The sequence below is a fragment of the Pipra filicauda genome, unplaced genomic scaffold (assembly GCF_003945595.2).
Source record: "Pipra filicauda isolate LSUMZ 115617 unplaced genomic scaffold, ASM394559v2 scaffold586_size332294_pilon, whole genome shotgun sequence".
NCBI classification, from domain to species: domain Eukaryota; kingdom Metazoa; phylum Chordata; class Aves; order Passeriformes; family Pipridae; genus Pipra; species Pipra filicauda.
Window position 1 is genome coordinate 118065 of NW_024104738.1, and position 134424 is coordinate 252488.

The following is a 134424-nucleotide window of genomic DNA, read 5'->3' on the forward strand; positions in this document are numbered from 1 at the left end:
GGTGCCTGTTCCCATAAAGGCCAACATTTGCCTCCACAAATCAATGATTTTCTTCCTTCTGAAATAAGAGTTGCAAACCACATATTCCTTCCACACCCGTGTGATTGGTGGCCCCTTCCCTTCCTTCCCAGAATGCCAGTTCAGACTGACAGCCGGGACTTGGAATAAGAAGGATTTGAACAAAAACCACCCCTGAAGCAGCGAAGGGAGCAATAAAATCAGTTACTCTGCTGAGTCTCGCCCAGATATCAAACCCTCTGTGGTTTGCAGGGCTCCACTTGTTACACAGGAACAGGAGGAAGAGGATTCCACGGACTGTGGGTAGCCTGAGGATGCTCCTTGGAGCTTTCCCATCAATCCCAGGTACTGAATTCTTCCAGGCAAGAAACCCTTTAACTGTTTGGTCTCATTGCCTGTTCCCCCCTGGCCTGGCTGGAGATGTCCCCGCTCGTTCCAGCGGGGTTGGGTGCCTTTCAAAGTCTCTTCCAAACCATTCCATGCCCCTATTTCTGCCTCGTTTATTCCCCCCCTCCCCGAGTCTCAGTTTCTCGGCCGTCCCCAGCGGAGGAGCTGCATGACACGGGTGTCAGGTGGCCCACGAGGTTCCTTCTGCCAGGTTCCTGCCCGATGACAGGTGACTCAACGCCTGCAGGCTCGCGGGGAAGGCAGGAGCCAAGCTCTGATGAAAGAGCCCAGCGGAGAGAGGCGCGAGGGGGAGAGGGAAGAGGAGAAACCTCTCGGGATGCGCTGGAAGTGACTCATCTGACAGGTAGTGCCACCGGCCGGGCTGTAATTAGAGCTCCCCTCGCCGGGTGTCTCCAGAGGAGCGTATGCCAATCACCCCCCGTGGCGTTTTCACGCTCCTTATCTGTCAAGCCTCGGAACTGCTTTTTTAGCTGAACTTTGAAGGCTCGGCCCGGCAGGGAGGCGCGGGGGGCCAGACAGGCGGCTCCGCCGGCGAGAGCCTCGCGAGGGGAGCAGCCACGGCTGCTTTGTGGGGACCAGATTTTCAGGAGATGGGAGCTGGTTTTTCAAGGTGGGACCGGGTTTTTCCGAAGCGTTTGGGTCCTGGCAACTCCCAGCGCGTGTTTTTTTTCCAAGGGCACCCGAGGAATTGCAGCTGCTTCTTTAAAACCTCAGCGGGAGCCCCCCTGAAATAATTTTTTTTTTGGGGGGGGGAGGAACTCCCAAAAATGACCCAAAAATGAATGAAATAGTGGGAAGTGCAAGGATGGGAAATTCGTGGAATGGCTTCTTGGGGTGGAGGGGAATCCTCAACCCACCACAGCCAGTTATTTTGGGTTGCTCAGGTTCTCAACACCTGCCTTCTGCAGGAGCTTTGTGATCCCTCTGCAGGTGCACCAAGGGCACTGTTATTAACAACTGATTAATGAGATTAAGTTGTACTTAATTAACAAAACCACTGATTGGATTTGGTTCTTTGGCAGTGGTGCCATGTGGGGTTAGAGCTTTGGTAACTTCTGTGGGAGTTATTCCTGAGTTGGGTGAATTAGGGATCCAGCTCAGGTTCTTACACGTGGTGATGCTCTGGAATCAGACCCAAGGGAATCTCCCCTGCTCTTCCAAAGTCCTTTGGGATTCTTAAGGAAACACAATTTCCTGTTTTCCTCTACTTGACTCAGGAAGGACTCGGACGAAGCCAAGTCCGTACCCCTGTCCCTCTCCCAGATGTGTTCTCCCAAGGATTCTGGGGCAGGGCTGGAATAGATGCCTTTTCCCCAGGCCAGCTGAGCCTTCCTCCCCATCCCTTTCCCCAGGGAGGGTGCTGTGGGTGCAGGGATGGCAGTGGGTGCTCCCCACTGCACACACACACTCACCCACGCCCGGTGCCCTCTCCCATGAGCACCCCGTGACTCCGTGCCCAGGAATGCTGCCACCAGGGACTGCTCTCCCACTGGGAATTGCATCAGGCCCCTGAACTCGTTCTGCACAGGATGGAGCGGGCGGTGACACCCGCTCGTGAGCAATGTGGCACCTCTGTGGGGACAGCCGGTCACCGCGGGCTGGGCACGGGGCAGGTGAGGGGTCACCCACTGTCCTGGCACCAGGCGGCGTGGGGGGACGTCCTGCCAGCCTCCACCGAGTTTTAGGACCTGTTCCCACCCCTCGTGGAAGGGTTGGAAGAAGTTTTCCCTGGTCTCTGAGCTGTCTGGGATTTTCCCAGTTCTCCGGGCTGGAAGGTGAGACCCTGAGCTCATCTCAGCCCACAGGCCTTGGGCGTTCTTGTCCTCACAGCTCCAACTTTGCCCTTTTTTTCCCTTCAAAAAGCTGCTTCTGCTCAGCATCCCCGGGCTGTGTTCTGACCTGGGCTCTGGATCTCTCAGTGACACTTGTCCCAGGCCCGGGGGGTCTCCCAGGGACGTGCACTCGGAGTTTGTGCTGCTTCCCACTCGTCCCTCGTGTGAACAGGGCATTGCCTGGAGGTCTGGGTGACCCCAGGGCTGGATTCCCCTCCCTTTCTCGCACATCCCTCCCTGTCTGTCCCAGCTCCCTGCCTGCCTTCCCGGGGTTTCTGGGCCGTCCCTGCGGAGGCGCCGCTGGAATCCCGGGGCCCATTTCCCCCTCTGGAGCACAGACAGAGCCCCGGGTGCTCTCCCAGTGCAGACGTCCCTGCTCTGAACATCTGAGGCTGGGCAGGCAACCACCACCCTTTGCCTTTCTCACATACATTAAAGCCCAAGGGGCTGATAAGGAACCTGCCACGTCCTCGCCTAAATTTATTAATGTCCAATTTATACAAATCTGGCCTCGTAGCCACCTTGTCCCTCACCTTCATGTTGCTTTCCCACCCCCGGGTGCTCGGGCTGGGCCTCTCTTGAGGCAGAACAGGACAATTCCCTTTCATCTCCCTGTGAAAGCCTTTTCCTTGTCAGAAGGGATCCCTTCAGCATCTTTGGAGTCCTCCTCCACCCCTGGTTTCTCGATCAAGGGGTGATTAAAAAACCCCACATTATATTCCAGGTGAGATCCCTCAAAGCCATATTGAGGGAATACCCCTCTATTCCTACTGGAAACGTTGATCCTGGTATTATTTGACCTGCACCACATGGCAATTCCTGGTTGTCCCAGGGCTGGATAATGCACAGGGATGTTCCTCCCTTTCTGCTGGAGGCAGTTTCTATCTGCTCCAATCTGGAATGCTCAGGTTTTATTCTGACCTAAGCTTTATACCTGGACAACTTATCTCCAGGTGGAAGAAACCTTATCTCAAGAGTCACCCAACAGCCTGTGGAAAACCTGCAGGATTCAGCCAACTCTAGATCTGCCTTTAAAAACCTCCCAGTGCAAAAGAAAGGGAAAAAAAAAAAAGAAAGAGCTAAAAAGAAAATATTTTTGAAAACTGTTTGACCTTTCGGAAGAAACCATTCCAGAAAAGAAAATATTATGGTATAGAAGGAAACAAGCCTGTTTGGCCAGACTTTGCTGAAATAAAATCCTCTGCCAGCCCTCGGGTAGCTGGGTTTGTGCTCAGGGCTGGGAGGGAATTTGTTCTTTGCTGTTTATTCAGCTTTGGATTTTTGGGAAACGTCAACATCGGCTGTTGGGCTGGTTTTTTGGGGTTTTTTGTTGTTGTTTTCTTTCCTTTCCGAAAGAGTTAGAAATTTCAAAATGCTGAAACTCTTCCCAAAAGGAACCAGCTGGTTCTTGCTCAACTCTTTCTGTTCCTACCTCCGCCCTCCCGATGAGTTACACGGAGGGTGTGACGTTCTGGGATCGCGCTGATCCCCAGGTGCTGGAAAGGGCCACTTCCAGCAGCTTCTCCCTAAGTAGGGCTCAATCCCTCTGTCAGCTGGTAAACCTGTCCCTGCTGGAGAGAACATCCCATTCCCTTGGCTCGGGTGCCATTCCCTGCAGAACCAGCTGCTGAAGCTGCTCCTGACCCCGTGGGGTTTATCCACGTGTTCCTCACGGGGCTCGGAGCGACCTGGGCTGGCTGAAGGTGGCCTTTAAGGTCCCTTCCAACCCAAACCCTGGGATTTATCCCCGTGTGAACAAGAGCCAAATCGAGCTGTAGGTGTCTCACACCTGAGGCATTTGGGCTTTCTCTGCATTCGTAGAAAAGGCTGAGGTTATTACCGAGAGGTGAAAATGAGATAATAACCGATGTCTCAAGGGTGCCAACCATCCCAGTCTGAAGTGATTCTTTATTCCAGGCACATCATAATTCCCTGGTGACTGCGCTACCTGGAGCCTGGTGTCTTCCTTGCATTTATGGCAGATGATTATAGAAAATACAGTAATTAAATAAGTACTTCAGCCGAGGAGGTTTGGCCTGGGAAAGAGTAAAATTAGACGAGGCAGCATGAGCTGTTCCAAATTGTGAATCTTATTTAATTTCACTTTCTTTTATGGAAACATGTCCAGTAATATTCAGGAGGAGGAGGAGGAGGGTTCTCCCAGGTGAATTAGAGCCAACAGGCTGAACCCCCGGTGTGCTGTGCTGGTACCGAGCGGTGCCACTCCACAGGGTGTGGTACAACAGGGAGGGAGATGATTTAACCAGAGCTGTGCAGCAGGTCCATGGAAAACCGTGGAGAGACCCGGGATCTGGCCCCAGCAGCTGGGCAGGGCTGCCTTTTCCTTTTCCCTGTTCCCTTGGCAAGGCAACAGCTGGGATTCCAGGGTAAAAGTGGTTCTTGGGGCCACCTGGTTATGATATTTTGATGATAGTATCTCTGCAGGGGAAGCGCCCAGGGCCAGGCTGGATGAGGCTTGGAGCAACCTGGGCTAGTGGAAGGTGTCCCTGCCCGTGGCAGGGGTTGGAACAGGATGGTCTAAGATCCCTTCCATCCCACACCATTCCATGAATCCATGGAGCTCCCTGCTCTTCCCCCTGTGTTTTGCATGCCTTGCTCCTCTCCAGCACAACAATTTCCAGCAGAGCCAAGGCCGGGGGTTGGACTGGCTCCAAGCAGCAGGAACCTGCAATTATCCAGGCATCTCTGGGATGCCATCAAGGCAGGATTCCCTTTGATGGAGCGTCGTATCCAGGTAACCTGTTCCTAATCAAACACGACACTCGACACTCGGTGTGCAGGAAAGGGCACTGCCGGCCATTCCAGGAGTGTGCTGTGGGCAGAGCAAACAGGAAGCCGAGGGACGGACCACTGGGAGCCGCTCCACCTTTGCCCAGGGGTGTTGGGCAGGTGACGAGTCAGCCGGAGCTGGTCCTGCTCCCGCTCCGGCAGTGACGCGTTGTTTTGGACGAGAAATTCCAGGAGCGTTGATGGTCCTTTTGCTTTAGGGATGGCGTCATTGCCTGAGGTTTTTGGGGTTAAATCCACACGGGTGCTGACCTCTCTGGAGCCCAGCAGGATTTGGGGCCAGGGCTCACCCTCCACGGAGTGCTGGAGGTGCCAAAGGAAGGAGGAGGGTCAGCTGGAGTGGCCGGGGAGAGCAGCCGTCCCCAGACAGAGTCACTGTGCCCGGGCTCTGGAACACCCTCCGTGGTGGAGGCCACCTCTCCCACAGCCCATAGAGGGAGCTGATGGAGCTTTGAATCACCTGGCGTGATAAATCTGGCCCTGGTGCTTACATAAGAGTGGGATGCCGAAATTCCTGTATGGCCTGGGCTTCTCGGAGCCACCCAGGAGCCCTTTGGTCTCCCTTTGACGCGCGGCTCTTGCAGCATCACAGAATCCAGAATATGCTGAGCTGGGAGGGACCCACAAGGATCATCCAGTCCAACCCCTGGCCCTGCACAGAACCATCCCCAAGAGTCACCCCCTGTGCCCCAGAGGATCATCCAAACCCTCCTGCAGCTCTGGCAGCCTTGGGGCTGTGCCCACTGCCCTGGGGAGCCTGGGCAGTGCCAACCACCCTCTGGGGGAAGAACCTTCTCCTGAGATCCAACCTGAGCCTGCCCTGGCACAGCTCCAGCCATGCCCTGGGTCCTGTCCCTGGTCCCCCCAGAGCAGAGCTCAGTCCCTGCCCCTCCTCTGCCCCTCCTGAGGAAGTTGTGGGCTGCAGGGAGGCCTCAGGGTGCAGAGGGTCAGACAAGGGAACTGAAGGTGTTAAAGAGATGCCTCTCAACATCAGTGCAGTCTGTGTGGGGTTCCCTTCTCTCTTTGGGTTTCTCTCTTTGTATCTGATCAAGAGCTGAACCCTGGGCTGACTCTGCTGGACTGGGACTGAGGAGGGGAGGTGTTTGGGACCCCAGGAGTGGCGGGGTGGGTGGTGTCGTGCCTCTCATCCCCGCCAGAGCGTGATGTGATTCCCTCAGACAGGGCAGAGCTGTGAAAACACTCAGGTTGAGACTTGATGCAGCAGCCCCAGGAGCTCTTCCAGCAGATTCCCTCTTGGGCCAGCGGGCAGGGAACGGAGTGGGGGCCGTTGGAGCAGGCAGAGGCTGCTGAGCCAGCACAGCCCTGGGTGCTCCTGTCATCACACGGGGGGACGAGGGTCCTCCCCCGTCCTTGGGGGTCAGTGCTCCAGCCTTTGCCTTCCCCTGGGTCTCAGAGCAGGGAAGGGTAGACATCAAAAGCTCCATGGGAGCATCCAAAAGTTCATCTGAAGCTCTGCAGACCTTCAGCATTTGGAACGGGAAGTTGGAGAGGTTTCAAGCACTCTCATCCCACCTCCTGGCGCTTCTGCTTCTGGTTAGGGCCAGACATAACCACAAGAACAAGCTTTCTCACGGTGTTTCAGCACATTTCCTGTTGGTCCTGGAAGAAAACTGGGAGAACGTTTGAAATTAGGAGGAGGTCAAGCCTTTGTAGAACCACAAAGGCCCCGTTTTGGAACCGGGCAGGGGCTCTGAGTGATGGTGAGGGGTGAGGGAGTTTGTTTTCTTAAACCACTCTGGGCCATAACAGTGTCTCCCACCAAAAAAGAGGAGTGGATTTCGCCTCACAGAGAAATGAGTCCTGGTCCTGCAGTGCTCCAGGGGGACAGGAGCAATCCTGGGATGCTCCAGGAGACTGGGATGCAGCTCCAGGAGACTGGGATGCAGCTCCAGGAGACTGGGATGCAGCAGCCTTGTGCAATTGGAGCCCGCAGAGGGTCAGAGGGGGGTGTGAGGATGGAAAGCACAGTGTCCCCCATCACACTGTCACGCAGGCCCGTGTTCCCAGGGAGCTTTTCCCAATCTTTTTGACTGGAGGGTGTGTTGGGCTGCATGAACCAAAGAGCCCTGGGAAGAGCTGGTTGGAAAACCGTGTGCGTGTCGTTGTGGGGAGGAGATCACAAGGAAACATCTCACTTTGGGCAAGAAGAAGACGTTTGAAAATGGTTTCATCAAACTGTTTGTGCCGGAGAACCACGTGGGGTTTTTTTTCCAACACAAGTTGGATTTTGTCTGAGCCTTCCTGGGATTGCTCTTGTTGTGACAGACGTTTGTACCCAAATTAAATCAAACCACAGCAAAAACAGCCAGCAGGAAACCCTTCAGCTCAATCACCCTTGGGCTCCAGAGCCCTTGGATGATCCTTCTGGGACCTCGTCCTGGGTGGGGATGGGAGCATGGGAAAGCAGCTTTGGGCTGGGAAAAGGCACGGTAAGAACCCACCAAGCCTTGCTGCCACCACGAGAGGTGAAGTGTGTCCATGGAGACACCCATCCACACCCTTTTTTATCCCATCCAGTGCACGCTGCACCTCTGGGTTTAGTTTGGAGCTGATGAGGAGCCAATGACCATTTTTGGTGTGTTTTGTTTGGGATTTGAATCCTCAAAATCTAACACATATATATATATGTATATGTGTATATACTCCCATTAAAGAGCATCACAGCAGAGAAGTTTGAACATCCAGCTAAGGAGTGCTGGGACACACAGCAGGATCAAACCATGGAGCTGGGCTGGGATTTGACATCACCTCCCTACAAAACACAGGAATAGTTTACTTTCCCTGGTTTATCTTTGCTCAGCCTTAATCACAGAGATGCTGCAATTCCTGCTGTGAGGTTGAGCCAAAGGAAGTCCCTGGGGCAGGTCATCCATCCTCTGTGCTGGGTGCTCCAGGAGGAATGACCTGGGCTCCCAGTGGGATCTGAGCCGGAGCCTTGGGTGGGAGTTGACCTCTGTGTGGCCCCTCGAATTTGGCAAGCAGGGAGGGAGCAAAGGTGGCCAGATTTGTGTTGTCCCAGAAGGAGTTTCCACATCCCACCTTCTTTCCTTGCTCAGAGAAGTCAGAGCCCTGCGTTTGACTCCATCTGGGAATTCAGGTCCGTGGTGTGGCGAGAGGGTCGAGTCTCCAGCGCTGGGGGTTGGGTTTGGAGGGTTTGGAGAAGCCCCAGCCAGGGCTGACACAGGCTGAGCTGTCCCTGCTGCGGGTGCACCACGAGCAAGGTGACCTCCTGCATTCCTGCTGCTCAGCCCCATCCCTCTGCTCCCACAGAGGCAGCACGAGGGTTTCGTCCCACCTGAGGTCCGTGAGGAGGAAATCCCAGCTGAGCCCTCCCTGTGTGGAGGGTGGTTCTCCAGCCGGGCTCCTGGGGGCCGACATCCAGCCCAAAGCACTGGGACAGGGAGCAGGAACACGACCAAGACCACCCAGGGGCTCCCAGCCTTCCTTGGAGCACACCCCAAACCCCGGGGCTGCTCTGCCTCCCGCGGGACCAGCTCCCTCCCTGGGGCACAGGGAAGTTTCCTGGGACAATCCTTTCTTCTCATCGGCCTTTTTCTTTTCTTTCTTTCTTTCTTTCTTTTTTTTTCTTTTAATTAAATGAAATTAAATTTCTGTAGCATCTTTTTTTTTATTATTATTATTATTATTATTACTATTTTACACCTCAGGCATCGCTCTGAGTCCATCAGGGCGAGCTGTGGAACACAGAGGAGACACAGGTTGACTATCTGCCCACTGCTCCTCCCTCCCCTCCCTCTCCTCCCCTCTCCCCAGAGCGACTCTGCTCTGTGTGTGCTTGGGTTTCAGCAATCCCCACGCTGCACATCAAAGGCTGTGTGTGCTTCCCTGCTCGCTTCCCTGGCAGGCTCCGGGATTAATCACTCGGAGTCTGCGTGAACGGCGTGACCGTGTCACCCTTGTTTGTCTCACACGGCTGTTCTCCTGCTTATCTCCCACAAAACCCATGTGGCCCTTGGTCTTCAGGGGTGGGACAGCTCTATTTGGGGTTGTTTTGGGTTACCAGGCATGACTGAGGTTGGCTGGAGGTACTGCACAAGCAAAGGGAAAGATGCTGAGCCAGGCTGGGAGAGCTGGGAATGTTCCCCTGGAGAAGAGAAGCTCCAGGGAGACCTGAGAGCCCCTTCCAGGGCCTAAAGGGGCTCCAGGAGAGCTGGAGAGGGACCGGGGACAAGGGATGGAGGGACGGGACAAAGGGAATGGCTCCCAATTTAAATCTTCTGCACTTCCTCTTTCCTGGGCAGGAGGGGGACACCCTCCCTTTGCATCCTCTGCCACAGCCAGGCCGGGCAGGGAGCGGTGCCTGTCCCCGTGTGGGCCATGGGGAGGGGGGGGACGGGGAAGGAGGAGGTGGTGGCCTTCCTGTGGGTGTGTTTTCCAGAGCAGGAGAGAAACCAAGATGGATCAGGCACCAGCCAAACAAGGTGACTCCGTGGTGAGGAATGCACAGGCTGTGGTGTGAGAGATGCAGGGAGGAGATAGAGGGGCAGCTGGAAAGGCTTCTGCTGGCACAGCCACCACGCTGGCTCCCAAAAAGTGAGAGGGAGGGTCAGTCTCAGCACCCCCATGAGCCTGGAATAACGTGGAAGTGGTGCAGAACTCACCACCACAGGGCACTGGTGCTGCAAGTGGCTGAGCAGGAACAGCAAAGCTTTTGGAGAGGTGTTGGGATAGTGAGAACAGGGAGGAATTTCAAATGGGAAGTCGTAAAAGGATAAAGGGGTTGAGCACAGATAAAATCCTCACACTGTGTGAGTGGCAGCACGGGGGAGGAAGAGACAGGCAGGAGCTTATTCCAGGCCAGGTAATCCCCAAACCACTTCCTTTAGGGTTAGGAGGTGGAGGGATCCCAGGTCATCCTGGAATAGTTCTCCTCCTTCACGAGTTTTGAGATTGGTGCTGATGTTGGATTTCTGGACAGGGCAAGGGAGCATCAAACTGCCTCTGTAGGAGGGAATGGGTCTTGGTGCTGACCTGGCACAGCACAGTTCCCTCTGGGATTGGAAAAGCCCCACATCTGTGCAGACCCTGCAGGATTTTGTTGTCCTGATGCCACCCCATGGCAGGGGGTGAGGTTGGCTCATGTGAGGGCACAGCCCAGCAAATGCAGAACCAACATGTGAGATTCCTGTTCTCTGGAAAACTGTCCCAAACAACATTGTCTGCAGAGCCAGAGGGATGGGACTGGCTGGGGATGACCCTGTTCCTCCCAAATGGGGGCTGTGGAGTGGGGATTTTCCTTTCTGTGCATCCAGCAAGGCCTGTTCTCCCCTCTGATGGTTTGGGAGGGAGGTGGCACAGGGAGGTGAGGGGAGATGAGCAGTGGGAGAGGGGATGGGGAGCAGGAGAGAGTCCCCACAACATTCCAGGACCCTGCCCCTCTGCTCCTGCCACTCCTGCCACTCCTGCCAGTCCCCAAGCAGGGAGAGGGGCCACTCTGAGCTGGGTTCAGGCACAGCCCACGTGGAGTGGAGCTCCCACGTACTCGGCCCCATCCGCCTTTGATCTTAAGCTCTGTCAAGAAAGATGCTTTGGCAGGAATCCTGCCCGTCAGGTACCATCCCCAGCCGGCTGGATGTCACTCCTGACCAAGCCCTGGCAGCTCCAGGAGCTCAGGTGTTGCCAGGTTTAAGCCAAGCCTCCACCTTCTGCCCCGGGGCTGGGGGCAGGATCCTTTCCGAGCTCAGGGCTCCCCTCTCCCCTGCCTGGAGGATTCGGGGCTCTGAGCTGCTTCCAAGCATTGGCACAGCTTGGAGGAGCTGCCACTGGTCCCCCTGAGCCCTGGGTTGGGCTGTCCAGACACTGATTGAATATTGGGAAGGAATTCTTCCCTGTGAGGGTGGTGAGGGGCTGGAATGGATTTCCCAGGGAAGCTGTGGCTGCCCCATCCCTGGAAGTGTCCAAGGCCAGGATGGAGCAACCTGGGACAGTGGGAGGTGTCCCTGCCCATGGCAGGGGTGGCACTGGATGGGCTTTAAGGTCCCTTCCCACCCAACCCATTCCATGATTTCACAGCCCAAGCTGCTGGACCATCCAAGGGTGGGATCTGCTCTCTGAGCAGAGGCTGAAGCTTCCCCATCCCACCCTCAGCTGATCCAAGCCGGTGCTGCTCCCTGTGCCCCCCCCGGGCGTGGGTACCACCGGGGTGTCACCGTGTCCCAGCTCACCTGTGCTGCTCCACCACCCCACCCTCTTCCCAAACACTCCCCAAAGCGGCTCCCTTCCCTCGGCCGGGGTGGGAAGCCACTAGATGGCAACGTTCCTGCAGCCCGGCCGCATTCCCGGGGATGGGGGGGCACGGGGGACCCCGGCCCGGCTGCCGGGTCACCTCTTACCTGCCACCTGTCAGCTTGCAAAAAGGAAGCAAATTGTCTTAAACCCACTTCAATTCCAGGTCAGTGGTTTCACCCTCGGGCTGGTGGCAGCAGTTCTGAGGTGTCACATCCCCGGGCAGAGGTGACAGCACCAGGGGACACAGATGCACGTCCGTGCTCAGGGACACACGTTGGTGCCACCCCTGGAGACTCTGGACCTGCAGAATGTCTCGGATAATCCCCAAAGTGTGCCCTGCAAACCCAGCTGGGTGTGACCCTGGGGGGCACTGGGATCCCTGCAGGGTGTCCAGCCCTCGGTGTCCTGCAGAGACCTGTAAACTCTCACAGAGCCATGGAACCTCCTGAGCTGGGAGGGACCCCCAAGGACCATCCAGTCCAACCCCTGGCCCTGCACAGACACCCCAACAATCCCCCCTGTCCCTCAGAGCGTTTTCCAAATGCTCCTGGAGCTCTGGCAGCCTTGGGGCCGTGCCCACTGCCCTGGGGAGCCTGGGCAGTGCCCAACTACTCTCTGGAGGAAGAACCTTTCCCAAAATCCAGCCTAACCCTCCCCTGGCACAGCTCCAGCTGTTCCCTGGGTCACTGCTCACAGAGAGCAGAGGTTGGTGCTGCCCCTCCACTTCCCTGCTCATCCACTTCCCACGAGTTGCTGTCCTTGCTGGGGCTGGGAGCTGATTTTGGTGGTGCTGAGGGTTTTTAGGCGTGAGCAAACCACGCTGGCAGTGAGCCAGGCAGTGCTGGGATGTGTGGCAGTGTTTGCCCCACCAGGGAACACCCGAACCTTTCCCTGCTCCCACCAGGTATCGATGCTGCCCAGTCAGACCAGCACAGCCTTTTAGACTGGAGCAGAGGAGCAGGACAGCTGTGAAATCCATCTTATCCTGGGCCTTTCCCCTTGGAAAGGCAGGGGACAGGCTGCCAAAAGCCTGGCAGTGCTTCGGGCACAATACCCATCCCGCTGCAAGAGAGAAGCCACCGAGCTGAGTTATGTGCCTCGATTTCCCCATGGAATGATCCTTCCCTGCTTCCCCTAAAATGAGGAAGAGGGTGGAGGAGCATGTGCCACACTTCTCCAAGGCAGGTGGATGTGGGATTATCCATCTGATGAACCATCCCAGCGGGGCCACGGAGCAGGAGGAAATGAAACTGTGGCCTGGTGTGGAAGGACAGCCCTGAACAGGGCTGGGATGTGCTGCTCATCCCAGGAAAGGGTGATGGGAGTCCTGAGTCGGAGCTTGAAGTGCTGCAACAGGTCATGGAATAAACACCTGAGGACAGGGAGTGAGAGGCAGTGCTGTGTCATTCCCTGCAGAGCCTGGAGAGGATGGATCACGCTGGGGAGGGAGGCAGGAGCCCTGGAGACAGCTCTGCCCTCACTCCTGAGCCCTCCAGGCTCCGTGTGCTGCCTCCAGGTGCTCAGTATTATTTTTCCTCCTTTTTTTTCCAGGGCTTTTGTCCCTCAGTCTCCACCCGCTGCCCTTTGAGCTCTGAAACCTGTAAATTTGGAAAATCTCCTGCCTCTTTCCAGCTCCAAACCTCCAGGCTGGAGCCTCTGAGAGGAGCTCTGCGGGTGGGACACCAATCCCAGCAGAGATGCCCCTGGCACAGCGCAGGACAGGGAGCTTTGGGCCCAGGGAAGGAGCAGAGCCCAGGAGGTCTCAAGCCCAGGAGGTCTCAAGCCCAGGTGTCTCCTCGTGGCTCCATTCCCAGAGGGAGCAGAGCTGCTCCCTGCAAAGTCCTGCTCTCTCCACACCCATCGGGGCCGCAGGTCTTTCCAGCCTCCCTGTGTGACTAACAGGGCTGGCCAGATCCCAGGGAGCCACTCCGGGACCCCGGACAACCCCAGGGAGCCCAGAGCAACAGGAAAGCCCAGAGCCTCCTTCCTCATCACCCTCCTCCTCCTCCTCGCCGCCTGCCAAGGGTGGCCCTGGGTGGCCCCGTCTCCCGCTGGCACAGCCGGGAGCAGCCGCTCCCAATTACTCATGGGCTGATGGGATGATGGGCTGATGGGATGATGGGATGATGGGGGGATGTGGGGCCGGAAAGTCGGAGCAAATGGAAAGTGGGCACTGGCCTCGTCCTCCCGGGGCTGCAGCTGGGGCTGAGCTCAGCCAGACACGGGGAACAGGGGTGGGAGGATGGAGGGGATCCGTGTCCTGACCCGGGACAGGCTGTGGGGGGACGGGGAGGTGACAGCGAGCACGGGGACAGCGGGGTCCGTGTCACACACGTGTGCAGAACACACTGCTGTGCACACACACGTCAAACACATTGGGCCGTGTGGAGCCACGCCCAGACATCCATATCCACCCCTCCCTGGGTGACTGGCACCCACTGGGGGTTCTCTGCCCCCCAAAAGAGTTCCATGTCCCCCCGGGTCCAGCAGCTCTGCTCCCTCCCTGGAGGAAGACGCTGCAAAGCGGAGGCAGGAGGGGCACAGGAGCTGGAAAGTGGGAGCTGGTTCGAGCTACAACCTGAGCTAATCCCTGCTTTCCCGCTGGTTTGCTGGAAAATGGATAAGGCTGTGATCTCCAGACATCTGTGCAGGGCCAGGAGTTGGACTCGGTGGTCCTGAGGGGTCCCTTCCGACTCAGCATGTTCTGTGGTTCCACTGATCTCCAGATGCTTTCATCCCTTCATCCCATGGCACTGGATCCCCCCTCAGCTCCCCCACTCATCCCTCTGCCATGGAGGGACCAGGGCTTTCCAGACTCACCTTATGCCAAAAATAATCCCAAAAGTAAGGAAAGAAGGAAAACCTGTCCCGTCCCTGCTGGATTTTGCCTGAACAGCCTCCTCCCAGCCCTGGTCCTCCTGAGCTCTGAGTCCTTCTCCAGCCCCAGTGACACAAAACCACCTTGAAACCAAACCCACCCCCAGCCCATCACGACGATCCCCCACCCCAAACTTTCCAAAATCAGGAGCATCATCCCTATTTCCCAACAGCAGGATTTCCTGGCAGGATGGCTGCACTGAGCCGCTGAATTTGCTGGTTGTGTTGCCACAATTTCAAAGGATTTCACAATTCACCTCCCGTGGGCTGGAGAAAGACTCACTTCCCACCTCAAAGGTTTCTTTGGAGCACCCCAATTCACTAATGGCAGTATCCAAAACTTCTGCCTTGCCAAAAGCCAGGTTTTCCTACTGAATCCGAGCTTCCATGAGAATGGAAGCAGGAGGGAAGAGACAGGAGAGCTTGGGCAGGCTGGAATCTTCTTCACAGAAAATACATCTTTCGAGGCAAATCTTTTGGCATCAAGAGCTGGGGCTGACTGTGGCTCTGAGAGGCTTTCCAGGTGTCAAAACTGGGGCAAATCCATCTGGGAATCCCTGTCCCACCCAGACACCTACACCTCTGCAGTATTTTGAGGAGAAGTTCTGCCCAGCTCAAAGTAAGCAGACACATCCCTGGCAAAAAAAAAAAATCACCATTTCCGATGAATCAACATTTTCCTGTTAAAAACCCCAAACAAAACACTTCCAAACCCTCCCTCGGTCACTTTTACCGGGCAGGGGGAGGCGGCAGCTGGGCTGGAACCCGCAGGCAGGGTCTGGGTGAAACGGGACCCGCTGGAAAGCCCCACCGAAACCAGGTGGAATTTTCCAAACCAAAGGCAAGACAAAAGCTCAGCTGGCCAATCTGTCCGGGGGGAGGATGTTCAAAGGGAGCAGTGCCTGCAGTGCCTCTCCTTCCCTGGACCAGGAGGAGGTGGGATTGGAGCTGTTAACACCGTTCCCGGGGTTGGGTTACGGGACTGGGGCTGGGAAAGCTCCTCCACAGGTCGCAGGTGGATTAAGGAATTCCAGCCCCATTCAGTGCCCAGTGAACCACAACTAATGTGGGAGCTGTAAAGAGCAGGGGGCAGGAGGGCTGGGAGGTGTTGAATGGGAAAGGCACCTGTGAGGGAGGGCGGTGGGAGCCTGGAATTCGGGGGGAGGTGAGGAAACAGTGGGATTGACCAGCAGACCTGGCCCCAACCTGCTTTTTGGTTTTGGCCTTTGAGTGGGGACAGCCCTGGGTGAAGGTGGCAGGGTGGAAAGGAGGGTTCAGGTGTCACCTCTGTGACGGGGATGCTTCCAGGGAGGGGAACAGTAATCACCTGGTGCAGGTGGATTGCTGGGATGGGTCGGAGCTGGGATCCATCCCAGGCTCCATCCTGGGCATGGGGTGCCAGGGAACACAGCGGGACACGGCTCAGAGCTCTCAGAGGGTGACAGGGACCTCCCAGCGAGGGTGAGGATGTGACCCATGGACAGGGCTGAGGATGCAGAGGGAGTAGCCAGGGCGGAGGAGATGGTGAAACCCCGAGTCTGTGACAGCTCCAACGTAGGGGAGGTGACAGCAACTCCCTCTTTTTGCCTGTTAAAATACCTGTGTCCTCCACCAGCTCCAGGCCAAGCCCAGGACACGGGCTGGACTCGCTCATCCGAGTTGCTGACCCCTTGCTCCATCCCACTCCGAGGGTTTTGGAGTCAGGGAGGTGACAATGTCACCTGTGTGAGCTCTCTGGGGACATGGGGCTGCCAGGAGAGCCAGCACTGGGATGGGCACCTGCTCCCAGCATCTCCCAGGGCCATGGGATGAGACAGGATGGGACGGGCTGGGATGGGATGTGACAGGGATGGTCTTCCCACACCACAGCCTGGCCTTGGGAGGGATGTCCCGGTGCCACAGAGCCCCTGCTGATGCCACATCCCCCGGGGCACCTCCCCGAGCCCTCCTGGCCGTGCCTGGGGGGACTTTTGCACCCAAAAGCCGTCGGGGAGGCAGCGATCTCGCCCGTCCTGCTCCCCGGGAGACTCCTGGGCGCCTCTTAATGGGACTTTAATTATACATTTACCGTCACCCTCTTTCCCTCCCTCCCTCTCTCCCTCTCTCCCTGCCCAGCTCAGCTTTCCCGGGATGTAAATACCCGGCGCGTGCTGCGGGACCGGCAGCACCACTAATGACCCCCCCGCGGGGCCTGGCGGGCAGGACGGTGGCGCGGGGACACGGGAGGGGACACGGGAGGGGACACGGGAGGGGACACGGGAGGGGACACTGCCCCGACTGCCTCGCCAGGGCTGTCCCTGCTTTGTCCCAGCTCCGCAGGGAAGGGCTCCGTGGCTTTGGGATTTGGGGGGCCGGGGGGTCGCGGGGGGGCCGGGGATGAAGGGTTGTTCCTGTGTTGTTCCTGTGCAGCAGGACGATGTCACCGGGCCACCAGCCGTGGGATGGAGGTGGCCACCGGGCACCTCTGCCCTAAGGGGGATCCGAGCTCCAGATGCCACACTGCTCCTCTGCCAGCGGCCACCCTCCTCCCACCCCACTCTCTGCTGCCCAGGTGGCTTTTCCAAGCTTTCTTTTCCAGGATTTGGCGGGGACTGAACCCACTTCCCACAGGGGAGAGTCCGAGCATCCCCTGGCACTGAGGGCTCAGGGAAGAGGAGCGTTGGTTTCCGCCCTCCCCCTGCTGCCAGGCAAGACCCGACTCCTTTGCTGAGGCAAAAACTAACAGAGAATTTTTGTTTAAGCCTGGGAATTCGGCCCCAGAGGCTCCAATAATTCCTCCTACAATGGTACACGCCGAGAACAAATAAAAAACCAAGCCAAAAAAACAAGCAAACCAGAAACAGCAATAGAAGAGGAACAATTTCCTTCACCACTAATTTTCTCTCTGTTAATTAACGAGAATGTGGGGGCACTGATTAGAATCTCTCCCAACCCGCAGGTCCTGGCTGGGGACAGCAGGGCTGAGCCTCCCCGGGTCCCCCGGAGCTGTGGAATTGTGGGGGGCAGGAGGAGACCCTGGGAAGCTCTGGGGGTACCCAGGGCTGGATTTGGGGAGCTGTCACCCCCTCTGTGGGCAAACTGGGGACTTTCAGGGGGCATTTTGCTCCCAGGCTTGACCTGACTCTGCCCCCTGTGGAAATTCTGGGAGAAAGGAGCCAGGGGGGTGGTTTTCATCAGAGCTGGAACACGGAGAATGGGGTGGATTCAACCCAGGGAGCTTCTCCCTGCTCCCCCAGAGCCATTCCCGGGGGCAGGAGTGAGCTGGGCATCCCCAGTCCCCCGAGGGCACACACAGCCACCCTGCCTGGCACCTTCCAGCAGCAAACCCACAGGGGCGAGTCACTGGGACGGGGCGGAAAACACCCATTTCTCCAGAGGCGTCCAAGCTTCTCCCATTTATTGCTGCGTTTCCCTCTGAAAAAACTCCTGAAATAATATTTTTTTTTTCCCAGAGCCTTAATCACCAAAAAGAAAAGGATGTTTGGGGCTGCTGCTCTTCGTTAAAGCATCCGGGGACTCCGTGTGAGTGTTTGGGGGTTTGAGGAGTTTTGGGATTTCGCCAAAGACGAGAAATGTCAACAGAATATTTGTTTTTCTCTCCAAGTATTTGTTGAAAAGTTTCTGTTCCACCACTAAGACGTCAGAGGGGTGGGGGTTTTTTCCCTCCTTTTTCTTCTGTTCACCTGCTCGTGGGCTCTTGCAGTGTCTGGGATGGATGGATCCCCTCCTGGCACGGAGGAGGATGAGGGGTAGGAAAGTCCTTCGTGGAAGCAAGAGGAGGCAGTGCCAAAACCACCACGTCAACCCCCCCTCCCCATCCTGGTTTGGCAGCTAATAAGGTGGTAAAAAAGGTGCTCACCATCTGAGTCCTAATCCCAAAGTTTCTGAAGTTTCTCCACTGCCTGCAAGAGATTGTGTGGGAGCAAATTAATGGGGTTTATTGGATCGAATTCCCTGCCAGGCTCAGGGACTCCTTGGTTTAAAGGCAGCATCTCACCCTCACCACCGTGTCGTTAAACCCTTAATGGGTCTCACTAAAGGGAAATAACAGCTTCCCAAATGAAGAGGGAAAGGAAAAGACCATTTATGCGAGGAAGAGTCCCCTGGAAAGGTGTAGAAAACCTGGGCCAGGTCTTAATTGGGCTTGTGAGGCTCCCCTGAGGGGAAAATCCATCTCCAAACTGTTATTGGGGGAAAAAACCTCAATCCAAGACGATAGTTTTGTTAATTTAATGCACAATAAATTCAAGTTGTCTTAAAAAAAATGAACATGGCCTAATATTTCCCATGTCCCATCCCTGGAAGTGTTCAAGGCTGGGTTGGACAGGGCTTGGATCAGTCTGGGATAGCAGAAGTTGTCCCTGTGGATGGAAGAGATGATCCCTAAGGTCCCTTCCACCCCAAACCACTGCTTGAGTCTATGATTATTTAACTGTTCGGTTAAAACCCAATAAATTCATGTTATCTTTTTTATCTCCTCCACCCATAAAGAAGCAATTTTCCATCATTCCAGCAAAGGCAGCAGAGGCAGGGAAGGGGCAGGAGTGGAAGAGCATCAAGTGGGAGAAGAGCCGTGACATTCCAACCAAAGCCCAAGCGATGGAATTCCACGGGAGCGGAACAAAAATATGACCACTATTTTAATACTTCTTGGAGCATCCCAAAGGATTTTTTGGGGGCTGGCATGAGCAGACAAGATGCTTTTGCTGGTTGGGGCATGGCTTGAGTGACCACTGAAGGGACAGCAGAGGGTTCAGCTCCTTTCCAGCCTCTGCAGCTCTCGGCATTGAGGGAGAAGGGAAGCAAACGAAGGTTAAAAAGCCTCTTTAACTGGTTCTCTTGTCAAATTAGCAGGGCAAGGCGCTGAGGCCGGGGCTAATGAATGGAATAATTGATTAAATATGTCATATTTAGGTTCACACCTTCCCCAAAGGTTTCCAGATGGGGCATAATTATCCCCCAAACCGGCTTCACACGCCAGGGCACGAGGGGAGGAAACGGTGACATGGGGAATTCAGACAGCACAAAATTGCTCCCACAATTAATCCCAGGCACTTAATAAACTCACCAAAGAATAGCTGGGATGGGGAGAGACCCTCTCGGGGCTGGCCCTTGGGAATAGCTTGGGATGATGGAGCAAATGGTCACCTTGGTGTTTATGGGGCAGCAAAGCCGGCGCCGGTTTTGCTCCTTTCCAAACAGGAGTTGGGGATTCTCCCCTCTCCTCTGCTCCCTCATTCATCCCTCCCAGCAGGGACCAAGGGCTGAAGGGGTGGAAATGCAGGGGACAATATTCACTGCTGATTTCCATCAGGGTCCTTTGATTCCTTTGATTTCCAGCCGACAGTCCCCCTGAAAATCAAACCCAGATCTACGTCCTGGAAAATATTTTTAAGTTTTAAAACCAAAATATTTGCTTTATTGAGGGGGGACGAGGCGGGGAGTGGGGGGAGTCGTGGCTTGTTTTAAGGATTTTGTTCCTGTCCCTATGGTTTCATCTCAGCTCAGGGTGGGGATGGAGCAGGGAACAGATCCGGGATGTCACAGTGGCTCTGACCACGGCTGTGCTGTTGGGAAAACGCTGATTTACACCCCTGGCTGGTGATTTGGATGGCACCAGGCTGAGCCATACCCACTGCAGAGAGCCTTTGGGTGCTGGAAACCAGGGAACCCCCCAAGCCCTGGGTGGGAGCTGGGCTTGGCACCCAGCAAGCACATCCAGGCCAGTCACTGGGGCTCCAACCTCTGGGATGAGCCATTTTCTGAGCATCTTTTCACAGCAAACCCCTCCCAAATCCCTCCTGGAGCTGCTGGAGCTCTGCGAAGGTAAAAGGGGGGGAAACATGAACATGAACTTTCTCCTCCTTTGTGTCCCTCTGAAACTGCCCCGTGGAAGTCCCAGACCCTGCTGGGATGTCACTGTCACCTCCTGGCTCGGTGTGTCCTCTGGGCCACCCCTGTGCCTTCAGGTCACGAGTCCCTCATTCCACTGGTCCTGGGTGCTTTTGGGGGTGTCTGACACCATCCAGGGGACGAATCCTGTGTCCCTCTGGGGCAGGACCAGCCCCTGGGACACGAGGTGTCCCATTCATATCTCTGTTATCCTCTGCTGGATCTCCAGCCCCTTCCCAGAGGATGCTCCCCTCATCCTCCTGTTCCCCCCGGGATGGATTTTACCGCTGCCAACGTGCCAAAAAAGCCGGGGGTGGTGCCCGGGGCGCCGCAGCGGAGCCCAGCTCGTGCCGGCACCCCGTCTCCCCGCGTTCCCCCGGGATTATTCCCGGGCTGGAGATAGCGCGGTTGTTCGTTAGTGTGGCAGCGGTGGCGTGTGGGAGGGCAGACGCCAGGCTGTCTGCTCCCACTTTGTTCGGCTTGTTATTAACTTCTCCTTGGGCTGCCATTAACCCAGAATTCCTGTACTTGGCTTCAGGCTTTCCCCGCGCCGCTCTATCTGCAGCGCCTAATTACAGCTGTTGGGATCTCCCTTTATCTCGGCGCATCTCGGAGGTTTGTTACCTGGCATATGCTAAACCTGCCCTCCCCCCCGCCACCACCTCCCCGCCCCACACACCCTTCCCTGCACCCCTTTAATCCCTCCTGCTTTCATCAGCCTCGGTAGACGGGAAGGGAGAAAATCCGGAGTCTCCGTCGCCCGGGTTTCGCTCAGGTGAATCCAGGGAATCCGCATCCCGGCGCCCACCGGCGGGAGCGTCCCCGGGCAGGTGCCGGGCAGCAGCGCCGTGGATCCCGCGTGTCCCGGCGTATTCCCGGCCACCGCGTGGGGCTCGGCGTGTGCCAGCACCTTCCAGCCCCGAGCCCGAGACTTTGAGTTGGCTCCGAGCGTGGCCTTGATTTATTTTTTTAATTTAATACGAGTTGACTCGATGTATTTGCTTTGGCAGCGGGCTCCCCCTCAACCCCCAAACTCTGCTAAAACAGCCCGTCCTGCCCCTGCCCCCGCCGACACAACAGGGGGGCTGGGACCTGACCCGGCTGTGCCCGTGCCCGCATCCCTGGGGGGCACCGGCCCCCGCCCCCGAGCTGGGACCTCCCTCCCCCCCAAAACCAGCCCCCGGAGCTTTGTGCAGCCTGAGGGCCCGTCCCACATCCCCAAGGGAACGTGGAGCAGGTAGTGGCTGTCCCCGTGCCCATCCCAGGTGGGCTCGGGAGTGGGGTGTCCCCTTGGCACAGGACGGGGCTGAGATTGGCGCCAGGAGGAGCAGGAGCAGGAGGAGGAGCAGGAGGAGGAGAAGGAGGATGGTGTCAGCCTCGATGGCCTCGACGCTGGCCTGGGCCATCCCATGCCATGTGTCCCGCTTGGAGACCCCCAAGTGGGGGGACCCTCTCTCCCTCCAGCCCCCAGGTGTGGTGGGATGGGGTGGGTGGGGGTCCCTCCTTGTCATCCCAAATAAAACAGAGCTGTGACCCCTTGCCCCAGGAGGGGATTCGACCCTGAGGGTCCCCCTACCTCTGCCAGAGGGCAAATATTGCCCCCAAGCCCCCATGGGGACACCGTCCTTCCCCCAGCAGCCAGCACAGGGCCCCTCTGCTTCGGGACAGACATTTTGGGGTACTTCTATTTAATGATGGGTATTTATTGCATCCCCCTCGCAGCAGAGGGCACAGAGAGCTGGGAAGGGGGGCTCGGTCCCCCCGATCCAGCCTTGGGAGCCTCCCTGCCCCACGGCAGCCTCTGTGGTGGAGGGGGACGCAGCCCCCAGCCCCAGCATCCCCCTCCCACCCTCAGCTCCGGGGTGAGGAGCCCCAGAGCGAGCGGAGCCACCGGGAGCTCATCCCGGCAAGCCGGCACCCGTCCCGGAGCCGGTGGGAGCTGAGTCACCCGGACAGGGAAAGTGAGGAGCGGGATAAAAGCAGATCAGTGCAGGTTTCCTTTGGTACTCGCCCTCGGTACTGGCCAGGCCGGGCTCCCCGGGGATGCCTCAGCCGGCCCGGGCAGGGCTGGAAACATCTGGATTTCTCCTCGTGCTGCTTCCTTCGCTGCTTCGCCCCCACGCTCGCCTGGGTGGGGTTGGGGGATTTTCCACATCCGTCCCTGGAGTTTGGTGGGCCCCACAGAGATGGCGGGATGGCTTCTCCCTCTGCCCAAATTTAAGGCTCGTGTTGAATTTTGAGTCCGTGTCATCTCTGAGGATGATCCCAGGGACACGGCTGTGCTGGGATGGAGAGACATGGGGACTCCAGCACTAAGGTTGTGCTGGAAATGACCCTTATGGTGCCATGAGGGAAGGTTTGAGGATGTGGGGATGGGGAGAGAAGCCACCAGCTACAACGGGCGAGGGGAAGGGTTGCCCAGGGAGCCTGGGGCAGGACACGGTCCCTGCGTGTCCCGGGGTTACCCAGGAGCTCAGCTATTTATATCAGAGCTGCTGGCCCCAGCTCGGGGTGACTCAGCCCCGATGGCCAGATGGAAACATGTTTTGAAGATGGTCTAATGGGAGGGTGGGGACGGGGGACCCTCCCTGCCAGCACCCCCAGCCTCCTGTCACTGCTCCCTCGGGGCTGCTCCTCCCGGGCAAACCCCGCGTCGGGGGTGGCAGCGGAGACAGACCTTGTGGCCACGGCCCGGCTCGGCACGGGCCACCCCGCTCCCTTCCCCCGTGTCACCGCGGTGTCCCCAAACCCCGCGGTGCAGCTCAGACCCCGCCCAGTGCGAATTGCACCCCCGGCCCCCGCTGGTGTCCCCAAAGGCGGGGACGGCAGCCCCCAGTCCCAGCCGGGGGGTTTCCCCCCGTTGTGCCCTGGCTGGGGTGGGGGCTGGGGGGCCCCCCGGGCACCCGCCGGGGTCAGGGAGGGAGCGGCCGGGCAGGTTATCGCCTGCCACGGGAGCGGGGCCCCGCGGGGACCGGGCGCTGCCGACGCCGAGAAGGGGCCTCCCGTCTGTCGGGGGGTGGCTCGGGGGGTCCCACCCCCGTCTGGCACCCTGGGTGCCCCCCCCCGCAGCCTCCCTGAGCGCAGGGATGGGATGTGCGCCCGCGTGTCCGTCTGTCCCTCATGGATGAGCTGAGCGCCCCCGGCCTCAGCTGCCCCATGCGAGGGGTTTGTCCCCAGGGCTGCCCCGCGTCCCCCTGGGGGGACGAACCCCCCGGGGTCGTGTGTGTGTAGAGGGTCACCGTCCTGCCCCTTCGCCCCTGAAGTTTGGGGGGTCCTTGAGAAGGGGTTACCCCCCTAAACACAGATCACGCCGCACGTGGGTCAACCCCCCACCCCCGCGGAGGCTCCGCCAGGACAAGGGGGGGGTCGGGGTGTCCCCCCCGCCCCGGGGAGGGGTCGCGTTGGCACAGGCGGTGGTGGGCGACCTCGAAGGGGGTCGTACACACAGAGGGGGCTGCACCCCCGGGGGGTGGGCACGGGGTGAAGGGGGTGCCCCGGGGCGTGGCGTCACGCGGGGGGGGCGGGGCGGGGCGGGGCGTTCAGGGCATCCCCGGGCGCGGGGCCGCGGCAGCGCGGAGCCCGTCGGGGGGCGGCGGGGGCTCGGCGGGGGCTCGGCGCGGCACTGCGGGGGCTGCGGGGGCTGCCCGCCCCGGCCCGGCCCGCACCATGACAATGAGCTCCGTGGCCGAGAGCTTGCTGGGGTCCGACCCCTCCAAAGCCGCCTTCCTGGAGCTCGGCCCCCCCCAGCACTACCCGCTACACGGCCTCCCCCCCGCCGGGCACCCCCAGCACGACCCGCCGCCCTTCGCCTCCTACGGCCGGCCCGGGCATTATCCGTACCCCGGGGGGGCCCCCCCACCGCCCCACGGGGGTCCCTACCTGCCCTACCCGCCCCCCGGCGCCCCGCACCCCCCGGCCCCCGGCGCCAGGCTACAGGACACAGGTAAGGGGGGCGCGGGGGGGTCGGCGCCGCGAACCTCCCACCCGGGGCACCCACTCGGCGGGGAGCGCCGGGGCTGCGCCCGGACGGAGCCGTCGGAAGCGCTCCGGGGCTGCGCCGCCCCATCGGGGCAGCGCCGGTGCGGGGCTGGGCACGGCGGGGGGGTCCGCGGGGGGGTCCGCGGGGCCCGGGGGTGATGTCCTGTCTCTCCTCAGAGAGCCTTGACCCGCTGGAAACCCTTGGTTTCAAGGAACCCCAGGCATGGGGAGCATCAGCCCCACACTGCCCATAACCCTCTGACCGGAGACCCCCGGCTGCCCATAACCTGCACCTCGCGCCCCCCAGTTGCCCACACCCTGCAGGCTGTGCCTTCTCAGGCCGGGCATTTCTCCCCTCTCCCCACCACCACCACACTCCCATCTCAGTTCCCTGCCCTGTTCCACCCCTGTTCCCCACTGTTTTCCCCAAAAGCTGATGCAGGAACCCGCAAGCTGAGCCACCCTGGAGAGGAGCGGCCCCAGGGCTACCCCACGGAGGGGTCCTGAGCCCGGCTCAGCCACCCGGGCCCTGTTGGCCCCCCATCAGCTCGGGGGAGCCGTGGCCGTGGTACCTGGGTGCACAGAAACCCTCAACACCGTGCCCGGAGCTCACCCACACCCTCCATGTGCTGCTGAGCCAGGGACCACCAGTGTGCCCACAGGAAGGGCTCCAGGGCAGGGCAGTCCCTCCTGTTGCACCCTCCATCCCCCCGGGAGGCCCTGCCTTCCCCCCCCCCATGCTGGGTGCAGGGCAGAGGAGCCCCTGTCCCATGTGCTTTTGGACTTTATGAGTAGTGATATTGGATGAATAATCCCATCCCTCCCTTCCTCCTCCTCTGTCCCTTTGGCTTCCCCCAAGGCTTGAACAAGCAGCGAAGCCAAAGCAGGTTCCCCCCTTCCTAATCCCCCAAACAATGACTGTTTTGGGGGGATGGTTTGGGGGTTTGGGTTTTTTTTTAACCAGCATGTTGGCTTAACTCTGTCTCCTCTCCCACCCCAAGAGCACGAGAAGCCCCTGGCCGTGCCCAACGGGGAGCTGCGCATCAGCGGGAAGGGGAAGAAGCTGCGGAAGCCGCGGACCATCTACTCCAGCCTCCAGCTCCAGGCGCTCAACCAGCGCTTCCAGCAGACCCAGTACCTGGCGCTGCCGGAGCGCGCCGAGCTGGCGGCGCAGCTGGGGCTCACCCAGACCCAGGTACGGCCCCGCCGAGCGGGACAGGACACCCACGGGCAGCGGGGACGGCCGCGGCCGTCGGGCTGTGCCACGTGCTCCGGAGCGACTCCGGATCCAGGCCGCGTCCCGCCGCCGGGGCGCAGCTGGAGCCGTGCCGAGCCGGGCCGTGCCGCGGCGGGGGAGCTGGCGCCGGTGGGCCCGCAGGGCTCGGGTTTGGGGCGCCCCTGCTCGCACCTCCCAGCGGCACCGGGACTTTCCCAGCCCCGGAGCCTGGCTGCCGGCCCGGCCGTGCCCGGCGCTGGGCGGCCCCGGGCCGTGGGACGAGGCGAGTGGGTTTTTGAAGGCGATGGGGAGAGACAGGCAGGCGGCAGCGGTGCAGCCCGGAGCCAGGGGCGAAGCGAGCTCATAAAGCCAGGGAAGAGGAGACAAGTGGGAACCTGCCGGCAGCGCGGGGGGGACCGCGGGGAGGAATGAGCGGGGCCACCACCCCAGCGCGGCGGGCGCAGCCCAGCCCAGCCCCGGCACCCGGCACCCGGCACCCGGCTGGGCTGGTGGGCGCCACAGCCCGAGACACAGAGGGGGGGACGTGGGGATTCCTGCCTCGCTCTCCGGCTCTCTGGGCTCCCTCTGCCTCTTCCCGCGTTCTCCTCCCGCTGCCCTGAGTGGAGTCTCTGGCGGCTCCGAGCCCAGCTTATCTCACAGAGATGATGTGCACGGGGACCCCGCAGAGGGGTCTGTCCTGGTTGGTGCTGGGGGCTTAGAGGGGGGTGTTGGTCACATCCTCCCCACTCACTCCTCTCTCTCCCCTCCCCCAGGTGAAGATCTGGTTCCAGAACAAACGCTCCAAGTACAAGAAGATCATGAAGCAGGGCTCGAGTGCACCCGACGGGGAGCACCTCCACGCCACCCCCTCCCTCTCCCCCTGCTCCCCCAACATCCCCCCGCTCTGGGACATCCCCGTGCCGGGAAAAGGGCCCCCCCTGGCCCCCAGCAGCTACATCAACAGCTTTGGAGCCTGGTACCAGCCACACCCGCAGGACACCATCCCCCGGACCCCCATGATGTGACGGTGCCACCGCTCCAGCACCCGCCGGATGCAGGAGGGACAGTGAGGGGATGCTCTGCTGCCATCCCCTGAAGGACTGGGAAGCCCAGCGAAGCCCTGGGAGATCCCAGCGAGTGGAGAAGGAGGAAGAGGAGGAGGAAGGTGACCACAGTTTGCAGGAACCTGGACCCCCTGCTCTGTCACGGTCCGAAGTGACACAGAGCCCTGGTGTGCCCACCCCTGTGGGACAGGACTCAGCCTCCAGCAGCAGCCCTGGGTCCCCCCATTCATGGACAGGGGGCAGGGGGACCCCAAGAGGGGCTGGGGAGTCCCTGGACCCCCCCCGGCTGGCTTTATTTATAAATAGTGTCCGTTATTGTGAGTGCCCCCCTTTATAAACAGACTGAACTCTGGCTGGTTCTGCTCCTCCTCACCCGCCGCTGCTTTGGGGTGTCCCTGCCTTGGGGGAGACGCTTCCATCCTGCTCCTCGGGGGCCCCCACATCCAGAGCTCCTGGGAAAACAGCCCAGAGGGGCTGGGGGTGCTGGAACAGGGGGCTGGGGCTGTGTCCCCCCACCCCACCCATCTGTGCAGGACCTGCTGTTTGTGCTCCCCTGAATGGAGCCGCAATTACCGTAATTGTGGGGCCGGGGCCGTGAGGGGCTTCTCGCTGCCTCCCCCGGGCAATTTCAGGCAATTTGGAGCTGTTGGAGATGTCTCTTTTAATAAGGGTGGGAGCAGGAGGGTGGCGGGACACAGGCCAGGGGTTCCTGCCCTGTGTCCCCCGCAGTCCTGTGGATACCTGGCCCTGGGAGTGAGGGTTTTTTGGGAGCAGGGGGTAATTTCCCGCTGCAGGTTTGGCCGTGGGTAACCTCTCCCCTCCTCCCTTTGTGCTTCCAGAAGCCAGAACCAGGCTGGAAAATACATTCTTGTGATTTCCTCCTTTTCCCATGTCATTATTTCCCACCTTTCCCGATCCTGCTCAGTGTTTGTCACCCACGGTGGGGTTGGGACCCCCCCTGGGGCTCCCCCTGCTGAGGTGGGCAGCGATTCCACACCGAGCACAAACATACCGTGATCCTCACTCTGTAATTCCCCTGCTCCAAGGATCCTTTCCCGCTGCGGGGACCCCATTTTGGGAACTCTGTTTGTTTTGCACCTTCAGCATCACACAGGGCCAGAGTCATTCCCAGCACTTGGCTCCCACCTGAGGAGTCGGGATCAATAGCTGGGAATGGCACGTCTGGGGCTGGTGGCACTGGGGACCCCCAGGTCCCTGCTGGCATCCACAGGGTTGGACGTGATTCCCTGCCACCCTGCCAGGTTGGATCCCTCGGCCAAGAGGTTTGGGGTGCTGGCAGTGATCCCACGGGATGGTTGTTCCCAGCTGTGTCCAGCGATGGCACGTGGGTGATGTGTCCCCAGCACCCTGGGACACTGGGACTGACTGTGATCCAAGTGCATAGTGGATGATGTTTCCAGTGGGATTTTCCTGGAGTGATGGAGCCTGCCCGCCCCTCTGAGGCTTTAGGAAAGGAGATGGATCTGCTTTGTGGCAACACTGGAAAATAGGAGAATTTCCCATCCAGGAACTGGGATAACCCAACTCCTTGAGTGGGATTTATCCCGGACAGGAGCTTGGGGCTGGAAGGGGTGGCTTTCCTTTGGGAATTACTCACAGCCATGGGAAGGGGCTGGTGGTCCTGTCTGGGTAGGGAGGCTGGGGATGCTACCCTGGAGGAGGCGGGTGCTGGGCACATCCCAGCCCTGCGGATTTGGGGTGACCTGCAGAGCCAGCGGTGCCAGGAGGGAAGGATCCCTCGGGATGGGGGAGCAGGAGGCAGAGGCCGTGGCGCCTGCTCGGCGTTCCCGATGGATGTGCTGCCAAGGACCTGCAGCCAGAGCCGCTCACAGGTCCTGTCTTGCAGTGGGAGGGAAGGAGGGAAGGAGGGAGGGAAGGAGGCAGCAGCCTCGGCTCTGGGGCCCGGCTGGCGCCTGGACCCTGTGGGGGGATCCCAGCACCCCCCCACACTCATGGGAGAGCCACAGCCCACCCCCCCCTGCCTAGAGAGGGGGGCAGAGCCGGGTTAGGACATCCCTGGATGTAGGGAAGTCCCTTGGGCACACATGGGAATCGGGTCTCTGCTGCCATCCCAGGTTGTGCTGGGATGGGGACATGGATGGGGGGCCCCTGGATGCCCTCAGGAAGGGGTTTGGGGGCTGTCCTGCCTTTTCCCAGATGGATGGGGATCCAACTTCCCTCTGCACCCAGGGGAGGGGCAGCACAGCCAGCCTGGCATCGCTGACCATGGTTGTCACCCTTCTCCACCAGCCAAAAGTGGCCCTGGCTGGGGACGCAGGAGAGGCCAAGACATCCCGGTCTGGTTTAACCCACTGGATGGGGGAAATGCCACTGGGGGACCGGGGTGTCCCTGGGCCTGTTCCTCCTTCCGCCCACACAGCCTGGAAATCAGGTCTGGGCCGTGGGGACATTGGTGTCACCTCCCCGTCCCCAGCAGGGTGATGGGACACGGATGGGGACACCCAGGGAGCAGAGACACCCCGAGGCCTCCCAGGAGCGCTCCTGGCCCGTTTTCCAGGGGCCAAGAGCAGCGGTGGAGCCCCGGCAGTGCCGTGGCTCCGGCGTCGCTCCAGGTTAGCCAAGAGCTGGGAAGGGCACGGAGCCACGGTGGATGCCAGGCCGGGCCGTGGGTGGGCGGCTGCCCCCGCTCCCTGTGCTGGCACTGGGGTGACGCAAGAGGCTGAAGGGACGTGTTGTAACCGGGCAGGACCCGCGTGCCGCGCTGGGAGGGCTGTGCCGGGGCTCGTGGGCGATGCCGGGGGCACACGGGCACTGCCACCCCCCTGGCTCGGGCCCACCGGGGCTCCAAAACACAGCTGAGCCCCCACCCTGCCCGTGGCCACTGGAAAATCCCCTCGGAAGGGGTGGGTGTCCCCAGTGTCACAGCGTCGCCATCCCGGTGCTGCGCTCCGTCCCACCCGGGGATAACTGGGATAACTGGGATAACGAGGGGGGGTCATTCCATCCCTGTGCCAGGGCGGGACAGGGATGTTGGGAGGAGTGGGGTGATGGGATGACATCCCCATCGCTCTGGGAATCCTCCCAGACCCCCTCCTGGTCTGGGAATGTGCTGGGACGCCAAGCTTGGCCCCGGGGAGGGATGTCTGGATCCCGCAGCCCCTTTTGGGGAGCTCTGGGGGTCTTGGCCACCTCTGGGCTGGAAGAGCTGGAGGTGATACCAGTGGGGACCCCCCTGGGGTGTTGGAGATGGGGATGAGAGGGGAGGAAAGGGGGACAGGCAGCCCGGGGGGGCTGTGCCCGGGCAAGTGCCAAGGGGTCCTGCACCCCCTGGGCACTCCCAACCCCAGGGACCCTCTGGAAAAGTCTCTGAGGATGGGACAGAGAGTGGGACAGGAGGGATTTGGAGACTACAGGAGCTCAATACCTTCCCAGTGCCTATCCCTGTGCTGTCAGGGCTGCCAGGGGAGCCCCATTCCCAGGCAGTGCTGGAAGGGAGCAGGGTTAGAGCCTGTCCATGGGCACAAGGCACCTGGAATTTATATAATCCATGGATATGTAATCGTCTGCCTTTTTATTTTTTTTTCCTTCATCTCTAAATTAAAAAAAAACCCCAAACATTAAAAACATTTAAAAAATTAAAAATATATTAAAAAAAATTAAAACTCCCCAGTGCCAGCTCGTGCCATGGAGCTTCTCACGCCGGGCTGGGACACTTGGATTCCTCCTCTTCCATCCTGGAGCCTGGGATGGGAACAGGGCAGTGGGTGCAGCTCATGGAGGGGCTTAGGGAACCCCCCCAAGGGTGCAAGGTTGGCCTGTGTGGACTTGGGAATGGGAAGGGGGGATGGGGAGACAGATTTGGGGACTCTGAGAGCTTGATGCATCCCGTGCCATGCTGGGGGTCCCCATGGAGGACTGGGGGGGACTGAGGGGTCCCCACAGCCAGGGGGGATGAGATGTAGGGTCCAGGTCCGGGGGGGCGATGGGGCATCACCCCCACCCGTGACACGACGCGGGTGACAGCGGGAGCAGCAGGACAGGGCCAGGTCTGGGGGGTCTTGGGGTCACTCGAGCCCCCCGACCCCATAACTCCACTGGGGAAGGCACCGTCTCCACAGGGGCAGCGCCTTGGTCCTGTGGGATCGGGTTTTGGGGTGTCCTGTCCCCCACATGGCTCGTGGGGTGTCCCCAGAAGGGACACCGGGGCAGCCCAGCCACCCTCCCAGTCTGCACGGCTGGGAGCCTTACTGGTCCCAGTAAGAGGAGCAGGAGGAAGCGCCAGGTCTCCGTGGCAGTTCAGGGAATGCTCCGAAATGCAGGAATAAAATCCTTTCCCCCCAAATTCCCTCTCAGCAGGGCGAAGTGGGATTTGGGGTGGGCCAGCGCCATCTGTGCCCGTCACCCTGTGCCATCCCACGACCCGACCACCCCCCAGCTGCCCCCCGAAAACAGGGCACAAAAAATTAGGGTTTAAATGTGCATTTCCAAAGGTGGGGAAAAAACTCTGCTCCAAAAAAAAACTGGGAAAAAAACCTGGCGTTTGGAAATTCAAGTTCAAAACACTTTTATCATTTAATATTTCTCGCTTGGTTCCCTTGGAAAGCAGCAAAGGACATTCAGGGGGACCCCCACCCTGTCCTGGGGGGGGGAGGTGTCACATCAACCAGGGGGGGGGTTCCTTAAAAACAAAAATAAAAGGACAAAAAACCAGATCGAAACCAGTTTGGTTTGGAACAACTTTATACAAACAAACCTTATGTACACTCGCTTTTTTTCCCCCCCAAACACCCCTATTTATATAAGGCAACATAAATAAGGTCCCCGGGACTGTACAACACATATGAACACTCCTTAAAACGGCACTTTCAGCTTAAAAAAATAGCACTATTCTCTTAAAAAATAGGAAAGAGTTCGGGCTTTTTTTTTTCCTTTAAAATATGTTGTCGATTTAGTTAAAAAATAGGCATTTTTGTCGCCGTTCCTTAACCCACACCCAGAGGCACTGCCAGAAAACGGAGATTAACACGACTTTCCTCTTTCAAAAATAACTTAAACCATTCCTGAACTGTTTAAATATTAAAATAATCCCACCCACCCACCCACTTTTTATTTAATTTTAAATAACCACCTTGTTGTCTGAGCATCGTCCCGGGGGATTCCCACAGAGCTGCTGGGCTGAGGGTCCTGGGTTTGCTCCTGTGGGGTGTCTGTCACCCCCCCAAATCACTCCCACTCCGTGGATTTTGGAGCCAGGGTGAAGCACATCCCGCTCCTCCGGCGTCGGCGACCCCCTGGGACAGCATCCTCCATCCCAACCTGGGACAGCATCCTCCATCCCAACCTGGGACAGCATCCTCCATCCCGACCTGGGACAGCATCCTCCATCCCGACCTGGGACAGCATCCTCCATCCCGACCTGGGACAGTGTCCTCCATCCCAACCTGGGACAGTGTCCTCCATCCCAACCTGGGACAGCATCCTCCATCCTGACCTGGGACAGTGTCCTCCATCCCAACCTGGGACAGCATCCTCCATCCCGACCTGGGACAGCATCCTCCATCCTGACCTGGGACAGCATCCTCCATCCTGACCTGGGACAGCATCCTCCATCCCAACCTGGGACAGCATCCTCCATCCTGACCTGGGACAGCATCCTCCATCCTGACCTGGGACAGCATCCTCCATCCTGACCTGGGACAGCATCCTCCATCCCAACCTGGGACAGCATCCTCCATCCCAACCTGGGACAGCATCCTCCATCCTGACCTGGGACAGCATCCTCCATCCCAACCTGGGACAGCATCCTCCATCCCAACCTGGGACAGTGTCCTCCATCCCAACCTGGGACAGTGTCCTCCATCCCAACCTGGGACAGCATCCTCCATCCTGACCTGGGACAGCATCCTCCATCCCGACCTGGGACAGTGTCCTCCATCCCCACGGAATGTGGGGGCTCCGGGTTACCCTCCTGGGTGCCCACTCCTGTTCGGGGCTCACTCAGTGGGGTGACCCCCAAAGGCAAAGCTCCAGAGAGGGACCTGCAGGGGGATGAGGCCCCTGGGGGGCCGGTTTTATTTTAGGGGGGAAGGCGATGGAAAAATAAAAAAAAAAATAAATGCAGAAGAAGAATTTTCCGCCTTTTCCCACGCTGGGAGTGGAGGATTTGAGCCCTTTGCAGTCCTCTGGTTCCTGAGATGAGCGGGGAGAGGGGAGGTAAGTGTGTCTAGGGGTGCGTGTACACGGGTGTCCTTTCTTTTCCTTTTTTTTTAAAAAAAAAAAAAGAAGAAAAAGCAAAAAGTAGGAGGGGGAAAAAAGGAGGCAAAGGAGTTCTGCCACTGTCTCTCAGCCCTGGCTCTCCCTGTTAGTAGACGGCGCCGGCGTTGGGGGGCCCCGGGGAGGTGTGGTGCATCGTGGTGGCCGGCTGTGCCTGGTGGGGTCCGTGGGGTCCGCCGAGGGGCTGCGGGTGGTACCAGGGGTTGTGCTCCTCCAGAAATCCGGGCGAGGAGCTGTAGGGGAGCGGCTGCGGGAGCGGGGTCCGGCCCGGCGCGCTGCCGTGCGAGTTACTGTCCCAGACGGCCGGGGAGGGGGGCGAGTTGCAGGCCATGGAGTCGCTGTTGTTGGGGCTGTGCTCCAGCGGCACCTCGCCGTTCTTGTACAGCTTCTTGAACTTGGAGCGGCGGTTCTGGAACCAGATCTTCACCTGAGGGAGGGAGGGACAAGGGTCAGAGCCCCGGCGTGGAACTGGGGGTGTGGGATGGATGGGGAGAGAGGGTGGTGTGGGGAGCTCGGGCACAAGGAAGGGATAAGTGACATGGGCATCACAGGGATCCCAGAGACACGGGAAAGCACCTGGAATATGGGCATTATGGGGACCTCAGAGACACGGAAAGGGATGAGGGATGTGAGGGTCACAGGAAACCCAGAGACATGGGAAAGCACTTGGAATATGGGCATTATGGGGACCTCAGAAACATGGGAAGGGATAAGGGACATGGATGTCAAGGGGACCCCAGAGACACAGGAAGGAGATGGGACAGGGGGGTCACAGGGACCCCAGAGACACGGGAAGGAACCTGGGACAGGGGGTCACAGGGACCCCAGAGACAGGAGAAGGGATAAAGGACAAGGGTGTCACAGGGATCCCAGGGACACAGTGCAGTGCTGGAAGAGCCCTGGGACATGGGTGTCACGGGGACTCCCGAGACACGATGCACCACAGAACAAAGGGTGGCATGGGAAGCTTGGACACACCATGTGCCACTGGAAGGCACCCAGGACACAGACACCGTGGGGACCCCACACGGTGGGTGGCAGGAAGCAGTCCCGGGTGTCGTGGGGACCCCGGACACACGGTGGGTGCACAACAGGAGGTCACCCGGGATGTGGGTGTCACGGAGAACACATGATGCTCTGCGGGAAGCACCCGTGGAATGGGTGTCGTGGGGACCCCCCTGGGGAGGCGGGTGTCACAGGAAGCCCCCCTGGGGACACGGGCGTCGCGGGGAGCATCACGCGGGCGTCGGGAGCGTGCCAGGGCTGGGTGAGGCGGCGCTGGACGCGCTCGGCCCCCGCGGGGACGGGGTGGGGGCGGCGGCGGTTGTCACCCAAACAGGATGTCCCTCTGGGAGCGGGTGACGCGCTCCGTCAGCCCTTTGCCGAGTGTCCTCGATTGCTTCATCGCCCAAGGGAGAAGGAGGAGGAGGAGGAGGAGGAGGAGGAGGAGGAGGAAGGCCGGGCGCTGGGAGCGCCGCGCCAAGGGCGGCACAAGGGCGCCGGCGCCGGCCCGCAGGCAGGGAGGGCACCCGGGCCGGGCTGCGGGGGAGTCACACGCAGGGACAGTGGTGACAACCCACTCCCCTCCCACAAGCAGATCCGTCGGGACAGTTTGTCCCCTCGCCGGGCAGAACCCCAAAAACAAGGGGTTAGCCCCGACTCTGGGTGGTTCGTGGGGAGGAGAAGCCCGTCCCGCACGTCCCTGCTCTTCCAGTCCAGCCTGAACTGCCACCCCAGCGCAGGGTCCCGGCGGGGTGTGGAGCCGGTCCCCAAATCCCTTCTCTCTGCCTGAGCCAGGCAGGACAGCGCAGTCGGGGAGCCTCGGGAAGTGCAGACGGGAGGAGCACGGTTCGGCCCCATGTCCCCGTGCTCCTGCTGGACTTGGGATCAGGACCCGGTGTCGGGATGGGGAGTCCCGAACATCCCGTCCCGAGCGTCCCGTCCCGAGCGTCCCGTCCCGCCCGGGACTCGGTGCCCCGCATTCCCGGGACACCGGGTGCGCTGCTGACCCAGGACCTTCCCAGGCACCGGGGCAGGATTCAGCCCCCAACCCTTGGGGTGCCTGAGCAGAGCAAGGTCTGGGATGGTGCCAGCTCCAAAGAGAGGGGGATAAACGCCAAAACTGGGGAGTGGGGCACGGCTGGAATCCGTCTCCTCTCCCTGTTCCTTCCCTCCTCTCCAGTTTTCCCTCGGCAAAGCATATCTGCTCCGCGTGGGGAAATCTGCTTTGCCCGCTTTGCACCCGCAAACAAGCGGGGACTATCCATTCCTGGGGACCCCCAGACCCCCTCTGAGCTGCCCGGGAACAGAACTCCCTCCCAAGACCCCCCCAGTTCGCATTTGTGAGGAGCAGGGCAGGTCTTGCTCCCCCTCTGCCGATCCCTCCCGCCCGTGGTCGGGAATTGGGGTGTCGGGGGGTCTCAGCCCTTACCTGGGTCTGGGTGAGCCCCAGCTGGGCGGCCAGTTCAGCCCGCTCGGGCAGCGCCAGGTACTGGGCTTTCTGGAATCGGCGTTGCAGGGCAGCCAGTTGGTAACTGGAGTAGATGGTGCGGGGCTTGCGGATCTTCTTGGGTTTCCCGTTGACCATCCGCACCTCCGGCTCCGGCTCCTCCTTCACCGACACTGGGCAGAGAGCGCAGGGGTGAGGCGGGTGGAGGGGTCCCAGCCACCCCCCGTCCCCAACTCAGGGCCATCCCGCTCGAGGTGCTGGCACTACCTCATCCCCTGGAATATCCCCTGGGACACCCCCTGGGTTATCCCCCGGACGCCGCATCCAGCACGGATCCATCCCACCGCGTCCCCCCGGCAGCTCCGGGAATGCCGGAGGGGGATGAGCTTTGCCCCAACATCCGCCAGCAGCAGCAGCACCTCCCGCCCCAACTCGGCGATAACTTAGACACGCACAGCTCCACAAAACTCCCTCCGGAATCCCCAGGGAGCAGCGGGATGGGCACGACCCCCTCTCCCCACAGCATCCTACCTGCTTCTTGCGCCGGGAGCTGCTGGTCCCTGAAGTGGCCGTACTGGCGGTAGGAAGGGCTGTAGGAATAGTCGGATTTGGGCGAGTAGGTGCCGGCGGCGCCAATGCCGTTGAGGTTGAACTGGTGGTAGGGGTAGTGGCTCACGGGCTGACTGTAGGACTGGCCCGGGTAGTAGTCGTGCTGGCTGGTGTAGTAGCCCAAATCGGTGACGGAGGACTCCGGTAAGGTGGGCGAGTCCTTGGAGGCGGCATGGCAGCTCAGCGAGCCCGACAGGTCCGTGAGGATGCTGGAAAGCTTCTTATCGAAAGAGCCGCTCATCGCTGGCACTGGCGAGGGGGGAGCTGCCTGCCCGGCTGGGGACCCCCCAACCTGGCGGCTCCGGCTGCCGCGTCAGGCCTGGCGTGCCCGGAGCTGGATCCCGCGCTGCGGCTCTTTGCGAGGAGCAACCAAAGAGACTGTGCCCAAACCTCCGGCCCCGGCCGCCTGCTTAAAGCCTTTAATTAGGGAGCAGGGCAGGGTGGGTGCGCATTCCGATTGGCTCCAGAAATATTGCCTGGGAGGCAAAATAGGCTCCTGCCTCCTCCTGTGTGGGTTCTTTTTTATTTTTTTTCTCTCTCCCTTATTTTTTTTTTCCCTCCCTTCTTTCCCTCTCTCAAGAAACAACAAAGAGTGGGTGAAGGAAGGCGAAGGAGTAAATACAGAGCGCAGGGTCCCGTCTGCAGGAGGGGGGGCCCTGGGGATGCAGGGGGCACTGTGGGGGTCAGAGAGGGCTGGTTTGCAAGGGGACTTTGGGGGCTGTGGGGATTTGGAGGAGGAGTCGGGGGGGGGGGGGTGTTTGTTGGGTGGCAGGGAGGGTTGGGGGTTGGGAGCAGGGTGGATCCATGCTTGGGGCTGGGGGGCTCCGGGGGTGTGTTTGTGGTGTCCTCCCTTCTCCCCAGATCCCACCTTCTCCCAGAAGTGACTCCCAGTCCAACACCATCCCCAAGGCAGAGCCCCCCCATCCTCACGGAACAGAGGACCCCTCACCCACCCCAAAACTTGCCGTGCTGCACCTGCCCTGTGGGGACCTCGGGCAGTGACAGGCCCTGATTCTGGGGGAACACTCCCCCCCCCGGGGCTCCGTGTCTCTCCCACCCCCAGTCCGGGTCCTGCCCCCCCCCCCGCTGCCCTCAGAGCCCCTCCCGCAGCATCGCCCAGCTCAGGGTCCCGAGCCAGCCCTGGTCACCCCCGGCCACTCCCGGGGCTGTCCCCAGGAGGACGGGGGGCTTTGGGAGGGGGGCTTTTATCTGCGGGAGGGGGGTCTCCGCTTCTGCAGGCGGGTCTTTACCCTGAAAGGGGGGGTTGGGAGGGGGCTGGGGGTCCTTAAGCCTGGCGGCGGCTGCACCCTCCTGTCCCACCGTGTGTCCCCCCAGCCCCTCGGGCCCCCCCGGGCCCGCACTGCGGTGCAAAGGCACCACCTGACGGACACAGAGGGAACTGCGCCCCCGCCGCCGCCCCGGGTTCGAGTCCCGGCGCCGCCGCCACCGCCGGGCCCGCCAGGAAAACCGGATAATCGTCGGGAATGTGGAGGGACTGGGGATAGAAAGAGTGGGATGGGAACGGGAATAGGGGTAGGAACAATAAATAATGATAGGGATAGGGATAGGGATAGGGATAGGGATAGGGATAGGGATAGGGATAGGGATAGGGATAGGGATAGGGATAGGGATAGGGATAGGGATAGGGATAGGGATAGGGATAGGAGTGGCAGTAGGAATAGGAATAAGCAGGAAAAAGAATGAATAGAAATAGGATTAGGAATAGGAATAAGAATAGGAACAGGAATAAGGAATAAGATTAGGAGTAGGAGTGGCAGTAGGAATAGGTGTAAGTAGGAAAACGAGTGAATAGAAATAGGATTAGGAAGAGAAATAAATAGGAATAGGAATAAGAGTAAGAATAAACAGGAATAGGAATAAGAATAGGAACAGGGAGAAATAGAAATAGGAATAAATACGAATAGGAAAAGGAATAAACAGGGATAGGAATAGGAATAAATAGAAAGAAGGATAGGAATGTGAGCAGGAATAGAATTAGAAGTAGGAATAAGACTAGAAGTAGGAATAGAAATAGGAACAAGAATAGGAAAAGGAGAAATAAAAATAATAGAAGTAGAAATATAGAAATGGAAATAATAGGAATAGCTCTAAAGAAATAAATAGAACTGGAGATGAATCCCGGAGGGAAGTAGGAGCCTCTGCAGGAGGCAAAGCATGACCCCAAAGCGTGGAGAATGGCACGGACTCGCTTCCCACATGGGAATTGTAATTGGGGATTCGAGGAGTTCATTCAGAGGGGACAGAAGCGTCTGGGCCAAGCCCAGCCCTGGGAGCTGTGCGGGGCCTCCCCGGGGAGCATTCCCAGGGTCCCGAGGAGCCGCAGGGACATCCCCGGCTCCCTGGCCTGGCTGTCCCCCTCCAGCCGGACTGTCACCGGGGCCGGCTCCTGCCGGGAGAGGGATGTGCCGGCAGGAAAAGCCGGTTGGGGAGCTGGAGGCCAGGGAGGGCGGCTGGGGAGTGGGGCACAAGCGGGGAGCAGGTCCGTGCAGTCCTGAACCAGTTTGGGACTGGGAGGCACTGGGGCTGCCGGAGGCTGCTGGGCCAGGCTGGCGCTTGTGGAGCCCCAAATCCAGGAGCTCATGGATGGGGGAGGGGGGTGGGGGGACTTGGGGGGACCAGTTTGGGTGAACTGGGACACTGTGGGGATGGCAGAAGTCGTCGTACTGGGGCACCCGGGGGTCTCTGTGGGTCGGTGCAGGGGCAGGGCTGACCATGGGGTCAGGTCAGCACTCCCCTGCTGTCCCCTGTGCTCCCCACAAGTTTGGGCCCCCTCCCCATACCCCCCATAGGGCTGGAGGGCCCCCCCTCGTCCACCCCACAAGGCTGAAGTGATCCCCCCCGTTCCTCCTACAAGGCCAAAGGGATCCTCCCGTTCCTCCCCACAAGGCTGAAGGGATCTCCCCATTCCCCCCACAAGGCTGGAGGGTTTTCCTCCCCTGTGGCCCCCAAAAGGTCGGCGGGTTCCCTTCATGTGCCCCCCCCAGGCTGGAGGGGTTCCCTCCTGTGGCCCCCTAAGGCTGCAGGACCTCTCCTCCCATACTCCCCCAAAAGGTCGGAGGGCTTTTCCCTCCTTGCCTCCCACGAGGCTGGAGGGGATCCCTCCCATAGCCCCCCGGAAGTTGAAGGATCCCCCCGTGCCCCCCCAACACTGGTGGGGGGGTCCTGCTTGGAAACATCCCCCGAGCTCGGCAGCGCCCACGGGGGTCCCCCCGTGTCCCCCCCGCTCCGCCACAGCCGCGGCTGATGGAGGTGTCGAGGGAGGCGCTGCCGATTGACCTGCCCGACCCCAAATCCCAAATCCCAAATCCCCCAGAGCATCCTTGGGGGAACGGCGTCATCTAGTGGTGTTTTGCGGTAATGACACCCCTGTGCGGTGATGTCACCTTCGGGGCACGAGGGACAGGGATGGGGTGGAGACGAAGGACTAGGGACTGGGGACAAGGAACAGGGGACGAGGAACAGGGATCGAGGAACGTGGGACGGAGGGCAAAGGATAAGGGAGGGGGCCGGGCCCCAGTGCCGTAGCCGTGTGCCGGCCGCCGGCAGCGCTGCCCGTGGCACTGTCCCCTTGTGCCGTCACTCTTTCCAGTGACACGGCACAGGGGCACGGGGACATCGGGGTGGGGGACACAGGACATCCTGCAGGCCCCCCAGCCTAGCCCACCCCACCCACGGGTTTCCTGGCACGGGTGGGAGCGGCGCGGTGGCTCCCGGTGACCTCAGCCGGATCGGGGACGGGGACGATGGCTGTCACCGCCGCCACCCCTCCCGGCAGGGAAGTGGCGATGCTGCGGCTGCGGTCGCGTCCCCAGGGCCACCGCGGTGTCCCCGTCGCGGTCACCACGGGGATGGGACTGTCCCACGGCACAGCCGCTCTCGGGGTCCCGCCGTGACCTCCTGTCACGGGGGAAGGGGGGGTCCCATTCCATGGGGGTCCCGTCCCATGGTGGGGGTTCGAGCCTCGAGGGCTCATCCCATGGGGTGTCCTAAATTGGGGGTCCCATCCCGGCGGTTCCATCCCATGGAGGGTCCAAATTTGGGGTGGGGGCGGGAGAGAGGGGGATGCGGGGAAGGGGGGGGAACACACACGACTCGGTTCTTCCCACGTGGGCGTGAGGGGGGTCAGCGGAAGGGGGGGACGGGACGTGATGCTCCCACGTCGGTTTGGGGGTAAACTGCGGACTGGGGGCAGGGGCGTGGAGGGACTCGGTGCCCCCCGCGTGGGCTTTGGGAGTTATCTATGGGAGGGGAGGGAGACTCGACATAATACCCCACGTGGGCGTGGGGACTGCGGGTTTGGGGTGAGGGGGACGTTGCCGGTACTGGGGAGAGAGGCTGCAAATTTAGGGGGGGTGCGGTGCCCCCGCGTGGGCATGGGGGGGGACACAACCGGAGAGGGAGGAGGACACACGGGTGTGCCCGCACGCCCCTCCCTCCCCTCACCTGCGCACGCAGGTACGCGGGGTTGGTGATGGGTGAAGGATGGGGTGCGACCCCTTTAAAAGGGGGCGTGTCCGGGTTGTGCCAAGTCCCGCCCCCGCCCCGCCCGGCCCCGCCCTCCCGGAGCGCACCGGGCCCGGTGGGGCGGCAGCCGCGGCTACGGCGGCCGGTGCGGGACATGGCGCGGCGCCGCCACCGCCCGCTGCTGCTGCCGCCGCTCCTGCCGCCCCTCCCGGCGCTGCTGCTCGGGCTCGGCCCGGTGCTGCTCGGAGCCGCCGCCGCCTTCAACCTGGACCGCACCTTCCCCGTCCTCAAGGAGGGGGGCCCCGCCGGCGCCTTGTTCGGCTTCTCGGTGGCGCTGCACCGGCAGACGGAGCGGAGGGAGCGCAGCTTGTGAGCGCGGGGAGGGGAAGCCGGTGATGCGGGGAGGGGGGCATGGTGGGGGTGGTTGGGGGTCCCGTGTGGTACGGGAGAGAGGGGAGAGATTTACCTGTGCAGTGAACCCCCCCCATAGGGGGAGGGTCCCCCGTGGGATGGGGGAGAGCGGGATGGGGTCGCCCGGGGCGGTGTGGGGTGGGTGCGATGCCCGCTGGGATCGCGGTGGGGGAAGGCGAGAAGAGGTTTTACCTGTGGGGCGGGGGTCTCCCCGTGAAGTGGGGGAGGGTTCAAGGGTAGAGGTGTCCCCCGTGGATCGAAGGGGTCCCCCGTGGGATGGGATGTGCGCGGTGGTTGAGACCCCCGTGCGCTGGAGAAGAACGAGGAGAGGTTTACTTGTGAGGTTTGTGGGGGGTCCCCCATAGGGGAAGGGTCCCCCGTGGGGTGGAGAGGAGTTGTGAGCGGTCCCTGTAAGGGTCTGGGTGGCCCGTGAGGTGGGGGAGAGCGGGGAGTGTCCCCCGTGGTGGGGGTGAGGGGTCCCCCGATGGAATGAGGGTCCCACGTGGAGTGGTGGGGGGTCCCCATGGAATGGAGAAAGGGGGGGGTCCCCATGGGAGTGGGAGGTCCCTGTGTGAGGGCAAAGGTCCCGATCCCGCCGCCGTGGGGGCGGGGGTGCACCTGGAGGAAGAGGAGGAGGTGAGAGGGGGGGCTCTGCGTGCCGGGAGAGGGGCGCCCGGGGGGCCCAGGTGCTGGGGTGGGAGTGAGGGGGACCCTCATGGCCCAGAGCCCAGGTGAGGAGGGGTCCGTACTCTACAGTGGCTCCTCGGGGGCTTGTCCCCCCCCAGTCCCCTGCTCGTGGCTTCTTTGCACCCCGTTAGAGGTGGGGTGACGCGCCCCCCCCATTATTCCCTGGGTCCCAGTGACACGGGGAAGGGGGGTCTGGCAGCACAGCGGGGACACCCCGTGTCACCCCTGCTGGGCTGGGAGCCCGACAGCCACCCCGGGAGATGGAATCCCCTCCCACAGGAGGGGTCCCGGCCGGCACCGACCCTCGCCGGGGCGGTTGCGAAGTCCCTCGTGTCCCCCCTCGGCTCCAGCCGCTCCTGGCAAGGAGGCCCCATTCCCGTTCCCGGGGAACCTGTTGGACTGTGGTTCCTGCTGCCAGGCAAAGCCCCAACAAAAGCCCTTTTCAGCCGGAGCATTCCCCGTGCGATCCCACCGCTGTCACCCGCCGTGTCCCCCTGCTGCCCCCCCGCCCTGCCAGTCCCCCACCTCCCCACCTCCAGCATCCCTGTCCCCCATCTCTCCTGGCCAGAGATCCCTGTGGGATAGCGCTCCTCCTCAGGGCTTGGGCTGGGATTTTCCCGCTCAAGGGCACAGGTTTTTTGCTGGATCACCCTCCCGCGGAACTCCCAGCTCCAGGGGGGTCCTTGGGAGACCCGGAGGGCTCCTTTTCTTTTTTTCCATGGAGAAGGGACTGGGCAGCAGCTGCTTGGACGGGAGGCATGTGCTGCTCCGCATTCCAGAGATGCATTTTGGGCCGGCGGCCCCGCCGTGGGATGGGTTGTTGTTGCTCCTGTCCCGGGAGGAGTGAAGCTGTTCCCTGCGGAGCAGCTGGTGGGGTGCAGGACCCCTCCTCCCCCACGGGGGACACGCTGGCTCCCACCCAGGGCCGGGTTCTCCCTGCTCCGGTGCCACGGGAGCAGCTGCTGGGGGGCACCGAGCTGGGGGTCCGGGCTGGCACCGGGGCAGATCGGCTCGTGTCTCCCCGAGTGGCTCGGGGTTGGATTTTGGGGGGCCTTGGCCCCCCTAGGCAGGGACCTGCGATCCCTCCACCTGTGCCACGTGGCCCGTGCGAGTCCTGGCGTGATCCGGGTGGGGTGTGGAGGCTCCGCCGGCTGTGGGGGAAAGGCTTCAGAGCCGGGATCCCGCCGGGAATTTGCACCCCCATCCCCCTGGGAGCCCTTTGCTGCCCGTCCCCGTGGTGGCGGGGGTTGGAATGGCGTGGGGTCCTCTCGTTCCACGGGGGTGTTGCCCCCAAACTAGGGTGTCAGAGCCGTTTTAGGCGGGTGTGGCGGGGTGGCACCGATGCGGAGGTGCCCCCTGAGCGCCCCCATCCCTCCCCTTTCGGAGCCGCAGCCCCATGGGTGTGCCGCCACTCCCCCGTCACCCCGGTGCCGGATGAAGGCTCTCCTGCCCTCTGCTCTCAGGTGCAGGGTGGGGACAGGAAAGGGACGTTTCCTGCCACCGTCATCCCTGATACGGTCCGCGGGGAGGGGGGGTGTCCGTGCTTTTTTTGGGGGCTCACCCCGTGCCCTCACTGCGAGGGATGACAACGGGACAAGAGGGATGCTCTTGCATGGATTCATGCCGCTGGCATTCCCAGCCTTCCGGTGGGGTGTGGAGCCGCTTCCCGGCCGGGCGCTGGCGGGGGGCCAGGCTGGCACGGCACACACCCCCCCTCCTTCCCCATTCCAACCGCGCCGTGTTTTTCGTGTCCCTTGCAAAGGTTTGTTTGCTCGCCCCTCCCCTGGCCAGGTGAAGGCGAGCTGGAAGCGCGGGTGTTTATCAGCCTTCCCGAGATTAGGAAACTCCTTCTGCTGCCCGTGTCCGGCCGCTCCCGTGGGCTCCGGCCGCTCCCCTGGGCTCCCGCTGGGGGAGCTGGTTTGGCCTGTGCTGGTGGGACCCGGCGAATCCAACCCTTCCCTGAAAAACCCGGGGAAACTGAGGCACGGAGCATCCGTACCAGGAAAACCGAAGACCCCCCCGAATCTGCCCCCGGGGGGGAGGCAGCACCCACATCTGCCCCCCTTGTGTGTGCCTCAGTTTCCCTCTGTGTGTGCCTGATGCTCGGGGGTCTTCCTGCTCCCAGCTGGATGGTGAGGAGGAGATCGCTCTCCTGGCTGGATTCCCGGTTTTCCCTCCTCCTCGGCTGGGATTCTGTGGATTGCTGGAGCTGGCTGAGCTCCCCCTGCCTTGGCCCGAGTCCGCCGGGGTCCTGTGGGGCTGTGGCTGCTTGGCAGGCAGAGGAGGGGGGCGGATGCGGGGCCGGCATCCCGGGGGTCATCCATCCATCCATCCATCTCTCCGTCCTTCCGTCTGTCCAGCCATCCCTCGTGGCGTTCAGGAGCCGTTGCTGGTTTCCTGGGGGACATCAGTAGATTTGCCTGCTTAGGGCCCCCTCATTGTAAGCAGAGTGGCATTGAGGGACGATCCTCCCCTCGGAGCCTTGGGGGGGTGGGATATAGTGGAGATCCCTGTTGGATGCTGCTTTTGGGGGCTCAGAGGGGACCCCTCGTGGAGCTGAGTTCTCAAACCTGGAGCATCCCCCAGCCCTGGTATGAGGTGGGGAAGTTTGGGGAGGGTCCACTGTGCCATTCCTGCCTTTGCCCAGGGTGGGGGGGAGCAGGATGGGGTGTGGTGTGGAGCCCCCCCCCCCGTCCTGCCTGCTCCTCCTGTCCTGGCACCGTCACCCCTGGGAGAGGGATGAGGTGCTCCCCACACTGCCCAGCTGCTCCCTGGGGAGGGGGCTCTGAGGCTGGGGGGCTGTGCTGCTGTTGGGGGGAACACAACTCCCCCCCATTACAGTCTGTGCTGTGGTGTCTGGGTGGGATCCTCTGCCATCCTCACCTCTGTCACCCCTGCAGGAGTGGCCTCATTTTGGGGTCCTGGTGCCCAGACCCTCCCACAGCCCCCCTTTCCAGCTCAGCCAGTGCTGGCAGGGAGCCCCCCCCCGCCGCTGTCCAACCCCCCCAGTTTACCAGGGCGGATTAGGACGGAGCACGGCCTCACATTCCTGCCTCCCTCCCTTCCCGGCCTCCCCCTCGCGCTGCTGTTTGACCATGTCCAGCGTAATCCCAGCTCCTCGTCCCCTCACCCCAGCGGGACCGGTGCCACAAACTGGTCCCGGCCTCCCCGGGATGGGAGCTCCAGTACCCCAACCCCTGGTTCTCCAGGTAGCTGTGGGGGCACGCGGCACCTTGGGGTGGGGGACGCCCGTGGGTGTCCCCCGTGTCTCTGGTGGGACTCCGAAGCCCCCAGCATCCCACACTCCCCCTTTTCCCAGGAGCAGAGCCTGCGGGTGGGCTGCCGTGCCGGGAAGTCTTGGCTGGAGGCAGCAGGATGCCGGAGCTGCTTGGCTTGGGTGGGCTCCCACCCCCCGGGACCTGCGGGCCGCGGGGAGCCACGGTGCTTGTTGGGAACGGCGGGGGTCTGGCTGAGCCAGGACCACCGGGGGAGCCTGGGGGCACCCCCTGCCCGGGGCACCCCCGGGGCAGCACCCGAGGGTCCCGCTGGGGTTTGGGGTGTGGGGGCAGGACCCCCCCCGGGTTCTCCCTCCAGCCCTGAGTCACAGCAGCTGCAGGTAAGAGGGGACAATGGTACCCCTTGTGCCCCCCTATTGTGGGGGGTGCAGGAATTAGGGGAGAGGAGAATTCCTTTGTGCTGAGCTGGAAAAAATCAGGAGGCATCATCCCCCGTTATTCCCTTCCCTTCGCAGCCAGTGGCTCCCGCTTTCCCGGCAGCAGCTGGCATCCCCATCCTGGCATTCCTGGGGGGGAAGGGGGCAGACACCCCTATTTGGGATGAGCAACGCCGCCCCCCCCACACCTGCAGCGCGGGGCTGACTCAGCCGGTGCCGCCGGTGGGGCCCGTCACGGGCCGGGCGGGCGCGGGGGGGGCCCGACGTGCCGGGGCGGGGGCTGCCTGGGGGCCCACATTCCTCTGGCGCCTGGGCTTGGAGTCAGCCCGCCCGGACGTGCCCGCGCTCCCGGCCCCGCATTGCTCAGCCTTCCCGGCACTCCCTGCCCGCTGGCGACGGGATGAGGACAGCGGGATTTGTCCCTGTCCTCGCTGGGGGCTGCGCTGGGGACTGGGCAGCTCGTTACCCCAGTGTGTCCTCACCAGTGGCCACGCTGAGGACTAGGCAGCTCGTTACCCCAGTGCCCTGTGGCAAGGTCCCCATCCCACCACAACCCTTCCCTGTGTCAGTGGGATGAGGACAGCAGGATTTGTCCCTGTCCTAGCTGGTGGCCCTGCTGAGGACTGGCCAGCTCGTTACCCCAGTGCCTTGTGACAAGGTCCCCATCTCCCTGCCACCAGGAAGGGGGGTGGTGGGATGGGGACAGTGGGATTTATCCCTGTACTTGCTGGTGGTTCCTGGTGCCAGTGGGATGGGGACAGCTGGATTTGTCCCTGTCCTCACTAGTGGCCCTACTGAGGACTGAGCAGTTGGTTACCCCAGTGCCTTCTGACAAGGTCCCCATCCCATCACTACCCTTCCCAGTGTCAGTGGGATGGGATCAGCAGGATTTGTCCCTGTCCTCACCAGTGGCCCTGCTGAGGACTGACCAGCTCGTTGCCCCTGTGATCGGGTCTGGGGGCTGCAGCCACTACCTGGGCGCTGTGCCCCCCCACCCCGTGTCCTGCCTGCCAGGAGGGACACACTTCCTCTGCTAGCACGGCCTCCTCCACACCATTGTCCTCTCGGTCCCAAAGGAATTCCTGGCGGAAAGGCTGGCCTTTCCGGAACCCCCGGGCACACCGAGTCCTCCTGCCAGCCCCCAGCCCCAGGTCCTGCTGCTGCCGGGGGTCCCTGGCATCTCCCTGGGGGTGGGAGGTGTGTCTGGGTCCCTTCAGCATCAGCATAGGGCTCTGTGGGGTGGGTGCTGCATCCAGCCTGGAATGGCAATGCCCCCCCCACATGGCAGTGCCGTGACTCAGCCGGGCCGTCCCTGCCCTTCCAGGGCTCTGAGTCACCCCCGGGATGGCGCTGCCTCCCTTGGGATGCCCAGTGCTGCCCAGATGCCTTGTGGGATGAGGGGAGCTCATCCCAGCTCGCCCTCCCCATCCCAGAGGGTTGTCCCGGCGTTCCCTGGCACGCAGGGATCGCCTGTCGGCGGGACACGGCCCAGCTGTGCCGGGGGCTGTGCTGGGGGCTGTGCTGGGGGCTGTGCTGGGGCTGTGCTGGGGCTGGGGCTGTGCTGGGGGCTGTGGGGCCGGGGGCTGGCCGGCTGTGCTGGGGCCCTGCTGGGCTTTGTGGGGCTGTGGGGGGCTGTGTGCTGGGCTGTGCTGGTGGATGTGCTGGGGGCTGTGGGGGCTGTGCTGGGGGCTGTGCTGGGGCTGTGCTGGGGCTGTGCCGGGGGCTGTGCCGGGGGGGCCGCGGCCCCGCTCCCGGCTCAAAGGTTGGCCGGGAAGGGCCGTGGGTGTTTACACAGACACGGGGGCCCTGGGGCTGGCGATGGGGTGCTGAGCAACACACACACCCCCCTCGCCCCAGTTTTGTTTTCTCTGAGGTTTGGGGGGTCAGCCTGACTCCTTGCACCCCACTGTGCAGCAGTATGGGGACTCACCCATGAGCCAGGGCTGGGATCAGGTTTGGGAAGGAGGGGGCAAGGAGTGAATCCGTCAGCCTGACCCCCCATCCTCTGAGACTTTTCAGCTCCTTGTGTGCCCTGTCAGCTCCGGAGATGGCGCTGGGGGGCTGCTGTCCCCCATAATTTGGGGGTCAAGGTGTCATATGCTCCAGGTCCTCTCTGAGCACCTCCTCACCCCACCACCCCCTCCCCAAGGCGTGCCAGGCTTTCTCCCCTCCTAAAATGAGCTGGACTTTGTTGGAGCGGATGGACCTGCTCCCCCCAACCCACCCACCCACCTCCCTCTCTCTGTGCCCCCCAGGCTGCTGGTGGGGGCCCCTCGAGACGCAGAGCCCGTGAACGGGACCCGGACGGGCGCCGTCTATGCCTGTCCCCTCACCGCCTCCACCCGCGACTGCCAGCGCCTCGACATCGAGCTCAAGGGTACGAGAGCACCCCAGGGCACCCCAAATCCCCTCTGGGAACGGGGAGGCCCCGCTCTCACACCGTCCCTTCCCCCCCAGATGAACCGGACAAGGCCATCATCGATGACATGTGGCTGGGGGTGACGGTGGCCAGCCAGCGGCAGCCGGCGGGGAGGGTGCTGGTGAGTCCATGTGCACACGCGTGTGCCACCAGGCAGAGGTGCTCCTGTCACCTCCGTGTCCCCTGGAGTGGGCGCTGTGGGGTGACGGGTGGTGGGTGCCAGTGGGGGTGAAGTGAAGCTCTCAGGTGGCGAGACAACATCCAGCTCTAGAGACCCTCACATCCTATAGACCCTCATCCCGTGGAAACCCTCACACCCTATAGATCCTCACACCCTACAGAGCACCTGTAGAGGATTACACCCTAGAGATCCCCAAATCCTATACACTTCCTATACACTTCCCTCTCCTATACACTTCCCTGCCATCCTGACACGGGGCTCAGGGCGAGGGGTTCCCCCTCCCTTTTGGGGGTGCCCTCTCCCTTTTGGGGTGCTGAGCGGCGCCCGCCGTGCCCGCAGGCCTGTGCCCACCGCTACACCAAGGTGCTGTGGTCGGGCAGCGAGGACCAGCGGCGCATGGTGGGCCGGTGCTACGTGCGGGGCAATGACCTGCGGCTGGACCTGAGCGACGAGTGGCAGACGTACCACCACGAGATGTGCAACGCCAACACCGACAGCGACGAGACCGGCATGTGCCAGATGGGCACCAGCGCCGGCTTCACCGCCAACATCATCTACTTCGGCGCGCCCGGCGCCTACAACTGGCAGGGTGAGGGCGGCTGGGGAGGGCAGGGGCGGTGCCCCCTCCCCGGGGTGCCCAAACCCGGGGGATCCCCATCCCTGGGATGCTCATACCCTCATACCCCCTCGTGCCCTCTGAGCACAGCACAGGCATCCCCTTTCCTGGCGTGACTGTGCCCCCGTGTGCACCTCCTTCCCCCGGGTCCCTGTATCCCCGTGGGCACCCCCTTGCCTGGGATGCTCATATTTCTCTGGGCACCACCGTGGGCGCTTCCTTCCCCACAGTGTCTGTACCCCCACGGGCACCTCCTTCCCTGTGGTACCTGTGCCCCTATGGGACCCCCTTCCCCAGGGTACCCACACCCCCACGGACACCCTGTGCACGTGGATGTGTTTGCACACAGATGTGTTTGCACACACACACACACACACGTGGCCACACATGTGCTCACGTGCCAGGGGAGTGGTGCCAAAGGGGGGGAGAGGGGCTGCCCCCCGTGCTGTTGGGTTGACCCCCCTCGCTGTCGCAGGCACTGACTACATGTTGCAGCGGGAGATGTGGGACCTGCACGACTTCTCCTTCCCCAACCAGAAGAACGGCAACACCTACATAGGTGGGGGCAGCGGGGCAGGGGGGGCCTCCCTGGGGGGGGCTTTGGGGTGAGGAGGCAGTTTGGGGGCTGTGGATTTAGGGGGAATGTCGGGGGGGGATGTTAAAGGGGTGGGGGGTTTAGGGAGGTTTAAGGGATGGTGCGAGTGGGGTGCGATGGTGGTACCATGAGGACGTTGGGGTGTTCAGGTGGCTTGAGGGAGTCACAGAGGGGGAATATGGGGGGGAATTTGGGGCAAGGAGGAGGTTTGGGGGCTGTGGCTTTAACGAGAATGTTGGAGGTGGACGTTAAAGGGGTGGGAGGAGTTGAGAGGCTTGGAGACCCCCGGGAATGGTGTGAATGGGGGGCAGTGGTGGCACCGTGGTGACATCGGGATGTTTAGGAGGCTTGAGGAGTGTCATGGAGAGTGGTTTTTGGATAGGAGAAGGTTTGGGGGTTGTAGATTTGGGGACAACCTTTGGGGTGGTTGTTAAATGGGTGGAGGGAGTTAGGGAGGCTTGGAGACCCAAGTGGTGACACCAGGGTGTGTGGAGGGCTGCAGGGGCTTGGGGTGGGGGGACATGGGGTGTGGGGGTCTCTGGAGGTCCGTGCTGTCCCCCCCTCCCTGTGGGGGTATCGGGGGGGGGTCCGTACTGTCTCCCCCTCCCTGTGGGGGTGTCGGGGGACACGGGGTGTGGGGGTGTCGGGGGGTCCGCGCTGCCCCCCTGACGGCGGCGCTGGCACAGGGTACACGGCCGAGGTGGGCAGCGCGGTGCTGCAGCAGGACGCGGTGACCATGGTGACGGGCGCCCCCCGGTACCAGCACACGGGCGCCGTGTACCTGCTGAGCCGCAGCCCCCAGCAGAGCCTGCACAGGAGCCTCCTGCTCCCCGGCCCGCAGGTCGGCTCCTACTTCGGCAGCGCCATCGCCCTGGCAGACCTCAACAACGACGGGTGAGGGCGGGCAGGGGGCGGGGGAGCGGGACCACCCAGCCTGCAGGATGGGGGGCTCACCTGGGGTGTCCTGCGGCTCACCTGGGGTGGGACCCCTCAGCTCCCAGGGCATCCTGCAGCTCCCAGGGGTGGGGGTCTCACCTGGGACATCCTGTAGCTCTTGGGGTAGGGAGTCTCACCTGGGGCATTGTGCAGCTTTTGGGGGTCTGGGGTCTCAGCCGGAGCACCCTGCAGCTCCCAGGGGTGGGGGTCTCACCTGGGGGCACCCTGCAGCTCACCTGGGGTCTCTGTGGGTCCTGTCATGGTGGGCACAGCTCTGGGGGTGGGGAGGTTTTTTAGGGAAGTGCTGTTTTGATGGCTCTGGGAGGGTCTCCACCACTCTGGGTGTGTCGGGTGGGGTTGTGTCACAGCGCCCCAACCCCAACCGCCCCCTTGTCCCCACAGGTGGCAGGACCTGGTGGTGGGGGCTCCCTACTACTTCGAGAGGAAGCAGGAGGTGGGGGGCGCGGTGTACGTGTACATGAACGAGGTGGGGGGCTTCCAGCTGCACCCCAGCCTGGTCCTCACCGGCCCCAGCTACTCCGGGTTCGGCTTCGCCCTGGCCAGCATTGGGGATGTCAACCAGGATGGATTCCAGGGTGAGGGGCTGGGCACTGCTCTCTGGGGGGAGCTGGAGACCCCCCCCACTGGAGGGGGCTTCGGGGGGTCCCTGGAGAGGTTTGGGGTGGAGAGATGGAGATAGGGGGTGCATTTAAAGTGGAGGGGCTTGAGGGGGGAACCCCATCCCTGAGGGGCTGACTGTGCTCTTCTCCCCCCAGATATTGCTGTGGGGGCTCCTTTTGAGGGGTATGGGAAGGTCTACATCTACCACAGCAGTGCTGAGGGGCTGCAGGACAAACCCCGGCAGGTAACGGCCCCATGGGGGGGGGGAAGGGGGGGGTCCCTTCACTGCGGGGGGTCAGGGCTCTGGACCCCCTCACCGGGGTGTCAGGGCTCTGGACCCCCTCACCGGGGTGTCAGGGTTCCAGATATCCCCCGAGCATCCCATGCTCCAGGGCAGGATGCAGCGGGTCAGTCCCTGGATCTGTGGGGCTGGTGAGCAATGGATGACACCCCTTTGCCCCCCCAACTCCAGGTGATCAGTGGGTCAGACCTGGGCCCCACCAAAATAAAGACCTTTGGGTACTCGCTGAGTGGGGGGCTGGACGTGGACGACAATTCCTACCCGGATCTCCTGGTGGGCAGCTTGAACGAGCGGATCATCCTGCTCAGGTACAGGGGTGGGGGGACAGGGACAGGGACAGGTGTCCTGCAGGCCCTGCCACCCCCGGCAGGGCTCAGCCCAAATCCACCTCTGCCCAGAGCTCGCCCCGTGATCAACATCCTGGACAAGACCTTCACGGTGACCCCCAGCAAGGTGGACCCCGCTCAGTGCACACAGAAGTCCTGGTGAGCCCCCCCGGGTCCCCCAGTGCCACCCCTGCTGCTGGTGGCACACCTGGCTCCACTCACGGCCTCTTTGCCCCCCCAGCATCACGGTGACCCTCTGCTTCTCCTACAACCAGAGCGCAGGGGACCCCAAGTACCAGGAGAGGATCAGTGAGTGCGGGGGGTGCGGGGGTGGCAGCGGGGCCCCCCCGGTGCTCCTGCAGGGGGGTGACATCCAGGGGAGGACGTGCACACCTGTGGGGGTGCCCAGGTGTGTGCTGGGGGCACACGCGTGTCACACCCTGGCCCTGCCCTCCCCGCAGCCCTGGAGTACACGCTGGAGGCGGACAAGGACCGGCACCCGCCCAGGGTGAGGTTTGCGGGGTCCCCGTCTGCCACCTTCACCGGCAGCTTCACCATGCCCGACACCCGCTGCCAGGCCCAGGAGCTCCTGCTGCTGGTGAGCGGGTGGGACTGCACGTGGGAGCGGGGCTGGGGCCGCGGGACTGGCTCCTGGGGGTGGGGACAGGGACGGTGGGAATGGCAGGCTCGGGAAAGAGCGAAATCCCACCCTCTTTCCCTCCCCTTTCTTCCTCTCCCCTCTCTCCCCCCTCCATTCCTTCTCTACGTTCCTCCTTCCTTCCCTTCATCCCATCTCTCCTTCCCTCCATTCCTTCTGTCTCTCTCCACCCATCTCCTCACTCTCTCTCCCCCTTCCCTCTCACTCTTCCCTCTCTCCCTCCCTCCATTGTTTCCTACATCCCTCCTTCCCTCCCTCCTTCCCTCCTTTGTTTCCCTCCCTCCTGTGATGAGTTTGTTGGGTCTCACAGCAGGCTGTGAGTAGGAGGGGATACCTCAAAAGTGTCTCAGGGCTGCCTGGCTGTGGTTGGAGCTGCAGTGGGGGCCAGGGAGGGATCTGTGAGGGGCTTTTTTGTGACTCCCACCACCCCTCAGGACAACATCCGGGACAAGCTGCACCCCATCATGCTCTCCATGAACTACTCGCTGCAGGAGAAGCCCAGAACATTCCAGCTGGGCCCCCACTCCCTCGACTCCTTCCCTGTCCTCAACCAGGACCAGTCCCACGAGAACGAGACCAAGGTGTGCCGGTGGGGAGGGGGATTCTGGGGTGTCCTGGGGGGCCACGGGGGCTCACAGGGACATCCCTGTCCCTCCAGATCGAGTTCCAGAAGGAATGTGGCTCCGACAACGAGTGCTACAGCAACCTCCAGCTCCAGAGCAGCTTCGTCACCGACCAGAACCAGCCCCTGCCCAGGTGACGGCGGAGCCCCCCATGTCCCCACCCACCCTGGGAGGGGTCCCCGTCCCGTTGGGATGTGCTGAGCCCCCCCTCCGTGCACAGGCTGAACGGGACCCAGGTGCTGCAGTACAGCCGGGACGTGAGGAAGCTCTACCTGAGCATCAACATCACCAACACACCCACCACCCCCTCCAACGGCGAGGACGCCCACGAGGCCCTGCTGAACGTCACCGTGCCCCCCAGCCTGCTGCCCTCCTCCGTCCGCCCAGTACGTGGGGGGGACCCCCAGACCCCTCCCCAGCTCGGGGAGGCACCAGGAGCAAGGTGGGCTTTGCCAGGGTGTTCCTCACCCTCTTCCCCTGCCCGCAGAGCGGAGCCTGCACGTTCGGGGAGACGGTGCTGTGTGAGCTGGGAAACCCTTTTAAGAGGAACCAGAGGGTGAGTGCTCCCCCCCCCATCCACCCCCCAGCCCATTTTGGGGGGTCAGCAGGCAGGTGGGGGTCTGGCTGAGCTGCTCCACGTCCCTTCTGGGTGCAGGCAGAGCTGATCATCACCTTCGAGGCCATTGGGATCATGCTGGACACACGGGAGGTCTTGGTGTGGCTGGATCTGTCCACGTGAGTGAGAACACCCTGGGAAGGGGGGGGCTGGCAGGCAGGACGGGGACCCCCTGCTGCCCCTGAGAGGGTGGAGGCTGTTGGGATGTGGGAGATGCTGATCCTGGTGCCCTGGCAGGCAGAGCACCCAGGAGGACCTGCAGCCTGTGCTCGTCAAGCTGCTGGTGGACTACAGCATCCAGTCCTCACTGAGCATGTGAGTGCAGCCGGGGTGTCCCCCCACCCCTTGGGGTGTCCCCCACCCCTCTGTGTCCCCTCCATCCCTTGGCATCCCCCCCACCCCTCTGTGTCCCCCCCACCTGAGCGTGGCTGTGTCGGGAGCAGGCACAGCCCCCCGTGTCCCAGGAATGGGGCAGGGGGCTGCCCCCTCTGCCCCCCACGCCATTCCTGTCCCCATCCCGTTCCCAGAGCCTCCTCCCATGTCCAGTCCTACTTCAGTGGGGTGGTGGTGGGTGAGTCAGCCATGAAGCAGGAGCAGGACGTGGGCAGCCCCCTCACCTTCGACTTCCAGGTGAGCCGGGGGTGGCCGGTGCCAGAGGGGGGTGGATTTGGGAATGCTGGTCTCCACCTCCCGCTCTGCTCCGCAGGTGACCACCAAGGGTGAGTCCCTGGGCTCCTTGGGCACCATCCTGCTGGGGTTTGAGTGGCCCTACGAGATCCCCAACGGTAAATGGCTCCTCTACCCCACCGAGATCCTGGTCAATGGCAACGAGAGCTGCCAGCCCCCCGGGGGGGTCATCAACCCCCTCAACCTCACCGTGAGTCACCCGCTGCTTGGCCCTGTGTCCCTGCCCCACTCCGTGGCTCCTTCCAGCCCCACAGAGCTGCCTGGGCTCTGATGGGGCTCGTGTCCCTCCCCCCAGCTCCTGCAGGACCAGGCTCCCTCCCGGCAGAGACGGGAGCTGGAGCCCCCCGAGCCGGCAGAGCCCCCTATCACCTTGGCCACCGCCAAGAAAGCCAAGTCAGAGACGGTGCTGGTGAGTAGGGGGTGAGGGGGGGTCCAGCAGCACTTTCCCCCCACTGGGACCACTGTTCCTGCTGCTTCTTGGCACCGGTGTGGTGCTCTGGGGACTCGGTGCCCCCCTGAGCTCCTCCGTGTCCCCCAGAGCTGCTCCGAGGGCACCGCGCGCTGTGTGTGGTTCGAGTGCCCCCTGCTCCACACCCAGCACCCCAACACCTTCACCCTGCGGGCCCGAGTCTGGAACAGCACCTTCATCGAGGTCAGTGCCTGGGGGGGCTGCAGGGGGGCCAGGGCTGGGCTGGGCCCATGGGGATGGGCTTGAACGGGGCAATGAGTTTGCCAGGTCTCAGCTCAGAAGATGACACCCATCTGTGTGTGTGTGTCCCCCTCCATCATTGGTGTCCTCCCCACGTGGTGTGTCCGTCCCTCTGTCATCCTTGTGTCCCCCGTCCATCATCCATGTGTGTTCCTCTCCATCATCCATGTGTGTCCTCACCATCCACGTCCCTCCCTTCCATCATCCCTGTGTCCCACATCATCCCTGTGTCCCACATCATCCACGTGTCCCCTAATCATCCATGTCCCCCACCTGATCATCATCTTCTCTGTCATCTGTGTCCCCCATCCCTCATCCATGTGTGTTCCTCTCTGTCACCCGTGTCCCCTCTCTCTGTCACCCGTGTCCCCTCTCTCTGTCACCCGTGTCCCCTCTCTGTGTCCCCTGTGTCCCAGGAGTTCCGGGACTTTGACCGGGTGAAGGTGACGGGCACTGCGACGCTGTTCCTGCGCTCCCATGTCCCCACCATCACCATGAGGAACCACACCGTGCGGGTGAGCGGCACCAGGGCCTTTCCTGGGACACACTGGGACACGCTGGGACTCACTGGGATGCACTGGGAGCTCTGTGCCCCAACGAGGCTCTTCCCAACCCCTCCAGTTCTCCGTGGACGTGGACTCGGAGCTGCAGGAGGAGCAGCCGGCCGAGATCGCGCTGTGGCTGGTGCTGGTGTCGGTGGCAGCCGGGCTGCTGCTGCTGGGGATCATCATCCTCCTCCTCTGGAAGGTGAGGGAGGGCCTGGATTCCCTTCCCAGGAAGGAGGGGGTGCAGGAGCTGTGCTGAGACCTCACAGGCTCGTGCCACTGGGGGCTGCCATCCTCCCTGCCTGGCGAGGGGTGATCGGGAGCGGCGGGTGGAAGGTTCTCCCCTCAGCTGGAAGGTGCCCCCGTGGGTGGAAAGTGCCCCCCAGGAGGAAGATGATCCTCCCAGGAGGAAGATTTTCCCCCCAGCTGGAAGGTGCCTGGCTGCAGAGCAATGAGGAAGAGGAGCACAGAGATTCCCAACTTCTCCTGGGGTGCAAAACCTTTTGGGATCCACAAAAACACCCACTCAAAGAAGGGCTGGATGATGGCACCTCCTTCCCTGTGGCTCCCTCCTCTCCCTCTGCTGCAGGGACTGGGGGACCCCCACAGCCCTCTGGGGACCCTTCAGCTCACAGGGGACCCCTGTGGCCTCCTTGAAGCCCCCACTTTCTGCCCAGGAGGGTCTGCAGGACCACCCACCCCACAGGCACTCTGGGGGGCATCTCACCCTCCGAGGGGTGACCAGGAGCCCCCCAGCCCCTCTCCAGCCCCCCCTGACCCCTGTCCCCTTTCTCGCAGTGCGGGTTCTTCCGGCGGGCCAACACCCGGGCCATGTACGAGGCCAAGGGGCAGAAGGCGGAGATGAGGATCCAGCCGTCGGAAACCGAGCGGCTGACGGACGACTACTAATGGGGGGGGCACCCCCACTGCCCCCCCGGGGCCCCTGCGCCGCCCGCTTGGTAATGCCAGCGGCATCCTCCTCCTCCTCCTCCTCCTCCTCCTCTCCTCTTCCTCCTCTGTCCTGTAGGGTCGCTGTAGGGCGCGGGGTCTCTCCGAGTGGCTCCAGGAACTGCCGCTCCCTTTGCCTCTGCTCTTCGCCGCCTCGTGGGGGGTCTCTCTCCTTCTCTCCAGCCGTGCCCAGCCCCACACTGACCCCCCCGCCTTCTGTTTCCCCCCCTTCCCAGTGTGACTTCTTCCAGCGGACCCGCTACTACCGGATCATGCCCAAGTACCACGCGGTGAGGATCCGGCAGGAGCAGCGCTACCAGCCCGGGGGGCTCCTGCCCCGTCGCCGCAAGAAGCACTGGGTGACCAAGTGGCAGGAGCCGGAGAAGTACTACTGACCCCCTGACCCCCCCAGACCCTCAGGGGACTCTGACTTTGCACAAGTGCATCTCCCCCCCGCCCCTTCCCCGATCCCCCCCTCTTCGGATGTGGCTGCAATCCGGTGTTGGCTTCTGCACCTTCCTCTTGCACGCTCGTGCCTTGCACGCTGAGGGGGGAGACCCCTCAAATGTGCCCCCCCTTCCTCCTGTCGTGTTTCCCCATGTGCTGCTGGGCTCACCGAGTGCCTTCACACTCCTCTCGTGTGTCCCAGACACACGTCCTGGCACGTGGGGACACGTCCTCACGCGCCAGGACACGCTCGCCCCCCTCCCCTCATCGCTGGGTGTGGGACCCTCTGCTTTCACCCCCGGGCTGGGGCCTTTGGGAGCTCATTCCTTCCTCCTCCTCCTCTTCCTCCTCCCCCGTGTGTTCACCCCGTGTTCGGACGCAGCTTTGGCTTTGGGGGGTACGGAGCATCAGGCTGTGTGTCCCCCCCTGTCCCCCTCACCCCCCACCCCCGCGGGGGGTTAAGTTATTCCATGTCTCTCGTCGGTGTTTTGGTGTTGAGTCCCAGCGTCCCGTCGGTACTTGGGGGTGAGTGGGGAGGAGGGGGTCCTGCGCCCCCCCAGCCCCTGCTCGACCCCCCCTCATTCCCTCCCCACCGGGGCCAAATAAAGCCTTGCTCTGTGATTTGTAACTTCACGTCCCCTCCATGTCTTGGCTGACAATTGATGGAGGGGTGCTCGGGGGAAAGGAAAGGGGGTTTTGGGGGGTAGGGGGCAAAAAGGAGGGGGGACGATGATATTCCCTAGAGAGGGCGGGGGAGCGGGGGTTTTGGGGGGGTTATAGGTGTGTGGTGGGAGGGTAATACCGCGGGGGGGGGGGGGGGGGGGGGAATGACGGGTCTGGGGTGGGCTCAGACGCCCCCAATCTCCCGGACAGGGCTCTGGGGTGGGCTCAGACTCCCTCCCATCTCCCTTCAGGGCTCTTGGGGGGTCCCAGGCACGGGGGGGGGGGGGGGGGGGCTGGAGGGCGTTAAAGGAGGCGTGGCTAGCGCAGAGGGGCGTGGCGACCCAACTATGGGGGCGTGGTTATCTCGATGGAGAGGCGGGACCCACATCAAGGCGAGCGGTGATTGGCGGTGGGGCGGGACCAGCGGTGAGCAAAATTAGCATAAAGAGGCGGGTCTTCCCTCAGAGCGGGCTCTGATTGGTCTCGGGGAGGTGATTGACGTCGGGGCGGGACCAGTGGAGAGGCCTCATTGGCAAGGAGGGGGGCGGGTGTTGCCGCAGAGCGGGCGCTGATTGGCGGCGGAGCGGTGATTGACAGCGGGGTGTGTTGTTTGCGCGCGGCGCGGCGGGGGCGGGGCCGGGCCCGGGGGCGGCGGGGCCGGTTCGGGGCTTGCAGGGGCTCCGGGGACAGCGGGGGGACAGCGGGGGGACACCGGGGGGACACCGGGGGCGCTCCCGGGGCCGCGGCCATGCGGCTGCTGCGCTGCCTGGGGAAGCGCGCTGCGCTGGCCGGCGTCCCCACCTACATCGAGCACTTCAGCAAGTTCTCGCCGTCGCCGCTCTCCATGAAGCAGTTCCTGGACTTCGGTAAATAAACAACCCCCCCTCCGGGACTCCGACCCGATCCCGGCACTTCCCCCCCCCCCCAACAGCCTACGGGATGGGGACACCCCTCCTGCCACCCCCGGGGGTGCCCGGTCTGGGGGGCCGTGCTGGGGGACGGAGCTCCGTGCACGCCCCCCTGGAAATCCTTCCCACCCCCCTGGAAATCCTATTCCAGCCCCCCTGGAAATCCTTCACACCCCCCTGGAAATCCTATTCCGACCCCCCTGGAAATCCTTCCCACCCCCCTGGAAATCCTATTCCAACCACCCCTGGAAATCCTATTCCTCCCCCCCCCCCTCCATGACATCCTATTCCAACTACTCCTGGAAATGCTATTCCCACCCCCCCCCCATGAAATCCTATTCCACCCCCCCCGGAAATCCTTCCAACACTCCTAGAAATCCTATTCCAACCCTCCCTGGAAACCCTTCCCACTCCCTGGACATCCTTCCAACAGCCCCCAGGAAATACAACACTCCCCCCTCAGCTGGTAAATAACTATCCTGGGGGATCAGGGGGCTGGCCCCCCCAGGAAGGACCCCCTCTAATGAGTATCTGAGTCTGGGTAACTCTAACCCTACAAATACCCCCTTATTATTTTAGGGTGGTGGTATTTAAACAACCCCCCCCAGGGTAAATCAGTGAGGCTGGAACATGGTTTCCTGATATGCACCTTTTTGGAGGGGTCTCCTCTGAACACCTCTCCCTATAACCACCCTCAGGGGGTTATTCATCCCCCTCTCCCCCCCAGTAAGTCCTCCCTGCCCCCCACATTAAATAACCCCGTGTGTGGGACCCCCAGTGTGTCCCCCCCACCGCCTGACCCCCCCAGGGTGGGGGACACAGCCCCCCACCCCAAGCCAGACCCTCAGGCAGGTGGAGATGTCCCCCCATCCCTGTCCCCTGGTCCAACCCCCTTCTGTCCCTCCCCCCGGGGTGTTCAGTGTCATTGCTGTATTTACCCACGTCCCCTCGGTGCCATGCTGGTTGCACCCTGGGGGTCCCCAGCCCCTCTCTGCCCCTCCCCAGTTCTGCCCTGTCCCACCAGCACCAAGACTCTCCATCCCAGTGTCCCTTGTCCCCCCTCCAGCTGTGCCCCCCCTGCCTTGCTGGCCACCAGCTCCTGGTTGGGGACCCCACACCCCTGGCTGTGTCCCCCACGTCACTCCCTCCACCTCCCACTGCCACCGGGGTCTGGTTTGGGCTCTGGGGGGGCCCAGGTCCTTCTCACCTCCAGATTGCACCTGGGGGCCTTCCAGCCCCAGCTTGGGCTTTACTGGGCTGTACTGGGCACCCAGCCTGCCCTCAGTGGTGGGCTGAGCACTGCCCCCCCCTCAGCCCTCCTGGTCCCTCCAGGATCACCCTCCAGCCAAGGACCTGCTCCCGCCTCCACTGCCTCAGTCCTCCCAGTCCCCCCAGTGCCCCCCAGCTTTCCCAGCCCCTCCAGGGTCTCCCTGCAGCCAAGGACAGGGACCTGCTCCTGCCTCCTCTGTCCCAGTGTCTCCCAGTCGCCCACACTGTCCCCCAGTTTCCCCCAGCCCTCACACCCCCTCCAGCCACGAACAGTCTGCTCCAGTCCTCCCAATGTCTCCCTTTCCCAGTGTCCCGCAGTTTCCCCCTCCAGCCAAGGACAGGGACTTGCTCCTGCCCACCCAGTCCCAGTCCCCGCCGTGTCTCCCTGTCCCAGTCCCCCACAGTGTCCCTCACCCTCTCCCGGCTCCCCCTCCAGCCAAGGGCAGGGATCTCCTCCTGCCCCCTCTACCCCAGTCCTCCCAGTTCCCCCCAGTCCCACCCAGCAGAGGGGTGGGAGTGACGCCAGCCCCGGGTCCGAGGGGTCCTGGGGGGGCTCACCCCATGCCCCCTGTGCCCTCCCAGGCTCCAGCAATGCCTGTGAGAAGACGTCCTTCGCCTTCCTGCGCCAGGAGCTGCCCGTGCGCCTCTCCAACATCATGAAGGAGATCAACCTGCTGCCCGACCGCGTCCTGCGCACGCCCTCCGTGCAGCTGGTGCAGAGCTGGTGAGACCCCCGGGGGCTGGGGGGGACGGGGACACTGCCACGGGGTCTGTGGGCTCCGGGACCACCCGGTCCTGTGGTCACGGTGGGTGTGGAGGTGCCACCACCGTTGGTTCTGGGCTCTGGTGGTGGCCCATGTCCTTCTCGCCTTCACATTGCACTCGGGGGTGTTCCAGCCCCAGTTTGGGCTTTACTGGGCTGTACTGGGTGGCACTGGGCACCCAGCCTGCCCTCAGTGATGGGCTGAGCACTGCCCCCTCCTCAGCCCTCCCAGCCATCTGGGGTCCCCCTCCAGCCAAGGACCTGCTCCTGCCTCCACTGCCCCAGTCCTCCCAGTCCCCCCAGTGTCCCCCAGTTCCCCTAGTGTCCCCCAGTCCTCCCAGTCCTCCTAGTCTCCCCAATGTCCCCCAGCCCTCCCAGCCCCTCCAGGGTCTCCCTGCAGCCAAGGACAGGGACCTTTTCCTGCCTCCTCTGCCCCAGTCCTCCCAGTCCCCCCACTGCCCCCCAGGGTCCCCCTCCAGCCAAGGACAGCCACCACACCACTGTCACCTGTGTGGGTCCTGCTGCCACCGCGGGTCCTGCCGCTGGGGATCCCACTACCAGGGGTCCCACTGTTGTCACTCACGGGGGTCCCACCACTGCCACTTGCCTGGGGTGACACTAGTGCAGGTCACCCCCCCAGGTGCCCCCCTGAGTCCCCCACTGTCACCTGCACAGCTCCCATTGCCACCACGACTCCTGCCACTGCCATCACCCGGGGGGTCCTGCTGCCACTGTGTGTCCCACCAGTGTCACCAACTGCCCTCCCCAGCGGGTCCCGAGGGAGCTGGCATACAAAAGGGGACACAGGAGGTGGTGACAGGCAGGGCAGCCCCCAGCTGGTGCCATGCCATGCCCTTGGTGACATGGGCTGCTGGCCCTTTGGGGACACCCCCGTGCCAGCGGGGTGTCCCCAACCATCAGGGGGTCACAGTGCCACCTCCCAGCCTCCTGCCCCCCAAAGGGGCTGAGCCAGCACTGAAGGTGGTGGGTCTGTGTCCCTGGGGTGGGGGGATCTGGGTGTCCCTTTAAGTGTCCTGTCCCCATGCCAGCAGTGGCAGTGTGACCCTTCTCCCAGTGCCACCACGTGACAGGTTGTTTGTCCACCATCCTGGTCCCCTGCCAGTGGGATCCAGCCATGCTGGGGCAGGGGGGGTCCGGCCATGCTGGGGAATTCCAGCCATGCCACCCCTCCCACAGCCACCTCAGGTCACAGCCACCCTCATGCCCCACACCCCATCAGAGGGGCCTTGTCCCCAGGTGTGCCCCAGGTCCACCGTGCCAGCAGAGGGGTGGGACAGGGAGCCAAGCACAGGGTGGTTTCAGGGCAGAGCAGTTTTTGGGGTGGGGGGTCCTGGTTGAGGGGTGCTGACCCCTCGCCCTGCATGGGGCAGTGCCCCAGGGGACCCTGTGCCCCCCGGTGTGGTGTCCCCGGGGTGTCCCCTCTCTTTGGGGGGTGCCAGCTGTGGGGTAACCGTGTCCCTCCCCAGGTACGTCCAGAGCCTGCTGGACATCATGGAGTTCCTGGACAGGGACCCTGAGGACCAGGCCACGCTGGGACAGTAAGCTGGGGGTGACAGCATGTCCTTGTCCCCAGTCCCGGGGTGTCCCCTCCTCCCAGACTCCCCCTGGTGCGAACTGGTGTCACCCGGGGCTGTATCCCCCCCAAACTGCCCCCACCCCATCCCGGTGCCACCGGACTCTGCTCCGGGTTTTCCTGGGTGCCACCAGGAGAATCCCGGCCTGGATCGCGGCCGTGCCCGGACCGGTTGTCCCCGGGGCCACCCCTGTGCCCTCCCCAGGTTTACGGACTCCCTGGTCACCATCCGCAACCGGCACAACGACGTGGTGCCCACCATGGCCCAGGGGGTCATCGAGTACAAGGAGGCCTATGGAGACGATCCCGTCTCCAACCAGAACATCCAGTACTTCCTCGACCGCTTCTACCTGAGCCGCATCTCCATCCGCATGCTCATCAACCAGCACAGTGAGCAGGGGGCTCCGGGGGGCCCTGCACCCCTGGGCATCGTCTTCCTGAGTGTCCCCCTGTCCCAGCACCCCCAGCCCCGAGGGTCCCCAGCACCCCTGGGCACCCCTGATAGCACTGGGTGTCCCTACACACCGCCCAGAGTGTCCCCCCAGCCCCAGGGGTCTGTCCCGAGGGTCTCTCTGCCCTTAGGGTGCTCCTGAGTGTCCCCCTGCCCTGGCACCCCCTGCCTCCAGGGTCCCCATCAGCTCTGAACATCCCTGCCAGCCCTGGCATTCCCCTGTGCCCTCCAGAGCATCCCCCCAAACCCCAGGGATCTGCCCCAAGGGTAACCTTCAGCCCCAGGGATCAGCTCCTGCCCTGAGGGTCCTCTAAGCATCTTCCCTTTGAGTATCCCCCACCCTGAGGGTCCCCTCCAGCTCCAGGGCTCCTGCCCCTGCCCCAAATGCCCCCTCAAACCTCAGGGATCTGCTTTGAGGATCCCCCCCACCCTGAAGGACTGTGCTTTGGATGTCTCCCTCAGCTCCAAATGTGCCCCCCAGCCCCAGGGGTCCTGTTCCACATGTCCCCCCCCCGGTGTTCCTGCCCCAAGATTTCCCCCCTAACCCCAGAGACCTGCCCTGAGCATTCTTTTGTCCCAGATGTCCCCTCCAGCCCCAGGGATCCTGCCACAAGGGTCCCCCCACCCCAAATGTCCCCTCCAGCCCCAGGCATCCTGACCCAACGATTCCTCCACCCCCAGGGCTCCCGCCCCAAATTTCCCCTTCCCCTAATGTCACCCTCAGCCCCAGGGCCAGTGCCCTGAGCCCCCTGGGGGTGTCCCCGGGTGTCTCTGGGGTTGGGGTGGGGTCCCCACAGCTCGTTGTCCCCCCCAGCTCTGCTCTTCGACGGCAGCACCAACCCTGCACACCCCAAACACATCGGGAGCATCGACCCCCACTGCAACGTGGCCAACGTGGTGAGAGGTTGGTGGGGTCCAGGGGGCTCCCACCCCCACGGGGGGTGAATTTGGCAGGGGAGGGGTTGCTGAATGTCCCCCTGATCCTCCCCTTACCCTGTTTGGGAGCCATTTGTGTCACAAGTTTGGGTTGCCCTCAGCAAAAGCGTCCCCCGTGCTTTGGGGTCGTGCCAAGAGACCCCAGAAACTTGCTGAATCTGTAGGACTGGAAAATCTTTGGGGGTGGGGGGCAAAGGGGGGGACCCCAAATACTCCCTCTGTTCCATTTTGGGGGGTGCTGACCCCTCTGCTCCCCCCCCAGACGCCTACAACATGGCCAAGCTCCTGTGTGACAAGTACTACATGGCCTCACCCGACCTGGAGATCGAGGAGGTGAACGGTGAGGCCCGTCTGGGGGGATTCTGGGGTGTCTCCTTTAGGGTGGGGGGATTTTGGGGTGGCTCCAGGGTTGGGGGAGCACAGCGATGCCAACGGCTGCTCCTCCTCCCCACAGCCACCAACTCCCAGCAGCCCGTGAGCATCGTCTACGTGCCCTCCCACCTCTACCACATGCTCTTCGAGCTCTTCAAGGTAACCCCAGCCCTGCCGGGGGGGTCCGAGGGGGGTTTTGGGGGGTCCCCCCTGCCCTGGTGACGCCTCCATGCCCCCAGAATGCCATGAGAGCCACCGTGGAGAGCCACGAGAGCAGCCCCCGCCTGCCTGCCATCAAGGTCATGGTGGCCCTGGGCCAGGAGGACCTTTCCATCAGGGTGAGGGACCACCAGCTCCGTCCCGAGGGGGTACGGTTTGGGGTGGGGGGCCAGGAGCAGGCTTGTCACCCCCCGGTGATGTCTCACAGATGAGTGACAGGGGCATGGGGGTCCCCCTGAGGAAGATCGAGCGTCTCTTCAGCTACATGTACTCCACGGCCCCCACCCCCCAGATGGGCACTGGGGGGACCCCCCTGGTAGGTGACCCCCCTGGCGTGGGCTGTGGGGGTCCCACGGGGTCCTGGGGAGAGGAGGGGGGTGTGGGTGTGCGGGTGGGGGTGGTTGGGGGTGTCTGGCGTGGGTGGGGATATTTCAGGGTGGATGGAGTGGCTTGGGGAGGTTTGTGGGTGGCATGGGCTGTTTTGGGGGTGGTTTGGGGGGCCAGAGTGGCATGGGGGTGCTTTGGGGGTGGCATGGGGTGGTCTGGGGGAACTGGGATGGCATGGTGGTATTTTGGGGGTGGTATGGGGAGGTTTTATGGTCCATTGGGGGTGGCATGGAGTGCTCTGGGGGTCCTTTGGGGGTGTCCTGGGGTGGTTTGGGGTGGCTGGAGTGGCATGGGGGTGTTATGGGCATGGCTTGAGGAGGTTTTGGGGTTCACTGGGGGTGGCATAGGGTGGTTTGGGGGGGATGGAGTGGTATGGGAGTGTTTTGGGGATGGCACAGGGAGGTTTGGGAGCGGATAGAGCGGCATGGGGAGTTTTGGGGGTGGCATGGGGAGATTTTGGGTTGCCGGGGGACATTTGGACGTGGCACAGCGACCACTGGCAGGGGCACAGACACTTTGGGCTGCACATGGTGCTGCTTGTGGTGATGTGGGGAGGCTTGGGGTGCCCCGGGGGTGCCACCCCAGCACTGGAGACCCCCCACCCCATTCCCCACCCTCCAGGCCGGGTTTGGCTACGGGCTGCCCATCTCCCGCCTCTACGCCAAGTACTTCCAGGGGGACCTGCAGCTCTTTTCCATGGAGGGCTTCGGCACCGACGCCGTCATCTACCTGAAGGTGGGTCTTTCTCCCTCCAAATGGGGGGCTCGGGGCGGGGGCACAGGACCCTGCCCAGCCCCCTGTGTGCCCCCAGGCCCTGTCCACGGACTCTGTGGAGCGGCTGCCCGTGTACAACAAGTCGGCGTGGCGGCACTACCAGGCCAGCCAGGAGGCCGGGGACTGGTGTGTGCCCAGCACCGAGCCCAAGAACACCTCCACCTACCGCGTGCCCTAAGCCCCCCGGGGCTCACAGCCCCCCCAGGCTGCAGGGAACCCCTTGCCCCAGCTCACAGGGCCCTCCCGGGGTGGCCCCCAGGGCCCCGGGAGGTTGTTGGAGCATCCCGGTTCTGTGGCTCTTCGGGCTCCACTGGAAGGGGGTCCCGGTGGGGTGTGGGGGGTCCCAGTGGGTTGTGAGGGGGTCCCAGCACCCCCCACCTTGGTGGCACTTAGGTACGTAGCTGGGGGGGTGTTGGAGCAGCGTGGAGGGGGTAAAGCCCCTCTTGCCCCCCCTCCCACCCCCCTTCCCTTTACACCCACCCCAGGGGGTGCACCCCAGCCCAGCAGGGGACTGGTCTCCTTTCCCAGTATGACCAGTAGCACTTCCCTGCCCCTCCAGCCCTGACAGGGTGGGGGGCCCAGGCCTGACCCGCCCTCCCCCCCATTTCCCATCTCCCATCCCTGTTATTGCACTACTGAGCTGTTCTCACCTGCGTGTGCCCCCCACCCCTGCACCCCTTGCACTCCCCCGGGGTAGGTTCCCCACCCCACACATGCCGTGACCTGCTCAGAAACCTCCCTCTCCTCCCCCAAATTCTCCTCCACCCCCCAGACCGTCCCTCCCCACTGTCAGTAAATTGGTTGTTGGTTGAGCTCCTGGTGTGGTGTTTTGGGGTCCTGGAAATGCCCCTTCTTTTGCACCCCCCAAATGGGTCACTGACCACCCCCCCGTGCCTCAGTTTACCCACTCCCAGGCTTGGGAGGGGGCTGGGCACAGTCACAGGGTGGCACTTGGGGACACAATGGGGACCAGCCATGGTCCGTGCCCCCCCCAGCCTGGTACCGAGCTCCCCCCACCCCATCTTGCCCCCCAGCCCCACCCCAGTCAGCCTCACACTGGTCTCACTGGTTTGCACTGGCCCTTGATACCCTTTTATTTCCTGGCGTGGCCTCTGGGGCACCATATTTGGGGCTGGGGGTGTGTGGGGGGGTCAGCAATCACCCCCCACACCCCAACTGGGGGGTGTCCCCGTGGGGGGGGTCAGGCCACATGCTGTCCCCAGCCAGTGCTGGCCGTGACCCCCCTGCCCCCCTTGGGGTGCTGCTGATGGGGTGGGAGGTGACGGGGCAGGGTGGGGGTGTCCAATGTGCCACTTGCATCTGGGAAAGGGGCCCCTGGAGGGGGGGGGCCCGGCTGTGCCCGTGGGGTGCAGGGGTGCAGGCGGGGAGGGGGCTGGAGGAGGGGGGCACGTGGTGCTCCGTGCTCGTCTCAGCCTGGCACCGTCCCTCAGCCACGCCAGTGTGTCCCACGCTGGGGGTCCCCCGGGGCGTCCCGGGGGGGCTGTGGGTGGGGAGGGGGTGCAGGGGCACTCCCAGGCCCCCCCTTAACTTCGCCACTGCTCCTGGAGGTCCTTCTTCTTCTGCTTCTCCCGCTGCTTCTCCGCCTTCTCCTGGGCCTTGCGCTCCCTCTCGGCCGCCAGGCTCAGCTCCTTCAGCTTCCTCTTCAGCACCGCCCTGTCCTGGGAGCTGCCCACCCCCAGTGCCTGTGGGCACAGCGGGGGGCTGGCAGGGGGGCCACGGTGCCCCCCAAGCCCTCTGGGGTACGTGGATCCCCCCTCAGATCCTCGGTACCCACACCCCCGTGCAGCAGCGCCTTGGAGTCCCCAGAACTTCCCATCCGCATCCTGGACTCGTCCCTTGGGATGCCTGGAACTTCCTGCCATGTGGAGCCACTGGTTTGGGCAAGGGGGTTTAGGTACCCCTTGATGAGCCCTTTGGGGTACCTAGAACCATCCCAGACCTGCTCCATGGAACACCCCGTTGGGCTGCCCAGAACCGTCCCAGACCTTCCTGCCCTGTGGAGCATCTTAATGGGGTAACTAGAACCTGCCTGGACCTTCTGCTCCATGGAACACTCCATTGGGGTACCCAGAACCCTCTAAGACCTCCTGCTCTGTCGGGGTACCCAGAACCTCTTGCCCCACCCCAGAGCCCGTTGCGGCACCCAGAACCCCCCCCGTGCCCCCTCATCAGAGCCCCCCAGCCCCATACCTTGAGCTTGGCCCCGTCGAGGTGCAGGAGCCGGGGCCCGTCCACGCCGTGGGCAGAGAAGTCCTGCACGTACTGCTCCAGGCTCAGGCTCTCCAGCCACTGCCCCACCTGCTGGCACGTCCAGCCCGCGGCCGCGCCGGGGGGCTCCTCCAGGAACTGGCACAGGGCGTTAATGGGGGGTCCCCGTGGGGTATGGGGGGGGGAACACCCCAACCTCGCCCCCTCGCCGCGTCTCACCTCGTCCGAGGACTGGGACAGGGTGTGGTAGGGGTACGAGCACTTGGCGCGGGGGGGCCCGGGCAGGCGGGGGCTGGCGCTGGGCGGGGGGGAGTCCTCGCTCAGCGTCGAGTCCTGGGGCAGCGTGAGGGGGGTGAGGGCAGGGCTGCCCCCCCCGGACCCCTCTACAGCACCCTCCCACACCCATAGGACTTCCAAACTCCCCTGGGCTTTCATCCCACAGCCCCCCCATATCTATCTTGACCTTGTGGGGCTTTGAACCTCCACCCCAATACCTGTCTTGACTCTATAGGGCTTTGCATGCCCCCACCCCAGCCATCTTGATCCTATGGGGCTTTGGACCTGCTGCCCCCAACACTTGTCTTGACTCTTTAGGGCTTTGACACCCCCAAAAGCCACCCTGACCCTATGGGGCTTTGTCGTCTGTCCCTACAGCTGGTGTCACCTCCTCTCCTATAGTCACCGAATGCATGGGAGCATCGACGTCCCTATAGGGCCCCCACCCCCTCCCTTATCCCCACAGTGCCAGGCTCCCCCTCCCCTGGCCGGGCACTGACCTGGGAGGCGGATTTGGCGGGGCTGAGCCCCTCGTGCCGGGGGGAGCCGCAGGGGGACCCGGAGCCGGGGGAGCCCGAGCCCCTGGCGCTGTCCGAGAACCACGAGAAGGGCAGGAAGGGGGAGCCCGAGGGGCGGCCGGGACCCTCCGCCGCCTCCCTGGGCACAGAGCCGTGTCAGGGGTGGGGGCCGTGCCCAGGCAGCCCCCCCTGCCCCGGCTGAGGGGGTCCCTCACCTGCTGCCCGTGGACAGGCGGTTGCTGCTCTTCTCTTTGCGGCTCTTGCCGGAGGACGCCCGGCGCAGGGTCACCCTGGGGGAGAGGGGGGGCAGTCCTGAGGGCTGTGCTCCCCCCATGGGCCCCAGGACCCATCCTTCCAGCCACCCATCCATCCATCCTCAGAGACCCCTCCATTTCCTCCAGAGGATCCTCCACTCGTGCATCCCTCCTCTGTGCATCCCGCCATCTTTTCCTCCCTTCAGGCATCTCTCCAGCTGTATCTCCATCTTTCTTTCTGTTGCACCTCTCGATCTCTGCATCCATCCTCCCTCCATCCCTGCATCCCTCCATCCCCCATCCTTCCCCCCATCCCTCCCTGTATCCACCCTCCATCCCTTCCTGTATCCCTCCCTGCACCCCTCTGTCCCCCTTCATCCCCTCTGCATCCTTGTGTCCCCCTCCATTCCCTCTCTATCCCTCCCTATCCCGTCCTGCATCTCTTCCTCCATCTCTCCATCCTGTCCTGCATCCCTCTGTCCACCTCCATCCCCTTTCCATCCCTCCCTATCCCTTCCTGCATCCCTTCCTCCATCTCCTCTCCATCCCCTCCTTCGTCCTTCCGTGGCCCACTCCATCCCCCCAGTCCCCCTCCACCCCTCCTCCGTGTATCCCCCCGCTCCCCCCAGGGCCGGGTCTCACCCCAAATCCAAGAACTTCCTCCGTGTTTTCTTGTCCAGCCCCACGGTGGGACTGGCGGGCTCGGGGGGGCTCATGTCCCTGCTGTCATCTGCAGGAGAAGGACCGGGGTGTCCCCCACCGCCCCCCACAGTGCCGGGGGATGTCCCAGGGGTCCCTGTGGGGGCCGGGGGGGTGTCTCACCTTCGCTGTGCTGCCGGGGCCGGGCATCGCGGCGGGCGAAGCCGGGGGAGCTGTCGGAGCTGGGGCAGGATTTGGGCACGGCGGGGCCTGACAGCCCCTCCTGGGACGAGGTGTTGGTGAGGGGCCGGTAGCGGCTGAGGGGGGTCGTGGGGGCCGGGGGGTCCCCCAGCGCTGCCCGCCCCGCCCCCCCGTCGAAGGAGAAGTCGCCGGCACAGGAGAAGGGCGAGGGGGTCGGGGGGCTGCCATCGCCCTCGGTGCCCTGGGGGGCACACGGCAAGAGGAGGGGGGGGTCAAACCCCTGCACTCCCCCGGGTTTGTCCCCTAGACCCCCATCCCTGCCCTAACCCCAGCCATGGATTCCCCCCTCTAATCCCCGGGGTCCACAGAGCCCCCCACCTCTTCAGCCCCGACGTCCCCCGACACCATCCCCGGTGTCCGCGGTGCCCCCGCCCCTGCCGCCCCCGGTCTCACCGCGGTGTCCCCCTCGTCGCCCTCGGTGGAGCTGGCGCTGTCGCGCAGGCGGGAGCGGGAGGGCCGGTGGCGGCGGCCCTTGGCCAGCAGGCGGGCCCGGGCTTTGTGCAGGCTGCTGTCCAGGCGCGGCGTCTCTGGAACCACAGCGGTAAAATCTGGGGGTGAAAGAGAGACCGGGGCAGAGAGAGAGAGAGAGAGAGACGGACAGACGGACACGGGGTGCGGTGCGGTGGGGTGGGATGGACGAGGAGAGAGAAGGACGATGGGGTAGACGGAGGGATGGAGGGATGGACAAGTAGGGAGAAGGGATGGATGGATGGAGAAGGAAGATGGGGAGGGATGGAGGGGGGAATAGAGGAACAGGTAGGGAGAAGGAAGATGGATGGATGGACGGACGGATGGATAAGGAAAAGGAAATGGTGGACAGGTGGATGGGTGGGGCCAAGCAGATGGGAGAAAAGGAGGGAGTGATGGATTGATGGGAGATGGAGGGATGGATGGCCAAGAAGGGGCAGGGAGAAGGGGACGGGGAAGCGTTGGAGGGAGGTGGACAGAAGGTCAGGAGAAGGCCAGCCCGGTGGAGAGGGGACAGAGGGACATTGGGGACAGGGCAGGAGAGTCAAAGGGCAGGAGGGGGGTCCCAGGGAGATTGGAGGGGGCACAGGGAGAGGGGAGCATTTGGGACATGGATGGGGTACCCCAGTGGGGCAGGACAGGGAACAGGGGGACAGAGAGAAGTGTTCAAAGAGATGCCCCGGCATGGGGAGAGAAGCAGTGGGGTGACCCCGAGGACAGAATGTCCCTGTCACCCAGGGGGGCCACGCTTTGTCCATGGTCCAACTGGGATCCCACTCATGTCCCTGCCCTGCTGTGACCCCTGTATCTCAACCCAGCACAAGGGGTGGCTCTGGACCATGACCCCATGTCCCTGCCACCCTGTGCACCTCCCTGTGCCTCTCCCCATGTTCCCACATTCCTGCCACCCTGTGCACACCCCTATGCCCACACCTGTGTGTCCTGGACATGTCCCCATGTCCCTGACACCCTCTGCATGCCCCTGTCCCCTGTATGTGTCCCCGTGTCCCCCTGCCCATACACATCCCTGTGTCCCCAAGTACACGTTGTCCCCAAGCCCAGTTTGTCCCCCCCTAAGATAGGAGGACACTGAGGGTGGGTGGGGACCCACAGGCAGCTCTACACCCCCCAGGGTGCTCTGCACCCCATTTGGGCATCTGCACCCCACGTGCCCACTGGGACTCACCAAAAACCTCGTCCGTGTCCTGCAGCTTGGAGACCGACATGGTGGGACAAAGCTGGGGACAGAGGGGACAGTCAGGAGAGGAACCAGATCCTCTCCCAGTGATGCCAGTGCCCCCCCCCCCGCCCTCCCAGTGATCCCCGTGTCCCGGGGCTCGGGGGGTCTCGAGGTGGGGGCGGGGACTCCTAATGCCTTGGCAGCATCGGGGCGGGGGACAGGCGGGGTAAGGGGGGGCAGATCCGTTCCTGGCCCCCCCCCCAGCCCCTCCCTCCCCCCGGGGAACGGGTCCAGCACCGGTGGGGGCTGAGGGGAGGCGGTACCGGGAGGGGACAGGACCGGGGATGATGTAGCGGTGTTTGGAGCTGTACCGGGCTGGGGCTGCACCGGGGCTGTACCGGGGGATGGTGCTGTACCCGGGGTCGCCGAACCGGGAGCTGGGGGGCTGTACCGGGATGCGGCTGTACCGGGATGGGGCTGTACCAGGGGATGGGGCTGTACCGGGATGGGGCTGTACCGGGATGCGGCTGTACCGGAGCTGTCCCAGGGGATGCTTCTGTACATGGGGTGGGCTGTACCGGGAGCTGGGGGGCTGAACCGGGCTGGGGCTGTCCCGGGGCTGTCCTGGGGGATGGTGCTGTACCTGGGGTGGGGCTGTACCGGGAGTAGGGGGGTGTACCGGATGTGTACCGGGGCTGTACCGGGGGCTGGGGCGGTACCGGGGGCTGTACCAGGGACGCTGTATCAGGGGTGGGGCTGTCCCTGGGGTGAGGGGCTCTACCGGGTTTGTACCGGGGGTGCTGCCCGGGGGATGAGGCTGTACCAGGAATACTGAACCGGGGGGATGGGGCTGTCCCGGGGGAGGGGTCTACCGGAGATGCTGTACCGAGGCTGTACAAGGCATGCTGTCCCGGGAGTGGGGCTGTCCTGGGGATGCTGTACCGGGGATGCTGTACCGGGGGATGGGGCCATGCCGGGGCCGCTGTCCGGGGGTGACGCCCTGTCCCCCCCCGCCCCCGACTCACCGGCGCTTCTGGGGCATCCTGGTCGCCCCCGGTCGCCTCCCGCGGGCTGGGCCGGGGCCGTGGCAGGGCCGGTGGGAGCGGAGGGCGCTACCGAGCCGGGCTGGGCCGCCCCGCCGGGCCGGGGGCCGCGGGGGGGGCACAGGAACCCGGAAACGGCGGGGGCGGGGGCGGGGGGGCGGGGTCAGCCCCGCCCGAAGCGGGGCCGGTGATGAACGGACAGAGACGGGGGGGCACCGGGAGGGGGGCGTGGGGGGGATACACGGGGGTGCTGAACGGACAAGGACGAGGGGGCTCTGGGGGCGGGCAACGGGCATGGGAGGGACAGACGCACACACGGGGACAGTGCTGAAGGGACAGCGACGAGGGGGGCACCGGGGGAGGGGGCACGGGGACACCGGGCACGGACGGACAGACGCGCGCACACGGCGGTGCTGAACGGACAGCGACCGGGCACGGACACACCGGGCACGGACACACCGGTGACCCCCACGGTGCCCAGTGTCTCCCATCCTCCACAGTGCCCCGAAGTGCCCCCCACCCTTCGCAATGTCCTCCACATGCTACTCACTCCTCCCAGTGCCCCCCAATTCTTCCCATTCCTCCCAGTGCCCTACAGTCTTTCCTGCTCCTCCCAGTGCCTTCCAACCCTGCCCACTCCCCTTCACTTCCCCCCAATCCCTTCCTCTCAGTGCCCACATCGTGCCCACTCCCCCCAGTTCCCCCAATTCTTCTCACTTCCCCCAGTTCCCCCCCAAACCCTCCCACTCCTCCCAGTGCCCTCCATCCCCCTCGGTCCCCCACCTTCCCACTCCTCCCCATGACCCCCAATCACTCCCAGTCTTCCCTACTCCCCCCATCCTTCCCAGTCTCGCCCATCGCCCCCCGACCCATCCGCGGGCAGAAGGAGGCGGGGGGAAGCCGAGGCCGCGTTTATGGGGTGGGGGGGCCGCGGACGCTGCGTTACAAAACGAGGACCAGTACATACATAGGTACATTATATATAGTATATACACCCACAGGTACACGTGTGAGATTAAATAACCCCGGCCCCCCCCGGGGCTCGCGCTCCCCGACCCCCCCTTAAATATCCTCCCCCCTCCCCAAGTGGCTCCAATCCAGTCGGACCCCCCTTCCCCCCGCCCCCCGCGTGCCCCTCCCGCCTCCCACTCCCAGTATAACCAGCTCTGGCTCCCAGTTGCCCCCACATCCAGTTACTGTCGGAGACTCGGTACTTCGGGGCAGGGGGCGAGGGGGGCAAAATAGAAATGAAAAATAATGGGGTTCCCCCGGGCCGAGGGGGTGGGACCCCCGACCCGGCTGGGGGTGGCCAGTAGTGGGGGGTGTCCCAGCCCCAGAGAAATACTGTGATTTGGGGGGGGTTATTTACAGTTGGGGGGTGAGGGCATCGCCCCCACCTTGGAGGGGGACCCCCGTGTGTCCCCCCCCCGCCCAGGGAAGGCGAAAGCCCCGGGCTCAGGGAGGGTAGCAGAGGGTACTGGGGGGCACTGGGGGCCCCCACAGTGGGGTGCTGGGCAGCCCCCCATTGCCGGGGGGGGCAGTGGGGCTGGTGCCCCCCCATCCTGCTGCAGGGGTTGGTAAAGGCTGGGGGGGCTGTCCCTCCTGCCTGGCGATGGTGGCACTGAAGGGGAGTGAGGGGGGGCACTTGGGGTCCCCCCTCCATGGCAATGGTCCCGGGCACCAACCCCGAGGGGGGCACCTCGTTGTGGGGCTGGGGGTGAGTCCGTTGGTGGGGTGGGGAGGGCCAAGGCAACCGGCCCCCCCTGGCCCGTGCTCCAGGTGAGTCCCAAGAGAAGGAGCTGGGGATTGGGGGGGTTTCCAGCGTACCCCCCCAATATGGCTCACAATTTGGGGGGTGGGGGGGTCTCATTGTCCGGTCCCCGCCCCCACAGTGTCCAACCAGGGTGCCAGCTCTGTGTCCGGGGGCGGGGGGGTCACGTCGAGGGGAGGGGGGAGGCCTGGGGGGAGCTGTGCCCCCCCCATCGGTCCATCACGTCACCACGAGACTCACACTGGACACAGACACGAACGCGGGGTGTGTCCCCCCCGAAACCCCCCCTCTGCCAGACACCCCCCCACACACACTGTCTGTGCCCCCAGGGGGGAGTGGGGGGCACCAGGAGGCCTTGGCGGGGGTCTCATCTCCTCCCCGGTGGGGAAGAGGCAGGGAAGGGGCAGGGGGCAGGGCTGGGGGGGTGGTTTGGGGAGAAGAAATGGGGGACCCCCCCACCCCGAAATCACTGCGGTTTGAGGGTGGTTTAAGTCGGGTTGGAATTTTTCAAAGTCTGCAGCTTGGCCTCCAGTTCGGAGATCTGAAAAACAGCAAAGGGGACAGGTCTCAGCGGGGGGGGCCGGGAGGGGGCACACACGGGGGGTGGGGGGGACACGGCTGTGACCGTGGGATGGGGGGACAGGATGAGGATACAGGGATGGGGACATGGAGATGGGGGGACAGGACAGGGAGGGATGGATGGGACTGGGGGGAAGGACAAAGGGGGTAGGACATGGGGGTGCTGGGGCGGGGGGAAACATGGAGGGGTGGGAAGGACGAGGGGGAGGGCAGGGAGATGGCACAGAGGGGCAGGAGACCGGAGGGGTGGATGGGACAGGGATGGGGGCACAGAGACGGGTGGAGGGGGGGCAGGAATAGGGGGGCAGACGGGGGGCACAGGGATGGGGAGGGGGCAGGGATGGGGAGGGGGCTGCAGGCAGGTGGTGGGTGAGTCTCTGTGGGATGTCAGGGGATATTTTGGGGTGATGGAGGCGGGTGCATGGAGGGGCTCTGCTGGGTGCCAGGGACCTCCCCGCTGTGCCCTGGTGCCCCCCAGCCGGGCAGGGGATGCCCCCCCCCCACTGTGACCCACGGCAGACCCTTGGGATCCTTTGGGATCCGGTGAGCCCATGTGGGATCCGCTGTGGCCCCACACGGCTCTGACCCCACGGCTGGGGGGGATCCAGTGTGGCTGGCATGGAATCCAGTGGGGTCTGTTGGGGGATCCAGCATGACCAGCATGGGATCCGGCTCCCAACAGGATCGTGTGGGATGACCTCTGGGGATCCCTCGTGGGATCCCGCACAAGCAGCCTGGGATCTGGTGCCCGAGGTGATCTCTTTGTGGGCTGTCAGACCCCGGAGCAGGATCCGCAGGCAGATCCCCTGCAATCCAGGGTGGGATCCAGTGCCAGGAGGAGCCCGGGCGTTGCCCAGCGCCCGAGCAGATCCGCTGTGATCCGGTGGTGGGAGCACAATCCCGCTGGGAGCCCCAGGCAGATCCACCGTGACCCGGGGTGGGATCCAGCGGCCGTAGCTCAGTCCGGAGGGAGCCGGTGCCGCACACGGCTCCACAGCCCCCCGGCGCGGGATCCGGCGGCCCAGCAGATCCCCCGCGATCCATCGGCGACGGAGCCCCGGGAGCGGTGTGGCCGTGGCCGGGCGGGGCTGGGGGGCTCAGGGACACCCCTGGTCCCGGCGCCCGGTGCCCACCTTCTCCTGCAGCTTCTCCATCTCCTCTTTGTGTGCCAGCTCCGACTCCTCCAGCACCCGCCGCTGCGCCGTCTCCTTCTTCAGGAACTCGATCTCCCTGCGGGAATCGGTGCGTGGGTGCACGGCCCCCCCCCGGCACCGGGGATACCCCAGGGAGGGGGACCAGGGCAGGGGCATCCTGGGACACCCGGCCCAGTGGGATGATGGTGCCCAGGGGTCTTCCAGGGGATGGGCCATGCCCAGGGAATGAGGGATGCACATGAGCCCCAGGGATCATGGAATCATCAAGTCATGGAATAGTTGGGGCTGGAAGGGATCTTAAAGATGATCTTATCCCACTCCCTGCCATGGCAGGGACACCTTCCACTAGACCAGGTTACTCCAAGCCCTGTCCAACCTGGCCTTGATGGATTTATGTCACAGGGAAGGTCCCTGCACAGGGAATGGTCCATGCCAAGAGAACAAAGGGTGCCCAGGAAGGATTTGGTGCCCCAGGGATGGGTCTCTATCAAGAGGAAGGTTCCTTCCCAGGGCATGATCCATGATCAGGATGGAGCTGTTTCCCCAGGGAGGAGTCCCTGCCCAGTGGAATGTCCCTGCCCAGGGACAGGGGGTGCCCAGGAAGGATCTGGTGCCCCAAGGGATGTATTTCTGCCCAAGAGATGCTAAGTGCCCAGGGACAAAGGGTGCCCATGAAGGGGTCAGAGCCCCACAAGAGGGTCCACACCAAGGGCATGATCTGTGCCCACGTTATGTGGCTGTGCCCAGGGACAAGGGGTGCCAGGGAAGGATCTGGTTCCTGGGGGACGGATCCATGGCCAGGGGGCAGCTCAGCCCAATGGCACGGTCTGTGCCCAGAGATCAGGGATGCCCAGGGAGGGCCTGGCCCAGCCCAATGTTCCCAGGGACCAGGGGTGCCCGAGGAGGGGTCAGTTCCCAGGGGACGGGTCCATGCCCGGGTGGACACGGGGTGCCCAGGGGAGGACGGGCAGGGGGTGGGCGCTGCCCTCACTTCTGCTGGTACTCCTTGATGAGCCGCTTGGCCTTGCTGTACTTGCGCTCCAGGGTCTGGTACTGGGCCTGGGTCTCCTTGAGATGCTCGTCCACGGCCTGGCACAGGTTCTGGGCCTCCATCCAGTACCCTTCCAGCTTCTCCATCCGCTCCTTGTTCTCCTCCACGCTCTGCTCCAGCTGGGCCTTCTCAGCCCGCCAGCGTGCCTTCTCCTGCTCCAGGCACTGCAGCTGGGGATGGCACAACATGGTACAGTCAGGGAGCGGGATATGGCACAGCATGGCACAGTCAGGGAGCGGGATATGGCACAGCACGGCACAGTCAGGGAGCGGGATATGGCACAGCATGGCACAGTCAGGGAGCGGGATATGGCACAGCACGGTACAGTCAGGGAGCAGGATATGGCAGAGCATGGCATGGCAGAGTCGGGGAACAAGCATGGCACAGCATGGTATGGCATGGCAGAGTCAGGGATAAGGATATGGCACAGCATGGTGTGGCATGGCATTACAAATCAGGGAACAGGCATGGCATGGCATGGTACAGCCATGTGGTGTGGCATGGCATGGCACAGCAAGACACAAACAGGGAACAGGCATGACATGGCACAGCCAGGTGACAGGCAGAACACGGCACAGCACGTGCAGGGTAGGGGTGGGGATGTGAGGAATTCAGAGAGGATGGTGGAGATAGAGATCCAGGGGTGCCAGGGGAGATGTCAGGGTGTCCCCCCACCCCTGGGCAGCCAGGACCCCCAGACCCCCACTCACCTTCCTCTTGAGCTGCTGGATCTCAGCCTCGGTGACAGCGTGTTTGATCTGGAGCTGCGGGAGGAGCCGGTGTGGGCACGGGGTGGGCACACACGTGTGGGCAACCCCCTCTCCCCCGGCTTCCCCCCAGCCCCTCCTCACCTCCTTGAACTTGTGCACCAGCTTCTCGGGGTCCATCTCCACGGGGGACAGCGTGTCCTCGTTCTCGGCCAGCTCGAACACCTCGATGGCCATCTCCCCGCCGGGGAACATGGGGCTCATCTCCTCCTCCTCGTCCGTCGCATATTCACCCGTCTGGGAGGGCACAGGGCACCATTGGCATCCCCACCCGGGGAAACGGCGTCACCGGCCCCATGTCGGGCGGAGGGACCCCGGGTGGGTGGGCGTTGTCCCCTCACCTCCTCGTCGTCCTCGGTGTACTGGGTGTAGCGCTGCTCGATCATCTCCCGCTGCCACCGCTCCTGCTCCAGCGTCTGCTGGATCAGCTGCGCCACCTCGCTCTGCTCCCCCGGCTTCTCCCGCCCGATCAGGAACCTGGGGGGCAGCGGGCACGGGGGGTCAGCAGGGACGGGGGGCCTGGCCGCAGGGGGACAGGCAGGGGACACAGCTGAGGGACAGCAGTCCTCCTGGGAGCAGTGGGTTTAGGGGTGTCACGGGGGCTGGGGAGCAGTTTGGGGCGTTTTGGGGGGCGCTGGGGTGGCACAGGGCAAGCAGTGGGCATGAGCAGGGAGTGGTATTTATGAGGGGGAGTGGTATTTTGGGGGACAGCCCAGCCTGGGGACAGGCTATGGGGTAGGGACCACAGAGGTCTCAGCACAGATTCTGGGGGTCTCCCAGCCCCTCAAACCCCCCAGCCCTGGGTCCTACCGGACACGGCCCTTGGTGTTCCTGAGGACGGAGGCGGCGAAGCTCTGGGTCACCCCCACCAGGCTGGTGCCATCCACCTCCACAATCAGATCGTTCACTTGGATCCTGGGGACAAGGGGACCGTCACAACGGGGCCACCCCTCGCCCACCTCCCCCACCGCAGGGAACACCTGGATCATCATCTGCTCCCACCCCAGGGAACATCTGGGTCATCTGCTCCTATCTGGGAACACCTGGATCATCTGCCTCCTCCTATCATGGGAACGCCTGGACCATTTCCCTGCTCCCACCCCAGGGAGCACCTGGACCATCTGCCTCCTCCTACACCAGGGAACATCTGGATCATGTCCCTGCTCCCACCCCAGGAACGTCTGGACCATTTCCCTGCTCCCACCCCAAGGAACACCTGGATCATCATCTGCTCCCACCCAGGGAACACCTGGATCATCTCCCTGATCCCGGGGAACACCTGAACCGTGTCCCTGCTCCCACCCCCGTGCCAGGAGCAGCCATACAGGTGGGCAGTCCCCCCAGCCTGTACCTGCCATCCCGGTGGGCTGCCCCTCCTTCCGTCACCGTCTTGACGAAGATCCCCAATTTCTCCAGGCCCATGTCGGCCCCCGCTCCCATCCCGATGATGCTGATCCCCAACCCTTCGGAGTCTGTGGGGACAGACAGACGTGTCCTGGCGGGGTGGCCACGGCCACTCAATGCCACGGAGTCACCTCCAAGGTGCCACAAGGGTCCTGGGGTGTGGGACGGGGTGAGGACCCACCTTTCTCCAGCTCCACAGGGAAGAGGTCGAGTCTCTCCACCCTCTTCTCCAGCTCGTACTCGGCCGAGGCGGCCATGGGGTCGACGTCCTCATTGCGGCGGTCGTAGTCCTCGTTGGAGTAAGTGCTGAACACCTGGTGGGAACAGGGAGCTGCTCAGCCACGTGGGAAAACACCAGGGACACCCATGGCAATGGGAATTCCCGCGTGGGAGAGCCCCAGGCATGGGCAGGGCAGGGAGCCTGTAAGACACCAGAGAATCCCCCTCCCCACATCGTGTCGTGGAGCGAGGGGGAGAGGAGGAAGGACAAAGGGTTTGGAGGTGGCTCTGGGAGAGGAGGTGGTGCCTGCACCCCATGGAAGGATGGATGGACGGATGGATGGATGGATGGAATGGCAGATGGATGAGTGGATGGATGGATGGATGAAGGATGGATGGATGGGTGAATGGATAGATGGAAGAATGACTAGAAAAAAGGAAGGAAGGACGGATAGGTGGAAGAATGGATGGATGAAATGAAGGACTAATAGAAGGATGGGGCACCTCAAATCCCTGGGGATGTTGACTCCTCTCATGAGGCACCCCAAAACCCTCCTGTGTCAAATCCTCAGGGACACTGATCCTTGTTGTGGGGCATCTCTTCACCCTCCCGTGCCAAATCCCTGGGGACGCTGACCCCCACCATGGGGCACCCCTAAACCCTCCCTGGCCGAGGCTGGATGTGCCTCCAGGACGTTGTCCCCAGCCTGGAGCTGGAGGGAGTGGGTGCCATGTCCACTGGGGGCTGCTGGAGAGGGGCTGGCAGGGGCTGGGCCTGGCAGATGTCCCAGGAGGGGCCCTGGCCCCTCGATGCCGCCAGAGCGAGTGGATTAGGGATAACACCGTGGTGATAAAGCCTGGACACAAAGGGTATTAGGGATGAGTGTCAGGGGACAAAGCCCAGTGACACCCACAGAAGGGCAGGACCCACACGGGCGGCACCCAGGGGTGACAGGGAGGAGCAGGGCAGGAGACGTACCAATGTCCCCCCGTCCATAGGAGGTCCCTGGGGGGCTGTGGGCACATGTCCCCACTCACCCTGCTGTGCCTCCCACCCCACCCCCAGGTCCTGGGGGATTTGGGATGTGTGGGGGGCCTGGAGTAGATTCCAAGGGAGAAGCAGCCAAAGCCAGGGGAAGGGGCTGGCGGTGTGTGCCCCCAGCGCTGGGCTGGGGGGGGTCCCCAATGTCTCCAAGCCCTACAGCGGGTTTGGGGGGCTCAGTATCACCCCTGTACCTGGGCAGGGACCTGGATCCCACTCTCCACCCACCCCCACACGTGGGACCCCCCCCCCGAGGTAGGTAAAAGCAGGAGGTTAAAGGCTGTGCTGGGGTGAGCAGAGCACCCCAAAAAAGCATCCATGGCCAGGGCACCATTCCCAGGGCTGGGTTGGCTGGTTCCCACAGGATCAAGACTCCCTACAACGTGCAGCCACCCCAGCACACGGCCACCACTGCCCCCTGCCCAGGCCACGGTGCTCCCTGTCCCCCTGTCCCCCTGTCCCAGGTGGGGCCACCCACCCGCTCTGACTCAGAGCCAGAATATAGGCCGGGGCTCTAAAAATAACCCGGCTCCGGCACAAAGCAACCGCTGCTCCCGCGGTCGGGGGGATCCGTGCGGGAGAGAACACCCCAAAATAGCTGCACGGCCCCTTTAGCCCCCCCTTCACTGGGGGAGCATCCCAGGTAGGGACCCCAAACCCTGCCAGGATCCCCGGCAGGGAGCAGGGGGTGCTCGGGCGATGCCGCCCACCCGGCCACGCTGCCACGGCGCTTCCCCTTCCTCCACTTCCCGAAACGGCTCTGGGCACCGGGCTGGGCACACGAGGGGGGGCACAACCCCCCCAGCGCCACCTTGTCCTAGGGGACCCCCCGGTTTGGGAGGAGTCCTGGCACCGAGGGACACCCAGGACCAAGGGTGGCACAGCCCCGGCACCCAGCACCTCGTACACAGATATTTCAGGCATCCCCTCCCAAAATATGGAGTAGGTCTTGGCCCGTCCCGGGCACGATGGGGAGGTTGGCAGTGGGTGCTGTGCACAGTCCACCCCAGCGGGTACCTGACCCCATCACACCAGCCCCGGGGGGCCCCTTGTTGGCAGGGGATCCCCACCATGCCCAGGCTTGGCCCTTCATTAGCCAGCTCGTTAGCCAGACCCAGGCCCAGCTTCCCCCAGTGCAAGGGCACAGCCAGAAGGGATGCCCTATCTGTGGAGGGCACAGGGCAGGGGGGCACAGACCTGCACCCCATTTCTCTGTCCCCTCCAAATGGGTGATTTTGTGGGGGTCCCATACACCAATCTGGGCTGCCCCTCACCCTGGGGTGCCCTTCCTCTTAGGGTACTCCTCATCTTGGGCTGCTTGCCCACCTGGGCCCACTTGGGTACAGCCAGGGTACCCCTCACCCTGGGTGCCCCTCACCTTGGGTACTCTTCACCCTGGGTTCCTCTCACCCTGGGGTACCCCTCACCCCGGGTATGTCACCCTGGGTACCCCTCACCCCAGGGTACCCCTCACCCCAGGTACCCTTCCTCCCCAGCTGCCCCCCACCCCCAGCCAGTCTCACCTGGATGGGCGCTGTGCTGAACTGGATCTTGCGGTTGGGGACGGGCTCCTCTTCCTCAGACAGCCCAGGGATCTCCACACAGCCCGACTCGGGTTCGTACAGCCCTTCGGCCTCCTCCTCCTCCTCCAGCCCGCTGCCCCCCGAGTCCTCCCCGAGCCCGCTGTAGGCACTTATGTCCACCAGGTCCGCCTCAGAGAAGTCCTCCTTCTTGGCCTCCTCGTAGCCATCACCCTCCTCCGCCCGCTCGCCCTTGATGCCCTCCTCGCCCGCGGCCACCCCGGCGCCCCCATCCAGCCGTGGGGCGGTGGCCGCCGGACCCTCATCCCCCTTGGCCAGTTGGGGCACGGGTGGCACCGCTTCACCCGCTGCCGCCGCCTCCTCCTCCTCATCCTCGCCCTCTCCGCTCTCCTCCACCTCCACCGGCTTGATCTTGCAGACCTCCTGCACCCGTGGGGCGGCCGGTTCCTTCTCCGCCGGCCTCACGCTTTTGCTCGGCGCCTTCTCCTCCTCGGGTGGCCGGGCGCGGGTTGGGGCAGGGTGCCCATCGCCCTGGCGCCCGACCTCGGCGCCCGGCGCGAAGACCCGCGGCCGCTTGCCCACCACCTTGGCGTTGAGCGGCGCTCCCGCCCTGCCCTGCGCCTTGTGCAGGTTGTTCCGGAGATCGGCCTTCTCGAAGACGGCGCTGAGCTGGCTGACCGTGGGCGACACGGCGTCGGCGTCCAGCTTGTCCAGGGACTCGGTGCTGCCGTTGAACCTCACCCCCACGTCCAGCTTGCGGTCCTGGAAGCCGGCGCGCTCCTTGCGGAGCAGCAGCTTGGTGGTGGTGGCCTTCTCCTGCGGGCTCCTCTCGAAGATCTTGCGGGTCTCCTGCAGCTTGGAGAAGGGCTTGTCGGGCTTGGAGTCAAAGCGGCTGACCCGCTCCGAGACGCTGGTGCCCAGCTTGAGGAGGCTGCCCTGGTCCATGGTCTCGCTGAGGCTGCCGGCGCGGGGCAAGGAGAGGCGCACCGGCTTCTCCTTGGCCTTGGCCAGGTCGCAGGCGCCCTCGGGGCCGGGCGCCGTCCCCATCTGCAGGAACATGTTCTTGATCCGGTGGACGTTGGAGCCATACTTCTTGCCCCGGCTCTTCTTGCCGTCCTCGCCGCCGTCGGCCTCCTTTGTGGGCGCCAGGGCCTGGATGGTGGCCTCGTAGGCGTTCCGGTGCGGGGACGCGCTCCGCAGCCCCCCGCCGCCCGCCGCCCCGCCGGAGGAGGGGGACCCCCCCCCGGCGGCCGCCCCTCCGCCTGCCTCCGTCCTCAGCATGGCTCCGCCGCTTCTCCCCGCAGCATCGCTCGCCGCCGCCGCCCCCGCCGAGCCCCCCGCTCACGCCGCGGCCCCTCGCCGGCTACAGCGGCATCGGGGAGGGCGAGGATGCTGCCGGGGGGGCCGCCGCCGGCACACCTGCACCGGCCGGCTGCCAGGCCCCGTCAGGCCATGTCCATCCTCGGCGGGGCCCCCCCGCCCGCCCTGCTCCGCCGCGGCCCTTCTTCCTTCCTCCCTTCTCCTCCTCCTCTTCCCCTTTCTCTGTGGCTGGTGATGGAGCCGCCGCTGCCTGCGCGCTCTGCCCGCCCCGCTGCCCGCAGAGCCCTCTGGGTCTTAGCAGCGCTCTCTCGCTCTTCCTCTTCCTCGGCGCCGCGCTTCGGCCTCAGCGCCGCTGCCGCCTCAGCCCGGCCATGGGGACCCCCCACCACCCCCACCCCAAAGCCCCCTCTCCCCCTACGGTCCCCTCCCCGCACCCGCCCGGGGGTCCCCTCCCTGCGGCGCGTCCCCCCCCAGCATCCGCGCTGTGCAGTGTGGGTCCCCCCCCGCGCCGGCTTGGCCGCTGTTACCACCCCTCGCGCTGTCCCCGTGTGTCCCCCCCCAGCGCTGTCCCCGTGTGTCCCCCCCTCCAGCTCTGGCCCCGTGTGTCTCCCACCTCCCCATCTCTGCTCCCTACCGTGTCTGTCTGATCTGCTTCTGTCCCCCCCTCCCCAGTTTTGTCCCCGTGGCCCCCAGGCTGGTCCCCGTGGCCCCTCGGTCCTGTCCCTGTACCCCCCAGTTCTGTATTCACACCCCGTGGGTCTTCCCCTACATCCACTCCTGCCCTGTCCCCACATCTCCCCCCATCCTGTCCCCATATCCCCCGAGATTGCCCCTATGTCCCCCCGAGTTTGTCCCCATATCCCCCCATCCTGTCCTCGTATCCCCCCCAAGTTTATACCCGCAACCCCCCCCAAGTTCATACCTACATCCCTCCATCTGATCCCCGTGTCCCCCCAAATTTCTATCCACATTCCCCCACCCTGTCCCCATGCCTTTCCTGGGTCTGTCCCTGTGTCCTCCTGCTCCTCTCCCTGTGTCCCCTCAGCTTTATCCACATGTCCCCCTCATCCCCCTCCCTGGGACCTCCACACCCCCATGCCCGAAGCACCCCCCCCCAGGTGTCCCGTGGTGTCCCCCATTTACTCTCTGTCCCCCTAAATCCATCCTGGGGGTGCTGCACATCCCCTCTGACACCTCCACTCAGGGGTGGCAGGAGGGGAAACTGAGGCAGGGGGTCCCAGAGGGGGGGCTACGGTGCTGCTCCCCTCATTCCTGTAGAGGCCAGGGGATATTTTGGGGGGCTGTTTGGGGGGTTCTTGTCTTCCCACTGGTGGGTAGGGGCAGACACGACAGCCTATGGCTGTGTTGGGGGTCCTTGCTGTGTGAGGAGCCCCCCGAGGGGGTGGAGGGCAGGGTGGGGGGCACCCCTGCACCCCCAGTCTGGGGCAGCAGGACCCTGCAGATGTGTGTGTGTCCCCTTTGTCACCCAAGGCATCTCCCGACCCTTTGTGTGTGACATGGCGTGACGAGGCGTGACGAGGCGTGACATGCTGCAACATCCCCCCATGACCACCCCCTTCCCCTTCTGCCACTGCCACCTGCCCCCCCAAGCCCCACCACAGAGTCTGGTCCCCATCAGTGCTGTCCCAGTGCCCTCCACCCATGTCACTGTCCCCACGCACCCACGCATGTGCACACATGTGTTCCCATCTTGGTGCCACATACGTGTGCAGGGCAGTGGTGGTGGCCATGCTGGTGGGGGCTATCCCCAAGTGTCCCCCATCCCGTCCCCTCATTGCCACCCCAGTACCCTCAGCGGGACACTGGGACAAGCCCACCCAGGGGACACCCCACGGACGCCACCAGGGGACACGGGAGGCCCTCGGCAGCCCCGGTGCTCCGTGCCTTGGTGGCAAGAGGTGGCTGTGGCAGGGTGTCCCCTGTGGGATCCCCCCAGGAGGGCCCTCCCGTCCTGGGCAGCCCCTGCTGCCTCTGTCAATCAACCCTGGCCCCATTCCCAGCGCTGGCGAAGATGGAGGTGCCCGAGCTGCTCCGGCTCTGGGTGCTGGCAGGCGAGTGACAACCCTGTCACCCCGTCTGGGGGGACACGGCTGGGCTTGGGGGACCCACGGCAGGGAGGGTGGGGGGGGACCCCCAGAGCAGGGTGGGCACGGGGAGTGTAAGTGGGAGAGGACGTGGGGACAGGGCTGGGACGTGACAGAGCTAAATAAAGCCGTCCTGTCCCAGATGCCAGCTGGGTTTGGGACAGGGCAGGGGACAGCGAGTGAGACCTCAGCGTGACAGGGCCAGGGAAAGGGAAGGTGCTGACCCCATCCCTGACCCTGTCCCCATCCTGTCCCCATCCCTTCCTGTTGTTGTTCCCATCTTTGACTCCATCCCCACTTTGTCCCTATCTTGTCCGTGTCCCCATCCTGCTTCTTTCCCCATCCCTGTCCCATCCCTGGTCCCGTTCTGTCCCTGCCACCATCCCGTCCCCACTACCATCCTGTCCCCATCTCCATCCTGGTCTCTGTCCCTATCCTGTCCCTGTCCCTATCCCATCCTCTCCTAAATATATCCCCACTCCACTGCCTTGGGACGCCTGGCACTGCAGGAACACATTTCTGTCCCAGGGGGTCTGTGGGCACCTGTGGCTTGTCCCAGGGTCTCTGGAAAAGGGGAATCTGAGGCAGGGAAGGACCATGTGTCCCCAGCCTCGGCCCCAGCCCTGTGTGTGGTCACAGCCATGGCCCTGGGGGTGTCCCAGGCCACCCTCCCTGACCACCACGTCCTCCCTGACCACCGCATCTCCTCCGAGACTGGAACTATCTTCGTTCATGAGCTGGAGCGGGAGCTGTTCCAGGAGGCCTCTCCCACCGGGAGTGAGGATGATGATGGTAAGGACCAGCATGGGAGGATTCGGGGGATGGGACTCATAATGGGGGCACTGAATAATCCTCCCTGCCAGTCTCCACCCCAGCTGGGCCGTCTGTCCATCCATCCCTCCATCCATCCAGTCCTGTAAACATCCATCCGTCCATCCATCCATCCATCCATCCATCCTTCTATCCCATCCCATCCCACCCCATCCCATCCCATCCTCCATCCCTCCCTTCTTTCCACCCTCCATCCCACCCTCCATCCCTCCCTGTCCACCCTCCACCCATTTGAGACCCCCTGGGCAGTGTCAACCCCCCCGGAGCATCATTGAGTGCCCCCTCCCCTGGGGGTTCCCTCCCTTTGGGGGATCAGGACCCCCAGGGACCATCCCTGTTTCCTTGTGGGGACCAGTTGGACGGGGAAGAACTTCTCAGGCGGGGGGGTCCACCCACATCACAGCCTGTGCTGTACCCATGTCTGTGTCCATCCCCACCCACCCGTGTGTCCCAGCAGCCCCCATCACCTTCCAAGCCCACCTGCGGGACCACCCGGACCTGCCGCGGTGGCTGCGGTACCTCCAGCGGGACCCCTGCCAGCCCGGCTACCTGTATGGCTGCCCCACGGCCAGCGAGGTGGGCACCCACACCATCGAGGTAGGTGCCCACCCTCACACCCCCTGCTTCTGGGGTGGCACAGGAAGGGGTGACATCTTCAGGGGTGTCCCCTGTCCTTGCAGGTGCTGGCCTACAACCGCCGCACCTACGCCACGGTGTCCCAGCGCCTCGTCATCACCGTCATCCCCGCCCCAGGTGAGGGCTGGGCACCCCCAAGTTGCACCAGGATACCCCCCAGGATGGGCCAGGGGTTTCCCCATGGGTGCTGCGTGTTGCCCCACAGGTGGGGAGCCCCCATACCAGGGCGAGTTCCTGGTGGGGAACAGGAATGTGGAGGAGCTGCTGCCAGAGGCCGCACGGGAGATGTTCCTGCAGGGCTCGGCCGGAGTCTGGGAGCGCGGAGACCTCCAGGTCATCAACGTCACCTCCGCCCTGGACCGGGGCGGCCGCGTCCCACTGCCCATCGAGGGGCGCAAGGAGGGGTACGGGCAGGGCTGGGGGGGCTGGGGGTGCTCCCTGGGCAGACCCTGGGTGGGTTTTGGGGGTCACCTCCAGCCAGTGCCCCCGCCCCACAGGGTGCACGTGATGGTGGGTTCCCATGGGGTCTTCTCAATGTGGTTTTGGGGGCTCACCTGAAGCTGCCTTAGGGTGTACATGAGGGTAGTTTCCTGTGGCCCCTTCTCCCCATGGGTGGGTTTTGGGGGGCTACCTCCACCACAAGGTGCACATAAAGGTGGGCTCCCATGGCCCCTTCTCACCGTGGGTGGGTTTTGGGGATCACCTGCAGCCAGTGACCCCCACCCTGTAGCGTGTACATGAAGGCAGGTTCCCATGGCCCCTTCTCACCGTGGGTGGGTTTTGGGGGCCCACCTCCACTGCAGGGTGTACGTGAAGGTGGGCTCCCACAGCCCCTTCTCCCCGTGCCTGGAGTCGGCCGTGTCCCCCCAGAGCCGCTTCCGCTGCAGCCTGGGCCAGCAGCCCCTCGCCTCCTGCTACGACACCTTTGCCCCCCACTTCTCCATCCGCTGGTGCAACCTCACCCTGGTGAGACCCACGTGTCCCCCCACCTCTCACAACACTCCCCGTGGGGACCCCCCTTCCCTAACCACCCCCAACCCCGTTGCAGCTGCGGGTCTGGCCCAGCCCCACGACTCCGGGGCCGGTTTGGGGGTCCGGGGTGCTGGAGGAGGATGGGGATTTCCAGCCCCCCACCGAGGTGCCCCCCCAGGACCTGCTGCCGGGGTTCCTGGTGACGCTGCTGGTGCCACTGGTGGTGGCTGCGCTGCTCTGTCTGCTCCTGGGCCACCTCATGTGCTGCCGCAGGGAGGGAGTGTGAGTCGGGGGGCACGCTCAGGGTGCGGGTCTCCTCTACCCCAGTCGGGGTGTCTCCCCTACCCCAGGTTGGGTGCCCCTTCCCCGGCCATTGTGGCCCCAGGACAAGCTGGGGATGGTGAGAGCCCTTCTCACCATAATTATAATTTTTTTCCCTTTTTCCCCTGTTTTGTAGGCAAAAACGGGACTTGCAGACGTCTGAGTAAGCCCTGACACCCCAGACCGAGCTGGGGGGGTGCTGGGGGGGCTGCTCTGGGAGGGCTGCTTTGGGGGGCTTTGTCATGGGGATGGGACAACAGAGGAGAGAGGGACAGGGAATGGTTTGGGGGGTGTCCCGGAGGTGGTAGAGCTTAAATGATCCCCCCATCCCAAAAGGCCCCCCCAGCCCTCCTCCTCCCCTCCCCACCCCTCGGCACCTCCCAATAACCCCCCTGAGACACGGGTTGGAGCACAAGAGCTGCTTTACTTCTCCAGTAGCCTCGGGTGGAACCAACAGCAGCCAGGAGGTACCCTGGGCATGGGGGGCAGACCCAAGGATGGGGAGCAGACCCCGAGAATGGGGGGCACACCCTGGTGATGGGTCCAGACCCCATAGATGTGTGGGCAGGCCCCCGTGATGGGTGGGTAGAACCCAGTGCTGGGGTGCAGACCCCAATGAAGGGTGGGCAGACTCCAGTGATGAGGTGCAGACCCAAATGATGGCATACAGACCCCAATAACAGGAGGGCAAACCCAAATGATGGGGGTCAATTCCTGGTGATGGGGGCCAGACCCTAATTATGGAGTGCAGACCCAATTTTGGGGGGTAGACCCCAATGGTGAGTGGGTAGAACCCAATGGTGAGACATTCAGACCCCAGTGAAGGATGGGCAGACCCCAGTGATGAGCTGTACACCCTAATGATGGGGGACGAGCCCAAATGATGAGTGAGCAGACCCCAACGGTGGGGGAGACAAACCCTAATAATGGGGCACCAACCCCCTCCCCAGGGGGACACGGGTGAAAACATGGGGTGCCTCATCCCATTCTCCTTCCCCTCTCAGCATCCAGCTGGTCCACCACACCACCATCCACGGGGACACGGAGGAGCTGCGGCACATGGCTGGGAGCCGGGATGTGATCCGGGATGTGCCCCGGCCCCTTTCCACGCTGCCCATGTTCAACGTCCGCACGGGCCAGCGCATCAACCCCATGCCCAGCCCCCGGGATGGGGCCCGTGTGCCCCTCCTCCCTCAGTGAGGGGCACCCAGGGACGTGCCAGGGGGAGGGGGACAATCCCAGGGATGGGAAAGGGGTGTCCTGATGTTTTTGGGGGTACAGAAGCCCCCCCAGGCAGAGTTCAGCCAGATGGGTGGTCGCCCTTCTGACTGAGCTCTGCCCACTGCCGGGCTGTTGCCTGGAGGATTTTGGGGTGTTTCCTCTTTGGGGTGAGTTTTGGAGGATAAATTGACCATTTAGTGATGAAATGAGGCTTTTCTGCTTTATTTGCAGAGCAGGTTTTGGAGTGCCCACCCTGTTCCAGCCACGATCCCCCATGAAAGGCTTGCAACCTCCATAAGGGTTGGGATGACTCTGTGCATCCCCCAACCTTGTAGAGGGAAAGGGGAGCAGGAAGAGGATGGGAATAGGCACAGTGGGGGGGACACAGTCCCTGGGACCCATGATGGCACCCCAATGCCCACCCCACTCACCTGGGTGTCCGTGTCCAGCAGGATCTCTCCTGGAGCTCCCAAATCCTCCGTCCACACCGCATAGACCTGGATATCCCACTCAGCGTCCCACTCAGCACCCCCCTAACCCCTCCCCGACCCCCCCAGGGGGTCCCCCGGCCCAGCCCCTCCAAAGAAAGAGCCTCTTTCACCACAGCCCCCCCTCCCTTGCACGGGGCAGGCGCCAGGGTGGGGGTTAGGAAAACATGGGGGCCCGGGAGGAACAAGGGGACCCATTGACGGGCTGGAGAATGGCAGCATTGAGGGCTTGTCCCGCGGCCAGAGCAGCCCCCCCCGGGCTGTGGGGGTCCTGCTTGTGCCCACCACCATGGGGAGGGGGGCACTGGGTGGGTACAACCTGCTCCCTGGGCACACGTGGGGGTGCTGCTGGTCCCTTGGCATGAATGAGGGGTATGGGGTGTGTGGATGGAGCTTGGATGTGTGGGGTACCCAGGGGAGCCGGGGGGGGGCTTGTGGTGGGGCACAAATGCACTGGGACCCCCCCACACCAGGGCACACATGCTCTAGGGTACCCACACACTGAGGCACCCCCACGCTGGGGTACTCCCATAGCAGAGCATCCCCACACTCACCCACCCACTCCTCTTGCACGGCTTTTGTTTGCCCACCCCCCTGCCACAATTTTGGGGTGTCTCCCTGTGCCCACCCCACTCCTCAATTCCTTCTGGGAGCTCACCCTGAGCTGAGAGCCCCCCAGTGTCCCCCACCCTGGCACCAGCTGCCCCCGAACCCTTCCTCCCCTTGATCCACCATCCCCATTTCTCCCTCCATTTGGGGAGGGGACACAGACCCCCCCAGATTCCCTCCACTGCGGGTGCCCAGCAGCTCTGCCCCACTAAACCCAGCCCAACCCTCCTACCAGGGGGGTGGGCTCCCCCTTCCTTCCTCTCCCCCCTCATCCCAGGGGGGCTGGAAGAGGAGGAGGAGGAGGGCTGGGGGGCTGGAAAGGAGGATGGGCAGGAGTGGAGTGCAGAAGCTCGGCAGGAGCAGAGTGGGATCAACCAGGATGAGAGCGGGATCGGGGACAAGGAGCTCCCAAGGCCACCCCACCACCCACCCTGGACCCCCTCCCGAGCCCCCCCGAGAATGAGAGGCGGCGTGGAAGAGCACCCCGAGGTTTGTTGGATCATTTCACATGCTTTATTTCAGCAGTCAAGAAAAAAAAATCATTTCTTTTTCTTAAAAAAAAAAAGAAAACCCCCAAACCACTTAAAATTATTATTATTATTATTATTATAATTACTATTATTATTATACATTATACAAACTAGGTACAAACTCCGGGAAAAACCCGGAGTATCCACCGGGAGATGGGCCCGGCAAGAGGGAGTGGGTTCGTGCCCCTCTGTGCCTGGGGGGGATGCAGGGATGGAGAGGGATGGATGGGTGGATGGATGGATGGATGGATGGATGGATGGATGGATGGATGGATGGATGGATGGAGGAAAAGCTGCTGGAAGTTGACAGCGGAGCTGAAGATTCACCTGCTTAACCTGGAAAATTCATTTATTCCTTTCTTCCCTTTTAATCCCTTTTAATTTCTTGGCTCTGCTTTGTGTTTGCTCCGGGATTTGCTCTTGGGATGATGGAAAGGGGGGGGTCGTGGGGAGGATAGCACCTTTAGGAAATTCCCATGTGGAACTGAGCAGCAAAGAAAGGAGGAAATAAAGCAGAAAGTAGAGAGAAATTAAAATAGATTGAGCTGAGATGTGTCTTTGGAGGTTGTAGCACCAGGAGGTCCCGGGTTTGGGTGTTCCGGGGCCAAAATTAAAGAGAATATCTAAAAATTATAATAAAACAAACAAACAAACAAAACCAACCAAACAAACAAACAAAAAACAAAACAAAAAAAACCAAAACCAACCCAAAACCAGGATAAAAATCCTGAGGGAAAGAAACCTCCAAAAGAAAAAGGGAATGAAAGATCCACAGAGCAACAAAAGAGAAAGATCTGGGGGGAGGGGGATAATAGGGGAAAATTAGCACCTTTGCTCTGAACCTGGCAGGAAAGTCCCGGCACGGCTGAAAAACTCCAAACGAAGCTAAAAAACAAAACAAAACAGAACCCCAAAATTAAAACTAAAAAAGACAATCAAACACCCCGAAAGTGGTGAGGTAGCCATCCGGAAAGGGGGGATGCAGCGAAGAGTCAGGTCTGCTCGGCGCCAGGGGCTCCCCTCATGTGCTTGGGAATGAATTGGTTTTGCTGCCTGAATGAAAAAATAAAATTAAAAAAAAGAATTCATAATAAAACCCAAAGATTCATAATAAGAAATGGCAAGAACTCAAAAGGCTGGTACCCAAATTAAAAAACTCAAGAGGAGGGGAGGGGAGAGAGAGGGAAAACAAGGAGAAAAAGCAAATTATAACCAAGAATTAAACATCTTCCTGGTAGCAAAAAAATTAATATTTGAATGAGATGCAAAAAGCAAAGGGGCTGGTGGGGAAAGGGGGGGTTTGGAGGGTGGGGGTCGACCAGTCCCAGGGGGGTCTCAGGGATTTTCGGTGAGTTGAGCTGCTCCATCTCTGGGGCTGAGGAATGAGGGGGGGGGGGGCAAGCAAGCGAACCCACTTCCTGGTGATTTTGTTTGAAAAAGTAATTTATTTTTATTTCGGTTTTTTTTGGTGTTGTCTTTTTTTTTTTTTTTTTGGTTTAATGCTTTTTTTTGTGGGGGGAGGGATTTTTAGGTTTTTCTCTTTTCTTTCTTTTAGAGACGCTGGATAGAAAACCGACACAAATTCAAGTCCATGTGAAATTTTCTCCTTTTTTTTTTCGCTGTTTTTTTTTTCTTTTTTTTATTATTATTATCATTATTATTACTCTCTCCTGTCACGCTTTCGGGGGGGAGGGTGTCCGGTTTACAAGAAGCAGACTGGGCCGATGTTAACGCCGAATTCCTGGTCTGGAGCGCCGACATCCATAGGAGCCAAATCAATGATGGGAAGGCGAGACGTCTTCGTCGTCTTGTACTCGATGACTGTCTTGCCCCACGCGCCGGTGTGACTCTGTGGGGACACCACGGTCATCCCCATCCCCAAAAGACGTCCCACCGCCCCGCCAGGACCCCCCGTCCCCGAGCACCCACCGTGCAGCCGTCCTCAGTGACGCCGTAGGTGAAGCGGCTGTTGCCTTCAGCCCTGATCTCGATCTCGTTGGCGCCTTGGAGGAGAAGAGCCTTCTTCAGGTTGCCGGTGTCCTGGTCCATGTAGGCGACGCTGTTCTTGCAGTGGTAGGTGATGTTTTGGGAGGCCTCGGTGGACATGAGGCGCAGGAAGGTCAGTTGGATGGCGACGTCGGCGGGGTTGGAGCCCTCACCGCCGTACTCAAACTGTGGGAGAAGAGGAATCGGTCACCGTGGAGGTCCCCCAGCCTGGTTGGCCCCTGACCTCGTGGCCCCCGTGCTCACCTGGAAGCCGTCGCTCATCGTCTCGCCGAACCAGACGTGTTTCTTCTCCTTGGGGTTCTTGCTGAGGTACCAGTTCTTCTGGGCGATGGTGGCCTGGGTCGGGTAGACGCACGTCTCGCCCGTTTCCATGTTGCAGTAGACCTTGATGGCGTCCAGGTTGCAGCCTTGGTTGGGGTCGATCCAGTATTCGCCTGTGGGGTGAAGGAAGGGGGGTCAGGGTAGGGGATGGAGGTGTGGAGCAGACAAGAGGGATGGAAGAGAGGAGCAACCCAGGGAAAAAAAGGGGAGGAGCAGCCAAGAAGGAATAGAGGAGGAGCAGCTAGGAAGGATCAGGTGAGGAGCAGCCAGAGGGATGGAGGTGAGGAGCAGCCAGAGGGATGGAGGTGAGGAGCAGTCAGGAGGGATGAAGGATGACAGTGAGGAACAGCCACAGATGATGAAGATGGAGGTGAGGAGCAAGTGGCAGGAACAGAGGATGGAGGGATAGTTGAGGGATGTGAGATGGAAAGATGAAGGATATGAGAGCTTGAGAATGAAGAGATAAAGGAGGGAGGTGAGGAGCAGCTGTGAGAGGTGGAGGAGGGAGATGAGGAGCAGGTAGGAGGAAGCTCAGGAGTGGATCGTGGAGTTGGGCAACAGCCACAAGGAGGAGAAGAGGAAGGAGGTGAGGAGAAAACAGGAAATGGAGGGACAGAGGATGGAGGTGAGAGCAGCCATGAGAGACAGGATGGAGGAATGAAGATGGGAATCAACCATGGGGATGGAAGAAGGCCGGAGGTGAGAAGCAGATAGAGGGGACAGAGGGATGGAGGTGAGGGCACAGAGGGGCATGGGACACTGACCGCTCTTCCAGTCGCCATGGCACATCTTCAGGTCGCGGCAGGTCCGGGCAGGGTTCTTGCGAGTGCCCTCGGGGCTGCGGATGTTCTCGATCTGTTGGCTAAGGCTCTTGAGGGTGGTGTCGACCTCCAGGTCGCGGTCACGCATCACGTTGGCATCGTCAGCCCTGTAGTAGCGCCCACCATCGTGGGCCTTCTCCTGGGGCGGCTGGGGCAGGAAGCTGAAGTCGAATCCACCACTGGGGGGGCCGGGAGGACCAGGGGGGCCGGGTGGGCCGGGGGGACCCTGCAGGAGGAGAGGAGGAGGAGGATGGTGGGCAGGCAGATGATGAAGGAGGCGGCACTGGGCGGGCGGCAGAGGGGCGGGTACGTACGACGGGGCCAACGTCGCCGGTGCGCCCGCGGGGGCCAGGGGGGCCGATGGGGCCGGGCAGCCCGTTGAGACCATCTTTGCCAGCAGCACCAGCGGAGCCAGGAGGACCCTGTGGGATGGGAGAAAGGGTGAGCGTGGCCATCCTGCCTGGGCAGAGTCATCCCCTCAAGCCCTGACCCACAGCCCCACGAGGAGCCCGATGGTGGTGGGGACTCCCGTTCCCTCTTGGGATACCAGATATCGCGGCTCATCCAGGGACTTACTCGTGGACCGGCGGGACCAGAAGCACCAGAAGGACCTTGTTCACCAGGAGAGCCCTGTGCCAAGCAAGGAAGACGAGGAAGAGGTGCCATCAGCATCTCGTGCTGCCTCCAGGACATGGGGCAGCACCCGGAGCCACCATCACCCCACGGGACTTACAGGAGGACCAGGTGGGCCCTGAAGACCGGAGAAGCCTCTGTGACCCTTCATGCCTCTGTCACCCTGTTCACCAGCTTCACCTTTGTCACCACGGGGACCTTGTGGGCCCTGGAGGAGGAAGAGGAGGAGGAGGAAGATGTGTTGAGTGAGGTCCAGACCAACCACTGCCCCCACACCCGTGGGGACACAGAGACACTGAGGAGGATGGAGGAGAACATCAACTTACAGCAGGACCACGAGCACCAGCAGGACCAGGAGGGCCAGCAGGACCTTGGGGACCCTGAGACAGGAGAGAATGGGACAGGTTAGAGCATCCTCCACCTTCCACTGCCACTGGCTTGGGGCAGCATCACCCTGAGTGGGGCGGTGGGACCTCTGACTTCATCCTGAGCAGGGTGGTGGCACCCCTGGCTTCACTCTTTGCAGGGTGGTGAGATCTGTGGCATCACCCTGAGAGGAATGGTGGGACCCCTGGCACCACCCTTTGCAGGGTGGTGAGACCCCTAGCATCACCCTGAGAAGGGTGGTGGCACCCCTGGCATCACCCTGAGAGGGGTGGTGGCACCCCTGGCATCCTGGGGAAGCCCCTTTCAGCGGCAAGAGCTGAGCCTGAGTCCAGACCCCACGAATAAGATCCCTCTTGGAGTGCCCCTGGGCCAGGGAGGGGTACAAGGGGGGCTCTGGGCAGAGCAGCACTTACAGTCTCACCACGATCTCCGTTCTTGCCAGCAGGACCAACAGGGCCGGGGGCACCGGGGGCACCGGGAGCACCAGGGGGGCCAGCAGGGCCAGTCTCACCACGGTCACCCTGTGAGGAGGAAGAGGAAGAGGAGGAAGAGGAGAGGTCAGTGTGGGCCAGTACAACCCCATCACCCCCTACTGTGCCCCCCTCACAGCCCACTCACCTTGGGACCAGCAGCACCATCACGGCCGGGGGCACCTTCAGCACCAGGAGCACCCTGTGGAGGAGGAAAGACCCTCGTTAGGGATGGTGGGAGGTGAAGAGGGGTCACTGCTCAGCTCAACACGGGCCTCTCCATGCACCAACCACGGCAACATCCACCAGTGCCACGAGCTGGCAAGTCCTCAGCACAACGAGCCCAACGCTGACACACGGGGGCGTCGGTGCCACCAAACACCGATGGATGCCCACGGCCACCCACCTCACGTCCAGCTTCTCCGGGGGGTCCAGCCAGGCCAGGGGGGCCCATGGGGCCGGGAGGGCCGCGCTCACCGGGGGAACCGGAGGGACCTTGTTTGCCGGGTTCACCCTGTGCAGGGGAGGGAACAGGGGGTGTCAGACACGGTTGAACATCCCACCCCCGGCCACGGGGTTAGCCAGACCCCGGCAGGGGTCACAGCGCTGTCTGTTCCTGGGGACCCCTCTGGTACTCACAGAGGGGCCGGGCAGCCCGGGGAAGCCTCTCTCGCCTCTCTGTCCGGGGAGACCAACGACACCGCGCTGGCCGGCGATACCTTGGGGTCCGGGAGTGCCGGGAGCGCCCTGCGGGGACAAGCAGCGCCTCAGGGTGGTGGCAGCGGCGGGGTCCACCCTCCCTGCGGAGGGGACAGCTGGGGGGGGTGACCGGCACAGGGGGTCTGACCGGAGGGTTGACTTACAATGGGGCCATCAGCGCCAGGAGAGCCCTTCTCGCCGGGGGGGCCGGGGGGGCCGGCGGGTCCCGGCTCGCCGGGGCGGCCAGCGGGGCCAGTCTCACCACGGGGTCCTTTGCCACCTTCCTTCCCGCTGGGGCCGGGGGGGCCGGGGAGGCCGATGTTCCCCTGGACGGGAGGGGAGGCGATGCCATCAGGCAGCAGGCCGGGACCCCCCCGGCTGCCAGCTGAAGGGCGGCCAGGGGTATCCCGGTGCCAGATGGGGCAGGGAGGCCACGTGGAGCAGCCTGGATGGGTGCCCAGCACCTCCCGTGTTCCCCGTCACAGGCACCCTCCTGGCCTCCACACCTCTCATCCCCTGGGGGTACTCACAGAGGGGCCGGGGGGTCCAACTCGTCCAGCAGCACCAGGGAAACCAGTAGCACCCTGGAAGGGAGAAAAGCTGGAGTCAGCGGGGTGGGATCCAGGTGTCACAGGGCCAGGGTACTGTCCCCTGGCTGGGAGCCACGGGGGGCGGGGGGGAACCCCTTGGCTGGTGGCCAAGAGGGCAGGATCCATCTGGAGAGCTGATTTTGTGGGCATAAAAGCAACCCCTCCCCCTTTTCCCCTCTGCTCTTCCCCCTCCTGGGATGAAGCCACCCCACATCGATGCCATGTCCCAGGTAGTTTTGGGGTTGCAGGAATGGAGGTGCCCCACGGTGTTGGGGCAGCAGAGCGAGACACAGTGGGGAGTGTTCACGCCCCAGGGGGGGTCCCCAAAACCCCCCATCCCCACAAGACTGGTACTTACAGGGGGTCCGGCGCTTCCACGAGCACCTTTGGGACCAGGAGCACCAACAGCACCCTGTGGGGGAGGAAGAGGAGGAAGAGGAGGAGGTGAGGGGTGAGCTGTGCCATGGGACTGGATCCCAAGGGGATGTGGGGTGGGTTGGGAGAACTTACAGCAGGTCCAGGAGCACCAGTGGGGCCAGCAGGGCCGGGGGGACCGGCATCACCCTTGGCTCCAGCATCCCCAGTTTCACCTTTAGCACCAGGCTGGCCATCGGCACCCTGTGGGAGAGGGAGAGGGGTGGATTCGGGGGGCTCAGCATCACCCCGGCAGGGGCAGGATCAGACCCCCAGGCAGGGAGGAGCGAGGCTATTGCACTTACAGGGGGGCCAGCAAATCCAGCAGGACCGGGAGGGCCGGGCTCGCCGCGGTCACCCTGGGAGAGACGGGAGGGAAGGGAGTCAGACGAGCAGGGGACGGCCACCAGAGCCACCAAGGGGCGACCAAACAGCAGGGCCATCACTCAGGGTGGGGGGGACACTTACGGGAGCCCCACGGGCACCAGTGGGACCAGCAGGACCGGGGGGACCAGCTTCTCCCTGGAAAAGGGGAGGACAATCGGAAAAAAAGGAGGTCAGGGCTGCGGCGAGGAGGTGGCAGCGTGTGCCGGACACATCCGTCCCCGGGGGACGTCCCTACCTTGTCACCGGGAGCACCAGCGGGGCCGGGGGGGCCGATGGGACCGGTCAGACCTCGGAGACCGTCTTTGCCAGGAGCGCCGTCAGCACCTTTGGGACCGGGGTCACCCTGGGGAGGAAGAGGATTGTGGGTTAGTGGGGAGGTCCCTTCCGGGGGCTCGCCCCCTCTTCCCTCTTTCTTGGGTGCACTGAGCCATTCCTGGTTCTTCATCGTCCCTGGGAGAGGCTGGGACCATCCTCCTCCTCCTCACCAGAGCTGGGGTCTCAGTGAGAGACTGTTCCCAAGGGCCACGCTCGGATTGAGGACAGAGGTGACACTGAGCACCCCCTTCCCCAAGGCGCTGCTTCCCCCCCAGCCTTGGCTTGGGGGTACATCCAGCCCTGAGGGGACAATGATGAGGGGGCACAGGGGTGGTGGGGAGCAGGTGACCAAGGGGGACATCAAGGTTTTGGGGGCACATCCAGCCCCAAGGGATTGATGAGGGGAGCACAGGGATAGTGGGGAGCAGAGGAGCAATGGGGACACTGGGGCTCTGGGGGGCACATCCAGCCCCAAGAGAATGATGAGGGGGGCACAGAAGTGGTGGGGAGCAGAGGAACAATGGGGACATCAGGGTTCTGGGGGATGCATCCAGTCCCCAGGGGACAATGAGGGGGGCACAGGTGTTTGGGGACACGTACCCTGTCACCCTTGGCGCCTGGCAGGCCGGCAGCACCACGTTCTCCAGGCATACCCTGCAGACCGGGGGGCCCTTGGCTTCCGGGGGCTCCGGGAGCACCAGCATCACCCTGGGAAAGAGAGACAGAAAAGAGGGATTAGCAAGACCCCAGCACAGCAAAACCCTCCTGGCTCCAGCCCCAGCCAAAGAAGCGAAGCCAAACCCATCACGCTTTACAACTGCACTCAAAAGCTGGGGACAGTCACCCACCACCCCGACATTCCCAAGCTGGCACCTACCTTAGCACCATCATTACCGGGAGCACCGTTAGCACCACGAGGACCTTGGGGACCGGGGGGGCCTTGGACACCACGTTCACCAGGGAAACCTCTCTCACCCTGGAGGGGGGAGGCAGGAGAAGGGCCGAGGCCATCAGGGGGATGTCAGGCACTTTGGGATGCCAAGAACCGATGGGGAGTCCACGGAGTTCAACTTACCCTGGCACCGGCAGGGCCGGGAGCACCGACATCTCCGGGGACACCCTGTGTGGGAAGGAGAGGGTGTGGAGTCGGAGGAGGCACTGCGGACGGGTAGAGGGGTCCAGAGGGGTCCACAGGGTACCCCCAGGGGTCTCTCAATCCTTGGGGCAGGGCTGGGATTCCTACTGCTCCCCCACTGCGTGGAGCACATCACCTGGGGGGGCACTGGGGGGACCCCCCATCAACATGCCCCAGCCACGACTGGGAGAGGGGACATGGGGAGGGGACATGGGAAGGGGACAGGGAGGGTCTCAAGTCGCCCATGCACTCACCTGCTCACCAGGCTTGCCAGCCTCTCCGGGGGGGCCAGCAGGGCCGGGCAGACCCTGGGGAGGAAGAAGAGGAGCAATGAACCACCAGGGAGGTGGGAGACCAGAGAGGATGAGGGAAAGGGTAACATCACCCCCACCCTGGGTGGTTTATGCCCCTCACCACGGAAGGGGACACCCCTCACCTGGAAGCCAGGAGCACCAGCAGGACCTTGTTCACCTCTTTCTCCAGCAGGACCCTGGGGGAGGCAGGACAAGTATTGAGGCTCAGCTTCTGAGCCCCTTCTTCGGTGGCTGAGCACGGCCATGGGTGGCCACGGGCTGGGGGATACTCACAGTGGGGCCGGGAGGACCTTGGGCACCAACTTCACCGTCTTTGCCAGCAGCACCCTGGGGAAGAGGGATAAGAGGGTGCTCAGAGCACGACCCCGCAGAGCTCTGTGAGCCCCCCCTCACCCCCCCACCTCCCCAAAACAAGGGTGTGGCCACACGGCGTCCTTCGAAGGACGGGAGACACCGCGGGGTGAGCTGCCCACGGCCACATCACCTCCCTGCTGTCCCCACTCCAAAGCTGTGGTAGCCACCGGGATGGAGTCCCAAACACCTCATCCCACTGCCCTCCTCGTCCTTGGGGCTTTCCCTGGCACCGCTCAGCCATCCCACACCCCATCCCTGCCACCCCACACTGGGGTGACTCCCCCTGGGGTGACCCCCATCCTGGGGTGATGCCCCCTGTCACCTCACACAGGGGTGACCCTCCCTGCCGAGCCCCCACCAGACCGTTTGTGCTCCAGCGAATACTCACCACGGCACCGGGGGGACCGGGAGCGCCTCTCTCGCCAGGTTTGCCGGGCTCACCCTAAAAAGAGAGCAGGATGAGACCTGTGACGACACCGGGGGGGGGACGGGACGGGTCCCCTGAGCCACCTGCCCATGCACAGCCACCGTCCCCAGTGGTGGCAGTGGCCGTTGGGTGGGATCCCTCACGGACCAGGGTGCAGCATCACCCTGGCAGCCCCCCGGGGGGGGGTGTCACACTCACCGCAGCACCTTTGGGACCAGGGAATCCCATCACACCGGCTTGACCTCTGGCACCGGGGGGGCCGGGGGGGCCAGGGCGACCGTCTTGACCAGCGGGACCCTGTTATGGGGGGAGCCAGAGCCCTGTCAGCTGAGCCCGCGGTGAGCCAAGGGAGGAGGGGACATCAGTGGGGACAGCGGGGACAACTTACAGGGGGGCCAGTCTTGCCGTCGGGACCGGGGCTCCCGGGGCTTCCAGTCAGACCCTGCAAGGGAATGGGAAGTGGGTCAGGAGCTCAGGTATCCCAGGAGATGCTCCAGAGAACGGGAGCATCCTGGAAAGCAGCTTCTCCGTTGGCACGGGGAGTGTGACAGCCGGCATCCATCAACGTGGCTCGTTGCTGCCGCTGCCACCGTGTCACCGTGCCCGCCACCCTGCCACGCTCACCTTGGCACCGGGGAGGCCGGGTTCCCCGGGGCGTCCAGCTTCACCAGGAGATCCTTTGGGGCCGACGGGGCCGGGGGAGCCGCGCTCGCCGGGGGGACCCTGGGAAGGGCGGGAGAGGGGACAGGGGTTACTCTGACTGCAGGACAGCACCCGGGGGCAGGGCAGGAGCAGTGTCACCGGAGGTGGCAGCAGCACAGAGCCGGTCTGGCCACTGCTTGGGACAGGTGACAATGCTCAGCGTCCCCATAGCCCCGATGACGCGACTTTCTCATCCAAACAGACACGGGCACCCACCTTGGGACCAGCGATGCCATCAGCGCCAGGGAAACCGCGGCTGCCGGGAGCACCCTGCGAGGGACACCAGAGGGGTCAGCGTGGGGACACGGGGTGGCCTCGGGGCGCTTGGGGGTGCAGGGGAAGGGTGTGCCGGTGTGGGACATGGCCACTGGTGGGAGTAGCCTGAGGAGGGGCTGGGGATGTCACTACGGTGTCCTCGAGCACGCACAAAGGTTCAGCTGCTGGACAGCACGGGGACGGGGATGGGGACAGGGACATGGCAGGGAGGGGACAGGGATGCTCCTACTCACACGTTCGCCAGCAGGGCCGGGAAGCCCAGCGGGGCCGGGCTCACCACGAGCTCCTCTCTTGCCTTCCTCACCAGCAGGGCCGGGGGGACCTTGGACACCAGCGGGACCCTGGGGGAGGAGACGAAGGGATGAGCACCCACAGGATGTGCTGGGGCCAAGAGGGACCGGGACCCCAAGGTGACATTGAGGAATCACTTACGGGTTCGCCTTTGGCACCAGTGTCACCCTTGTTGCCTGGAGCACCGGGCTCACCCTGGAGGTGGATGGAGAGAAGAAGGAAAAGCTGTTTAACACCAGATTGAGGAGCAGAGGGAGACCTGAGCTACATCCTGATCACCCCTCAGAGGCAGGAGGGTGCTCAGCATCTGTCACCCCCCAGCACCACCCTGCCCTGACAGGGACCAGAGGACACCAGAGGAGGCACCTCCAGGTAGGACATCAGCTTGCTGGAGCAGAGAAAGAGATCCAACCCCAGGAAGAAGAAGATGGAGGTGTCCAGGGATACTCACAGCGTTACCCTTGGGACCGGGGGCACCACTGGGACCCTGAGGTCCGGAGGGACCACGGGCACCGGGGAAGCCGGGAGCGCCAGCAATGCCAGGAGCACCCTGGAAGAGGCAGAGGAGGGTGTGAGGAAGCAGCACAGCCCTTCATCCTGGAGCTGGAGGGGGAAGCGAGGGACACTCACAGTTGCACCCTTGGCACCAGGTTGACCATCAGCACCAGGATTGCCCTGTGGAGAGAAAGAGGAAGAGGAGGGTTATGGCGGGGCTGGCAAGACGTGAGGCCAAAGGACAAGGAGCCATCAGATGTCACTTACAGCAGGACCAGCAGCGCCAGCAGGGCCGGGGGGACCGGGCTCACCACGGGCACCTTGGGGACCTTCACTGCCACGAGCTCCCTGGGGACCAGTTTCACCCTGGGGAGGAAGACGAGGGAGGAAGAGCCATGAGCATGAGGGTTTCCCTGATCCCCAACATGGATGACCTCCCCTCCATCTGCAGCTCCTTCCCCGTGGAGGCAAAGCCAGGAGAGATGCTCACGGGACTTGTTTGGGGACATCCCCATCTGTCCCAAGCAGTGGTCAGCTCACAGCATTTTGGGCTTGGGAACCCATGCCATGCTCAGTCCTCTTCCCCATCCCACTCTCCCAGTTTCCACCAGTTTCTCCCAGCCCAGGAGATGATCAGGCAGGTCCTACCTTAGCACCAGCAGCACCGGGGAAGCCGGGGGGACCAGCAGGACCAGTTGGACCCTAAATGGGAGAGAGGCTGCGTGTCAGAGGAGGGATCCCACCTCCCACACCTGGCACTGGTGGGATTTCCAGGCAGCAGAGCTCTGGCTGCCATCTGGGATTTCCCATTCGTGGTGGAGCTGGGATGGGATCTCTCTCTGGAGAAGCTGGAGGTGATTCCAGGTTCTGGAGGAGGGTGGATGGGTTTGGGGTTTGAGGTTACTTACAGGGGGACCGGCAGCACCAGGAGCACCGTCATTGCCACGAGCACCCTGTGGGAGAGGACACATCCATGAGTGATGCCCACAGGTTGGAGAGGTGACCCCCAGCCCCCCCAAACCCTAGGCAGGGGGTCTCAGCCCTGCCCAGATCGAATACTCACAGCAGGGCCAGATGGACCGGGACGGCCTCTCTCGCCAGGAAGACCACGAGGACCCTTGGGAGGGGACAGGACACATTTAGGACATGTTTGGGTCACCTAGGTGGGCACTTACCTCTTTCTGAGCCTCCTCCTATCCCTGTGCCCCCTGTCTCTCCCCACTCCTGCCCACAGTGACATTTCCAAGGGGTTAATCCCCCTCCCACCCTGGTGAATCCCTGGGGAAGCATCCCTGAGGATGAGCTGGTTCCCCATCAGGTCTTGACCCCCATCCCCATCCCCTCTTGCCCATACCCCCACGCCCCTCAGGGGTCCAGCACTCACCATCTGCCCGGGAGCACCGTTCTCTCCAGGGCTGCCAGGCTCACCCTGGGAGGGGGGAAGGACAACATGAGGGACCTGCTCTGGAGGGAGGAGGGAACAGCAAGGACATTCCAAGGACAGGGGTGACACTGCCACCACTCCTCACCTTGGGGCCAGCAGGTCCAGGCTCACCCTTGGCACCATCCAGACCACTGAAGCCCTGAGTGGCAATAGAGAGAAGGGGTGGGGGGTCAGGAAGGGATCTTTGCTGATGTTGGGGTCCCACATCCCCTAAATCTCACAAGCACTCGAGGGGGGACTCACTCTGTGTCCCTTCATGCCTGGCAGGCCAGCAGTGCCTGGGAGACCACGGGCACCCTAGAAGGAAAGGGGAAGTGGTCATGGAGATGTTGTGGGGGCTGTCCCTGCACCCCATTACCCCTGTCCCCAAGGGGACAGACACCTGGTGTCACCAGCAGAGCACAGCAGGGGTGTCCCCTCCTGTGTCCCTGTGTCCTGAGGGGCCACCTCACCTGGGGGCCGGGGGGACCGCGCTCTCCGGGGCGACCGGGCTTTCCGGCTTCACCCTAGGGAGAAGGACACCGGGTTGGTGGCATGTCCCCAAGCCAGGAAGCTCCTGCTCACCTGGAGGGGCTGTCAGGGCCACCGGGCCCCAAACTGAGGGGGGACCCCATGGACAGGCCACTTACGTCATCTCCGTTCTTGCCAGGGGGGCCAGCGGGACCACGGGGACCCATGGGACCCTAGGAGAGATGTAGGGCAGCAGTGAGGATGCTGTGGGTGACAGCTGTCCCCTGTCACCCTGCCACCCATCCTGGGCAGAGCCAAGCTCTGCTGGCCCCGTTCCCACGGATCCCAAAGCAGGGACAGTGTGGCCACAGCCAGGGCTGGGAACCAGCAGCATTGTCCCCGTCCCCAGAGGACATCAGCTGGAGCAGGAGATGGCAAGACTCACAGAAGCACCAGGCTCTCCAGGTTCACCAGGGGGACCTTGGAAACCTTGAGGACCCTGGGGGGAAAAAAGGGGGTAAAAAAAAGGAGAAAATGGGTTAGAAAGTGAGAAGTTTGGGCCTGAAGCCCCCAGTGACAGTGGAAGTGTCCTCCAGTATGGTGGCACGAGGACGTGTGTGCCCACGTGCTTCCGTAGCTGTCAGGAAGCATGAGACATCCCCCAGCCCATCCCACCCAAAGGGGCCTTGGGGGTTTCTTGTCCCCAAAATCAAGGGGAGAGGAAGAGGAGACACTCACAGGAGCACCGGGAGGGCCAGGGAGACCACGGGGACCGGCTGGGCCCTAGGGGAGAATGGAAAAGTGAGGAGGGGGTGCCTTGTCACCCTCTCCCTATTGCCAAGCCTTCCCTGTCCCCATCACCACCCCACTGCTGCACCCAGTGAGCCTCACTGCCACTCCACCACCATCCCACTGCTCTGCACATCTCCACTCATCACTGCCCCAAAACCAGTCCCTCCTTGTCCCCATCACCCCCATTCCCTGTCCCCACTGCCACCCCATCCCTGCCCCTATTGCCACCCCATCACTGCGCCCATTGCCATCCCCACACCGTCCCCATCCCTGTTCCCATCTCCATCCATTCCTTGTCCCCACTGCCACCTCATCCCTGTCCCCATCCCTGCCCCTGTCTGCATCCCTGTCCCTCTCCCCACCCATTCCCTGTGCTTGTCCCTGACCCCATCCTTGTCCCTATACCCACCCATTCCCTGTCCCTATTGTCACCCCATCCCTGTCCCCATCACCCCCCATTCCCTGTCCCCAGTGCCACCCCATCCCTGCCTCTATTGCCACCCCATCACCACCCCGACCCCATTCCCCTCCCTGTCCCCATCACCCCCCATTCCCAGTTCCTCATTGCCACCCCATCACCGTTAGCTTTGACACTCCATCACCACATCCCCCCCCCATTGCCACTCCATCCCTATCCCCACTGCCACCCCATCACCACCCCATCCCGGTCCCCATCCCTGTCCCCATCCCTGTCCCCATCCCCTCCAGGTCCAACATCCCTCCCCAGCCCTCCCATCTCGTGCCACTCAGTGGCATCATCAACACATGAAGCACTTCTGGCACCTCACCCAGCTTGACCCTCCACCCCCTGTGCCCCCCGTGCCCCCTGTGCCCCCCCATGTCCCCCTGTGCCCCCCATGCTCACCATGGGCCCAGGCACGGCCATCCCCCCGGCTTTCTCATCGTAGCCGTAGGACATTTGGGGAGCGAAGTTCTGTGGGAGGAGGGAGAGAGCGGGGGGTGAGCAGGGCGTGGGACCCCCGGAGGGACTGCATCACTGAGGACCCCCCATACTCACTCCGCCGAGGCCTGGGGGGCCTGGAGGGCCTGGGGGGCCCGGGAGACCAGGCTGTCCAGGGATGCCATCTCTGCCAGGGGGGCCAGGGAGTCCCTGGGGGGAGAGAAGAGGAGGGTGAGCCCCAGCGGGCCGGGGGTCCCAGGGGTGATGCCTACCCTGGGACCGGGGTGATACCCACCCTATCTCCTTTGGGGCCGGTGTCTCCTTTAGGACCCTGTGGTGGAGAGATGAAACAGATGGTTAGAAAAGGGGGTCTCCAAAAATACGGGGGGAGGGGGGATGTGGGGAGGTTTTGGGGGATTAATTTTGGGGGAGCCTTTACCTCCACTCCAGCACTTTCTGGGTAGACAGGGGAGGCTGTGGGAGGAAAAAGGGGCCTTCAGAGCAGCCCAACATCACCCACCAATCCCACACCCACCCAACAGCCCAGACATGGGGAGCGGGGGGGACACTGAGCCCCGCTGGTCCTCAAGGACCCCCTGAACGGATAACTCGGCCGTCGGAGAGCTCTGGGGGACACGCCACTGTACCGTCGGTGTCGGGACAGATGGGGCAGCATTCTCCGAAGGGGATCTCGGCGTTGGGACAGTCGGAGGTGTCCTCGCAGATCACCTCGTCGCAGAGGATGTTGCCGCTATCGCAGACGCAGATCTGGCAGGGTTCTGGTTTCCACACATCCTTGTCGTTGTACGTTAGCCCATCCTGTACGCAACTCCCAGTTTGGACTGGGACACAGGGGCAGGGCAGGAGGAAGCGTCAGGACGGAGGGGAGAGTGGATCCCGTCTGGTTCTCCCCCTCCCCTCCCGTACCCTCCCTCCCCTCCTCTCCCCTCCCTTCATCCCTCTCTTTGCTCCTGCAGTGTTTCTCCCTTCATCTGGTTCTCATCAGCCCATCGCGGTGACACAGGAAAAAGCTCCACAATAAACTCTTCCCACATACGCTGGAATTTAAACAAAAAAAAAAAAAACAAAAAAACCTCCAGCCACTCTCTACGTCCCGCGGGCGGATGGGGCCAAGGCAAACATCCCCCCCCCCCCAAAAAAAAAGGCAGGGGGGTCCCCGCCGTCCGCGGGAGGACGGCGACAAGGATGGGGCGGGATGAGACAGGGATGGGACGGGGATGGGACGGGGATGGGACGGGGTGGGTTGGCCCCAACGTCTGGGCTGAAATTAGATCCAGGCGGCTGCGGGATAGGGCTGGATCAGGCCAGATGGGATTGGGGAATGGGAGGACAGAGAGTGGAAGCAGGCGGGGGCTGGCGTGGGGAGGGGAGGGCAGGGCGGCGCGCCAGAGCCCGGGGGTGGCCCCATGGTGGGGAAGGGTCCTGGGGAGGGGGCGAGGGGCTGGGTCAGCTCGTGGAAGCCCACTCGGGGAAAAAAAAAAAGGCAAAAGGGGTAAAAAAGGCAAACGAGGAAAAAATGGCAAAGGGAAATAAAAAGGCCAAAAAAAAAAAAAAAATAAAAAAAGGAGAGGGGATGGAAAATGCAAAATTCCAATGGAAAAAAAGGCAGAAACCGGAATGAAAAAAAAAGGTAAAAAATGCAGAATGGGAAATGCAGGATTGGGAAAAGGGGAATGGGAAACAGAGAATGGGAAATGCAGGATGGATGTTGTCAATGCAAAATGCAGAATTAAAAAAAAAAAACAAATCAAGGTGTTAAAAAAAAAAAAAACACCAAAAAAATCCTCCCCAAAACCGACAAAATTGGGTAAAAAGCGATGGGTGCCAGGGCCTGGCGCTGCCCCAGCGTCCCCCCGTGTCCCCCTCCTGCAGGTGGCAGTGGGGCACAGAGGGGACATGGCAGTGGGGGGGTGACCCCAGCCGTGCCCCCGTCCCCCGTCCCTGGCAGCTCCCTCGGCTGCCGAAACATTTTGCTTATGAATCATCCGAGACTTTTCTAATTCTTTCCTGATGGCTTTCGCAGATCCCGGGGCTGGGCCCCCCCTTCTCCCTCCTCTCCCCCCCTCTCCTCTCTCCCGCGCTCTTTCCCCCCTTTCCTTTCCTTTCCTTTCCTTTCCCGGCCTCCTCCTCCTCCTCCCCTCCGTCCCAGCTCCCTCCTTCCCCGCCGGCTCCTCTCCACCCTTTCTTCCCTCCCTGCTCTTGGCAGGGTGCCCCGACTCTCCACACGGCCACAGCCCCCCTAAACCCCTTTTACCCCAACTCCAAATCCCCTCAAGCCCATTTTTGTGTTTGTTTTTTTTAAAGTTTTTCCCTAATTTCCCTACTTTCCCCCTGATTTTCCCTCTCTGCTCTGCACACCAACCCTGATTTCCTCCTTCCCCACACCAAGGCAGCCGGACCAAGGGTCACCGATGCCACCAGACCCCATCCCATCCCACACCCCACATCCCACCGGGGTGAAGACCATCACCCAGCGCCGGCTACTCACTGTCTTCTTCTCCTTGCCCGTGGGTGAGTAGTACAGTCGCTGCTATCAACAGCAGTAACCGAGAATCCACAAAGCTGAACATGTCTAAATATTAGACATGTAGACTCTTTGGGTCTCTTTTGTTCTTAGGTTGGGGTCATACGGGGCCGATCCAACCCTGGAGCTCCAAATCCAGACCCCAGCAGAAACTTCCTACTGCCCTTTGCCCACTTCTTTGCCTGCCCTTATATACGGTGCGGCAGCGGCGAGAGGTGGGACCCATTGCAACCAGGGAATTTTGGACGGCCCCTCGGCCAATCAGAGGCACCCAGCGAGTCGGGGGGCACCCCTTGCACACCCCCCCTCCCGTCTGTCCATGCACACGCACACGGACATGTACACGCGTGTTGTCCCCAGGCAGGGCTGCAGTGGCGGCTGTGGGGTGGATGGGAAGGGGATGGTGGGATGGGGGTTTCGAGGGGGTTTGGGGTGGTTTTTTGAGGGGGGTTGTGATTTTTTGGGGGGGTTTGGCACACTCTGAGGTGTTTTGGGGGGATGGATGTGGCGGGGCGGGGTGGGGACAAGGAGATGTGGCACGTGGCGCTTTGGGGACCCCGGTGCCACGCGACGCCTGGTGCTGTACCAAGGAGGGGGGGCGAGGCCCTGCAAACCCCCACCCGCCACCCAACCCTGCACTTGGGGATCCCCAAAACCCACCCACCCACCACCCCCCCTCATCTAAACCCCCATGACAGTGCGGGGCCAAGACCACCAACCCTCAACCCCCAGAGCATCCCTTGGATGGGCATCCCCCCACCCATGGACACCCCAAAACCCCTCCAAGAGCCACAAACACCCCAAAAAACACCAGTTTGATTTTTTTCTTTTAGTTCTTTCTTTCCATCTTTTCCCTTCCTTTCCCTTGATCCCCTCACTCCTGGCCATCCCTCTCCCCTCGCTCCCCCCCTGGCACGCCTCCACTGCCGTTTCCACATTTGAAGGAGCCACGTTGGTTGGAAAAAGCAAAAGCTCCTGGACAATAATCCACAACCTACCGTGCAATTTGGGGAGGGTGTAATTACATGCCAAAAAAATCGACGCATTTACCAGGGCCGGGAGCTTGGGAATGGAGGGGGGGAAGGAGCCCTGCATGGGCAATGTGGCACCCTGGGGGGGGGCACTCCCGTGTTTCAGGGGGGATTTTTAGGGAATGGGATGGGAAATGGGACTGGGAAGAAGGGAAGAGATGGGTTTAGCCCTTGTGCTTGTGCCCCCCATGCTATGCTGAGGGTTTGTGGGATCATGGGAATACTGGGAGTACTGGGATCAGTCTGTCGCCCCTGTCACTGTGCTGAGGGCTTGCAGGCTCATGGAATACTGGGAATACTGGGAGCACTGGGAGAACTAGGTTCAGCCTTCACACCTACACTTGTCCCCCTCCACCAGTGTGCTGAGAGCTTGCAGCTTCATTGGATTACTGGGAATACTAGGAGCACTGGGAAAATGGAGCTTACTTAGCTTGTGTACCCCCTGTCACTAGGCTTGCAGGCTCATCAGGATACTGGGGATACTGGGAGTACTGGGAGCACTGGGTTCACTCTTGTTGTCCCTCCCACCACTATGCTTAGAGTTTGCAGGTTAATTGGAATACTGGGAATTCTGGGAGCACTGGGAGAGCTGGGTTCAGCCCTCACACCTCTGCTTGCCCTTCCACTACTATACTGAGAGTTTGCAGGCTCAGCAGGATAATGGGAATACTGGGAGCACTGGGCTCACTCCGTTTGGTCCCCCGTCAATATGCTGAGGATTTTTGCAGACTCAGCAGAATACTGGGAATTCTGGGAGCAGTGGGAGAGCTGAATTCTGCTCTTGCACCTCTGCTTGTTCCCCCCACCGCTGTGCTGATGGTTTGCAGGCTCAGCAGGATACTGGGAATACTGGGAGCACTGGGCTCATTCCGCTCATTCCCCCAACCTCTATGCCGAGGGCTTGCAGGCTCAGTAAAGTACTGGGAGCACGGGGAATACTGGGAGAACTGGGAGCACTCTGTTTGTCCTCACTGCCACTCTGTGAGGGCTTGCAGGCACAGTGGATTACTGGGAATACTGGGAATACTTGGAATACCAGCAGCACTGGGCTCACTCTCCTTATCTCTGCTGCCACTATGCTGAGGGCTTGCAGGCTCAGTGGATTACTTGGAGCACTGGGAACACTGGGAATACTGGGAGTACTGGGGTTACTCCGTTTGTCTGACCTACCATTATGCCGAGGGCTTGCAGGCTCCGAGGATTACTGGGAGCACTGAGAGCACTGAGCTCATTGCAGAGCAAAACCACGTCGGAGTAGAAGCTCCCACTAAGACATTTCCTTATTTTTCTTCAGGAAAAACACAAGTCAAGACAATTTAACAATGAAATAACGGGGGGGGGGGGGGGGCGGGGATGACACATCGCTCCCTCCTCGCGCCACCAACTTGTCCGGGGGACTTTTTATTTTCCCTGTGATGAAATTCAATAAAATGCAACAAAATCAAAGCCACCCGAGGAGGGGGGGTCACACACATGCCCACGCACACGCGTGTCCATGGGGCCGGCAGCAGCTGGCCCCCGTTCCAGCCTTGTATCCATGAATCCGAGACACGTTGCAGGCAAAGCCTCCTCCAATCCTGCCTCGGCGACTCGAAAAGCCTGGCCAGGCTCCAGCCTGAAGATGTGTCTTTAATTTTTGCAGCATGACAGAAAAGAAAAGAATGTCATCGGAGGGTTTTTTATTTTTTTTAATAAATATATATGTATGGAGAGGGAGGGGAAATAAAAAAGCAAGGGGGGGGAAAGGACGGGATGATGCCACCTCATCAGCCCCCGGACACCCGCCCCAGGAATGCAGGAGGACTTGAAGAAAGGATTGGGGGCTGGGAAAAGGGAAGAATTCCCACTTTAAATAAATAAAAAAAGTTAATAAAGAAGAAGAATATAAAAAAAAAAAAAGGCTGGAAAAGTCATTAGGATCCTCGGAAGCGGGATGGGAGATGCCAAGCACAGGCCTGGGCTCCCGTGGGATGCTGAGAGGGGTGGCACCCACCTGGGACCCTCCTGCTCTTAGGGGGTGTTTGGGGGGGGTTGGTGTCACATGCAGCCTCCCCTCAGTTTTGGGGGAATCCCAGAGCCTTCCCTGCACACCCCAGACTGGTTTTACTGGTGCAAACTGGGCATGTGGCTGGCGGTGTGGGAATGGAGGCGGGCACACCAAAAAAGATGGAGGTCACCCCAAAAAATTGGGGGTCACCCTAAAAACTCACCGGTCATGACAAAAGGTGGTGGATGCTCCAAAAATACAGCGGATGCTCCAAAAAGCTGGTGGACACCCCAAAAATTTGCTGGATGCCCCTAAAATTTATGGGCCCCCAAAAAATCGGTGGATGCCCCAAAAATTGTCCGACCACCTCCAGGACGGGTTGCTCGCTGGGGAAGGTGGGAAGGGTGGAAGGGGGCAGCTCCCCCATCCCTTTTGGGTATGACCCACTGAAAAGCGGGGTGCCGGGGGGGTAGGGAGGGGAGGGCGCGGGGGTTTGTTTGCCGAGGAGCTGGAGCAGGCGCCGGCATCTGGAGCGAGTTAACTCCCCTCGACAGCCCAGACACATGGATCGGATTAATTCCCTTTTTTCCCCCCCCCCCCCCCGCCGCCCCGCTTCCCTGTTCCCCGCTCCACAGCCCCGGGAGCCGCTCCGACCCATATGTCTCCCCCATCCCGCCACTATCTCCCCCTTCTCACCCCCCAAAAGAAGGGTCCCCCCACCTCGGTGGTGGTCGCAGTGAGGATGAGGATGGTGTCCTGCAAGGTGGTGACACGCAGGTGTTTGTCCCCGTGGAAGGGGGATTCCCCCCACTGATGTCTCCACAGTAGGACCCCCCCCCTCCCAAGGGTGTCCCCGGTGTCCCCAAACCCGCCATGCCAGCACCAAGAACCCCTGGAGGGGGATGTTCCCAGGTGCCCCACCCTTCTCGGACCCGAAGCACCTCGACCCCCCACTATTCCCCCGCTCCATGGGGACGTGGTGGGCGACTCGCTGCCTCGGTGTCCTCCCCCCGCCCGCGGCCGCAGCCCGGCACCGCCCCGGCTATTCCTGGTGGCCCGTCCGGCCCTCGGCGCCCTCAATTGTGGCGTCAGGGCAGAACCCCGTAATCACGGGCCGCGACTCCCCGGCTATTTCCAGGGAAAATTGCTAAATTGGCCTCCGGGATGCCAACGCCACGCCGCGCCTCGGCGGGGCACCGGCGGCCGGGGGGACGGGGGGGGCGGAACACGATGGTCGTGTCCCTACTGGGATGGCACGGGGACCCCCGGGTTGAGGAGAGAACCTGATCCTGCTTGACAGGTCCCTCTGCCTGGGATGGGTCCAGTAGGATTGGGGGTTTGGGCGAGCCCCCTCCCAGGGCTGGGACCCTCCGGAGGGGCTCATTCTCTCCATCTGAACCCCCACATCCGAGGTTAGGACCCTTCAAGGGGGTCCTCTCCCCCATCTGAACCCCCACATTCCCCCCGTGTTCAGGTCTGGGTCTTTCCTGGGGGGTCATCGCCCCAGGTCTCCATCCCCCCATTCAGGGCTGGGACTCTCCTGGGGGGCTCATCCCCCTGCATCTGCACCCCCAAATTCCAGACCTGGATCCATCCTGGGGAGGCTCATTCCCCCCATCTGTACCCCCAAATCCCCCCATATTCAGACTGTGGCAGGGGGAGTCATCCCTCACCCATCTGCACTCCCACATCCCACTTCTGGGGACCTCATTCCCTCATCTTCACCCTCATCCCAAGACCTGAGTCCTGAGCAGGGCTGGGGATAGACAGGGGCTTTCTGGGCTTGGGGGATTTGGGGGGAGGGGGGATTCCCAGGCAGGGAGCAGCAGCCCAGCCCGGGCCTCCACAGTCTGGGCTCACAGAGCCAGGATGGAAACTCTGAGGGCCGAGCTCCATGCTGAACATTTTCCGTTCCCAGTTCGCTTCCCTGCTCCCTTTTTTTTTTTTTCGTTTATTCCTTTTTTTCTTTTTTTTTTTCCCTTTTTCTTCAGTTTCATTGAAGAATTTGCTGCCCCCCCAAACCTCCCCAGGTCAGTTCAGGGACAGGGAGATGCTCCCCAGCCCTATCACAGCCGGAATGTGGGACTGGAAGGGATGTGGGGGTACCCTGAGCACCCCACATTCCCAAACACCCTCTAGGGAGGGGGTTGCTCATCCCTGAACCCCCAGGAAAAGCATCCCCAGGATCTGCTGGATTTATTTCTTGGGGCAGGGGGTGGGGTCAGGACTGGAAACAAGGAGGGGGATGGGGACAAGGATGGGGATTGGGGTGGGACGGGACAGGGACTGGGACAAGGATGAGGATGGTATGGGGATAGGAATGGGGTTGGGGACGGGATGGGGATAGGTTGGGTCTGGGAAGATGCCTGGGGATGGGAACACGAGAGCTCCCGCGCTCCAGAGCCTGGCTGGGATCTCTCCTGGTGACCTCATCGGCCGTGGCTGGACCAGAGCCCGGGGCCTGGTGGGGACGGTGGCTCTGGTGCCACGTGGCCAGGGCGTGGGGCTGCCAGCACCAGCCTCGCACCCTCCAGCCCCCCCCAGCTGCCAACCCCAAGGTGCAGGGGGTGTCCTGGGGGTGCCCTGGGGGTGCTGCACCCCAAAATGGGGGGGGGGGGTGAAAATGCCAAGAGCCCCCAGGTAGGGATCGGGGTGAAGGTTTGGTGGCTTTTAGGGGCCAGAGCTGTGGGCCCTGCCAGCAGGAAGGGTGGCAGGGTCCCAAAGGGCACGCCTGGCACCAACCTGCTGCCACTGCTGGGCTCGGGGGTCTCATTTCCAGTGGGAAATCAGGCACTGATTGGGGCTGTTGGGTTGGGGTTGATGTTTGGGGTGGGTGGCTGGAGTATTTGAGTTGGTGGGCTGGTGGTTGAAGTTGTCGGGTGGGGTTCTCAGGGCCTTTGGGTATTTGGGTCGGTGGTTGGGGTTGGTGGGTCAGGTTGGGGTATTTGGATTGTTGGGGCTGTTTGTGTTGGGGGGGGGTCAGTTGGGTTGGAGTATTTGAGATTTTGGATTGGGGTATTTGGGTTGGGGTTTTTGAGTTAGGAAACTCAGGTTGTTGGAGTTGTGGGGCTGGGACTGGGCTGGGCTGGGGTTGTTGGGTTGGAATTGGTGGTTGGGGTTCATGGGTTGGATTATTTGGGTTGTTGGGGTTGTTGGGGTTGTCGGGTTGGGGTTGGGGTTGGTGAGGCTGTTTGGGTTGTTGGGTTGGGGTATTTGGGTTGGTGGTTGGGGTTCGTGAGTTGGGGTATTTGGGTTGGGGTATTTGGGTTGACTTTGCTGGTTGGGCTGTTTGGAGCATGGTTGGATGGTCCAGCTCACTAGGAGTGATTTGCTTTAGATTTGGGGGTCAGGGTCCTCCAGACCTACAGGTGGACAGTGGCAGGGGTGGGTGGCAGGAGAGACGGACGGACGGACAGAGGCCAGGCAGTAAATGTCCCCAGAGAAATGTGAGGACACCAGTGCTCTGAGGTCCCACAGTCCAGAGGGTCCCCCAGCCATGGGCACACCCTGCTCCAGGGAGGTGCTGGGGGCGCTGGGTCCTGGAAAAGGGGGTCTCCAGGGTGGGGGGGTCCCCAGGGCTGGGGATTTCTGGGTGGTGGGGGCTCTGGAGCCTAGTGTGGCGTCAGGATCTGTCCACCCCATAGGAAGAGCTGGAGCCTGGCAGGGGGAGCGGGGTTGGTGCCCCCTGCCCAGCCCCCCTCGCCCAGCCCCCCCGGCTCTGCCGCCCCTGCTGAGGGGTCCCTCCAGCTGGAGCTCAGCCCAACAGCAGCCACGCTCCAGCCCAGCGTCAGCTCTTCCTCCTCCTCCTCCTCCTCCTCTCTGGCCCCACGTCAGCATCTTCCTCTCAGCCCTCCCTCCCCTCTCGCCCCAGTTCATCCCAGTTCCCTGCCAGAGGATGGGACCAGCACAGTTAAGGGGGGGAGGGGGTTAACCCTTCCCTCACGGCCTCCTTCTCCCCATGGGAGTGTCCCTCCCTTCCCTGACGTGTCCCTCATCCCCACGGAGTCTCCCATCCTGACAGGGTTCCCCCATCGCCACCGTTATTCCCCATCCCCACGGGGTCTCTATTCCTGATGGGATCCCCCCTATTCCTTCCATGTTTCATCCATCCCCACAGAGTCCCCATTCCTGACGGGGTCCTCCCATCCTCACAACGTTCTCCCATCCCCAGGGTGTCCCCTCACGCCTTCTATGCCCCCCCCCACCCCCACAGTGTCCCCCCATCCCGACGGGGTCCCCCTCCATCGCCACAGTGCCCCCAATCTCCACGGACTCTCCATTCCTGATGGGATCCCCCCCATCCCTCCCGTGTTCCCCTATCCCCTCGGCATCCCCGCACCCATCCCCGCCACGTCCCTTTGGCAGCAGGATCCGGCCGTCGTGGAAATAGAGCGGGGGGGGGGTTGATGGAGGGGGGGATGATGGGGATGATGGGCGTGGTCTGTCCGTGTGGGCGTGGCTTGTGTAGGAGGGGGCGGGGCTATCCACAAAAGGATTTCAAAGGGATGAAACTGGGGCAAAGCCAAAAAAACTTAAAACATTCCCCCCCCCCCAAAAAAAAAAACACAACCCAACTCCACCCTCCGCCGGGCTCGGCCCGTCGCTGTCTCTGCACACGTGTGCACCCGCCTGGGAGGGGAAACTGAGGCACGGCGGGGCCACAGATCTGGCCTGCAGTGTCCCCATGTCACAGGCTGTGCCCAGCGCCGGGACACCCCCTCGGTGCCCACACAGACCCCTAGGAAAGGCGGCAGTGGGCTGCAAGGGAGGTTCCCCCACCCCAACCCCCCTGGATCCCCCAGCCCACCGCCCCACGAGCCCTAACGGGGAGCAGACGTGTCCCCACGTGGGGACAGGGACGGTGGATCAGCTCAGTGGCTGCGGTGCCCGGCACATTCCTCTGGCCCTGCCGGCCGGTGCCTCCTCCCTTGGCGGGACGGCTGCTGACGGCCCTCACCCCCTCCCTGCCCCCCCGACATTTGGGGCAGGCGCAGGCGATACCCTTGGCTCCCATCCCACCGCTGACACGTCTCCGGCACAGCCTCCACGTCGGCAGGCGAGGGGGGGCCCGAGGGCTGTGCCAGGAGCTGGGGGGGCTGGGGAGGGCCCCCCGCCTTGTGCCAGGCTGGTTCCCACCCTGCTCACCCCCTGGGGGAGGCTGCAGCACAGGGACCACCCACCTGGGCATCACTCCGAGGAGCTGGCAGGGGCCTGAACAGGGCTGGGAGGTGCCACACTGTGCCACGCTGTGCCATGGGCAGGGCTGGGGACACTGTGCCATGGGAAGAGCTGGGACACGCCACAGTGTGCCACACTATGCCCCGCTGTGCCATGGGCAGGACTGGGAACGCTTTGCCATGGGCAGTACTGGGGACACTGTGCCATGGGAAGAGCTGGGATGTGCCACACTGTGCCAGGGGCAGGACTGGGGACACTGTGTCATGGGAAGAGATGAGGACAGTGTCATGGCAAAGGGCTGTGGTGTGCCACATGTGCCATGCTGTGCCATGGGAAGATATGAGAATGCTGTGCCACGGGAAGGGACAGGGGCATGCCACACTGTTCCACGGGCAGTCCTTGGAGGCACACTAGGGGAATGCTGGAGCCATGGCAGGGGAAGGACTGGAGCTGTGCCAGGGGCACCATGGCAGGGCCACACCCCCCCGGCCATACCACGGGCAGACCCCACCCTGCTCCATGTGCCAGTGCCCATCCCCAGTGCCAGCACAGGCCGGTGCCGCAGGGCAGGACACGCTGGGGCAGCCGGGCCCGGCTCCACAGGTGCTACTGAGCCCCTCTATGTAGGTCAGGGTGAGATTAAGGTGAGTCCCCCACCCCTGCCCGCGGGCACAGCAGGCAGCCAGCATGTCCCACGGGCACTGGCAGGCCTGGACAGGTGGGGCCCCACCGTGGGGACACACTGGGTGTCATCCCAGAGAGCTGTGTCACATCACTGACTCCTGTGGCACCCATGGGCTCATCCCAGGGGTGGGCAAGGGGGTCACTGCTGCTCCACAGGAGGGAAGGGTTTTGGGGGAATAAAAGGGGTTTGTGGTAAACCCAAGGGTGGTTTCTTACTTTTAGGGGCTGTTGCTGCCATGCCTTGAAATGTCCCCTTGGCTATGGCACAGCTGTCCCTATGCCAGCTGCCCCTCTGGTCTCCACTGTCTGTCCTTTATCCCATCCGCCCTGTCATCCATCCCTCCCTTCATTCATCTATCCTGCTTTCCATACATACATTCATCCCTACATCTCTCCATCCCTCCCTCCACCCTTCAATCCATCCATCCCACCATCCTTCCTGCCATTCATCCATCCTGCCATTCATCCATCCTGCCATTCATCCATCCATCCATCCCTCCCACTATTACGCTCCTTTATTTATTTATTTATCCCTTTATTCCTCTGCTCCTCCATCCCTTCTCCATCCCTCCACACAAACTTGGGTGCAGCCCCTGCGTGTGCAACCCCAGCACGTGCAACCACTGCTCACGCACACGCATGACACAGGCACGTGAATCAGCCCCAGCCGGACGCGTGTGCACCCACAGACAGAGCCACACGGGCCTCCCCTCGCCATCCACCTCCATGGTGGCACCGACCCCCATTCCCATTGCCAGTGGATGCTCTCCCGCCTTTGGGTGCTGGGTGGCCGTGCTGCCTGCGGTGTCCAGCTCCAGCCCTGGGCCGGGTGCCAAATTCCTCCGCCTCCGCAGGAAGCCGTCGACGCTGGCTCTGCAGCGGGGCCAGGCCCGGTCGGAGGGATGCCGGAGGGATGCCGGAGGGATGCCGGAGCGGGAGAGGGCTGGAGGAGAGAAAGCAGGTCAGCCCCTAGCCGCCAGCGTCACCCTGGCAGCGGCAGCGGCGGCGGCGGCTCCTTCGAGGAAGCAGGGCGAGGATCCGGCCCCGTGACGTCCCTCCGGCGCTCACGGCCCGGGCCAATGCACTCAAGGAACCCGCTGGGCCCCACACAGGGGGTAAGCCCCAAACGGGGATGTTTTCTCCCCCCGGGGGCTCCCACAGCCTGAGGATGAGGAGGGAGGTGACCCGCTGTGGGGCTCAAGGGTGTGATGAAGGGGAGCAGAGGGTTCGGCTCAGGCAGCGCCTGCACTGTCTCCCTGTGGTGTTCCATCCCTGTGTGCTGCTCCCATCCCTGGGCATTGCTCCCATCCCCAGGTACCGCTCCCAACCCTAGGTACTCCTTCTACACTCCTGTTGTCCCCCCAGTCCCAGGTGATGTCCCTGGGTACCACTCCATCTCCAGGTGATGTGCCCACCCTGAGCCCTGCTCCCATTCTGGGTGCTGCTCCCAGCCCTGACCAATGCTCCCATCCCCACACTGTCCCCTCCACCCCCGGGTCATGTCCCCACTCCAGGTGATGTCCCCATCCTCGAGTAGTTCCATCTCCAGGCGATGTGCTCACCCCAATCCATTGCTCCCTTTCTGGACACTGCTCCCATCCTCATGCCAATCCCATCCCCTCGTACTGCTCCCATCCCTGGACAGCACTCCCTCGCTGTGTCAGAATCCCACTCCCATCCCCGCCTCCATAACCCCCTTCCCCCCACCTCGTCCCCTTCCCCGCGGTGGGAACCCGGGGGTCCCTGCCCTTCTCCCGTGCTCCCTCCCCTCCTCCCTGCCGCCGCTTAAACACAAACACGGCTCAGTGGAAAATGTGACCGGCCGAGGAGCTGCCGATAACTGGGGCCGGGATGGGGCCAACTGGAACAGCACGGGCTTGGCTGCGGCTCCGGCTCAGCCCGGGGCAGCCGAGGGGGGGGGCGGGGGACCCTGTGGGGGGACAGCTCGGGACTCCCTCCCGCCTCATTCCCTCCCGCCTCCAGCATCCATCCGACACCGCTCCGGCACCCGGTGCTGGCTGCGGCCCCGCGGGAGGGACACGGGAAGAGCGGGACCTGTCCTTGGCCCAGCTCTGCCCTGCGGGGGGGTGGAGACCCCCGGGATGATGGCACATGAGCAGGATGGAAGTGCCTGGGGATGGTGCCGGATGGAGAGGATGGAGATGCCCAGGGATAGTGGCACTTGGGCAGCACAGAGATGCCCAGGGACAGTGGCGTATGGACAGGACAGAGATGCCCATGGATGGTGCTGGATGGGGAGGATGGAGATGCCCAGGGATGGTGGTACATGGGCAGGATGGGCATTCCTGGGATGGTACTGGAGGGAGAGGATGAAGATGCCCAGGGACGGTGCTGAATGGAAGGATGGAGTTGTTCAGGGTCAGTGGCATGTGGGCAGCATGGAGATGCCAAGGGACAATGACGCACAGGCAGGATGGTGGTGCCCTGGGATGGTGCTGGATGGGGAGGTTGGTGATGCCTGGGGATGGTGACAGATGGGTACAAATTAGATGCCCAGGATCGGTGGCTCATGGACAGCACAGAGATGCCCTGGGACAATACTGGATGGAGAGAGGATGGAGATTCCCAGGAATGGTGCTGGATGGGGGGATGGAGATGCCTGACGTGGTGGCACAGAGGCAGGATAGAGATACCCAGTGATGGTGGCATGTGGGCAGGATGGAGATGTCCAGGGGTGGTGCTGGACAGGGAGGACAGAGATGGCCAGGGCCGGTGCCAGATGGGGAAGACGCAGGTGCCCAGGGCCGGTGCCAGGAGGGCCGGCGGTGCCCGCAGGAGGATGGTGCCAGGAGGGCACCGGGAGGTGCAGCCCCGTCCCCACAGCCGGAGGTGTGTGGGCCGGGAGCAGCCGCGGCCGAGGAGCCCGTTTGTTTCTCATTAGCGGCTCTTGGCAGGAGCTGTGGAAAAAATAGCTTCAAACAGGGAGCTGGAAGGGAAAAGGCTGGGCCGAGGGAGTGGAGAGGGGCCGTAGTGGGGAAGGGGGGCACGGGGCCAAGCGGGGGCGGGGAGGGGGTCCAAGGGACGGTGGCCTGGACGAGGTGGGGGGATAGGGACAGGGGGACACGAGATGTTCCCTTTGCGGCGTCACGGCGGCCAAGGGAGAGGCGGCTGGGTCCGTTCGGGGACCTCGGTCATGCGTGTGACCGTGCTCACTTGTGCACACTCGTACGCGTTTGTACATGTTTGTTACAGGCTTGCACACGCATGTGTGCACAAGGCAGTGAGCATAGCGCATGTGTGCACCCTCGATGACCTGAGCAGCCCCGAGGAGGGGACAGGGACACACGGCTGGGCACATCCATCCGCACGGGGTATCTCGGCCCCCCCCGTCCTCCCAGAGAAACTGAGGCACGTCGAGAATGCCCCGGGGTCCCGTCCCTGCCCCGCCATGGGGCTCCCGCTACCGCCGCAGCTGGTTCTCACGTTTTTTGGGGGGGCCTGTCACAGCCCCTTACGCAACCGCGTGTCTGCGAGCGCCGCCAAGGCAGCCCAAAGCGAGCAGGGGGAGCGCGGGGGGGGCCCGGGGTCCTCCCTGCCTCCTGCCACGACAAGAGTTTGGCAGCGACGGGGGCGTGACCCACCCTGGCGTGCCAGGGTGGCACCGGTGCCAGGCTGTCCCATGTGTCCCCTCCTGTGACACCACCCTGGCCTGGGAAACGGGCAGCGGGCGAGACGGGGTCACTTGGGGACATGGTTGGGGATGGCGCTTGTCCCTGCGCCGGAGGTGGTGGCACCGTGGCAGCCCTGGCAGCGGGCACAGGGTTGGCACCGCGGTGCCCTGCAGGCACAGGGAGACTTCCACGGGGCTCCGTGTGCCAAGGGATGCATGTGTGTGTGTGTGCATGTATGTGTACATGTGTGCACATGTGTGTGCACCCCCTGTGCTGGTGCCCGCGTGTCCGCCCGGTTTGGCCGCCAGCACCCACCTGGTGACACGGATGTTTCTGCCTCCAGCCGGGATTTAATTCCACACTTTCTGCGGCTGGTGTGTAATTAGGAGCCCAAAAGAAGACCCGAGCACCATTCCCCTCATGCCCTGGGGGGGCACCCACCCAGCACCCCGGGCTGGACTCAGGGGGCAACACCCGGCCCCGAGGGGGTGAAGGAGCCCCGTGTCCAGCAGCAGAGACTGACAAACTCAGTGTAGTCAGGACGAGGTGTCTCGCCTGGCTGGGGGGCTCTGCCTGAGCAAGAGGCTGATTTTGGGGGGTCCCCACCAGGGCATGGGAAGACACGTGGTGGCAAATCCTTCGTTAAACCCTTGAGCTAATTATGGGGCTGGAGCTGCCTGTGACCCCTGTGGTAAAGCCCTCGTGCCTCAGGCAGCCCTAAACTCCTTAGGGGGATGATCCTGCTTAGGGCACCCCACGGCTCATTCCCCCCCCCGACCCTCCGTTTCTCTAACCCTCCCTTCCAAACTGTCCCCTTGTCCCCCCACCCACATTCCCTCTTCCACCACCTCCCCATCTGCCCTTGGGTCACTTACCTGCTCACCGATGTCACCACGGTGCCGGGGGGCAGAGTGTGGGGCACCCCCTGTGTCACCCAACTCAGTCCGGCATGGGGCTCAGGGAGCTGATTGGATTTGGGAGCTTATGGTGCTGAGCTGGCAGCTCGACGGCTCTTCACACTTGCAGGAGGATCTTGTGCCTTCAGCCTTGCTGCCTCCTCCTCATCCTCACCTTGGCCTTGGCAGTAGGGCACAACCCCAGGATGTGCAGGGCCCCCCTGTGCCAACCCGGGGATCCCCTCTATCACCTCAAGCACTCCTTTTGTCACCCTGAGCATCCTCTGTGTCACCCTGGGAAACCTCTTTGTCACCTTGAGCACCTGCTGTGCCATCACTCTGAGCACCATTCTGGGCATCCACTGTCACCCTGGCACCCCATCTACCACCCTGAGCACCGTTCTGGGCATCCACTGTCACCCTGGCACCCCATCTACCACCCTGAGCACCCCCTGTGTCGCCTCAGCCACCTACTGTTACGCTGGCACCCCACCTGTCACCCCGGGCACCCCATCTACCACCCCAAGAACACCCTGTCACCCTAAACAGTCCCTGTCACCCTGGGCACCCCCTCATGCCCTCCCCAGTTTGGAGGCTCCTCTCCTCAGCAGGGTGCCAGTACCCCTTGGCATGGTCCCACCCCTAAAAAAGCCCAGCTTACCCCAAACTGCCCCACCATGGGGGTGCCCCCTGAGCCCCCACCCAGGACAAGGTCCATAGTGGGGCAGGGAGGGTGCAAAGGGCACCGGGTGTGGGGTGTTGGGTACAGGGAGTAGGGTGTGCCCGGGTCCAGAGGGCGGCTCTGGCACGGAAGTGACATGGATGGGCCGGGGGACACCTGGTTCGTTGGCAGGGGGCCGGGGGGCACGGAAGTCACGGGCACCCCGCAGAGGGTGCTATGCCTGGAAGGAGCCTGTGGGGATGGGGGCTGTGGGATGAGGAGATGGAGAGACCCCGTGAGCCCTGTGGGTGTGGGGACAGGGCTGGGGTGGGCAGACACCCCTGAGTGCCAAGGAGGGGGTATGTGCCAGCCCCCAGCACACACCTCCTGGTGTCCCCAGGACTATATTCTTCATCATCGCCATCACCATCGTAGCCATCGCCTTCCTCATCCTCACCTTCCGCCTCTGCTACAAGTTCTGCCAAGACCCTGTGCCCCCCCCAGCCTACAGGATGCCCCAGGGCCCCATGACCCTCCCATCTGATGGAGACTCCCGTGGCCCTGTGCCCCCCCCGCTGGCACCGATGCCTACGCTCCCCAGTCTGCCCAGTGGGGCCATCCCAGTGGGGCTGGAGCCCCCACCCTACAGCGAGGTGGGTTAGGGTGCTGGGCTGAGCCTGGAGGGGGGGTCAGGGTGGGCTATAGGGTGGTGGGTGCTGGGATATGGGGTGGTGGGTGTTGAGGTTATGGGGAGGTGGGTGTTGGGATATGGAGTGATGGGTGATTGGATATTGGGGTGATGGATGGTGGATATGAGGTGGGGGTGGTGGGATATGGGGTGGTGGGTGGCCTATGGGACTCAGCAGGGAATGGGTGAGACCCCCAACCCCTTCCCCATACCAGGGCTCCCCCCTTACTCCCACACACCCTGCCTTGCCCCTCAAGGAGGACACCCTTCTTCTCTTGGGGCCCCCAGGAGGCATGGGGGTGCCACATGTTCCCCCCTCCATTGACCCCCCTCACCCTTAGGTGACAGCGAAGCCCTTCCTGTACCCGCTGCCACTGGGGCCGTGCCCTGAATGTGGCCACGACCCCAGACCTCAGCCCCCCTTCACCACCCAGACCTAGGGGTGAACCCCCCTCAAGGACAACCTGGTGACAACGCTCTCCTTCACTGGGGGGGGGACATGGACCCTTTGAGGCATCCGGATGCCTGGGTCCATGGCCCCCCCCTATGTCTGTGTCCCCCCCCATCCCAAACCATCTCATTGGGTTCCTCTATTTATTATATTTAAAATGTAAAAGGATTCCCGGCTGTGCTGGGCTGGGGGGCTGGGGAGGCTCAGGAGGTACAGGGAGACAAGGGGGGAAGTATAAGGGGGATTCTGCACCCTGTATTCACCCCCAGCTGTGGGGGCACCCTGTCCCCATCCCTGTGTCCCTCCCCATCCTGCCCCCATTCCTGTCTCCATCCTAATCCCATTCCCCTCTCCATCCCCATCCCATCCCCATCCCATTCCCATCTCTATCCCCATCCCCATTCCCCTCCCATTCCCATCCCTATTCCAGTCCCCATCCCTTTCCCATTCCCAACTCCATCCTACCCCCTTCCTGTCCCCATCCCTATCTCTATCCCATCCCACTCCTGTTCTCATCCCATCTCCATCTCCATCCTACTTGTTCCCATCCCCACTCCTGTCTCCATCCCATTCCCATTCCATCCCTATCTCTACCCCCATCTGCACCTACATTCCATCCCATCCCATCCCATTCCTATTCCAGTCCCCATCCCACCCTCATCTCCACACCATCCCACCCCATTTCTGTCCCCACCCTGACTCCATCCCCATCTCCATCCTTTTCCATCCCCATCCTATCTCCATCCCCATCCCTATTCTATCCTCATTCCCAGAGACAGGCAGAGGCCAGTGGGACATCAGGATTTACTGAGCTGGGAGCAAACTCCCAGCCCAAAGCCATTCCCTAGGACAGGTGTCCCCACACCCGGTGCCCCCATGGCCGGTGTCCCCCTCACGCTGTGTGCCGGCCCTGGCGCCGCTTGATCTTCCTCTTGAGGAGCAGCAGGTCCAGGTAGAGCAGGCGGCCCAGGACAGCCGAGGCGCAGAGCAGCCCCCCGTGCACGGCCCCTGCCAGCCCGCAGGAGAACACGTCCTGCCCTGGAGACAGGCCACCGTGGGACATGGCCACCCCAGGGGGGGACATGGCCACCACCAGGGAGGACATGGACCCCTCCAAGGAGAACACAGCCACCCCTTGGGGACAGGGTCACCACCCTGGGGGACATGGACACCCCCAGGGGAACACAGTCACCTCCATGGGTGGCACAGCCACCCCTTGGGGACCCAGTCACCACCCTGGGGGACATGGACACCCCCAGGGAGGACCTGGCCACCATCATGGGGGGGAGCATCTGGTCATCCTTGTGGAGGACACAGCCACACCCAGGGGGCACATGGTCACCCCCGCGGGGGACCCAGTTACCACTCTTGGGGACATGGCCACCACAATGCAGACCCAGCCACCCCTGTGGGGAACCCAGTCACCATCATGGGGGTTGTGACCAACTCTGGGGGGGACATCGAAGCCCTCATGGGTGACCCAGTCACCACTGTGGGCGATGCAGCCGTCCCTGGGCAAAACAGCTACCCCTTGGGGACCTGGCCACCATCATGGAGGACATGGCCACTCTCAGGGGGAACAGAGTCACACCTTGGGGACTTGGTCACCACCATGGTGCATCCAGACATCCCTCACTGCAGGGAGCCCCTGGGGACACCATCCACAGCCTGGAGCTGGTCATGGGGACAGCAAGACAGGGGGACGTGGGGACACTCCTTCCTCACCTGTCAGGTAGAGGTTCCTCACGGGGGTGTCGGCTCTCAGGGTGGCCATCACGGTGGGGCAGAAGCGGCCCAGGTCGTGCTCGGCACCATACATTGCCCCGTGCGGGGCCGCCAGGTAGTGCTGGTTGGTGAGTGGTGATGCCGCCTCCACGAACTCCACCTGCCCGGGCACAGGGTGCTCAGGGCATGCCGGGGGACACCAGGCATGGGGGGCATGGATAGGCCCATCCCACCCCACAGCAGGTCCCACCACAACAGGTCCGAGCCCATCCCATGCGGAGGTGCTGGGGCTGTGGAGCCACATCACAGGGCACCCTGTCCTCGCTGGGCACCCCAAACCCACGGGTACCCCCTCCTGTTGGGCACATTCCCTTTGGGTACCCCAGCTCCAAAGGGTGCCCTGTCATCACCAAGCACATCTCTGCAGGGCATGCTGCTCCCACAGGGCACTCCATCCTGCCTGGGTACCCATCCTATAGGGCACTCATCCCACAGGGCATCTCATCCCACCTGAGTACCCAATCTTCACTCTGCACCCATACCCATGGGGCACCCCACCCCTGTGGGACACCTCAACCCGCCCCACAGACCACCCCATTTCCATGGGGCATCCCACCCACACAGGACGCCCTATTCCCCACTGAGCATGCCATTTCCACTGTGCATCTATCCCTGCAAGGCACCCAAACCCCATGGGGTGTCCCATCCACACAGGGCACCTTATTCCCCACTGGGCACCCCAACCCTGCAGGACACCCAGTCCCCACTGTGCACCCCATTTCCACTGTGTTTGCCCATCCCTGTGGGACACCCCAAATCTGAAGGGACACCCCAAATCCCAAGGGGCACCCCAACCCCACGGGGCACCCCAAACTCCACAGTACACCAGGATGCTGCATCCCTACACTCCCTCCCCTCCCTGGAAATCACTCTGTGCCCATCATGCCCCCTCCCCTCTGGGCACCCCCAGGCATGGTAGGGCTCCCCGTGGGGTCACCTTGTCCCTCAGGTGTGGAAAGCGGAGCAGGGCCCTCTCCAGCAGCCGCTGGGCAATGGACATCTTGTACTGCTGGTAGTCGGGGCTGCGGTGCCTGGGGAGGCTCCCGGCCCACTCCTCAAACCACTCATACCGTGCCATGGTCAGGATGGTCATGCACGACCGGCCTGGGAGGGGGACACAGCTGGTGACACCCCCTGTGCCACCACAGGACCACAGTGGGGGTGCCAGCCAGGGACACGGTGACAGTGGTGGTGCCCACCTCGGGCTGGTGGCATTGAGGAGCCTCTGACCCCTCGAAGCTGAGCAGACCAGAGGTGCAGAGCTGGGAGTGGCCTGAGGGGTCCCCAGTGCTGTTACCTGGGTGCCGCTGCTCATAGGTGGGGTCCTTGGCAGCGGGGAAGGTGATGAACATCATGGCCAGGTTTTCAGGGACGTCGTCACGGCTCAGGGCAGCGTAGAGGGTCATCCTGCGGGCAGAGAGGGTTGTGATGTACCCACTGTGCACCCCCTGTGCACCCACCCACCCACCATGTACCCACTGTGCACCCACTGTACACCCACCCACCGTGTGCACACCATGCTCTCCCTGTGCACCCACCCACAGTGCAGGCCCCACACATCCCCCATGCACCCACCCCACTCACCATGCACAACCCTGCACCCACCCCACCCGCTGTGCTCCCCCAGGCACCCCTCATGCACCCACCCTGCGTGCGCCCGCCCACCTGCTGTGCCCCCCCCGCCCCCATGCCCACCCCAGGGTGCCAGGACCCCTCACATAGTGTCCAGGTCGTTGTGGGGGTAGATCCAGAAGTTGGTGGGGGGCAGGCCCAGCTCTGCCGCGCTGCCCCGCAGCCCCACGAACACCAGGAAGGAGCCCATGCTCGGCCGCACCATGGCCAGGCGGGACTGGACACCTGCGGGGACACGGGGGTGACACCCCGACCCTGCCTGCACGAGGGACATGAGACTGCTGGGAACATGAAGGTTCTGGGGATGCCAGGGACACTGAGGGCGTATGGACACGGATGCTGAGGACAACAGGGGTGCTAGGGACTCTGAGGACACTAGAGGCATGGAGATGCTGGGAATGTGGGCATGCTGGGGACACTAGGGATACTGGGAACACTGAGAACATTAGGAACATGGGGATGCAAGGATGCTGAGGACATCAGGGGTGCTAAGGATGCTGGAGATGCTGAGGACACTGGTGATGCCAGGGACACCAAGGATGCCAGGGACACCAAGGATACCAGGGATGTTGAGCAACCCTGGTGATATCGGTAATGCCGGGGACACTGGTGATGCTGGGGACACTGGGGACATCAGGGACATGGAGATGCTGAGGACACCAGGCATACTGTGAACACATGGATACTGAGGACACTATGGGCACCAGGGACATGGAGATGCTGGAGACACGGGAACACAGGGATGCTGGGGACACTGGTGATGCTGGGGACACAGGGATGCTGCAGACACAGGGATCCTGGGAACACTGAGGACACCAGGGACATGGGGACACAGGGTTATGTTACCGGGGTGGCTGCGGATTTCGGGGGGCAGCAGTTTGCCAAAGGTGTTGAAGATTCCAGCATCGGAGATGACAAGGGGCACACGGATCTCCAGCTCCTCCTCACTGGACCCCACCTGCACCGCCACCCCTGGGGGCCAGGGTGGGGGGTCAGGGGGCACTGGGTACTGCCACCCCGTCCCCATCACACACATGTGACCCCTCCGGGGCGGGGTTGGGGGTCGGGCGCTCACCCAGGGCGGTGCCGGTGGGGCTGACGAGGACGCGCGTGACGGGGGCGCGCACCAGCACGGCCCCCCCCGCGCGCTCGATGACGGGCACGGCGTGGAAGGCAATCTCGCTGGCCCCCCCCCGCGGGTACCAGGCCCCCCGCTGGTAGTGGTGAACCATCAGCACGTTGGCCAGGAAGCTGGAGTCCCGTGGGGCTGTTCCTTTGGAGGGGGCAAAGGGGAGGTGGGCACGGCTGGACCCTGCCCCAGTGCAGGGCAGCCCTCCCATATCATGACATTCTCTCCCCTGTCGTGATGTGACCCTCCTCATCACTATGTAGCCCTCCCCTGTCATGATACAACCCTCCACTATTGCGACATAGCCTCCTCTGTTGTGATATGCCCTTCCCTATCATGACAAAGTTCTTCTCATCACAATACAGCCCTCCTCTATCATGATATAGTCCTCCCCTATCAAGACATTGCCTCCCGTATCGTGACACAGCCCTTCCCATCATGATGCAGCCCTTCCCTATCATGACAAGGCCCTCCTCACCACAATATATCCATCCCTCCCCTATCACAACACAGCCCTCCCCTAGCAAAACGTGGCCCTCCCATATCACGACAGAGCATGCCCCTATCACGATAGTGCCCTCCCCTATCATGACACAGCCCTCCCCTATATGACATTACTGTCGTTCTCCACGACGGTGCTCTCCCTATCACGACAGACCCCTCTCTATCGCGACAGCTCCTGACCATAGAAGAGGTAGCCGAGCAGGGCGCGCAGGTCGGGGTCAGAGGTGAGCTGGGCCACAGCCTGGCTGTGGCTGGTGGCGGCCAGGCGGAACACGGGGGACAGGAGGGACAGGAGGCCAGAGCGGAGCAGGAGGGTGGCCACCCAGCGTGGGACCAGCTTCAGCACGGCCAGCAGTGCCACGTGCCGCGAGGCCACCTGGGGGACATCGTGCCATGTCACTGTCACCACTGCCACCACCCCACCCTGCCACCACCACCAGCGTGGGGCCAGCTTCAGCACAGCCAGCAGTGCCTCATGCCACGAGGTCACCTGTGGGACATCAACCCGTGTCACCACTGCCAGTGTGGGGTCAGCTTCGGCATGGCCAGCAGTGCCACGTGCCACCTGGGGGACTTTCTGCCACTTCACTGTCGCCACTGATACCACACCACCCTGCCACCACCACGAGCATAGGATCAGCTTCAGCGCGGCCAGCAGTGCCACGTGCTGCCAGATCACCTGTGTGACACTGACCTGTGTCACCACTGACATCATCCCAAATCACCACTGCCACTGCAAGACCAGATTTGGCACCATCAGCAGTGCCACATGCCCAAGGCCACGTGTGGGACACCAAGCTAGGCCATTGTCACCACCAACACCTCCTTGCCTGGCCACCGTGTCATCAGGACTGTCACTGTCATGACCCCATGAGCACCACCTGTGGCTCAGCACCCATACCCACCATGCCTAACGCCCATGTTCTCACTATGCCCAGGACTTCCCTCCACCATGCCCAGCACCTGTGTCCCCAGCATGCCCACTACTTGTGTCCCCTCCACACCCATCACTTGTGTCCCCTCTGCACCCACCACCCATGTCCCCACCATGCCCAGCACCTGTGTCCCCTCCATGCCCACCACGCTTGTACCCATCATTCCCATCACTTCTGTCCCCTCCACACCCATTACCAGTGTCCCCACCATTCCCATTGCCCCTTCCCCACCACCACCCATGTCCCCACAGAACCCACCAGTGCCACCACCACACCCACCCCCCTATTCCAGGCTGATCATTCCCAGCCAGAGCGACCCCACCACCCCTCCCTGACCCTGGGGTCACCTCCCCATGGGGGTGGTGTGTCCCCACCTTGGAGATCTTCATGAACTCCCTGATGGCCGCCTTCTCCGCGGGGAACTGCTCCTCCAGCGCGGTGACAAAGGCCACCTTGCCGGCGTGCAGCTGGTAGCGCCGGGGTCCCAGGGTCACCTCGTCGTAGGGGTCGGGCAGGCGCTGCCAGCAGAGCTGCCCGTCCGTCAGCTGGTCCAGTGCCACACGCAGGAGGCTGCCCTCGTGCAGCTGCCCCACGTAGTGGATGCCTGCGGGATAGAGACAGGGGACATGGCAGGGGGACACCGGGGGGGTCACATGGACATGTGGTCGGAGTACCCGGGGGACAACGGGGGAGAGAAGGGCTTGGCTTTTGCCTGTTGTGGGTCACACTGAGGGTGGGGGGTGGGATGGGCTGCTGGCACGGACACAGCATGGACACGGCATGTGCATGGCACAGGCACAGAAAGCACATGGCATGTACACAGAGCACACATGACATGCCCATGGCACACACAGACTGCACACAGCCCTGCACACAGCCCTGCACACTCAGGCACACACACAGGCGCTGTGGGGGCAGCAGCAGTGCCAGGGGATGCTGGGGGCTTGGGGAGCGTCGGGGGGTCTTGGAGGTCCTTACCGACGTCAAACTCGACGCCGTGCTGCTGGAAGGTGTGGCAGCACCCGCCGGCCTTGTCATGCTGCTCCAGCACCAGCACCCGCCGGCCCGCCTTGGCCAGGGTGGCGGCCACTGCCAGCCCCCCCACGCCACTGCCGATGACCACGGCATCCAGCTGCTCCGGCACCCGCTGGGGGCTGAACCCTGGGCACAGGTGTGGGATTAACCACTGCCCATGGCAACCACTGGGCACCGAACCCTGCACACATGTGTGTGATTAACCACTGCCCATGGTCACCATGTCCAGTTGCTCCGGCACTCACTGGGCACTGAACCCCGCATACCTGTGTGGGATTAACCACTGCCCATGGCCACCACTGGGCACTGAAACGGGGCACACACTTGTGGGATTAATGACTGCCCATGGCCACTATGTTCAGCCGCTCTGGCACCTGCTGGGTGCTGAACCCTGGGCACACACGTGTGATCAGCCCCTGCCCGTGATCACCACCAGACACCCTGAACCCTGTGCAGGCACAGTGCACCTGATGGTGTGCTCAGACCCCACAGTGACCCTGCAGTGCCCATGTCCAGCCACTCTGGCACCCACAGGACACCAAGCCCTGCACACATGATCAACCACTGCCCACGGGAACCACATCCAGCCTCTTTGGCACCTGCTGGGTGCTGAACCCTGGGCACAAGCCCCTGCCTGTGGCCACCACTGGGCACTGAACCCTGTGCACACACACCTGCTCAGCCTCTGCCCACGATCCCCACTGGGCACTGAGCCCTGTGCACATGATCAGCCCCTGCCAGTGGCCATCCCTGGGCACCCTGTGCACACGCGTGTGCTCGGCCACGCTGTCACATGCAAGAGGCAACATGAGGGCACACAATGGGCAGCACGCCCAGCATTCCATGGGACAGATGGACACACGGACAGACAGATACCCGACGGACACTCAGCACTCACCCCGCTTCAGCACCCTGTCCCGGGCGCGTTGGTCCGTCACCAGCGGCCGGGGGGGCTCCAGGGGTGGCCCGGCAAAGGGGTTGCCAGACGGGGCCAGCAGCTTGTGGGCCACCCGCCCCAGGGCCAGCACACCCAGGGCCACCAGCAGCAGCAGCGTGGGCCACATGGCTGTCACCACAGGCGGGATGGACAGGTACTGACACGGTAAGGACACACTAGAGCCCTGCACGTTCGGCCCCGACACTTATAGACACAGCAGCTTATGGACAAAGGGGATTATGGACAGGCTTACAGACACCCCTGCTTAAAGACACCAGAGCTCATGGACACACCCCCTATGGAAATGGCATCTTATAGCCACGGCAACCTATGGTACCCTATGGCCACAGCTCCCTGTGGGACCCTCTGGTACCCTATGGCCACAGCTCCCTTGGCCATGGCATCCTATGGCTCCCTATGGGACACAATGGCACCCTCGGACGCCCCATGGCACCCCGTGGCACTCTGTGGCACCTCATGACAATGACACCCTATGGCACCCTGTGGCACCCCATGATGCCCTACAGGTTCTTATGTGACCCCGTGGCCATGGCACTCCATGTCAGTCTGTGGCACCCTATGGTTCCTTATGTCACCCCATGGCACCTTATGGCTCCTTATGGCACCCAGTGGCTCCCCGTGGGAGGTGCACACACGTGTGCATGGAGCACAGGTGTGTGGGACACTGGTGTGTTGGGCACTGCACACACACACACGTGTGTGTGCACACAGGTAGCTGTGCACATGTGTGCACACCCGCACTTGTGCAAGGGAACACCCCCCCCACACACCTGTGAGAGCAACGGGTACACACACATGGGCTGGCACACACACACACACATCTGCGCAAACACACACACACATGTGCACCCATGCACACACTGACCCTGTGCAAACACACATGTGCACACACACACATACAGTCACCCTGTGCACACACACGCAGGCTGACATGTATGTGCACACACGAGCTGATATGTGCACACACGTGACTTTCCAAACACACATGTGCACACACACATGTATGTGCACACACATGTACACCCATGCATACACTTACTCCTGTGCAAACACACACGTGCACACACACACATCTATGCAAACACACACACACTTGCACAGCCACACACAATCCCCCACACTCCCCTTTCCCCTCCCCCTGTGCCTGCAGCTCTGCTGACCTCTCCCGGCAGCACCAAGGAAGGGCCCGTGTGTGCACCGTGACACACGCACACACGTGTGCACACCCACGTACACCCTATGTAAACCCCATGCCCTCCCCCTCATCCCCTCAACAATCTCCCCAAACCGAACACACCACACACTCACAGTCACCAAACCCCAAATATAACGCGTGCACACGTGTACACACACGTGCACACACACAAACGTGTGAACATGCATGTACACCCCATGCACACACCTCGCGCCCCATCAAACCCTCCCCACCCCCCCCCACCAAACCCCCCCAGCACCCCCAGCCACCAAACCCCAAATATAACGTGCACACACACATGTGCAAACACACATATGTGCACACACATGTGTGCACACTCACACACCCTCCAGCCCCAAACTGGTGCAAAATGGGGATTTCCAGATAAAAAACCATCACTATCAGGTGGGAGAGGGGCAGAGGTGACACAGGTGACACCGAGTGTCCCCCGGGGGTCTCCCAATGCCCCCCACATTCACCACGAGGGACGAACCCACCATTTTTCTCTCCTTTAATAAAATCCACAGCAAAGTACCAAAAAGGAGCAAGGGGGAGACAGGGAGGGGCCGGGGGGGCGAGGTGGGGGACATGGGGCAGGAGGGACATGGGGACACACCCTGCACTACCTGTGTCCCTGTCCCTTGGGGTCACCCCATGTGTCACCATTCCCAGTCCAGACACCCCCAGCGAGCCCCGAGCCACAGCCCCCCATGGGGTTAATTACAGGGTTAATTAAGAGTTATTACAGGGAGGAACCCGAGTGGGGAGGGGGGAGGGAGGGGTTATTGCTACCTGGGGAGGGGGGCCACAAAGGACAGAGAGGGACCCCCCACCCCGGTAAAGGGAAAAGGGGGTCCCACGGGGGGGTTGAGGCCTGGGGGGGTGGAGGGGTGGGCCAGGACACTTGGGGCCACAGCAGCTTCTAAGGCTCCAGCTGGGTGTGACCCCCCCCACCTAAAACCCCACAGCCCCCCCGACCCCAATCCTGGGGGTCCCAATCTGGGACAGGGTGGGCTTCCTCATGGGGAAACTGAGGCAGAGGGCTATGAAGAGTGGGGGGGACCCCTGTCCTCCCCGTGTCCCCCATCTGAGAAGTGGCACAACCCCCTGGGGTAATTTGGGGAGGGGGTGAGGTTTTGGCAGTGAATTAGCTGTGTGGGTGCTGGGCATGGTGGGGGGTGGCCGTGCCCCCCCATGTGGCCCCCAGTGGCTGATTCTGCCTCCACCCCCCCAAATCTGGGGCTGAGTAGGGGTGAGAGAAGGGTCAGGCTTGGGTTGGGGGGCTCTACAGAGAGCCACACGCACACACCCCCACGGTGCTGAGCACAAGCTCATCACACCAGTGGGTGAGGCACAACCCCCCTCCACCCCCCACAGCCCTCCTGGGGGGCTGGGGGGGTCGAGGGGAGGGTTTTATGGCCCCCCCTGCGGGGTAGGGTGGTCACTAGTAGACCCAGGTGACAGGCACCCACTGGGGCTGGACACGCAGGTGGTCCATGGCCTCCCGGAGCCTCCCGAAGGTTCGCTCCAGGTCGTCGTTGATGAGGCTCAGGTCAAAGTAGTGCCCATAGCCACGTTGGATCCGGCTGCTCTCCTCCACCGTCCGCTGGGCATCTGCCTCCTGCACCCCACAACTGCCTCAGGATCCCCACTGCCCCACAGGGATGGCAGAGGAGCACCCTCTGTCCTCCTCTTGCCCCGGCAACCCTGCCTCAGTTTCCCTGTTGCCCCCCAGTATTGCAGAGGAACACCCATCATCTGCCTTCAGCCCCCCAATCCTGCCTCAGTTTCCCTGTTGCCCTCCAAGGTGGCAGGGGGGGCACCCATCATGAGCTGTGTGTTCTTCTTCTGCCCCCACAGCCCCGCCTCAGTTTCCCCATTGCTCCCCAGGATGGCAGGGTGACACCCACCATCCACTGCCCACCCACCTCCTGCACCCTAAACCCTGCTTCAGTTTCCCCAACAACCCCCAAGGTGACAGAGGGACACCAACCATGAGCTGTGTGTCCTCCTCCTGCCCCCCAAACCATGTCCTCAGTTTCCCCATCACCCCTCCATGCCCCCTGGGTAGAGCGAGGACACCCACCATCCACCTCCTGCCCCCCAGACCCTGCCTCAGTTTCCCCATCACCCCTCTGTGACAGAGGGGGACACCAGCCATGAGCTGTGTCTCGTCTTTGTGCCCCCCAAACCCAGTCTCAGTTTTCCCACTGCCCCCTACGGTGGCAGAGGGATGCCTGTCATTCTCTGGGCATCTGCCTCCTGCACCCTAAACCTGCCTCAGTTTCCCCATCACCCCCAGGATGGCAGGGGGACACCCACCATCCGCTGCCCACCCCCCTCCTGCCCCCACAGACTTGCCTCAGTTTCCCCAAGACCCTGTGTGCCCCCCTGGGGACAGAGAGGGACACCAACCATGAGCTGTGTGTCTTCCTCCTGCCCCCCAAACCCTGCCTTAATTTCCCCACTGCCCCCCAGGGATGGCAGAGGAACACCCACCATCCACCTTCAGCCCCCCAAACCCTACTTCAGTTTCCCCATTGCCCCCCAGGGTGGCAGCAGGACACTCACCATCTGCCTTCAGCCCCCCACAGCCCTGCCTCAGTTTTACCTTCCCTCAGTTTGCCCCCCAGACCCCAGGACACCCACCGTGAGCTGTTTGGTGGCCACACCACTCTCCAGGGCCGCTCGGTTCATGGCCCGCAGGGTCTCGGGGCAGGGGGCTTCGATGAACACCACATATGGCACAAACTCAGCTGTTCTCAGCACCTTCACTGCCTGGGTGGGAGGAGACAGAGTCACCAAAATCCTGGGAAATAAACCCTCTAACCCAGTTCGTCAGGTTAGAGGGTTTATTCGACATTGAGGTACATGGGGATGGCTCCACAAAACCTGTACATCAGTTATTAAAACTTTTAAGTATTTATACCTTTTAGCAAACAAAGGAA

At 62.7% G+C, this 134424-nt stretch overlaps 9 protein-coding genes across 16 annotated transcripts in view; 4 read left to right on the forward strand and 5 right to left on the reverse strand.

Moving 5' to 3' along the window:
• The first annotated feature begins 23771 nt into the window (after nt 1-23771).
• Nucleotides 23772-26324, forward strand: DLX4 (distal-less homeobox 4). The gene is made up of 3 exons (XM_027742359.1): nt 23772-24048; nt 25085-25278; nt 26073-26324. The coding sequence occupies exons 1-3, from the start codon at nt 23772-23774 to the stop codon at nt 26322-26324; spliced, it is 723 nt and encodes a 240-aa protein (XP_027598160.1).
• Nucleotides 26325-32646: 6322 nt separating this feature from the next.
• On the reverse strand, nt 32647-35959 carry DLX3 (distal-less homeobox 3). Its single transcript, XM_027742358.1, has 3 exons — nt 35599-35959; nt 35050-35240; nt 32647-33045 (listed from the first exon to the last, which is right to left on the reverse strand). Exons 1-3 carry the CDS (start codon nt 35915-35917, stop codon nt 32707-32709), a joined length of 849 nt encoding a protein of 282 aa, XP_027598159.1. The 5' UTR covers nt 35918-35959; the 3' UTR covers nt 32647-32706.
• A 4327-nt stretch (nt 35960-40286) lies between these two features.
• Nucleotides 40287-56793, forward strand: ITGA3 (integrin subunit alpha 3). 2 transcript variants are annotated; one of them, XR_005565938.1, is made up of 26 exons: nt 40287-40530; nt 47188-47309; nt 47390-47472; nt 47872-48121; nt 48624-48707; nt 49430-49637; nt 50082-50275; nt 50456-50544; nt 50773-50909; nt 51000-51086; nt 51169-51236; nt 51389-51525; nt 52020-52166; nt 52244-52341; nt 52429-52594; nt 52696-52764; nt 52864-52943; nt 53062-53139; nt 53352-53454; nt 53531-53701; nt 53807-53920; nt 54050-54163; nt 54637-54735; nt 54842-54967; nt 55564-55724; nt 55950-56041. XR_005565938.1 is itself a non-coding variant. In XM_027742366.2 (25 exons), exons 1-25 carry the CDS (start codon nt 40316-40318, stop codon nt 56106-56108), a joined length of 3198 nt encoding a protein of 1065 aa, XP_027598167.1. In that variant the 5' UTR covers nt 40287-40315; the 3' UTR covers nt 56109-56793. The 2 variants fall into 2 exon arrangements, 1 of the variants encoding a protein (XP_027598167.1); XM_027742366.2 differs by lacking the exon at nt 55564-55724 and having other exon boundaries at nt 55950-56793.
• A 749-nt stretch (nt 56794-57542) lies between these two features.
• PDK2 (pyruvate dehydrogenase kinase 2) lies at nt 57543-65308 on the forward strand. The gene is made up of 11 exons (XM_027742352.2): nt 57543-57689; nt 59583-59724; nt 61251-61322; nt 61563-61747; nt 62623-62712; nt 63007-63084; nt 63199-63275; nt 63356-63454; nt 63544-63651; nt 64344-64457; nt 64534-65308. The coding sequence occupies exons 1-11, from the start codon at nt 57572-57574 to the stop codon at nt 64672-64674; spliced, it is 1224 nt and encodes a 407-aa protein (XP_027598153.1). The 5' UTR covers nt 57543-57571; the 3' UTR covers nt 64675-65308.
• A 645-nt stretch (nt 65309-65953) lies between these two features.
• On the reverse strand, nt 65954-82574 carry PPP1R9B (protein phosphatase 1 regulatory subunit 9B). The gene is made up of 20 exons (XM_027742343.2): nt 80875-82574; nt 78272-78404; nt 78038-78158; nt 77497-77601; nt 77028-77163; nt 76771-76923; nt 76630-76683; nt 75860-76089; nt 74848-74944; nt 73626-73676; nt 71208-71321; nt 70328-70379; nt 69067-69221; nt 68596-68854; nt 68416-68503; nt 67735-67809; nt 67502-67658; nt 66945-67058; nt 66708-66863; nt 65954-66199 (listed from the first exon to the last, which is right to left on the reverse strand). Exons 1-20 carry the CDS (start codon nt 82171-82173, stop codon nt 66041-66043), a joined length of 3708 nt encoding a protein of 1235 aa, XP_027598144.2. The 5' UTR covers nt 82174-82574; the 3' UTR covers nt 65954-66040.
• Nucleotides 82575-84071: 1497 nt separating this feature from the next.
• SGCA (sarcoglycan alpha) lies at nt 84072-88507 on the forward strand. Of its 2 annotated transcripts, XM_027742351.2 has the most exons (9): nt 84072-84284; nt 84957-85109; nt 85603-85745; nt 85829-85901; nt 85990-86188; nt 86588-86750; nt 86833-87038; nt 87214-87240; nt 88082-88507. In XM_027742351.2, exons 1-9 carry the CDS (start codon nt 84245-84247, stop codon nt 88275-88277), a joined length of 1200 nt encoding a protein of 399 aa, XP_027598152.1. In that variant the 5' UTR covers nt 84072-84244; the 3' UTR covers nt 88278-88507. The 2 variants fall into 2 exon arrangements, with proteins under 2 accessions (XP_027598152.1, XP_039243660.1); XM_039387726.1 differs by having other exon boundaries at nt 85606-85745; nt 85829-86188; nt 86833-87061.
• A 2918-nt stretch (nt 88508-91425) lies between these two features.
• COL1A1 (collagen type I alpha 1 chain) lies at nt 91426-107253 on the reverse strand. The gene is made up of 51 exons (XM_027742360.2): nt 107060-107253; nt 105198-105392; nt 104990-105024; nt 104846-104881; nt 104668-104760; nt 104515-104583; nt 103596-103640; nt 103303-103356; nt 103037-103090; nt 102860-102913; nt 102651-102704; nt 102493-102546; nt 102348-102392; nt 102027-102080; nt 101872-101916; nt 101612-101665; nt 101231-101329; nt 101099-101143; nt 100920-101018; nt 100610-100663; nt 100411-100518; nt 100118-100171; nt 99824-99922; nt 99588-99641; nt 99398-99496; nt 99161-99214; nt 98692-98745; nt 98541-98594; nt 98359-98412; nt 98045-98089; nt 97847-97945; nt 97570-97677; nt 96890-96997; nt 96736-96789; nt 96573-96626; nt 96364-96471; nt 96212-96265; nt 95794-95847; nt 95428-95589; nt 95204-95311; nt 94971-95078; nt 94713-94766; nt 94508-94615; nt 94034-94087; nt 93808-93915; nt 93651-93704; nt 93389-93496; nt 93018-93300; nt 92176-92366; nt 91855-92097; nt 91426-91774 (listed from the first exon to the last, which is right to left on the reverse strand). The coding sequence occupies exons 1-51, from the start codon at nt 107139-107141 to the stop codon at nt 91628-91630; spliced, it is 4362 nt and encodes a 1453-aa protein (XP_027598161.1). The 5' UTR covers nt 107142-107253; the 3' UTR covers nt 91426-91627.
• Nucleotides 107254-123014: 15761 nt separating this feature from the next.
• On the reverse strand, nt 123015-131088 carry LOC113999127 (all-trans-retinol 13,14-reductase-like). The gene is made up of 11 exons (XM_027742329.2): nt 130222-131088; nt 129267-129449; nt 128663-128892; nt 127534-127729; nt 126796-126993; nt 126567-126692; nt 125807-125945; nt 125386-125495; nt 125026-125192; nt 124029-124188; nt 123015-123341 (listed from the first exon to the last, which is right to left on the reverse strand). The coding sequence occupies exons 1-11, from the start codon at nt 130385-130387 to the stop codon at nt 123196-123198; spliced, it is 1821 nt and encodes a 606-aa protein (XP_027598130.2). The 5' UTR covers nt 130388-131088; the 3' UTR covers nt 123015-123195.
• An 884-nt stretch (nt 131089-131972) lies between these two features.
• The window catches only part of MPP2 (membrane palmitoylated protein 2), an 11672-nt gene continuing 9220 nt past the window's right edge, over nt 131973-134424 (reverse strand). For 5 of the 6 annotated variants that reach the window (XM_027742365.2, XM_027742363.2, XM_039387740.1 and 2 more), the window contains 2 exons: nt 134126-134254; nt 131973-133097 (listed from right to left, as the gene is read on the reverse strand). In XM_027742365.2, coding sequence (XP_027598166.1) covers nt 132921-133097; nt 134126-134254 — 306 coding nt within the window. In that variant the 3' untranslated portion in view covers nt 131973-132920. Of the gene's footprint in view, nt 133098-133586; nt 133739-134125; nt 134255-134424 lie in introns of those variants that run through there. The other variant, XM_039387739.1, reaches the window with a different exon arrangement.

Coding starts and splice junctions, on each gene's coding strand:
- LOC113999127 (XM_027742329.2), bottom strand. CDS start 130,387: ATGTGGCCCACGCTGCTGCTGCTGGTGGCCCTGGGTGTGCTGGCCCTG. Junction 128,893..129,266: donor CGGCGTCGAGTTTGACGTCG/GTAAGGACCTCC, acceptor TCTATCCCGCAG/GCATCCACTACGTGGGGCAG. Junction 127,730..128,662: donor AGTTCATGAAGATCTCCAAG/GTGGGGACACAC, acceptor GATGTCCCCCAG/GTGGCCTCGCGGCACGTGGC.
- DLX3 (XM_027742358.1), bottom strand. CDS start 35,917: ATGAGCGGCTCTTTCGATAAGAAGCTTTCCAGCATCCTCACGGACCTG. Junction 35,241..35,598: donor GCTCCCGGCGCAAGAAGCAG/GTAGGATGCTGT, acceptor CTCTCTGCCCAG/TGTCGGTGAAGGAGGAGCCG. Junction 33,046..35,049: donor TGGGGCTCACCCAGACCCAG/GTAAGGGCTGAG, acceptor TCCCTCCCTCAG/GTGAAGATCTGGTTCCAGAA.
- COL1A1 (XM_027742360.2), bottom strand. CDS start 107,141: ATGTTCAGCTTTGTGGATTCTCGGTTACTGCTGTTGATAGCAGCGACT. Junction 96,627..96,735: donor CTGGTGCCCGTGGGGCTCCC/GTAAGTGTCCCC, acceptor CGTCTCTCCCAG/GGTGACCGCGGCGAGCCCGG. Junction 93,705..93,807: donor AGGGCCCACCTGGTCCTCCT/GTAAGTCCCGTG, acceptor TGCTTGGCACAG/GGCTCTCCTGGTGAACAAGG.
- PDK2 (XM_027742352.2), top strand. CDS start 57,572: ATGCGGCTGCTGCGCTGCCTGGGGAAGCGCGCTGCGCTGGCCGGCGTC. Junction 57,690..59,582: donor GAAGCAGTTCCTGGACTTCG/GTAAATAAACAA, acceptor GTGCCCTCCCAG/GCTCCAGCAATGCCTGTGAG. Junction 61,748..62,622: donor CATGCTCATCAACCAGCACA/GTGAGCAGGGGG, acceptor TGTCCCCCCCAG/CTCTGCTCTTCGACGGCAGC.
- DLX4 (XM_027742359.1), top strand. CDS start 23,772: ATGACAATGAGCTCCGTGGCCGAGAGCTTGCTGGGGTCCGACCCCTCC. Junction 24,049..25,084: donor CGCCAGGCTACAGGACACAG/GTAAGGGGGGCG, acceptor TCCCACCCCAAG/AGCACGAGAAGCCCCTGGCC. Junction 25,279..26,072: donor TGGGGCTCACCCAGACCCAG/GTACGGCCCCGC, acceptor CCCCTCCCCCAG/GTGAAGATCTGGTTCCAGAA.
- PPP1R9B (XM_027742343.2), bottom strand. CDS start 82,173: ATGCTGAGGACGGAGGCAGGCGGAGGGGCGGCCGCCGGGGGGGGGTCC. Junction 78,159..78,271: donor CCCTGTGGAGCTGGAGAAAG/GTGGGTCCTCAC, acceptor CTGTCCCCACAG/ACTCCGAAGGGTTGGGGATC. Junction 74,945..75,859: donor ATCAAGGAGTACCAGCAGAA/GTGAGGGCAGCG, acceptor CGATTCCCGCAG/GGAGATCGAGTTCCTGAAGA.
- ITGA3 (XM_027742366.2), top strand. CDS start 40,316: ATGGCGCGGCGCCGCCACCGCCCGCTGCTGCTGCCGCCGCTCCTGCCG. Junction 52,167..52,243: donor CCCACGAGAACGAGACCAAG/GTGTGCCGGTGG, acceptor CTGTCCCTCCAG/ATCGAGTTCCAGAAGGAATG. Junction 52,595..52,695: donor TGCCCTCCTCCGTCCGCCCA/GTACGTGGGGGG, acceptor CCCTGCCCGCAG/AGCGGAGCCTGCACGTTCGG.
- SGCA (XM_039387726.1), top strand. CDS start 84,245: ATGGAGGTGCCCGAGCTGCTCCGGCTCTGGGTGCTGGCAG. Junction 85,746..85,828: donor TGGGCACCCACACCATCGAG/GTAGGTGCCCAC, acceptor CTGTCCTTGCAG/GTGCTGGCCTACAACCGCCG. Junction 86,189..86,587: donor ATCGAGGGGCGCAAGGAGGG/GTACGGGCAGGG, acceptor CCTCCACTGCAG/GGTGTACGTGAAGGTGGGCT.